At 36.9% G+C, this 144,179-nt stretch overlaps 7 protein-coding genes across 19 annotated transcripts in view; 3 read left to right on the forward strand and 4 right to left on the reverse strand.

Moving 5' to 3' along the window:
* Nucleotides 1-3,549: 3,549 nt before the first annotated feature.
* On the reverse strand, nucleotides 3,550-19,846 carry csf1b (colony stimulating factor 1b (macrophage)). Of its 3 annotated transcripts, none has more exons than XM_058783898.1 (9): nucleotides 19,624-19,846; nucleotides 18,547-18,660; nucleotides 18,390-18,452; nucleotides 17,662-17,832; nucleotides 13,803-13,989; nucleotides 13,495-13,631; nucleotides 7,410-7,456; nucleotides 7,216-7,256; nucleotides 3,550-6,655 (listed from the first exon to the last, which is right to left on the reverse strand). In XM_058783898.1, the coding sequence occupies exons 2-9, from the start codon at nucleotides 18,637-18,639 to the stop codon at nucleotides 6,600-6,602; spliced, it is 795 nt and encodes a 264-aa protein (XP_058639881.1). In that variant the 5' UTR covers nucleotides 18,640-18,660; nucleotides 19,624-19,846; the 3' UTR covers nucleotides 3,550-6,599. The 3 variants fall into 3 exon arrangements, with proteins under 3 accessions (XP_058639881.1, XP_058639880.1, XP_058639879.1); XM_058783897.1 differs by having other exon boundaries at nucleotides 13,495-13,628; nucleotides 19,576-19,846; XM_058783896.1 differs by having other exon boundaries at nucleotides 19,576-19,846.
* Nucleotides 19,847-26,867: 7,021 nt separating this feature from the next.
* ren (renin) lies at nucleotides 26,868-37,374 on the reverse strand. Its single transcript, XM_058784590.1, has 9 exons — nucleotides 37,218-37,374; nucleotides 36,333-36,483; nucleotides 36,090-36,213; nucleotides 35,835-35,953; nucleotides 35,315-35,511; nucleotides 33,272-33,394; nucleotides 31,680-31,824; nucleotides 30,757-30,855; nucleotides 26,868-28,801 (listed from the first exon to the last, which is right to left on the reverse strand). Exons 1-9 carry the CDS (start codon nucleotides 37,283-37,285, stop codon nucleotides 28,640-28,642), a joined length of 1,188 nt encoding a protein of 395 aa, XP_058640573.1. The 5' UTR covers nucleotides 37,286-37,374; the 3' UTR covers nucleotides 26,868-28,639.
* Nucleotides 37,375-39,380: 2,006 nt separating this feature from the next.
* zgc:162200 (uncharacterized protein LOC558638 homolog) lies at nucleotides 39,381-61,409 on the forward strand. The gene is made up of 10 exons (XM_058784589.1): nucleotides 39,381-39,547; nucleotides 41,051-41,348; nucleotides 45,179-45,391; nucleotides 47,844-47,996; nucleotides 49,819-50,262; nucleotides 51,407-52,267; nucleotides 52,957-53,136; nucleotides 56,114-56,265; nucleotides 58,149-58,476; nucleotides 60,184-61,409. The coding sequence occupies exons 2-10, from the start codon at nucleotides 41,109-41,111 to the stop codon at nucleotides 60,187-60,189; spliced, it is 2,577 nt and encodes an 858-aa protein (XP_058640572.1). The 5' UTR covers nucleotides 39,381-39,547; nucleotides 41,051-41,108; the 3' UTR covers nucleotides 60,190-61,409.
* A 1,231-nt stretch (nucleotides 61,410-62,640) lies between these two features.
* On the forward strand, nucleotides 62,641-66,184 carry si:ch211-218o21.4 (protein FAM107B). Of its 3 annotated transcripts, none has more exons than XM_058785306.1 (5): nucleotides 62,641-62,768; nucleotides 63,269-63,519; nucleotides 63,604-63,715; nucleotides 65,117-65,273; nucleotides 65,599-66,184. In XM_058785306.1, exons 2-5 carry the CDS (start codon nucleotides 63,327-63,329, stop codon nucleotides 65,713-65,715), a joined length of 579 nt encoding a protein of 192 aa, XP_058641289.1. In that variant the 5' UTR covers nucleotides 62,641-62,768; nucleotides 63,269-63,326; the 3' UTR covers nucleotides 65,716-66,184. The 3 variants fall into 3 exon arrangements, with proteins under 3 accessions (XP_058641289.1, XP_058641291.1, XP_058641290.1); XM_058785308.1 differs by having other exon boundaries at nucleotides 65,126-65,273; XM_058785307.1 differs by having other exon boundaries at nucleotides 63,613-63,715.
* A 664-nt stretch (nucleotides 66,185-66,848) lies between these two features.
* renbp (renin binding protein) lies at nucleotides 66,849-71,698 on the forward strand. Of its 2 annotated transcripts, XM_058784387.1 has the most exons (11): nucleotides 66,849-67,018; nucleotides 67,709-67,814; nucleotides 68,143-68,218; nucleotides 68,375-68,450; nucleotides 68,786-68,964; nucleotides 69,212-69,436; nucleotides 69,568-69,649; nucleotides 69,847-70,022; nucleotides 70,606-70,737; nucleotides 70,835-70,922; nucleotides 71,164-71,698. In XM_058784387.1, exons 2-11 carry the CDS (start codon nucleotides 67,714-67,716, stop codon nucleotides 71,238-71,240), a joined length of 1,212 nt encoding a protein of 403 aa, XP_058640370.1. In that variant the 5' UTR covers nucleotides 66,849-67,018; nucleotides 67,709-67,713; the 3' UTR covers nucleotides 71,241-71,698. The 2 variants fall into 2 exon arrangements, with proteins under 2 accessions (XP_058640370.1, XP_058640372.1); XM_058784389.1 differs by lacking the exons at nucleotides 66,849-67,018; nucleotides 68,143-68,218.
* A 208-nt stretch (nucleotides 71,699-71,906) lies between these two features.
* kdm5c (lysine demethylase 5C) lies at nucleotides 71,907-89,452 on the reverse strand. Of its 2 annotated transcripts, XM_058784385.1 has the most exons (28): nucleotides 88,782-89,452; nucleotides 86,867-87,017; nucleotides 86,514-86,591; nucleotides 86,270-86,392; nucleotides 85,918-86,088; nucleotides 85,217-85,351; nucleotides 83,445-83,501; nucleotides 81,848-81,968; nucleotides 81,529-81,770; nucleotides 81,105-81,263; nucleotides 80,784-80,903; nucleotides 80,521-80,679; nucleotides 80,257-80,438; nucleotides 79,903-80,065; nucleotides 79,443-79,562; nucleotides 79,086-79,280; nucleotides 78,263-78,444; nucleotides 78,031-78,155; nucleotides 77,694-77,926; nucleotides 77,226-77,611; nucleotides 77,002-77,140; nucleotides 76,694-76,873; nucleotides 76,473-76,595; nucleotides 75,184-75,951; nucleotides 75,047-75,098; nucleotides 74,758-74,957; nucleotides 72,905-73,052; nucleotides 71,907-72,821 (listed from the first exon to the last, which is right to left on the reverse strand). In XM_058784385.1, exons 2-28 carry the CDS (start codon nucleotides 87,011-87,013, stop codon nucleotides 72,802-72,804), a joined length of 4,728 nt encoding a protein of 1,575 aa, XP_058640368.1. In that variant the 5' UTR covers nucleotides 87,014-87,017; nucleotides 88,782-89,452; the 3' UTR covers nucleotides 71,907-72,801. The 2 variants fall into 2 exon arrangements, with proteins under 2 accessions (XP_058640368.1, XP_058640369.1); XM_058784386.1 differs by lacking the exon at nucleotides 83,445-83,501.
* A 3,014-nt stretch (nucleotides 89,453-92,466) lies between these two features.
* iqsec2b (IQ motif and Sec7 domain ArfGEF 2b) overlaps nucleotides 92,467-144,179 on the reverse strand; it is a 68,247-nt gene continuing 16,534 nt past the window's right edge. For 2 of the 7 annotated variants that reach the window (XM_058783990.1, XM_058783989.1), the window contains 13 exons: nucleotides 106,174-106,459; nucleotides 105,759-106,088; nucleotides 103,847-104,889; nucleotides 103,560-103,721; nucleotides 102,482-102,604; nucleotides 102,038-102,204; nucleotides 101,726-101,865; nucleotides 101,474-101,599; nucleotides 101,229-101,328; nucleotides 99,868-100,029; nucleotides 99,132-99,329; nucleotides 98,736-98,806; nucleotides 92,467-96,690 (listed from right to left, as the gene is read on the reverse strand). In XM_058783990.1, coding sequence (XP_058639973.1) covers nucleotides 95,296-96,690; nucleotides 98,736-98,806; nucleotides 99,132-99,329; nucleotides 99,868-100,029; nucleotides 101,229-101,328; nucleotides 101,474-101,599; nucleotides 101,726-101,865; nucleotides 102,038-102,204; nucleotides 102,482-102,604; nucleotides 103,560-103,721; nucleotides 103,847-104,889; nucleotides 105,759-106,088; nucleotides 106,174-106,459 — 4,303 coding nt within the window. In that variant the 3' untranslated portion in view covers nucleotides 92,467-95,295. Of the gene's footprint in view, nucleotides 96,705-98,735; nucleotides 98,807-99,131; nucleotides 99,330-99,867; nucleotides 100,030-101,228; nucleotides 101,329-101,473; nucleotides 101,600-101,725; nucleotides 101,866-102,037; nucleotides 102,205-102,481; nucleotides 102,605-103,559; nucleotides 103,722-103,846; nucleotides 104,890-105,758; nucleotides 106,089-106,173; nucleotides 106,460-108,170; nucleotides 108,650-144,179 lie in introns of those variants that run through there. The other 5 variants (XM_058783993.1, XM_058783991.1, XM_058783992.1 and 2 more) reach the window with 5 other exon arrangements.

Consider the following 144,179-nt stretch of genomic DNA (forward strand, 5'->3'; position numbering starts at 1 on the left):
GCTCATGTGGAAGACTCTCAAATTCAGTGATTTTGCAAGACTTGCCTAACACTCTTCCCTATCTTACAGACTGCCAACGTAAAGAACTTCTGCAGCTGATAACAAAGTACCCTTCACTGTTTGCTGATGTGCCAGGCAGAACTTCGGTGCTGACCCATGATATTGAGGTGGGCGATTCTCTGCCAGTTAAACCGCATGCCTACAGAGTGAATCCAAATAAACGTGCAATAATGAAGGAGGAGGTAGAGTATATGATACGTCATGATATTGCCGTGCCCAGTCAAAGCCCGTGGAGTTCCCCCTGTTTACTGGTGCCCAAGCCAGACTCATCTTTTCGGTTCTGCACAGATTATCGCAAGGTGAATAAAATCACCAAAGCTGACTCATTCCCATTACCACGAGTAGAGGATTGTGTAGACCGGGTGGGCTCCGCTAACTTTGTGTCAAAATTAGACCTCCTTAAGAGCTACTGGCAAGTCCCTCTCACTTCTCGTGCCTCTGAAATTTCTGCGTTTGTGACACCAGATCATTTCGTGCAGTACAAGGTTCTAGCGTTTGGGATGCGAAATGCCCCAGCTACCTTTCAACGCCTTATGCAGAGGGTCCTAGCAGGTGTCACAGATTGTGAGGTCTACATCGACGTTGTTGTCTATTCAAGTACGTGGGAGAAGCATGTTAAAACACATGAGAGTGTGTTCAGTAAGTTGGCTGCAGTGGCACTAACTTTAAATGCTGCCAAATGTTAATTTAGAAAAGCAGTAGTTACTTATCTGGGGAAACAAGTAGGGCAGGGATGTGTGAGAACTGTTGTTGCCAAAGTGGAGGCTATCTTACAGTTCCCTACCCCCAGCAATAAGCGTGAGTTGCGCCGATTTCTCGGTATGGCAGGCTACTATCGAGGGTTTTGCAGAAACTTCTCTGCAGTAGTTTCCCCACTCACTGATCTCTTAAGCAGTAGCCGAAAGTTAATTTGGGATTGTGAATGTTCCCTAGCTTTTAATGCAGTGAAAGACCTGTTGTGTAATGCACCTGTGCTCTTAGCCCCTAACTTTGAAAGGTCCTTCAAATTACAAGTGGATGCCAGTGCCACGGGGGCAGGTGCGGTGTTGTTGCAGGAGGATGAACATGGTATTGATCATCCAGTGTCCTATTTTTCAAAGAAGTTTACATCCTATCAGAAGCAATATAGTACCATCAAGAAAGAGGCCCTTGCTCTCTTACTTGCGCTTCAACACTTTGATGTTTACGTTGGAGGTAGCGCAACTCCTCTTCTTGTGTACACCGATCACAACCCCTTAACTTTCCTTGCCCAGATGTCTAACTCAAATCAACGCTTGATGAGATGGGCATTAATTGTTCAAGAATATAACCTTGACATTCGCCATATGAAAGGCTCTGAAAATGTGATTGCTGATGCGCTGTCCAGGGCCGATAGTACTAAAATTTAAGTAGCTATACGTGTTACTTTTGTTTTTGTTTTGTTTTTCTTTGAGTAGGAAAAAAAAACTTGGTGGTGGGGGTGTTACGTCCATAGGGACATAAGTCATTCTATTTTGGTGTTATTCGACTAACAATTGTATACTGTGTTCCTGTCTCTCTTGCTCCTCCTGCTCTCTCTGCTTGACAGGCTAATGAGTGCCACCTGACTCCTGTTTGGGCTCGTTAGCTGGAGTATGTAGGAGCCTGCAGAGCTAGCCCAGGGAGAGAGGCTGAGGTGTTCCGTCCTTGCAGCTACCATCTTCCAGTCCCAGCGCTGTTATTAAGCTGTGAATTACCAAAGTGTTTGTTGATTCCTTTACCTGTAGTGTTAAGGTAAAGTTAGAGAGGAAGACAGGGAAGTATCTCTGTATTTTTATTTCACTTTTCTTTTGATAGGTAAGTTATTTCTTAACCTTAGTTAGAGGAACTTTTTGTTTGTTGTTTTGGCCTTCTTCCCCTCCTGAAGCCTTAAGTATTGTTTCCACAATTTGTTAAATAAAATACATTTTTGGGTTATTTCCTTAAAACTGGTGTTACTGAGCATTCTTGCGTTCCTGTCCTGGGACTTGGAGACGGCAGTTCTCTCAGCCTCTCCCCATTTTGTTACACCCCTGTTACTCCTAGACTGCTAAAAGGGGCTCGTAACAGGGCACAATATCATTAACTCATCATTATTAACTACTTATAACTTAACATGAATTCATGAGTTGTCAATGTATCATGACTTGTCTTGGAGGGGCACATCTTTAAGAAGTTATCAATGAATCTTATACATTCAGCTCATCTAAATCAGATATTTGGGGTTTTTTGGTGGTTTGTAAAAAAGTGGAAGAGCAGAGGTCACGTGGCTGCATTTGGATGGAGAAGGAACTGAACGATAGGAGGAAGGTTAACATTTTGAAGGGGCAATAGTGGCCCAAAAGAAGAGCAAGAACACAAGACAAACGTCTGATTTCAGTGCATTATTACGATATAAAGACAGTAAACCAATCCATAACATAACCATCATCTCTATGCTAACACTGATTTTAATTTGGAAAATTGCATCTGCTTAATGAATACATTATTGTAGGAGGGCAGCAGTGGAATCACTCAAAACAGGATGAGATGAAGTTGTTTTTAATTATGAATGCATCATTGTGCGTTGGATGAGTTAAGTTAAACGTAAATATTGCAAGAAATCCACTGTCATTCACTGATGTTTGTGACATAGCTGCAGGTGGAAAATTTATAAACAATTTTGCAGTGTGCCATTTTCATGAATCTTTCTTCTAGAGCATGTTTGATTTAGTTTACCCCAAAGTGTTAATTAATACATTAACTAACATGCAGGAACTAACATGTAATTAAGGTGGTGTTATTCATGCGGTAATTCATATGACTCATGTCGTAGTTAAGTTAGTTCTTCATTAGTTCTTGATTAATACATGTCTTAACTCTTCATTAGTTCATAGTCAAGTAATTATTAATTAAGGTATTAGTACATGATAATTCATGTACTGTTATTGTAAAGTGTTACCAATTTATCTATATTCAGTATATAATCCAAAGTAACTAGTAACTAACTACTTGAGTAGTTTTTTTTATCCGATACTTTTTTACTCTTACTCAAGTAACTATTCAGACTATTACTTTTACTTTTACTTGAGTAAATATTTCTTCAAGTACTTTTACTTTTACTTGAATACAGTTTTTGGGTACTCAACCCACCTCTGGTTGTTTCCAAACACAGCTTTTTGATTCACAAGCCATTCATTGATAGACTAGAGTCTTGTTTTGAAATATTAGGGTGTTTTTATCAGCTGTTTGGACTCTCATTCTGACAGCACCCATTCACTGCAGAGGTGAGCACTCCATGGTGAGTAAGTGATGTAATGCTAAATCCTACGGAGCCCTTTACAGGACATTGTGGTGGGAAAAAATCGGGGTGAATGAAAAAAATTCAGGGTGGCAGGAAAAATTTTTTCAAATGTTTTGCGTTCCCTCGAGAAACTTTGCATTCCCTCGCAAAACTTTTGCGGTCTCTCGCAAAACCATCTGAGTTTGGACAAACGCTTCCTGTTTACTTTGCAGCTTGCAGTGGTTACAGCTCGTATGTTCACAATGGAGCCGTTCATAGAGTTTTATTTTGAACTTGGACTCAAAGTAATACAGTCAGTGCTTATGTCGAAGCACGGTTTTGGGACATTCTAAAACGCTTAATGTGGCTTTATTTTAAATTTATATTTATTATATTATATTTATTATAATTATATTTATTTTAAAACAGTGACATTGGAGGACTAAATTCGATAATAATAAATCCTGATAAAAATTACTAGGCTAACATTAATAACCTTACTAATAATATTCCTATTAATAAAAACAGAATATGAACGCAACGCCCTGCACGTTATGCCTTTTCTTCCCCATAGAAAACGCTTAATGTAGGCTATAATGAAAGGTTCATGCAGCTGGTATGTTCACAATGGAGCGGTTCATAGAGTTTTTATTTTGAACTTTGATTCAAGTATAAAGAAATACAGTCAGTCAGTGGTTAGTTCAAGGCACGGTTTTGGGACATAATAAAATGCTTTAATGTGGCTTTAAACAGTGACATTAGGACCAAATTCAAAAATAATAAATACTAATAAAATTGTTAGGTTTATATTAATAACCTTATTAATAATATTACTATTAATAAAGGAGAATAGCCCAGAATATGAATGCAACGGATTTGGTATTTTTAAATCACCGTTTTCATTATAGCCTACTAAGCTTTTATGTGGGAGAAAAAGCTTAGGCTACGTGCAGGGCGTTGCGTTCAAATTCTGGGCTATTCTGCTTAGTAATATTATTAATAAGCAGTGGCGGTTTTAGGCATGGGCGAACGGGGCAGCCGCCCGGGGCGGCATTTTTTCATGACACGTGGGGGGCGGCACAAGCACTTGGAAAAAAAAAAATCATCTGCGCCGCTAAGCGGTTTTCTATTATCTATCATATTATCTATCATATAACTGTGCGGGGAATTGGCTAATTGGCGCCCCTGCTTGTTGAGAAGGTACAGAGCACAGAAGCTGTGTGAGAAGTGGAAAGGGGAGGGGGGCGCGGCCGCGGGGGACAGTTCACCTCTCTCAAATTAGTGGGACAAGTGGGCTAAAGTCAGTCACACCCAGGGGCGCGGGAAGTGTTTTTTTCATGTGGGCAACTGTTTAATGTTGTTGGGAATATAAAAAAAATAAATAAATCGGAGTGTCTATTTAAGTGCAAATAGCTATGTTGCTGGCAGAGGCTATTTACATTAACTCCACCCACAAATGTATGATTGGGATAGTCAAATATGCAAAAGACGGTTACTAGCTTTCATATTCAGTGGTGCAGATGGTAAAATTTGCGTTACACTTCTTTCGACACGATCGACCAGGGATCGAATCTGCCTTTTGGCGAACTTTTTTTCTCCCTTTTTAAATTTCAAATCACATCACATCAGAAAAGCATTGATTTTTTAATAAAAATGAAGGAAATAATCAAAGAGTTGAACATAAAGTATCGGGTAGGGTTAGGTTAGGTGTAGAGAGGGCTTTTGTCCCAATAAGGTGGCATCCATTTAATAATTAGAAATAAAAAAAAAAATTACACTCAATAAGTTATTGCATACTATTTTATAATGTGTTACAATGCAGAAGTGCAGATAATTACCACTATTTTTGCAATAAGTAATGTTTTTCTCTAACAATGTTTTTCGCCATGTTTTTATTTTATTTTAACATAGAATAAATAGAATCTAAAGCTATTTGCACTGTGTAAATAACATATCACTAAAGAATACTGCTATTTTCACTTTGTGGTTTAGTCTTGACTTCTGGTTGTGAGTGACAGTGCTGGGGGATGGGAAATCTGTTGATTGTCGAGTGCTGATAACTTGTACTGTTTTGTGCAGAATTGTGTTTTTCATGTTGAAGGATTTGTGCAATTGAGAAATATAAGCTTGTCTTACACTTATATTGTTATAGTAAAACTGTTTGTGCAAAATTTTTTAGCAAAAAAAACTTTAAAAAAATGTGGGGGGATGGGCGCTCAGAGGGGGTCTCGCCCGGGGAGTAATTCAATGTAGAACCGCCACTGTTAATAAGGTTATTAATATTAGCCTAATAATTGTATCAGCTTTTATTATTATCGAATTTGGTCCTCCAAGTCACTGTTTTAAAACATTAAGCCACATTAAGCGTTTTATTATGTCCCAAAACCGTGCCTTGAACTAAGCACTGACTTATTAATTTATTTGAGTCCAAGTTCAAAATAAAACTCTATGAACCGCTCATTGTGAACATACGAGCTATAACCACTGCAAGCTGCAAAGTAAACAGGAAGCGTTTGTCCGAACTCAAATGGTTTTGCGAGGGAACGCAAATATCTTTGCGAGGGAACGCAAAACATTTGAAAAAAAAAATTCCCTCCCACCCTGAATTTTTTCCATTCACCCCGAATTTTTCCCACCACAATGTCCTGTAAAGGGCTCCGTAAAATCCATTCTGACAAGGAAACAAACTTTTCTGCATCTTGAACAGCCTGAGGGTGAGTACATTTTCAGGGTAATAATGTTAAGGGTGATTTTAATTTTCTGGTGAGCATTTTTTTTCTTTTTCTTTTTTTTATACATGCAGTACTTTGTCCAATAAATGTGTTTGACTATTTTAGCTCAATCTCAATTCAAATATATACTTACTTCATAGAAATGGATAGAAATTAGGAAACTGTTCTGTCTCAACAAACTCAGCCTTTACTGTAAGATACTGCTCACATATGAACAATAACATCAATATAGTAGACTGACAAATGAAACAAACTACAATTGAATGATTTTCCTCCTCTAGCTCATACGGTAGGTGTTGTGGATTGATGTAACTGTAGCATTACTGAGCATGCAATACTTAGAATTTTCCAGTAGTTCAGAAATAGATGTTTGTAGTAATATGCACATTTACATGTGTACAAGTTCCAAGGCATATGAGTTATCTTGACAGATCAGACACATCTCTTCAGTCTGCTTCCTCTGATCATGGCCGTGGTCTTCCTGAAGTGTCAGACAGTCTATTTCACTGTTTATACTCTCTTGTGAGCACCCAGAAAGAGCAAATCAGTTAGAAGGCAGTGGCGAGGTGTGAGCCAAGCTGTGTCCGTCGGTCATTCATCTGGTCTATGAAAGATGAGAAGGAGAATTAAATATATGAACACATATGCGCTATAGTTAATGTATAGAAGAGTAAAGACTAAAAAAAAACAAAATACTTCTAAATATATACTCAAAAACATAAAATACTCTAAAAACATTTCATATTTTAGTATGCTTATTTTATTTATTTATTTATTACATTTAATTCATTTTCATCAACTACGATGACCCTCCTGCAGTTCCTGAGTTTGGGAAACCTTGTATAATAGTATAAATGTTCAGACATTTAACCAAGAATTATTATTATTATTATTTTTAATCACTTGCTGTGTTCAGTGTTTTATGCCCTTCCTAGGTCATTTGACTCCTACTTTTGAAGAAAAAACTGTCTGTGTGCTGAAGATAATGGCTGAGCATCAGCAGGTAAGTTGGGACAGGTATGAAGAAGAAATATTGATAAATCAAATACCAACCCAGTATCACATATCAGTTCTAAACAAGGATCTATATCGTTGTTAATTTATTTTTGTCACTTTTGATATTATGAACTTAATCAAAGATTTACTATTTAATCATATACTTACATACTTCCTCTTGGATTTCAAAGTTTTCGACAACTTGTAATCTGTAAGAGAAATTTAGATATTCCTTGGCTAGATGTTTTGACATATTAGGTCATAGCTTGTACAAAGTATTCAAATATATGAAATTATTATATGACAATATGAAAACAGCAAAAAACTGTTTAAGATAATAGTAGGATAAAACACAAAGTTACCCCAAGTCTGATGAAATTCTTGTTCTGTAAAGCTGACGCTGCAGCTTCTGTTGAGGGAACAGAATTATAGCTGAAATTATACGCATAAGTGATGTCACATACTCAATAAATATTTCTTCACTTTATACTTCTTGCTTTTCATTATTCTCTTTAAAAGGCGCAGTAATAGATTAAGTGTGAGCCTAAGGATTAATAAAATAGGAGAAATATCTGTTTCTGGCTTAAGATATTTTTGGCCCCAGTGTTAATTTTTAACAAGGCAGGAGACATGGAAAAAATATCCATTCCAAAATTCATTTCACACCATTAAGAGGTCTATAAAACCTGAACATGGGCAAAACATCTACAATAAAAAAAACATCAGTACTATTGGATTACACAGCTACAGCTTTCAATAGCTGTTAATGAACAAGAATTCCTTTAAAGTGTTACTCCACCCCAAAATGAAAATATCCGCTGGACGCAAACTGCGTACGCTGTTCTGTGTCAGCTGCGCCACACGGCTACGTTTTCTACATTTATTTACACTTTGATTTGAACAAAAACAGAGTATCCGTGTGGTGCCGCTGACACAGAATAGCATTTGCAGTTTGCTTCCAGCAGATATTCTCCAAAATGGCGCTGCGGTGACTCGGAGGAGATGTGGACGAAACAAATTGTTGAATAAAGTCGTAATTTTTATTTGCTTTGCGTACAAAAAGTATTCTCGTCGTTTCATAACATTCAGATTGAACCACTGATGGCAGATGGACTATTTTGAAGATGTCTTTCATACTTTTCTGGGCCTTGACAGTGTTATACTTGGCAGTCAATGGGACAGTCACAAGCCTCCCGGTTTTCATCCAAAATATCTTAAATTGTGTTCCGAAGATGAACGAAGCTTTTACAGTTTTAAACAGTTTTCTGATTAATTTTTATAAAAAGTGTATAGGGTCGCTTGAGACCCGAGGTGTGTAATAGTGGAAGTATATTTTTTCTGCACAAAAAATATTCAAATATCTGATGACTCAATGCATGCAATTCACCTTTACTCCTCGAGATGGCACTGTTTAATAGACAATAATGACATGATGTTTCGCTCATAATCACCACAGGCATGAAACAAAAGAATATCATAAGCAAAAATTGAACTGGTTTGAATGGCTATACTGCAGAGCAATTACTGTATGCCATAAAATACAAGTGTAACTATCATTTGATGGTGGATGTGGTGAATAAGCTGCCAGCGATCAAACTATTGATTTTGAAGTCACTAAAAATTGTAGTTTTGTTAACATGTTTGAGATCGCGAATATGAGCCAGATCAGCCAATTAGACTGTCACTCTCGTTGGCAGGATACAAAGCGCACAACAAAGGTTTAGACCAAATACACAGTTTTTAATAATAATCCTCAGGAGAACAAACAGAAAATCCATACAGGTAAGGCTACGCAATCCAACAAAGTGTAACAGACTTAATAACCAGCAACTCTGAGAACTAAAGGAAGGGAAATTATACAAACGGAAGAGAGGAACTAATGATTAAATTAACTAGACACAGGTGAACTAACTAAGGCAATCAAGGGGAAACAGAAACTAGGTCAATGAACAAAACAGGCAACCAAAGTAAAAACAGGGTGATGGTGTGACAGAGACAGCCTTTTATCTGTGGCTCCAAAGTGGCTAGTAAACACTGTATTTACGGCACAGGTGAGTGCTTTAAAAATCTGCATGCTCCAGCTGAGCAACTGGCAGTGAGATGAATGGCGATGGTAATTGATATTGTACAATCTTAAAGAAAACCACGCTTGTCAAGCCATTTCATTGGGTCTTTAAATAACCGTTTTTGTTTTGGTCATGTTTTGTATTATCCATTTTTCTTTTCCTGTTTTTTCCGCTTTTATATAATTACTATTTAAGGATTTAAATCTTTGTTTCTAAATAATGCTCTTATTGTTGGATGATTTTTTTTTTTCAACAATAAAAGTATTATTACAACAATTTTTATGTTTTGATCATGCAGCACCTTGGTCACCTTGCTTTTAATGTGCTATAGAGAGTAATGACAAGCTACACTAGTCTTACAGTAAATAATATCTCCTGAAAAATATGTCTTGATGGCTTGATCAGAAGGAAACTGCAAGAACAATCAGTACATTTGTGAGCAAGAGCTCTGCATCATGGTCTGTATTTAAACAGAGCCACATGAAAATAATCTGAAACAGTGAAAATTATTTTTAAAAAGTAGTAATGATCGTTGTGAAAAAGAAGCACATTTTATCATATTCTTTAAGAAGTACTTATTATTAAAAAGGAAATAAGTGTGAACTGAATGTAATGTTTACAGACACTCAACTAAATTTTAATTACAGTTGAATGAAAATGTATTATAGTTTACATTTGTTTCAATGCATTTAGCTGAAATTTAGAGTGCTTGTTTGACCCAGTTAAGTAGGACTTCATATTTAGGTTCATAATTACTTTGATTGTCTTCTGTTGGTTAAAGTGCTTTGTTAAATGCAATGACCAGCATTTATTGTGAACTAAAATATACTTGAATGCCATTTCTACTGAAAAGTGTATACACTGCATTGCGCTATATAAATAAGGGTGACTTGACTTGACGTGTATGCCATGTATATACATGTATTTGTAATTACACATTTATAATGATGTTGTAATTTAGTACATTTAAAATATATTAACTTTAAATGTAACATTGAATAACAGACTACAGTTAAAGGTGCCATAGAATGGAAAACTGTATTTACCTTGGCATAGTTAAATAATAACAGTTCTGTACATGGAAATGGCATACCGTGAGCGTCAAACACCATTGTTTCCTCCTTCTTATGTAAACCTTGTGAATAAAAAAGACAACTGAAAAATAGGCGAATCAGAACATAACACCGACTGTGACGTAACAGTCGGGATCACTACACCCCCAACATTTGCATAACGTCTACCTGCCCATGTTCTAGGCCAGCCGCCAGCCGCCAGCCGAACCTACACAGCCGAATCATCAGAAGGTCTGCAGGTATTGTAAAGAAACAAGCGAGGACAACAGCGAAAATGACAGATCATGGAAATAAATGTTATGTTCCAGGCTGTGCAGGGGATGTGAAGTGCAGGGATGGATTGGTGTCTGTAATCAGAAAGGCACGGAAAGCAAATAACGCTTTCTAATAAAATAACATGAGCCATTAAAGGGACATGGTTAGCTTGTTAGCAATAGTCTGTTACATTACAGTACATAAGATTTCAATTACCACATAAACAGAGTAAGGAGAGATGACTGAGGATGATGGCAAAAGATTTACATATCTTGAGCACCACTGACAAGCATCTGATCTTGTAAAATGTGTGGTAAGTACTGCTGCTCCACAGTATAAACAGAGTACGCGCGATCGTGAATTTCGAAAGCGAAATTGAAACTATAACGCGATCGTTCAAAAGCAGTTTCAGTGCCCCACGTATTAATAGCGGCTCCCTGATGCCCGCATTTTATATACAGTATAATAACCCGACGATATAACTGCGAGAGAAATGAGCGGTACTGTGAAACAGCCAATCAGAGCAGAGCTCAACAATGAGCTGCACTGAGAAACAGCCAATCAGAGCAGAGCTCATTATTATTCATGACCCTTCCAAATAAGCCAATAACAAACCATTTCATTCTAGGGAGAAATCCTAGGGTTGTAAATGCACATGTAAAACCATTTCTGGAGATTTTTTGCCCTTACCTAAGCCATATACCTTCTATGTAGATATCAGAGAACAATTTAAAATACTGTATCAGTGCATTCTATGGCACCTTTAAAAGTAGCCTATAATCAATAACTTACAAGTGCTTTAAAGGAAACCTATTATTCCCCTTTTTATAATATGTAATATAAGTCTCAGGTGTCCCCAGAACGTGTCTGTGAAGTTTCAGCTTAAAATACCCCACAGATCATTTATTGTATCATTTTGAAAATGCATACTTTGAGTGGAAGCACAAACACGTTGTTTTCGTGCAAGTCTCTTTAAATGCAAATGAGCTGTTGCTTCCCGCCCCTTTTCCTGAACAGGGCTGAGCCTTTACAGCTCCTTCCTCAGATACTTTGCTAAAAAAAAAACATCAGTTTGGTTTTGATTAGCTTGTCTATTGCGTTGAAATCATGTATTTTAAAGCCATATTAGTTTAAACTTCTGATATACGGTTTTCTAATTCTGAATGTAAACATCTGAAGTACACGCACAGAAAGCATGCGAGTGCTATACTATAAGTTCTCTTTCAAATACATATAATTTATGTTAAAAACACACGAGTTACAAAAACAGTCGTTTATGTCTATGAAGGTAAACCGCTGAGAAAGAAATTGCATGTTTATATTAGATCTGTGTGGCAGCAGCGTAATATACAGTAAATAAATCAATAAATCCACTGCTCTCTTTTCTCCTCTGAGACTCTAAATAGTGTTCTGTGCTCATCAGTGCAGCCAATGACAGAACAGTTAGCATGCTTTGCTCGAGCTTTCGCCATGGTGTTACAACTGGTACACCGTGGTTGCTTGCGAAAACACAATTGTGGCACCGTGGGTGGAAACTTGAAGATTAAGGGCAGTAATATTAAAATAAGATCCCCTTCCTGCGTCACAGGGGGAGCGAAATCTGATGCACTTTTTTTTTTTTTTTTTACAAGCTTGCAGTGAAGGGCTTACCAAAAAAAAAAAAAAAATGCTGAGTTAATCTCTTTCACATTTCCTGGGTCGGTATAGATGCACCGGGGACACGATTATAGCATTTAAACATGGAAAAAGTCAGATTTTCATGATATGTCACCTTTAATATGTTGGTCAACACATCTAAATAAGTGTACTTTAAAGCATGACACAAGATTATGAAAAAATTATGATTTAAAATCTAACTCAAAATAAAACTTTTATTTGGACATTATTACAAAATGCACTTTTTAAAAGTATGCATATTTGTGTTAAGAAACATGAAAGTGTACTCTCTAAGCCTCCAAGTCAAAATTCGCAAGCATACTTGTGGCAAGACACCTCTGCCACTAATATCTACAGAGAATTTCAAGGTGTTAATAGTGTCATGCTGTGGGACTGCTTTTCATTACTAGCATATATTGCAAGATAACCTGTTTTGGTTTGCTAAATAATGGACTCGTGGGTCAGATTTCTTTTTTTTCTTTTTTTTATAATTTTAGATCTTTTAGATCTTTATTATTATTTTCATTGCATTTGCTTATACAACGAAATTATGTTGGAGCAATCTGATTAGCAGCATTAAAATAAATAAAAAAATGTTACATTTAACATTACACACATTAACATTATAAAAGAATATAAAAACACTAAAACACAAGCTATTGCACAGAGATCATTCATTTGTGCCCATAGTCCATTAGCCAAATTTAAGACACTCAAGGGTTTTAAGGGTAATTATTGCACAAAGTCCATTATTGCAATTAATTGCAAAGTCCATTATTGTATTATTTCCTAACCTGAATAATCTGGAGTGATTTTCTGGTCCACATTTAGCCGAAAATACTTCATTAAGTGCTGCAACAAAGTCATTTATTTCTTACGTAGTTACTAATGAAGTATGTAGTATTTCATTTTTTGGTAATGTGAGAATATTTTCCACTATGAAACTGCTTCAAGAATGCTTCAAGATTCACTCAGCTTTTTAAAAATGTCTTTACTTTCATTTCTACTTCTATAAGTACCGAAGGCTTTCTAGTGTTAGACATACACACCATCACAAATCAGTACCAGATTGAGTTGAAGATCATTGTGCTGGCTGGAGGTCTTTCATCATGGTACACCACATTGAAGCTTGCCAAGCCTTTGCAGTAACTCAAAATTATGTTTGCCACTGCCTATCACACACATGTCAACAAAAGCACCAGAACATATAACTTTATATATATATCAAACGCTGCTGAGAAGTGGTCAAATGCATGTCATTGTGTGAAAATCATTGCTTTGCCCATTTGACCTTATGGAAACATATCACGTTATAACATATTGTGTATGGAAGTTCTGGACCCAAATAAAAATGCTCAGGTGGCATTTATATCTGTGTTTATGGAGGAATAGCATACCTTTCTCTCTAGGAGGCAGTAGGCGGTGAGTAAGATAAGAAATCCTCCACAGACGGAGACCACAATGAAGCCCAGCCTGTAGAAATCATCGCTGAAGGACTTCTGAGGATCTTGCCCGAATAATCCCAGCGCAACTTCTTTCAAAAGACAAACATGTGGCTTTAATCATTGCTGGAGGGATGTATGTGTGTGTGTGTGTGTGTGTGTGTGTGTTTGAAAATCATTTCAGTCTTGCCTAGCTTTGTACCTGTTTCTTTTTCCTGAAGCTGAATGTGTGTGTGTGTGTGTGTGTGTGTGCATGCATTCACCTGTGCTGGTGGTTAGCTGTGTTACAGTAGGGGGTAGATTGCTGCTATACTCTTGCTCGCAGGTCCAGTTAACAGGAGTGTTTGTGGTTGTGATGAGGTGCAAGTAGAGGGACAGAACCTCCTCGACTCTTTGAAGTGCCTGGACAGGAGACTCATTGTATTCCCTCTCGAATGCTACAGGGTCCTCCTGCAAAGAGTGAGCGTGAAACAAAAAAACAAAAATAAATACAAAGGGATGGAGTTTAGCTCTATTTAAGATTGTTGTGGTGGATTTTTAAAGGGATCGTTCACCCAGAAATGTCAATTCTGTCATCATCTAATCAAACTCATGTTGTTCTAAAGCCATGAATGTCTTTTTTTCAAGCTTCAAAAAGAACATAAAAGTGCCATCAAAGAATCATAAACGTGGTCCATGCCTTGCGGATTGAGTATGCTTAATTGTATTGATTGTGCACTTGTAGTACATTTCATGTCTTAAAAGAACATTTTTAAAAAATGTACTTGCAGATAATATAATATTAATTAAATAAAAGCACACTTTGTGTACTTGGCTGTTTCTTAATGTTAAATTAAAAGTTTTAAAGTAAATTGTAAATTATTACTTTCTAATAATTGTTTGTCATTCTTAAAGAAGTACACTTATTTTGATATTTGATATAACATACTAAAGTACTTGATACTGTATTGTAATATTGTAGTGTTATTTGATTATTGCATTTAAAGTTATATAAACTTTATTACAAATGTGCAATTCCAAATGTAAATACATGACATACAATTTTCACTCATTTGAAGATCAGAAATTAAATTTCCGTCATTGTTCACTGAATATCTTGACATCCGCACATGACTATTATAGTCATGAGAAAGTAGTAATGTCAGTCTGGTGAACGAATAAAGCCTTGGATGGCTTGGACTACTTTCTTGATGCTTTTATGTCTTTAAAAAAATATTTTGTGTGTGTGTGCTTCACAGAAGAAAATTAAGGAGCCCTTTAAGGGACATGGTGGTGGGAAAGATTTGGGGTGAGTGGAAAAAATATTTTTCAAATGTTCTCTCGCAAACCTTTTGCGTTCCCTCGCAAAACTTTTGCGTTTCTCGCAAAACCAGTTGAGTTCGGACAAACTCTTCCTGTTTACTTTACAGCTTGCAGTGGTTCATAGAATTTTATTTTGAACTTGAACTCAAATAAAGAAATACATCAGTGCTTAGCTCAAGGCACGGTTTTGGGATATTCTTAAACGCTTAATGTGGCTCAATGTTTTAAAACGGTGACATTGGAGGACCAAATTCAATAATAATAGGCTAAAAGCTGATAAAAGTATTAGGCTAATATTAATAACCTTAATGCCCTGCATGTAAGCTTTTTCTCCTCCATAAAACGCTCGTTTTAAAACATTAAGCCACATTAAGCGTTTAAGAATGTCCCAAAACCGTGCCTTGAACTAAGCACTGATGTATTTCTTTATTTGAGTTCAAGTTCAAAATAAAAAATTTTGAACCGCTCATTGTGAACATACGAGCTTTAACCACTGCAAGCTGTAAAGTAAACAGGAAGAGTTTGTCTGAACTCAACTGGTTTTGCAAAAGTTTTGCGAGGGAATGCAAAAGTTTTGCGAGAGAACACAAAACATTTGAAAAATATTTTTTCCTCCCAGCACAAATTTTTTCCACTCACCCAGAATTTTTCCCACCACCATGTCCCTTAAAGGGCTCCGTAGAAAATCGTCACGACTGTGGATCAACATTGAACTTATTTAAGATAAACCATCAAATAGTATAGTAAATAATTTTAAAACATTTTAAAAAATATAGCAGCATCATAATGTGCATTACTATTGAAAAGTTTAGGGTTGGCTGCATTTATACATGCAAAATACTTTTGAAGTTTAAATTGTCAAGAACGTAGCCGGTTTATAAATTAGTCTCAGTATGTTTCTTCCTTTGATCTGAAGGGGAAATCCCTATGATGACAAATTGTCTGTTCAGTATTATCTTCAGCAAAGTCAGAGCTAGCATTTCCTTAAGTGTAGTTTGAGTGGATTCCTTAATCCACATGCTTTGCTTCATGCCATGAGAGATTATGTTTTGATGAAGAGCCTATTGAAGGAGAGTTTTTGCCTCATGCCACACTTTAGTGCATGCAATTTCAGTTAGGAATGACATGGCAAACATAAGCATTGTCAATAAATCACTAAAAGCGCCTTATTAAATCAAGTTAATTGAAAGTATGTACAGAGACTCTAGTAATGCCTTTTTCACATTAGAAGTATGACAAAGTAGCAGCATGACTTCTTTGTACTTATACTTGAACCACATTTCTCACGCACAACTGATATATGACACCAGCCGCCACATGCAAAAATTCTCAAGCTGAATTTTTTCAAAATAAATTTTTTACTGAAAAGGAAGCACATGTTTTATGTAAACCAATCAACAATGGTTAATAAGCTTAATAATGCTTAATAAAGCTTAATAATAGTCATACATATGGGCCAAAACGTGCTTGAGTGATGTTTCTGAATACAAAATGTAAAACTTGTTTGTGATTTCACATAAGTCTCACATACTTACAAACACACTTGAAGTGCAGACAAAAAAATCAAGCCACATCTGACTGTCAAGTGAAATGTAGGCCTTCAAGTTGTAACCTTTAAAGGCAACTCTTTACAACAAGGTGGAGAAGTATTTTTGAATACAGTAGGCAATGTGAACTAACAATGAACAAAACTTTTACATCAGTCATTTATCTTGATTGGTAAATGTTCAATTCTATAGATTACCAAACGTTTTTTTAATGTTAAAAGTTGCATATGTTAAAGTTGCACATGATTATTAAATGCTGTAAAAAGCAAATAACACCTAATATGAAAATTATATGTTAGCAGCAGCTAATGCAATGAACAGTAGCCTTCTTTTACTTATACTTGTTATGAGACATGAGCTTTAAATATACACTATATCTGTTTCCTGGTTTGTTTTTACGTGGATGCTTTTTAGAGTGTGATTGTTTCCCTTTTTCACTTCTAATCCTTATTAACAGTGTTTACTGGAATGTTTCTAAAGCAGGTAAATATGATGGAAATGCCTTTGAAATATTATTACTCAATATTCCAGTCATTGAACATTTTTGATTAGGGCAACATATGTTACATAATATAGATATATATTACTACAACACGTCTGTAATATTGCTGCAGAAAAAGTCTGTTGAAAGTCAATTTTTAATGCTTTTAGACTTGTACATGTCCTTTTAATGTTCGACGGTCGAAGGTAGAATGTCTCCCCATTATACACAGTTTTTGAAAATCCTTATTTTTGCGTTCGAAGGGCGAACCTTTAACTGATTATTTACAGTTTATGCCCATATTTCACACAAAGCGTCAAAGGGGAATAGGAAAAAGGTGTATAAAGATACTTTTGTGCTGAAAGAATCAATGGATGTTAAAGGTTCTTCATGGAACCAAAAATGCCAGTTATTTACCGAGTTCATGACAATTCACTAAATAATCTTAAAGTAACCTAGCGATCCATAAGTAAAGCGAGGTTTTTGTCCCTGAGAACAAGATAATTGAGTATGAGCAGTTTTGGAAGTAATGCATTACAAGTAATGAAGTAACGTAATCAGATTACTTTTTTCAAGTAAAGTAATGCAGTGAGGTGCAGAAACACTTTAATTTCACTTTTGGTGTGTGAAAAGGCCTTTACAATTGCCCAAAAATATAACTTTTGTGTTTTTTAGTAATAAAAGAATAAATAAGCAAGCCCAGCCCATGTGACAAAACGTAACACACAAGTAAGGCAATGCATTACTTTTAAAAGTAACTTTTCCCAACATTGAGTGTGAGTGTGCACACACCTCCAGTTGCTCGTCCAGTGAAGGTATGCAGCGTTGGGAGTAGATGTTGAGAATGAGGTTCTGTATGGAGACCACTGCTTGAGCACTTCCTGTGCCCCGCACGTATTTGAAGTGGACGTTAAACAGTTCAAGCACCCTTGGCAGAGCAGCTTTGACATAACACACCACGCTCTAAAAGACAAGGAAGATAAGTGAGTGAGAAACAGTTTGGAAAAACCTGGAGAACAAAATCTGGCACATTAGCTTGTGTACTTGACTTTGCTTTCAAAAGAGATCACGCAGTTGGCTTTGGTTTTGCTGGTGTTTACGTTGCTGGTTTGGGAAATCAGCAACTGAATTGATATTAACACTTTGTGAATTATGTTCTGTAAGATGGTATAATTGACTTTTTGCTTCAGATTTAAGAGCCTAAACCAAAGTTCAGACTGTCTTCAGAAAAAAAAGACTTTTTTACAAAATAACTTACGAAATAACAGAGACATCTAAGAGCTTCATCAAAATGTATGCTGAATTCAACCATGTCAAGGGTGCCATAATGGAAATCTCAGCAATATGTGATGACAATTTGGAGTGAGCATCTAATCTAAAACACACCTCCAGCTTTGCTGCGTTTCCAAATCCAGATTCAAAACAGAAGACTTTGGAATAGAAGCTTGTATTATGGAAAAAAACACAAATCTGTTTTGAAACACAGAGAGAGGAAGACAGTGTTTTAACGACCCTCTTACCAGGTGTTTTCTCTCTATGAATGTATATGTGATTGAACAGCCAGTCCGCAACTGGTTGCTGATCTGAAGAGTAAAAAGACGAATAGTTAAGACAGAGGTGTTACATTCGAAATCAAAGGATGACTCCGTGAAGCTTTATTGTGATCTGGTTCCTCACCAGTTGTTTTAGTTGAAGTAGGTGGTCCATGGTTATGGCATGTTTGCAAGGACCAGGGATGTCCATCATGGAGAGGGGAACACACAGTAGCATGAGAACACACACATTCTTCCCCTGTAGTGACAAGCACACACACACAGAGAGAGAGAGAGATGTTTGTTTTTTTTCTATCATCAGGAAATTGTTATTTTTAATAAGCAATTGTTCTTGTAGAAACTGTCTGATAAATATGAATGTGAATGAATATGTTTAATATGCATGTATAAATAAATATTTTTTATTTATATATGTGGAATAAAAAAAAATGTTTTAAATAAAAAAGAAAAAGAAAAAAAAAGCAATGCATGAAGATAAATGGTGAGAACGCTTCACTATTTTCTTCTAACTCCTGTTATTAAAGTTATTCTTGCAAGTTGCTGGAAAGTCAAATTGAAAAATAGCTGTATTTTTTGCCAGGTATGCCTCCCTCCCTCACTATCAATATATCTTTTCTCTTTCGTTCTTTATCTTTTTTTTATCGCTTTTATAACTCTCTGTCAGCACTGCATCCTGCTGCTTTTGATATTTCTGCATCTGCTCCATCTTTTTGAAATGCCTTTTGATATTATGCCATTAACTTTAAAGGCCAGCATACACTAATCTAATAGCCAATAATCCTCTAGGGTGATTTAACCACAGTCTGGTCACTTTGCGAATAAATACAAAAAAAAAAAAAAAAATGCTTTTTAGCCTTTTGAATTGAAGGTAAACTAACTCTTTATTGGCAGTGTAACATAAGCAGATGTACCGTATCGGTTGATGTGGTGACAGAGCAGAGAAATGCATAAATACTACCACTTTATCATCACTAAATCATCTTAACATGTCAAAAGACTAGTACCCCATAAAATGAGAATATGTATAAACAAAAAAAGAAAAGGAAAAAAAAGCATCGCTGCTCTTCTTTTCAAAATCAAATCAATAAGAGAGTGTGTTTCCAGCTTTTAGAAGGACCAGTAGTATAGTTCCACTGAAGACCTTCAAGCCTACCTTGGTTCTGTAGAAGTGAAAGGGTGTAGGGTTGTTCATCTGGCTCACCAATCCAGCAGGAGAAGTCTACAATCCTCAGTTAGATGCATTTGAGCAGATCCAGGTGATGTTTTGCAGTGTAGAGTTGAAGCAGAATGACAGAAAAGCTCTTAAATGAATCGATCCACCATCAAAATGTATGTGCAGGCAGACAGTGAATTAATAGTGCATTCTTGACAAGCACAATGATTAAACAACTGGTGTTTCACAGGAGCTCTCTCTGTCCCTTCGCTTCACCCCCTCCTTGTCTTTTTCATTAACTTCTTCTCCGCCTTTTCAAGCCCACACCTCTCTGTTCCTCTCTTTTTCTTACGTTCTCATGTTTCATAATGGTTTTATGAAAGCAAGGCTTCCTGCTCACTAAGTCTTTTTCAATTTAAATCCTTTGCATGCCTATGTTTTACAGATGATGCAATGAATTATTTGATTTTAGACTCATGATCATTCTCTGTCCCTCAAACAAGACCCCTGTTATTCCTATTAGGACCTATTATGGTCCCTAGACTCATACAACTATAAATCTAAACCTATACCTGTTTGTGATTAATGTTCTCACGCCATTTTAAGTTGTTTTTTATTTTTCCTTTCTTTTGTGTGCAGGGATGTTCTCCATGTTCCTGGGATAGATTTGTACCTTCTGAAGCATGCTGAGAGACATCTTAACATGTAAGCTGTCAGAGAAAAAGTCATTGCTCTCAAGAGAGGGAAAAAGACTGTGTTCTCCACAGGCTTCGTTAAGATTAAAGAACGAGGTGAGACATGAAAGGACGTGAAAGCATCTGGTTTCCAATAGATCTGTGATATTTAATGTTGACTGCAAGAATGATTTATGAATTAATGTTATATATATTACATGCACTACTGTTCAAATGTTTGGGCTCTGTAAGAGTTTTTTTTTAAAAATGTTTTGAAAGTCTCTCATGCTCATTAGGATTGCATTTATATATTCAAAAAAGTTAGCATAGTAAAACTGTGAAATAATTTGACAATTTAAAATAATCGTTTTCTGTTTAATATGTTAAAATGCAATTTATTCCTGTGATGTTAAAGCTGAATTTTCAGCATCATTACTCCAGTCTTCAGTGTCACATGATCCTTCAGAAATCATTCTAATATGCTGATTTACTGCTCAAAACAGTAAGATAGATGATAACCTCTTGCTATCCAGTATTGTCTTGCTATCCAAAAAACATGATTTAGGTCATTTAAAAATAATTCATCATTGCATTATTATTTTTAAAGAGCCATTCAAGTAACTTTATCTTGGAATAATATAATATACTATAATTAGTGCTGTCAGTTGAAAAAAAAAAAGAAATTAAACACAATTAATCAAGATTAATCCCACCTAACATTAAAGTTTTTAAATATACTTTTATATTACACTAATTTATTGTAGAAACTACCTAAAGACAGCATATTTTTAATATTTGTTTAGTGGCATCATTTTTTTTGACTGAAGGCGAGTATGACTGATACCAATACTACTGATGTCTCTAGGAAATTGTTCTTTTTTTCCCCTAATATTGAACCATTGATTATAGCCATTAAACATTACAGTATAATTGAGAGTTATCAATTTTAACATTTATTAGACTTTATTAGAGTGAACTTAAAAAAATCTTCACATAAACCCATCATAATAAATATGCCCTTCAGCAAGTAGGAAATACAGAAATTGAATAAAGCAATCAAAACTAAATTCTAAATTAAAAATAGATGAATCCTTCAAGCTACAAAAGTTATCGATTTCCTCTTTTTTCTTTTGTTCTTTGATTAACAGACATCACAGCAGCTGGGTTATTTGGTTATTTGGCTGCTATTACTTTAAGAGCTGCCGCTGCTGAACGTGAGGCAGATCTGACACGCATGCTCGTGATACATTTGACTAGCACCTGGCACTGAAGTGAAGTGGAGTGCGTGTCTGAAAAGTCTCCCGTTTGACATTCTGCGTCTAAATAAACACAATTCTTGTCAAGAAAAAACAAGAGACAGAAACAGCAGTTGTGAGTGGGGTGGCCAACCCTAGCTCCGCCCCTGCATTAACAGCGTTAAATATTTTTAACACTATTAAAAACTGTTAACCCATAAGAACCCAGACCAATTTCTACTTATAGGAAAATTATGGGGCATATAAAACAGACCAAATGGACCACTTATAACATGTTTCTGCAGTTGTTTTTAAAATACAACCCCTCCTGATCTGTAATGTTACACATATGACACATTGGGCGTTTATGATAAATTTTTCATGTTACATATATGTTACATTGGGCGTTTATTCCTCAATTGAAAAAAAAAATGTTATCATTTTTTTTTGCTAAATAAAGTTTTTTTTACGTTTATTTGCTTTTCCTATATCAAAATGATTACTTTTCTGGGAAGATAAAACAAAAACATTTTCCAGAAGTAATACAGTTTTTGCATTTTATTTGCTTTGCCACAACATATTTCAAAACCACATAACTGTGACCATTACATTTTACAACAACTCTTTTGTAACATATCAAAATTCTACCTTTTCAGGTATATGGTTTAACCAGAAATTAATTTTTAGATTTTTAGATTTTTTTTAAATTTGAAAATGTGCAAACTGAATAAAAATAAATAACTACCTCACACTGGAGGTCAACATGTTAAACATGCGCGTAGATTTGTTAAAATATGCTTTGAAATGAGCAGCAGAATATATATAACACTAAAATAATTGAATCAGCTAAAATAATTGAGCCGCTCATTACCATTTTTACCATTTTTCTTAATATGACAAATACGTCACATCAAAATTCCACTTACTTTTATAAGGTTAAGAGCCCGATGTGACACATGTGTCACCACAATATCTTTGTAACTTGTTTTATATCAGTTTGCTCAAGAAATGTATTAAAATCAGGTTAAGAGTAATCTAGGATATGTTATTAAAACATTAGAATGTTGCATGGGTTGAAACATACCTTTTGTAACAAAAACAAGCGTTTTAAAAATTACTGACACTGTAACGTGCTAACCAGACAGGACACCATTTTGGGAATGTTGCCATGGCAACAAAAAATGCACACATTGTCACATGACTTAATCTGGTTGTTCATTATATGTCACTTAGGGACTTCCTGAGTTGAAAGTGAGGGATAATGCTTTAAAAAGACCTTTCCAGATAGTCACAAGTGTTTGTCACCGTGGTTTCTTACGGGTTGCCTGTGTTATAATTTTGACAGCACTCATTTCTATTCATTTTTAATTATTTCACTTTTTTCTGCTGCAGTATTCAATTCCAGTTTTGCAAATGAGGAGGACACAGAATGCTGTGTTAAGCACTTCTGAGCATGAGATGAGCAGATCATATGTCTTGCATGTGTGCTTGATCTAAGGACAAACTGATCTGGGGCACTGAAGTTATCAGTTTGCAAACAAAAGACGCATTTGGTTCTTTGACTTTGAACCCAACCATTTTCACATTGTCAAGAACATTTTAGTAATTTAGCGTGTATTACTTGCTTATTCACAACTAATGAAGAATTATTGGAACTGATGATAAAAACCGATGATCAGATATCACAAAAGCCAGTAAAGACTGACTGTGAGTTTAGATCTAAATCTTATGAATGCAGCTGCCTTGAGGGGAAGAGAATGTAAATGTTATGTATTATTACATTTTAAAATGATCTGGATAAATCTTTTCTTGATATTTTCCTGGAATGCTCCTTTGAAAATGGAATATGCCCTTGGGAATGTCACATGCACGGACTAAAAGGCATATCTACCATCTAGTTTGAAATATTTATAGATGGCAGGGTCTTCTTTTAAATTTAGCTGCGTAGCCAATAAATGTGTGTTATGAGACCTTGGACGAGTCTTTGTTTGACCTTTAGTTATGTTTTTTAAGTACAGGAACAATGGAAGGATGTTGTGTATGAATGCTCAGTGTCTGCCTGTTCGGTGACACCAGGGCAAATTTTTATCAGATTTGTCTTCATATGACTCTTATCTTTATTGTTCTTCAGCATTTGCTTTTGTGTCTCTTGAAAAACGCTTGTCAAAGCAAATAATTATCTTTTGGTTTCGTCCTGCATATCACCTCACAGCAAAGGTTTCCTCTAGTTAAGTTTCAGTCTTACTGTTTGGTGGAAATGATGAAATGTAATGTACAAGCCAGTTTTGACCAGAGAAAATAAATTGTTCTTGTCCAGATGTCACATCTGTATCTTTTTTTTTTTTTTTATGAACTTCAACACAATAACAAACAAACAACACTCCTTCATGGGTACATATACATAAATATTTTTCCCCGAAGTGTAACACAAAAAGTTAAAAGAAATTTTGGTCTGGTCAACTGGTTACGATATAAGCAAATATTTGTGGTCATACATTCATAAACATAATACTCATTTCCGTAGGCATATATAAAGCAGCCGTTGATCCTAATTACATACATTAATGAACATATTCCACTTTGGCATTTATCTGTCTTCTCTCTGTTTTGATATATAGATTGTCCATTTTCCCCAGTGTTTCTTAAAAGTCTCTTCTTGAAGTCTCAACCTGAATGCCAGTTTTTCCATCTTGTAAATTCCTGTAACTATTTGTTCCCACTGAGTTCTTGTTAGGGGAGGCTGATGGAGCCATAAACAAGTAATTGCTTTTTTCTTTTTCTTTTTGCTGCTGCTAGTAGAATCCTGAGTAAATATTTATTCCTATTATTAACTGAATCCGGTATATTGCCAACACTGTAAAAAGTGATAAGTTGACTTAACTTAAAAAAATTTAGGAAACTGTTGCCTTAATATTATTAAGTAAATAATAATAAAAAAAAAGTTAAGTGAACTTGACAATTCACTTAACTTATTTTTTTAATGATCATTTACTTAAAAATTTTAAGGCAACGGGTTTCCTCAATTTTTTAAGTTAAGTCATCTTATCACTTTTTACAGTGAAGAAATAGACTATAAGCTGTTTTTTCAATCTCAATTTCCAAGATTTCTTCTATGCTAGAATGTATTTCTAACCAAAACACACACTGCCCCCAGCAGGAGCCCTGATTTGTCATTCCTTTTTGTTTTGCTTTCACTTTGGGCGTAATAAAGAAACGAATTGTATTTTTCCAACAAAATTCCCTTAGAGCCCTGGAATGACTACACTGTGAATGCCATAAGTTCAGCCATTCTTCAGCTGGGATACAAATCTGCATTTCCACTTTTCTTTGATATACTCAGCAGAATGGCCTTTAATATCTTGGTAACACTTTACAATAAGGTTCATTAGTTAACTACATTAGTTAACATTAACTAATAATAAACTGCACTTATACAGCGTTTATTAATCTTTGTTAATATTAATTTTAACATTTACTAATACATTATTAAAATCTTGTTAACATTAGTTAATGCACTGTGAACTAACATGAACTAACAATGAACATCTGTATTTTTATTAACTAATGTTAGCGAAGATTAGTAAATACAGTAACAAATGTATTGCTCATGGTTAGTTCATGTTAGTTAATACATTAACTAATGTTTAACTAATGAACCTTATTGTAAAGTGTTACCAATATCTTGAATGCAGGTATATAAACCAGATATGAATCGTTTTTCACAAGTATTTGTATTATACACTTCAATAAACATATTTATGAAAGGGGAATAATCATCTGATTTTCAAATCATAATAGTGTCTAACTTGTAAAAACCTATAAAAACCCTGTTTCTCCAGACCAAATTTGATCATTAAATTCTGAAAATCCTGAATTTCCCCCTTTGATATAATAGAAGAGTAAGCAGTTATTCCTTTTTGTGCCCAAATTTTAAACCTTTTATCCATTTGAGCGGGCTAGAACTGAGAATAATAACCAATCCAGTTTGAACTTTCTCATCAATTTATACCATAATTCTAAACCACATTTTGTCCACTGAGTTATGTTTTGAGATATCTCCTTAAATGTATTGTTATCGCCTAAAAGTGACATAAAAGACTTTCTCAGAAACTCTCAGAAATAAATATACACTGCCATTCAAATTGTTTTGATGTTTTTGAAGTCAAGGCTGCATTTATTCAGTTAATAATACAGTAAAATAGTAATATTGTGAAATATTATTGCAATTTAAAATAACTCTTTTATATTTAACATATTTTAAAATGTAATTTATTCCTGTAAAGTCAAAGCTGAATTTTCAACATCATTACTCCAGTCTTCAGAGTCACATGATCCTTCAGAAATCATTCTAATATGCTGATTTGATACAATTCTTCTTATTATCAATGTTAAAAATAGTTCTTTGATGAATAAAAAGTTCAAAAGAACAGCATTTATTTGAAATATGTTTTGTTACGTTGTAAAGGCCATTACTACATAATGCATCCTAGCTGAAAATTATCATATCAAGTATTAACTTCTTAACAAAAAAAAAAAACCCAATACAGATCCCAAATTTTAAACAGTACTACAGCTCAATGATGGAGTTATTTAATCAATCAGGACAGAATGTTTAAAGTGAAACATAATCTTAAAAAAATAAAATCCAACATTTATGTCTGTGCTGTTGTTTTCCTATTTAAAAAAAATGATTGTCACTTCCTATAGGATAATTTCTTTAAGAAACTGTCTTTTGTTTGATAAAGTGATACGGTGAAAGAAAATTGATGAGCCATTTAAATCAATATTAAATAAACCAAAATTTGAATTTGATATTTTGTCCAATAAATTATTATGATTCGATAAATACACTATGATGTGGACATCTGTTATAGCTGATGTAACCTCTTTCAAAACGTACAGCAGCTAAAGAATGTGCATCAGGAATGGAGGGAGAGAGAAAGAGAAAAAGACAGAGAGACAAAGCAGTGATAAAATCTGTAGCTCCTGCTGAGGAAGGCGTCTTCAGCGTGACTGAAACAGCAGGAGATCATATCTCGCATTCCATTTCACAACCTTCTCAACAGAAACGCTGCAAGACAAGCAAGTTTCTAAACACACACAGACTGGGACAGAAAGACAAAAAGATCAAAATTCAGTCGATATGTGTATATGGATGACCGCTCTAGCATAATGAAGATGTTGCACAGCTGTTCACCAGTCCCAGGCTTTTGTAAAAGCTTCCAGAGTACAACGGGACAGACAGTGAGGATGGTCAAAAGGGGAAAACATCTCTATCTATCCTGACACTGGTTTGCCTCATATGCGCCTCATATGCTTGTTTGGATTGTGATGTTCTGAGAGGCGAAAGAAGTGTTGCCAACAAAAAACTAAAGTAGCCAACTAAAGTTGTTTTTGGTTTATTCAGTTTTCACAGTATTCACACATTGTAAGGCCACTAATCAGTTCCTATAAAAACAGATCACATCTATCAATGATAATACAAATTAAAACAATATCAGTCAGTTGCACATTGTGGTTACAATAGTGGGAAATTTGAATGCAAGGGGATTTTCTTGGATATGGGTTTTGTTTGTAGCAAGCATTAATACAGATTATTTGTTTTATGTAACTTTCACTATGATATAACTATAATAAAAAATATATGATATAACTATAATTGGTTTTATAACTTTTTTGGTGCGGAAGTCCAAAGGGTGTGTCTTTATGAGTTACTCCTTTTTTCAAAACTATATACACATTTGGTTAAAACTAAAACCAAATGTCATGGTCAATGAAACCCGCAATGAGTAGCTCAAGGGAATGAAACAATGTTTTTTTCTCTCTCTGTCTGTCTGAGCTAGTTCGTAATAGTCTTTATAAAAACTTTTGTTATGGTGTTGCCAAACTCTTCTGATAGAGGACAACACATCTGACCGAAGAACAGCTTCCTGTCTTGATAGACTTGTGGTTTGTGGGAAAATAAATTTGCTAACATAATTCTATTGAAATCAGAGAATCCGTTTTAGTTACTGCCATGGCCTCTGATCATCATGTGAACCCTTGTGAAAAAGAGATTAATTGTAGTAAATGTGTAGTGTGCTTCAAATCTTAAAAGTATATTTCAAATAAATGGCCTTGCAAATATATTAATGAAATAAAGGGCCACCCAAAAATACAAATTCTGTCATCATTTACTCTCTTTCAACAAGTTTCTTTCTTCTGTTGAACACAAAAGAAGATATTTTGAAGAATGTATGTAAAGAGTTGACGGTAGCTATTGACTTCCATAGTACGGACAAAAAAAAAATGGATGTCAATGGCTACCGTCTGTTTGGTTACACACATTCTTCAAAAGAAAAAGAAAAGAATGAAACTCATAAGCATTTGGAGCAAGTGATGAGGAAATGATGACAGAATTTTCAGTTGTGGGTGAAGTATCCTTTGATTCTTATATTTCTTATGTTTCTTAAAATACTTATACACTTTTTTTTTTAAAAAGTGCATTTTGCATAACGTAATAATTATCTTTTAATAACATTTTATCTTGCTTCATCATTACAAATGTGCAACTACACTGTAAAAAGTGATAAGTTGACTTAACTTAAAAAAATTGAGGAAACCTGTTGCCTTAATTTTTAAGTAAATACTAATTTAAAAAATAAGTTAAGTGAATTTAACTTTTTTTAAAAAATAATTATATACTTAATAATTTTAAGGCAATGGGTTTCCTCAATTTTTTTAAGTTAAGTCAACTTATCACTTTTTACAGTGTACTAGAAATAGCAGTAAAGTATATTTTAGTTTACTAAAAATGCTTATCGGTACATTCAAAAGTACATATAAAGTTGAAATTTTGAAATTACATATAAAAATGTATTTAAGTGGGTCAAAAAGTAATTGCATTTGATATAAATTGAAACTATAATACATCTTGATTTAATTGTAAATAATATGCAATTAAGCGTTACATTCAGTTCACACTCAAGCATATTCTGTTAAATTGTTTTATTTCCATAATAAGTACTTTTTAAAATTATGTCTAAACTTTTCGTTCACAGAGGAAGCTGTAACTCAAGTTACCTGCTATTATTGTGATCGATCAGTTATCCTATATGTTGTGTGTAGCAATGTAATAGTAATCTGAATTTTAGATTGCAGAAAACCCAGTGTTTCTCAGACTGCCCGAGCAAAGCCGATGCGATTATTTCCCCGATCAAACTCTGTATAGTATCGAGCTATGAAGTTCGCCCCCAGGATCCAGATGGGACCAGTAGGGGGCGGCACATCCAATGCTTTGAACGTCACAGTGCAGATGTCCTCCCCGAACTCTGACTGCTGTAGGCAGAACAAAAGATGAAAAAGAGTCATTAGAAAATCCAGTGCGAGTCCATATAGCTGTAACATAGATTGATGTATCTCAAAACAGATGCTACACTTCAGAAGTCATCTAGAATAGCATGCAAATACATCATGTGGCATTTCGTACTTCATGAAAAGAAGTTCCCAGACTTCGGTGCTAAATGAAATATGCAGACTGACAATGTAGTACAGAGTCAGCAATAGTATTTTTAATGAAAACAACACTTCAGGAAAACATTTTCTGAGTGAAGTTGTGAAAAATACCACAACACTAACTAGGCCTCTACCTGGGTCTCCATCACGTGAAGTAAGGGAGCCTTTAACATTTTTATGACAGAGGTCAACATCACATTTACATAGTTAATGCAAATATGAAATAAAGCTATTTAAATAATCTGTAGCTTAGTTATATTAATGGTGCAGTCAATCATTTTTGTGCTGGTGAGAATGGCAGTTGTCATTTGTTATTGGTTGATGCAAGTTCTAGATATTTTCACATTTTATATCAGTAATCACCCCACTCATGTTTGAAAAAAAAAAAGTGGCTAAATGTTTTGAGATTCTAAAGACCCTTGTGAAAAAATTGTGCACTTGTAGTGTACTTCAAAATAGAATTAAAAACTACTTGCAGATAATATCAATTAAAAAGTTCATTTAATTTTATAACGAGTAAACTTTCATGATTATGTTTCTTAACATTTAAGTACACTTTAAAAAAAATCCCTTTTGCATTTAATAATGTAAAATTAAAAGTTTTATAATGCAATTACATTTTGTTTTGTTTGATTTTAACTGTAACACTTCCAAGGTTAAATAGATTGTAAAAGTCATTGCACATGAGCACATGTCAATAGAAATGGCATTAATGTGTTTATTATAAATGCTTGTCAGTACATTCAGCAGTACACTTTAGCCATATTTCAAAAACAATAGAAGTAATTCTGAAATTATATATCAGGATATACTAAAGTACTTAAGTGTGTCAAAAAAGTTTGACTAATTGAATTTAACATACATTTAAACTGTAATATATTTATTTATGAAATAACAAACAGTTATGTGTCCAAAAATTACAATCAGTTTGCAATTTTAAAGTATATTAAGCATTATTTTTAAAAGGATTTTTTCACTAGTGGAGGTTGTTGCAGATATTAAACTTTTCATTAAACAGGAAAACTCAACTACTTGCTAGTCCGCATTTACAATCTCAATGTATTTTTACTTGTGTTCTTACGAACTCTTCCAACTCTAACTTTCCAACTTGTAGTTTAAATAAAGATTGAAAAAGTTTTTGGAAGCTTAATGATGGAGTTTGTTTATAGCCTAACCTTAGCTTTTTCCTTCTGACACTTGTATTTAGTATTGTATCTTTACAAATGAAATGTGTTTGAATCATAAACTTTTGTTGGTCACAGAACTTATTCTTGCAATAATCCAAAAGCCAATGAAAAAAAAAAGCCAATTTTTTGGAGGGAACCATGGTTATGCAAACTTCTGGGTTCAAGCTAGAATCTGTAGCCTAGTTACATTAAAGGTGCACTTAATAATTATTTTTGTTTATGTGGAAGTCATTTTACTTATACTGACACCTAGTAGTGTGGATGTAGCTTCCCGCAAAAGACATGATAATCAGCCACAATAAAATTATTCCACAAGCAAAACTGTCAGATAACAGGAAGTTGCTAAAAGAGAGTATGTAGCGTTCCACTGGTCATGTGATATAAAAATGGCAGCCCCCATAAAGTGGCAGCCTCCCACTTAAATAAATAATCTTTATTAGGCTATAATATGACTGTCTTCGTTTAATTTTAGTGTACATTAGAAAATAAAAGCCCTTCAAGATCATCACGACCAAACGTGGCATACTGTATTAATATTAACACATTAATATTAATAAACTACCCTTGCAATGAAACAAAGAAAGTCCTCACCCAGAGAATATAGTCCTCTTCCGTGAGAGAATATTCCTGACCACCAAGATGAAAAGCCACAGTGGGCAACAACTTGACCAGATTACAGTTGACAGTGTACTGTGAAAAGAGACAGAAAATAAGTGATGACCTTAAAACCATTCAAAGACTGTGTGCTTCATCATTTTGCAAAACCGAAATGACATTGAACTTCACACTTGAAAAGAAAGAAAAACACATTTTCCACATTAAATATCACCGACAACAGTGGTGATGGGAAAAAAAACAAAAACAAAAAAAAAAACATCAGCTTTCAATCATTCCATTTGCTCTTCAGACGTTATTTATGAGACTCAGCCAAACATGACAGACCAAAGCAGCTGTTCCCATGGAGTTGTGCAAGAGGAAAAGGAAACAGAACAATAAGAAACAGGTTTTAATGCTGAACATAGAAGTGTTGTTTCACTAAAGCTTGTATGTATGGGATGCATATAGGATGCCATGTTGGCGCATGATCGATCACCTTAAGTTTGTTTGCAATGTGAAGGTGTTGAATTTTATAATTAATTATCTACTAATTTTATTTATAATCAGCTGTCACCGCTGAATGTTTTAGAAGGTCCAACATGCATTATGTGCTCTCTGTTTATGTACAACTGGAACACATTTTTCTTTTCTTTTTTTATGGCTCTGGAAATTTTGCCAGTAGTGGTTTGCCACTAATGCTGAGATTTAGGGATTTCATTAAATTGTTTTCAAGGTTTAAATCTGGGCTTCTTCAGTTTTCATAGTTTCAATGGCTAAGTAGTGGGTTCATAAAAATCCCTCTTTCTGTCGATTTATCTCTCAAATCAATTGGCTAGTTCTTAGTAGATTATCTGCAGGCTTTTAAATAAATGCAGGTTTTTAAAGAATGTCCATAAGGTTAGCTAAACAGAATTTACCCCTCCCTCTGCCAGTTCAACAGCACCAATTGTTTTCATCAGAATGGAAATAGAGGAGGCGGGGCCTGTGATGTAGGAGGAGCCTGTATCAATCACAGCAGTACAGCCGTCCATGCAAAACAACATATCTGCACCCACGGACACTCTGCAGAAAAAAAGAAAAATAATATTATTGAGGTGAATCAAACACATTGCAATGGATTTTGTTTCAAAAATCTCTTTAGACTTTACATACTTTTGGGGAGGCTTAAAGGAATATTCCACACAAAAATTTAAATTAGCTAAAAATGTACTCACTCTCAGGCCATCCAGGGTGTAGATGAGCTTGTTTCTTCTTCAGAACAGATTTGGAGGAATTTAGCACAGTTGCTCACCAATGGATCCTCTGCAGTGAATGGGTGCCGTCAAAATGAGAGTTCAAAGAGCTGATTAAAAACATCACAATAATACACAAGTAATCCACATGTGTCCAGTCCATCAGTTAATGTCTTGTGAAGTGAGTTAACTGTAAATATATACATATATATATAGTCTCGGTACTTGCTCTGCCGCAGCAGCATCATAGCAGATCTATTCCGCCAAGACCAAATACTTTAACATTGTCATGTACATTACCCTGCCAATCCCTCCGAGAGTTTTCATGACAGAAAGCTATTTAATATTTTAGCTGAAAACAACAGTTTGAAGTTAAAATGTCTTAATGATGAATTTGATCCTCACAAATACACATATTTTCCCTTCACAAGACATTAATTAATGGACTGGTGGATTATTGTAATTTTTTATTTTTTCTTCTTCAGCTGTTTGGACTCATTCTGAGGGCACCCATTCACTGCAGAGGATTCATTGGTGAGCAAGTAATGTAATGCTAAATTTCTCAAAATCTGTTCCAATGAAGAAACAAAGTCATCTATATCTTGGATGGCCTGAGGATCAGTATAAATTTTCAGCAAATTTTCATTTTGGGGTGAAGCATTTCTTTAAATATTTTGCCTAATAATTGTTTGGCCAACAATATCTTTGCCATTATTGGCCTGAAATATATTGCACAAGTCATATTTGGGTGATACGTAGGCCAAGTACGGTAACCCATTTGTCCTCTGTATTTATCCCATCCAAGTGAGTAGTGAACACACACATATGCACACAAAGCAGTGGATATATGGATATTTGTATGATACTATTAAAATGCTTTTGCATTCTTTTTAAGCTTGAAAGCTCCATTATCACAACTTTTAAGAAAATGGCAACCAGTACAGTCACCTTCAAAATTCACCTCTTGTGTTCCAAGCAAGAGAAAAAAGTCATATAGATATGGAATGACATGAGGGTGAGTGTGTGATTGATTTTTTGGGTCAGCTATTCTTTTAAAGGACACAGGGCAAAGATTGATAGCCTCTCTGGAAATGATCTGAGGTTCTGCTCAAAATTAAAAACTGATGGCTACCGGATATCTTGTATAAACTGATATAGGATATCAAGGAGTATTTGTGAAAACTGTGATGTAAAACAGATGTAGAATGGCAGAAAAAACTACATGGGAATAAAAAATCATAATAGTTCTGTAAAATTTATGCTGATAATGTTCTTACCCCTTCATGACGACCTCCCACTTGCCTTCCTCTTTGGTTTTCATATAGTGGAAGGATCCAGTGTGGTAGTTTGGGTCTGTGCCCCCCAGCACCAGCTCGCCACCAGGGATGTGTGTTGGGTCGCTTTTAGATACACACACATATACACAGAGGTGTAAAAAGTACTCAAAATTTTTACTCAATTAAAAGTACAAGTACCTGGCCAAAAACATACTCGAGTAAAAGTAAAAAAGTACAACTTCAAATTGTACTCAAGTATTAAAAAAGTAGAAGTACTTTCTTTTCTGACAGACATTCAGAAGTTTGGTTATAGGGAGAAAATGAAACAAAATGCAATGGTACAGGTCAAACACGTATATCTAGTGCAACAACAACAATTAAAATGCAGCACAGCGGAACACCGGAAAAAAAAATACAGGGAGAGGGATTAAAAGGAAACTCCTTCCTTTCCACCCTCATGCCATCCCATATGACTTTCATTTATCAGATGAACACAAACTAAGGGTTTCAGAAAAAAAATCATGTGTATGGGACATCCAAAAATGACACTTCAAAAACTACACAAAGTGAATATGACAGTAACGCATGCAACCCCTGTTAATGAATCAGTGTCTTAAGTGAAATGATAGGCATATGTAAGAAGGATACAAATACTAATATTTTAAACTTGACCGTCGTGTTCACTTTGTGTGGGTTCTGAAGTGGTTCTGTTTTGCATTATCTGGACTAAAAATCTTTGCTTGTGTTCATCTTAAGAAAGAAAGTCATAAACATCTGGGAAGACATGAGGGTGAGTAAATAATGAGATAATTTTCATTGTTGGGTGAACTATCCCTTTGAAGAGCAAGATGTGATGCAGAGGCTAGAAACATATTCCACACAGAATACAAGAATGTGTTGAATTAATGAGGAGTCATAGCATTAAAACATACAACATTAACGTTTTGAAAGGCCACTTTTTTGTGTGTTTTTTTCTCAGCAAATATTGATAAATAATTATTTGTTACTAATTAGATTAATTAATGAGCAAATCATGTAATTATTAAGATTTAAAAAAAAAAAAAAAAAACATTGACAGCCTGATTTCTACTCAGTGTGTCATATAATGACATATTATAAATACAACTTATCCACTACCTGGTGAGAACATCACTAAACATGAATTACGATTAATTTAACAAACAATGCTTATTTAAACACTTTTGGAGATTTTTAATTAATTAAGAAAATATTTCCACAAAAATATTAATGGTATTTAAATTCTCATCACTGATTTTATTTGCACTCAATCTTGTGCATTCAGCTAATATATTACACAGCTAATGGCTCTATCAAAACAGAACAAATAATGAATAAACATTTTTTGGGAAAATGCAACTTTGCTACCTCAACATGCTTCCTCGGATTTGATGGTGAACTTTTGAAGCCAGACATTTACCTGATGAAAGTCATAAGTGAAGTAGAAATATGTGTGCTTGATGCATGAAACAATGATCATTGGTTCTCACATCAGGCACGCACGTTTGAGCTTCCGTTTACCATATTTAATGTGCATAGGATAAAATAAAAATGTAATGTACTTTTCAAGATTAAATAAAATTGTAAGGAGTAAAAAGTACTGTTTTTTTTCTTCAGAAATGTAATCAAGTAAAAGTACAAGTAGTCAGTTTAAATTGTACTTGAATAAAGTACAAATCCCCCAAAATAATACTTAAGTAAAGTAATCAAGTAAAATTACTCAAGTATTTTACACCTCTGCATATACATACAAAGATATGGATTGTAATCAGCTAGTACTGTTTAAATACATTTATTATTACACTATATAATGATGTGGTTTAGAAATTAACATGCTCATATTAAATTCACAAAATTCATCAAAATCAAATTCTGCTTTTCTTGTGTGTATACATATAAATACAGTATATACAATATATATATATATATATATATATATATGCACATACATAAAATTGCAAGGCGCTCAATCATGAAATTTCTCATCCTTTCTCACACTGTATGTCAATAAATGCTGACACTCACCTGCTGTAGTACACTGAGAAGACGTTCTGTTTTAGAACATGTTGAGACATGATGCGATCGAACACAGGTGTAATTCCATCAATGGCTACATCTGGATATCCCATCCCTAGCACTCCGTCAAACTTGGCAAAGATGAACGGGATTGCAGGAAGAGCTGTGGCCTCCGCAAAAACCTGCACCACTGGGATACCACCCACCTAAAGAAGTTAGAGGTCAAAGATCAAACAGCTCAGTCAAGTACTGTGTGCAATTACAGTTCTGGTCTTCCATATTGCAGCCAATTTGTTTTCAAATCAATCAGCATTTTGACATATTGTAGGTAAAATCCAGTGCACAAGCATCTGGACTTGGTTATCCTTTGTAGTGCTTGACTTCCTGTGGTAACCTGGATGACTAAAAATATTTTGCCTCGGCCATTAAAATACCATTTCCATATGTTGGTAAAGATATTCCTTTTGAACTCGTTTCTTAATATTCCCAGTGTTTCACATTCTAAAACCAATGTCTTTTTGTTACTTACTACAACCACGTCCTCGCTCAGAAATCCCCGGACGTTTCCAGAAGCGTACTGGATGGAGAATCCCGTGCCGTTGTAAATATGCGTGAGGGATCTGGAAGCATCGTACCTGTTGTGTGTAACTAAAGAGACATATGGAGAAAGGCAGACTGAGCTTTATTATCTTATTATCTTCAAAAGGGATGTGAAGATAATAATGACTTTTTAAGGTCAGTTGTTATGTGGGTTTTATAAGATTGTGTTTAGCAAATCACTCACAGCAGGCTGTGTATAAAGGAGAACAGCTGTGTGAAGGAACCCAGAGGTTGGCAGAACCCGTGTCAAACACAACGTTGAACATCTGAGCTGGAGAACCAATACTAATCTCACCAAAGTATTGAGTCTGGAAATCAACAGAGAAATACACAATTCAAAATACAAAGCTGTCTATATAAAGCAGATTATTACAAATACAAAATTGCTCATAATTTGAATTATTTTCCATTTTTAAGACTGATTTACATCTAAGTAGTTGATCAGAGGTGTTGGAGCTGTGCCATTTGTGGGTGAAGGTTCGTCATATTTCGGCATAATCTCAGAAAACACTTGAGCTGGTGTGACACCCATTTCCTTCAGGGTTTCTCGTATGGAGGGCATTTTCTTCAGTTTTACTCTAGTGAAGAGAGAAATGACTCATGTTACATTTATTATTTGTTTGGACGACTGATAAAACAGCAACATCAGATAGCAGTGCGTTTTATCTGATTTTAAAACATTTTTTTAAATCATTTTTTAAAAAACGAAACTTTTTCTTAATTTCTGTTTATGACATAAACACAATCCCAATATGGCAATAATAGATATTATACATTTTGTAATATATTTCAAAACTACTAAAAAAAAATGTTGAAACATTTTAAAGACATTTTTAAGAATAAAAATTCAAATTAAAAAACCAACAGGCAAATATTACAGACTATTATGCTCAAATCAAGCGAAGCAGAAATCGAGATCACAATTAAACTACAACCCTATCTGAACTGAACCAACACTGAGCTGACTTGAGTGAAATAATGGTGCAATTGCCTTTTAGAGCTGAATCTGAAATATTTCCATAGTTGCATGTCTATAACTGATTCTGCTGTTTTCCTATTTATGTCTGTAAAGCTGCTTTGACACAATCTGTATTGTATAAAGCACTATAGGAATAAAGGTGACTTTACCTTCCTAAATTATTAAGGCAGCTATCTATTTTCATCAATAAAGATGCATTGGTACTGTGTTAGGGAAAAAAAAAACCAAAAACATTGCATGATATTGTAAAGACAACATATTTCTCAAATTAAATGATTGGCTTTCATGTTGTTTTATAAAAACCAGAGCAAAATATTTGTTGTGTTGACTTACCTCCATAAGGCCTGTGTGCTGGATACTGAGAGTGATAGGACTAGAAGAGCCAAGCCGTGCACTTTCATTCTTGCAGATGGATCGAATCACTTTAACTAACTGATAACTAGTGTAAATATGTGCCAAACGTCTTGTGCCCGGACTCCTTCACAAACTTCTCTCCTCTTTTACTGTGCTTTATTTGACAGACTTTCCTTCTTCCCATGGTTTTATACTATTTCTCCTACGTGTGTTCTGACCTTGACACAAACCCCTGGCCTTCGCTCTCCTCTCACCCCTCCTTCTGATAAATGCTCCTTGAACACAGTGACCTCCTGGTCAAGGGACACATCACAAACAGTGATTTAAGACCACTTTGCTTAATAAAATCATCATTGTATGGACCTGAAGGATGCGGATGTATGGAAATTGACAACAAATTGTGAAAATCATTAAAGAATATGACACATAAATATTACAATATTATCAACATATCGAAGAGCAACACATATCTGTCATATAATATCTGATATTATATGACATATGAGTGTTTCTCTACATTATGTATTACAGTACTGATGTTATCAGTTTATTTGAAAGGGCATGCAACTCTTAATGATCCTTGACCTTTAAACCTAGGGGCATTGTGGATGCCTAGATCTGGGTTTCCCACAGTAATGGGCCAATCTCTTCCCCTGAAATTCCCTCATGGGACTCTCCATATATAGACGTCATCTTTTACGTCTTCCTCTATTTTGCTGTTTATCTTCCCTGGACTCATTTATTAAAGGTGTTTCAGTAATGTGGATCCGTTTGTAAGACATTATTTGGGTTGGTCTTTTGAAGGACTAGCAGGTTTATTCCTCAGACTCCTCACTGAAGAAGATAAACTACACCTGCACAATAATACTTCACAGTATGATGCCATTCAGTGGAAAGCACCAACCCACCATGACAATTTTCATCTTATTTTGGCTAGCAGCTGGCCCAGCAGATGCCTGTGAAACTGCCCACGGTGGCTAAAACTTACAGTAAGTAACATTAGACAGCCCTGGCTGGCAGATGCCCACTGGTTACATTATTTGACCTCAGAGTTAAAACTTGTATTGCAGCTGCCATACAGCAATTGGCACTACTAATATTACATCTATATTTATATAAAAATAAATTCAGTAAACTTATAATCAGCTGTTGGATGCCATTCTATGCACTTCTTAGCTAAAATGATGGTGCCATCACAATTGGTTCTTGACACTGGCGCTATTCAGCTGAACAGCTGCTTATGTTGGCCAGGCAGGGTTTGCACTTACCCTCCTCAAACACTAGGTGTCACATGATTAGTGCTATACTGGAAAATAAACACACAGAGAGCATCAACTGAGATCATCAATTATTTTATACTCATAATATTAATTAAAATCTATTTTATGAGTTAAAGTAGGCTAATGAACAACAAAGGTGTTGATTCAACACAGATTCAACTTTGCTGTAGACACCTAAAGTAGACATTTATTTTTGTCTTTGCTCAGCACACACAACACATTCAAAATATAAGATATAAACAGTGGCTATTGGGTTGTCGAATGAACAATGTATGAATATCATCTCATTTTTTTTGTCAGGCAGTTATTTGAGGAACGATGGCATAAAAGTGGGCCTACTTCAGTTCATACTATATGCAGCTGGGAACTTTGCATGTAGCCTAGTTTCCCCGAATTTTGTATATGATACGGTAATTGGAGAGGCCATGAAAGACATTTGACTTCAAACTGGTTTTCACAAAACAATAAAATCCAGAGATGGTCTTATTACCGCTTAAAGCACATTTTTAGATCTATTTAGCAGTGTGTGTGGCCCCATATTGCACTGGAATATGGACAAATCAAATGGATGTAGTGTAAAATGGCATGTTTATGGGCAGAAACAATATTTTTGTATTTGTGGCCTTTTTGGTGGTTGCTAGGTTAGGTACAGTTCAGGTACATTATTTGGTTGTTATTATTATGTTGATTCCTTCGTGTTTCATGTGACAGTGCTTGTCAAAACACCCAATAAGAAAATTACATAAACACATAATCTTCAAATATTCGTTTAATCCTTTCAGGTTTGTATTCTACGACAACTTAATCTAATTTTATTCAGCGACAGAACCACATCCGCTGCAGCATGTTCACTGGAGCGGGCGGAAGTGGACGCGCGTCATTGGCTGTTTAGCAGCACCTCAGAGTTGTGCTCGTGCATTCATTCAAACGGCTGACTTCTGGAGCGCGCGCGAGGAAAGGGCTGATCTCCTTCGAGCTCAAATTCATGTTTCTTCTGTCTATTCGTGATTCTGTCAACTAAATATAAAGGTAAGAAACGATTAAAAGCGACCTTTTTATCTTTGTCCGCCGCCAGCTGACAGTTTCGCCACAGCTAAACCGAACTAACCTTGTAGCAACTGAAGAAATAAGGCGGGTGTTATGAGCCTATACAGATACTTCAGCAAATGAACCTTTGCTCATTTTTAGGCAACAGTTGCCACTATTACAATTACTAGAAAGTGTGTCTTGTAACGTGTTGCTAAAGCCAGGAATACCGTAATGTTTATTATGTTAGTTAGCACTGTGGCTACAGTAAACTGTTGACAAACTAACGTTAGCTTATATAGTGTTTTGTCACATTCAAAGTCCCCTTTAAAAAGCTTCGAGGTTTAGATATCAATGCATTTTTTTAATAACAATGAGCTTTCGTAGCTTGACGAACCCAATTCGTGTATTGAAATGAAGTGTAATCAAATACTTCCTGCGCTGATGTCAATAAACCACCAAATATAGACGCTTTTTGACAAAACCGGAAACTGAATCCAAAAATTGGCACTGCTTGTGTTAATATGTTACTCTGTGAGGCAGTATAAAAGGAAGAACTGTCACTGTGAAACGCTCTGTTTACACTGTCATGAATGCTGTTAAAGGGACAGTTCACCCAAAAATGACAATTCCGCCTCTATTAATGAATGGTGACTCAGACTGTTGTTCTCCTTGAGTGTTGTTCAGTAAAAAGAAAGTCATGTGGTTTTGGAATAGCATGAGGTTGAGTAAATGATGGCGTATTCTCATTTTTGTGTGAGCTGTCCCTACAACAATCCATGTGGAAACCATCGTATCATTAGATGACATACTGCCTGCCACAGTGAAAGTGCAACAGTCTTTTAAGCTGCTGGAGTAAATCTCATTCGACTGTGTCCTGCTGGTCTGGTGCGAGACCGTCTCATTGAATTCCAGATTAGTAGCTCTGATAATCTCATAATAATGTTACGTCTGAGGACTTTGAGCTGTGCAGTAGGTTTTGCAGAAGCTTATCGGTTCGTCACGTTAGGACTGATAATGATCTTATACACTTCACAACCCCACTTATACACTGTTCCAACCCCATACTACGTTCTTTTTTCTGTGGCACAGAAAAGATGTTTAGCACAATGTCAGAGCTGCTCTTTCCCAATACAATAAAACTATAGCGGAAATGTACTTAAAATATGATTTAAAAAAATCCAGGTTTCCAGGGATTTCCCAATTTGACAAATGTTTTATTATATTATTATTGTAATATCACAGGAAAAAAATTTGATCTAGGATTTTAGAGAAATTCTGTAATAATATTAATAAAAATAATAATAATAAAATTTTATGTTACAACTAAAATTACGATACTAATATTATGTCTTCATTTTTTTTCTTTCTTTTTTTTAAGTGGTAAACCACAGGGATCCTTTAAATCTTAAATCAAGAACTGGTTTATAAGCACTTTTCATTTATCTTTATAGTTTCTTCTATTATTCTTGGTGTGAACGGGCCTTAACATCTGTCTTCTCGCAGACATGACGAGACCGGAGTGAAGTATCTGTTCTCGGCTGGAGCGTGAGGTTGGGCAGAGATGCTAGAGGAGGGTGATGGAGAGTTGGAGGGGATCGGAGGAGGAGGAGAAGGAGACGGGGGGCTTCAAGCAGAGGTGGAGAGGCTGGCGGCAGAACTCCAGGAAGCCAATGAGGAGAAGTTACAGGCTGCACGGTACGGCCTGGCCGTCCTGGAGGAGAGCGCTACGCTGAAGATCAAACACAGCCAGCTGGAGGAAGAACATGAAGCCCTGAAGATGGAATTGCAACAACTCAGAGAGGTCAGTCAATAGAGAGCCAGAGATAAAAAGAAGGAAATAAGAGGTAGAAGGTTAAATTAAAGTATTGAGGAATTGCTGCATGAAACAAGGAGCTTCTTTTTTACAGTCAGTGATTCACAAAATGGTTTACTGTAGTAGAATTTGTAATTTATTCATTTAAATGATTCATTATGGCATAGGCAAGAGTATTTGGCGCCTAAATTTCTCTTAAATTTCTATGGTTCCTTGCACACGACAGCCAATAATTCGCCACACAATACATTTGTGGTCAGCAGAAATCATGTTTATTATTAAGGCAAGTGAACCTGTATCAGATGTAATCTGGGTCATATTTCCTATTACCTTAAGTAGTTTTGTTTATCATTTTTGAGAATGAGGGCATATCACAACCTGTTCAAGTTGGCTTCTGAGAACAGATGAATTTGTCCATTTTGGACACACATCAGAGTTATTATAGTATGGGTTTCTCTGCTTTTTCCTAGCTTTTTCAAGTTTGCGTGCTTTTTTTTCCCCATGAAGAGATTTTGTCTGTATAACAATCAAGCATTGTGAAGACACGTCTTTTAGCTGTTACACAGTCAGCTTGGGGATATGTCTCATGCCCTTCTTCTGTTGAATAGTCTGAAGCATTGTCTTCCCTGTGTGATTCATATCCTTGTAGTCTTTCAGATGGATAGTTTGCATACTCAAATGTTTTGTCTGGACAGTAGTACGCTTTACTCTCAGTGATCCGTTTTCCCTGTTTGTCAGTGTCATGTAGAATTTTTCATTTCATTTTAGGTTGAACACTCAATTTGGTTATGATGGTACTGCTTAATGGCTAAATTTGTGCTTTTCCCCTGCAGATCTTATGTAACAACGTAGAAATCAAAACTTGATATTTAAATGAAATGTTAATTACATGACATGGACACTTCTTTGGGACCCAGGGGACAAAACAAAATTAGTTGGATATTTATATCCCTCTGCTTGACAGCTGCAGGCACATGAAGGCAAAAAAGAAAATGGTTTAGTTTTGCTGATTCATTAAAAGGATAGTTCACCCAAAAATGAGTCATTTACTCACCCTCAAGTAGTTCCAAGCCTGTATGAATTTCTTTGTTCTGCCGAACAGAAAGGAAAATATTTTGAAGAGAGTTTGTAACCAGGCTGTTTTGGGGCACCGTTGACTTCCATAGTAGGAAAAGAAATACTATGCAAGTGAATGGTGCCCCAGAACTGCTCTGTTTCCCACATTCTTCAGAATATCTTCCTTTGTGTTCAGCAGAACAAAGACATTCATACAGGTTTGGAACTACTTGAGGGTGAGTAAATAATGACAGAATTTTCATTTTTGGGTGAACTATCCCTTTAAGCCAACAAAAAGCTTGATCTAGTGGCCTGTATGTAAGCATTTTGATAATATTTAATTGTTTGGCTGAAATAATAAATTAATTAATATCTTTGTCCCATCTCCTTGTCCTTTTGAAATATTAGCTGAGAGCAATGTAAAGACTTTCCAGGTTGTCATTTACCCAATAAAATAACAACCAACCAACCAAAAAAAAAAAAATTATTTTGGTTAGCGTTGGTTAGAATTCTTTATATTTTTGAGATTAAGGGGATCTCTTTTAAAACATTGCTGTTTTGTTTGGACATTACCATTTTAGGACAGTTTTAATAAAGCACTGTTCAGACACATCAGTCTATGTGGTCCATGGCCAAAGTAGAAAAAAAAATAGGCTGTAAGCCTGGCATGCATGGGCCTTTTTAGCTCTCTTTGTTATCCGATTTATTACATAAATCTGTGCCCCAAAATCCATGCTTTTAGTCTTTTGCAATAATTCAAAATTAGCAACACATTGAGGGCATTATTATGGGCACATATTATTGGTTTGCCAACTTCAGCTAATATGTCACTCTTTTTTTTATTTTTTTTATGTGAAGTTCACATATGAGGCACATTGTGGACTCGCCCCTCTGGTATGAAGATTAGGCTCGTGTATTTCTCTCTCTCTCTCTGTGTCTGATTAGTAGAGCATGAAATTGGCAAAGTAGGTGAGTGTGGTAGAGTGAGATGACTGGGGTGCACAGATCTGGGTCTGGTGTGCTAGAAAAAAAAAGCGTGTGACAGTTGTAACATCCTAGAGATGTACACATTGCATCGTCATTTCATGTTTAGTCCTCCAGGATTCTACTAATTAATATTTCTGTTAATTGAATAAAACTTTTCTTTGAAATGTTTCATCCACAAAGAAACATTTACTGCATCCCTATGTTTCAAACCAATATTATTTTCTCATTATCCTCATACATAAAAGGAGATGTGAGGCAGAATGTCTGAGCAGCTCTATTCCGTACAGTGGCTACAAAAATAGTGTTTTGAAGCCAAAGGCCATTGGTTTTTGTGTGTTGTTTAGATTTGAGAGCTCTTGTAGCTCTTGAAGATTTGCAGGGTTTTTTTTTATAGTCAACTAAACCTAAAACTATTGAAAAATGTGTTAACTGATAGAAAATAAAATATAAAAGAAAACTTACATTTATTTATTTCAGCTAGATGCCAAAGCAGCATTTCTCATTTATATTTAGTTTTGTATATTATATAAACTATATAATAAAAATTACAAAAAAAAAAAAAAAAATTACTAAAGCTTTAACTGAAAAATGAAAATGGTAAATATGAAATTAAAATATGAATACAGGCTATAATAGTGTCTCTTAATGATACTAGTGTAACACTGATTTGTGTTCAGTTGCAGTGAACTTTTGGTTCTTGTTTCTTGCACAAAGCCATCACATGGCTTCAGAACCATAGACCACTTTTGTGCATTACATTGGCATTATACTTCACCTTCTGCTTTTGTTGTATGGAATAGAGCTGCTGAGATATTCTAACATCTCTTTTTGTGTTTCACGCAAGGAATGCATTTTGAGGGACATGAGGAATAGCAAATCTTCATTTCTGGGTGAACTATTTTTTTAAAAAGCATGACATTCTTTTATATTTACTGAGCAGAAGTATAAATTCCCCTGAGGTATAAATTCTCCCTCTACTGTCTGCCTTTCATCATTAATTATAGAGTAGCTCAAGCATGGTTTTCCCACATGTTCTCACATGACTCAAATTATAATGTTCAGAGAAAAGAGTGTGGCTATGTTAATGACAACCTGGCCAGTGCTGATTCATCTGGTAACAGTTGAGTTCAGTGTGATCAAATCTGGTGTACGTTTGTTACCATTTGTCCAAGTGCTACAACACTATTGGTGTCCTTGTTTAACATTACGTGTACTTACTATTATAATTACAATAAATTATGCATAATTACATGCAAGTAACCCTAAGCCAAACTCTAATCCTAACCATATAGTAAGTACATGTAGTTAATTAATATTTTTCAGTACTTTAAATATATAATTACACTGTAACAAGGACACCTTAAAATAATGTGTAACCCTGTGGCCTTAGCATGAACTAAACGCATTGTAATTACACCCTCTGGTTGGTAGTAAAGCTGGAATGTAATGTAGTGTCATGGGTAAAGTATAGAGTTTCGCTTCGCTAGCTCTCAATACGTTGCTGTTGTTTATTGGCTAGGTGAGTAAACAAATTACTCAAAATAATTAAAGACTGACAACTTAACTTTCAACAGCTCTGCTGTTCTCATTTGAAGAATTTCAGAAATTCCCACAAAGTAGCTGAGGGGCCGTAAATTGTGTCAGCGTTGCTTGTTCATTTAGCCAGTTAACTAAATGGTTTTGTTTCTTCTTGGCCAAACCTCTGCTAGTGTAACTCAGTGTCTTGGCTGTGATGGAGATGAGTGTTTGATTGATGTATGTGTATATGTTTACAGGCTCTGGCAGACTCTGTGAGCAGCCATAAGCGTGCAGCCGCAGATGGGGAAAGTCGAGAAGAGAGGCTCCTGCAGGAGTCGGCTACTAAAGAGGCAGCCATGGAGATTCGCATGGATGAGCTGCAGGCAGAGCTTAAACAGGCCCGTGTCATGCTGGCCAACACCTCGGCTGAAAACGAGCGACTGGCCGGCCTCTCCACTCAGCTGAAGAAGGTACATACACCACCATCAATCAGAAGGCTAGTGTTTACATAAAATGTGCATTCCTAACCACAAGACCAATGAAACCCTTACTGCCTTTCTTATGTGAACTGTACAATGAGATTAATTTTCGAAAACAAGCAATATTTATGTGTAACAGAAAAATGAAATGTTCTGAGCTGAAATGCCGCTGAATAATATGCACTCTTCTGGCTCGCTCGCTGATCAAAGTAAAAGTGGAAATAAGACTCCTTGTTTTCATAAGGCCTGATCATGTGACAAAACCGGGTTGAGTTTCAGTGTCAGCCTGAAGAGAAGCGAGGCCATTGTGAACTACTTATTGAACTGGACAAAGTAAATAACTTCTACTTTTTAGTCGAAGTAAGTTTTAAGTTTAATAATAAAAAATGTTCTGCCCTCTAATGAGAAATGAGTTGTTTCCAATTCTAAATGGGCTTGCAGTCTCTGCAAAAATATAGTGCATGTGTCATAATGTGTCATGCTAGGTTTGATGTCAGTGGCTGATTTCATTCAATTTAATTGTATGAGAAAATGCACCTGGGACTGCTAAACTTCACCTGTATTCTGAAGTAAGGTCTGGAATGAGATGTAAAATGTTAAGTCATGAGACAGTACAGTTAATTTTGTGTGAACTTTCCTTTTAGAGAATTTGTATTAAATGGAACAAAGAGACCATAAACACTAAAGCTGCAGAATTTTATGAAGCTACCACCATGTAGGATTGTAAAATTCCAGGAACTTTCAAGACTGGAAACTTTCCTTGGGAATTAACGGGAATTAATGAGAATAAACTGGAAATTTGCAAAATTGCAGGAACTGGGAACTTGAATGTAGTTGAGAACAAAATCTTGCAGCATAATCTTGGCTAAAACAACCAGATTTAATGCAATTTCAGTTTAATTTCTACCCTACACATTGCTCAATCGCACACAGCACACTGCTTACTGCAGGGCTATTGAGGCCACACCCCCTACATGCACTGTGCTTATCTACCATTACATGCACAGATCATTTCTTAAATCCTGCACACAAAATATCAAAATGTCCATCTTGGTAAGTATTCATATAAATTATATGAATATTACAAAAGATTGTTTAAAACTTCCTTGTGCTGTGTGTAATAATACTGTGCAACTAAATTAGGCTATATACCATAGTAAAAACAAATACACTGACTGAACAAACATTTAGGTGAGAATAATAAAACAAAAGTCTAAAAATGACCCCCCACACACACACACACACAATCCCCTCTAGTCACCTAAGAGGGGGATTCCCCTCCATTTTCTCTGAAGCCGCACTTTCTGCATTTGAGCCCAAAGACTACATCTAAGTTTTGATATTCTAAATATATTTCATCTATGGGATTCACGTTTAACTAGTAATTACCACAAAGTGTTTATACAGTAGCTAGACAGTTTATGAGGTAGGCTATGTGCTATATAGCTCAAGCTGTGATGCTCCTTCTGCTAGCAAGTTTTCTGTTATCATACAGAAGTGCAGTACTGATCAAAAGTTTGGACACATTACTATTTTTAATGTTTTTAAACGTTGCATATCTTTTGCTCATCAAGCGTTCATTTATTTGATCAAAAATACAGAAAATAAATAGTAATATTGTGAAGTATTGCTGGTATTACATTTTAAAATAATGGTTTTCTGTTGTAATATACTTTAAAATATAATGTATTCCTGTGATGCAAAGCTGAATTTTGAACATCATTACTCCAGTCTTCAGTTTCACATGATTCTTCAGACATCATTCTAATATGCTTATTTATTATCAATTTTGGAAACAGTTGTGCTGCTTAATATTATTTATTATTATTATTACCTATTATTATTACCTCAGGATTCTTTAAATAAAGAGTTTTTAAAAAAAACACACATTTATTTAAAATAGAAATCCTTTTTTAACAATACACTACCATTCAAAGGTTTGAGGTCAGTATCTTTTCCCTTTTTAAAAAAAATAAATTAATACTTTTATTCAACAAGGATGTGTTAAATTAATTTTAAGAAGTAGTAGCAAATACTTATATTGTTAGAAAAGATTTCTATTTTGAATAAACTGTTCATAAGTTTTTATTCATCAATCCTGAAAAAAGCATCACAGCTTCCCCCCAAAAAATCAAAAAATGTCATTTTTAAAATTTGTATTAGTTTGCATGCATGTGAGCCTATGATCAAAAAAATATATATATTTATGTTTGTATATGATCGTTTTATAAATTTCCCCAAAATTCCCATAAATTCCTGGTAAGTTTCAAACTTTGAATATTTACGATATTTCCCATGTAAAGTTTCCGGAAATGTTCTGCCCTTTTGCAGCCCTACCACCATGTAATTGTAATTGTGCAGAACTAATTTCTCTTTGGTTTATTATTATTATTATTTTTATTTTTATGGACTTCCCCTCTCTGACTACTCCTGCTGACTTTAGGAGTCTGAGTGCTCGGAGGTGGAGAAGACCCGAATGAGAGAGGAGATGAAGGAGTACAAGACTCGAGAGGTGCAGCAGCTTCAGGATAACAGTGAGCTGGAAGAGGAGAACATCTCCCTGCAGAAACAAGTCTCAGTGCTTAAGGAGAACCAGGTGTGTGAGAATGCAGATGTCATATTTAAGCATTGTTTGTGGTGTTGTTTTCTGTATTTATTGAATATAAAACTTTTTCCATAAATATGTCGTCATAACCCTCTGATGCAATTCAACATGTAACATTAGGCACTTTCTTGTAGTGTTTGCTGGACTTAGGTCTTTGCTTGTGGAATGTGCTTCGCTGGAGATGTCTTGTGACTTTGAATGTGTTTTTTGCAGCTGCTGTTACGGCAGTACAAACACTTCTGTTGTAGTGCTTCAGTCTCAGCTGATTTTTAACAAAGCCTTCCTTCTGTGGGACTGCACACGAGAACGCTTTTATTCACATCACGCATAAATACTCACAGACACTCAGAGGCTGGAACACCTTCCCTGTTGGACTAAAAACCGGTTTTCTCAGGGTGAATTCAGACAGTAAATAAACAAATAAGCTAAGCTGAGATGTCCTTAAGACCTTGACTTCAATAACTAGACTAGTTATAGTGAATTAACTCACAAATATGTGTCATGATGTCAAAAGAATTTAACAGCAAGTTGTGAGCAGTGTGACACTGTGTGAATGCTAACAGTTGAACCTGTTTGGTGTTAAAGGAATAGTTCACCCAAAAATGACAATTAGCTGAAATTTTACTCAGCCTTATGGTGCCCAAGATGTACTGTTGATGTTTCTTCATTGGAACAGATTTGGAGAAATTTAGTGTTACTTCACTTGCTCACCAATGGATCCTCTGCAGTGAATGGGTGCCTTGAGAATGAGAGTTCAAAAAGCAGAAAAAGAGAAAAAAATCTACAAATTTATTCCAAAGAAGAAACAAACTCACCAAGATCTTCGATGATATGAGGGTGTGAATTATTCTTTTAAATTGGTTTAGAGATATTTTGATATTAATTCTTCCAAAATGCACAGCATTGAACTAGTTATTCAGTTCTGTTGTTTATACACTGTGATATTAATGTAAATGTGGGTGTCATTTCCTGGGTGAATTCAGAGAGTGGTGTAATAGTCCAGCAAAAGCTGTGATGTCATGAAGTGGATACAGATCTGGCTTTGTTTACTCTAATTTGTCATCTGTGTTCATAGAAGTGGGATTTAGTTTTCAGTCAATGCTATGGTTATTGTTTGTATATTTCTGTGGTCATTAGTTATATGATGCCATATCAGTAAAGGCAGGCTAATCCAGCCTAACAAGTTAGTACTGTGCTGGTATGTTTTGGGGGAAGGAAGCTACATAGGATGCAGACAAGTGGAAAGTTGCAGTGTATGACTTCTAGTTACCCTAGTAAAAATTGTAGTTTCTTGGTCTTTTCATCAGTCTTGGTCTTGGTCTTTTTTTTTCAGAAACCAAAATAAAGCTAAAAAATTAAAATAGAAATATTAAAAGTAAAAATATTTTAGTTAATTTTCATGGTAACAGTTTTTCAAGTTAAAGTTGAAGTGATTAAAATGACTAAAATAAAACTGAAATAAACATAAATATATGTAAACTAATAACAATGACAAAGGCATAATGATTAAATGATTATTAATTACAATTAAAACAAAAAATATAAAAATAGAAGCTAATTTAAAATGGTAAATAAATAAATGTATATAAATATAAAATGTTAAATAAATGTAAATATGTAAATAATGAAAACACTGTTTTTTTATGTTCAAACCGATAAAGTAGTATTAACTTTTAATCCAATCTAAATATTCAAGTCTTTGAAATATTTATACGTAGCTTTTCAACAAGTAATATGAAGTAAATGAGCTTTACTACTACAATTAGGTTTAGACAGACTATCATATTCTAAACTTTTACATTTTTGTCCACAGGTGGAGTTTGAGTCAGTGAAGTTGGAGTTGACCCATAAAGATGAGGAGCTGGAGTTGATGAGGGCACAGCTAGAAGAGGCCGGGCGTTTGAGGGAGATTGCAGAGCATCAGCTGGACGAGGCACTTGAGGCCCTGAAAGAGGAGAGGGAGCAGAAGAACAGCCTGAGACGAGAGCTCACCACCCTTACCCTCAATCCCTTTGACTCTTTTGGCCACTTAGAGCTACAGCTGAATGACAGCCGGGATGGAGAGAAGGACAAAGAGGGAGGAGAGGAGGAGATGGACAGTGGGTATAATAACTCCAAAGGGATGGAGAGAAACATGTGCTCCACACCCAGAAACAGCGACGTGTTCCTCAGACCTCAGGCGCCTGGGCTGGTGGCTGATCTTCTGAGTGAGCTGCACCTGTCAGACAGCCAGAAACTCAAGCAGCAACTGCTGCAGGTGAGGAAACCTCTTTACATCCTACATGCTCCTCGCTTACTTCATGAGCTGTTGCAGCTTTTCCATATCAGAGCTTCATTACTGGACACTTTTTTTTTTACTATTTGTCTGTTTTTGTGTTTTCCTTCCTGACCTTGTTTTGCATACACTGACATACAAATTTAAAAATGCAAATTGGGTATCCGATGCATGTTTTTCTTATTTTGACAATAGATTGGCTGTTGCATTGCAAATTCTACACTCGACCACCTCAGCCAACCTGTAATATAGCAATAGGCTACATAAATCGGTACTTTACAATGAATTTAATTTCATCATTGGGCTTATTGCTTTTGTAAAAGATTTACTACATATACCTGTCAATTTAAAAAAAAAAAAAAAACTATTTAAAAGAACTTTCTACATATATATATATAACCAAGTTCTCAGAAATTTACATCCATGACATTGGTTTCATTATTCTTGACAGTGTTTATAAATCAGTGGAGCCAGTGAGGTTCATATTGGCTGATGTTCATCTCTTCAGATCTAATCTCAGACGAAAGATTAAATGATTCAAACCCTGTGATGTAAATGCCTGTAAAATGGTCATGTGGGGTTTCTCATTTTTAACTCAGCAGTTTCATGCATGAAACCATCATCTGACAGATGAATACTACTTCCTGTTTCATACCACTTCCTGTTCAGAAGTACTGTACCATCAAGTCAGTTACTAAGAAACAAGTGTATTTCACCCACCCAGATAGTCCAGTTTTCTTTTTTCTTTTTAAAATGTATAATCAATGATTTTTATTTATTTTTAAGTTATGTTTTTGACCTTTCTATCCTTGTTGTATAGAAAGTTAGGAGAGAGAGAATGGAAGTGGGAAAAGATACTGGGTTTTACTCAATGTGCTGTGATCTTCATAATTTATGACATTCTTACTAAACCTACAAAATATTTTTGAATGAAATTTCAAGACCTTTAATTAGCGTAAATCATTCTAAAGTGGTCCATCCTTAAGAGACTGTTTAGTTCTAGTGTCTTTAGTAAGTTTCTCTCGAGTGTTGTTGTTTATCCAAAATGCTTGGATTGCATTAGTCAGTCGGAATAAATCTTCATGATACTTGTTTTTAAGAGCCCATATTGTGTATCCATGTCCAGGTGGAGAGAGAGAAAGCCACACTGAGCAGCACTGTGCATGACCTCCATCAGCAGTTATCTCAGTCTAAAGATGCTCTCAGTGAGCAACAGGTGAAGATGGAACAGCTGACCCAACGTTTGGAGACCCTTCAGAGTACTGCCTTGAAAAGGCCTGCTGAACGAGAGAATGGAATGAGTCTGTCTCCTAGGTCTCTTCAGAACCAAGAAGCCGAAAATGGCATCAGCTACTATGAAGTGGATGCAAAAAGCACAGAGGTACTAGAGTGCCGCATGCAAGCGGCAAATGAGGAGCTTGTTTGTCTGCATGAGGAGCTGAAAGAGGCTGGCGAACGCTCCAAAGCCCTGGAGGAGCGCTACAAGCAGGAGAAAGAACGCTGGAGGGGTGAGGCACAGGAACTCGCTGATAAAATACGACAGTGTATCGCTGCTAGCCGACAGGATCAGGAGCGAATAGGACAATTGGAACGGGAAATTGGTGCCACGCGGCAGGTCGCCACTGACTCTGAATGCCACCTCAGTGCTGCGCAGGAGGAGCTTCTAGCCTTCTCTGAGGAGCTGGCCAACCTTTACCATCATGTGTGTGTTTGTAACAACCTCACGCCCAGTCGCGTTACACTGGATTACTATCGTGAAGTAGCACAAGCGGGGAGAACGCAAAACCATTCACAGCCGCACCACTATCGCGGATCCCTCCGCAGGCACAGGCGGTCTGGTGAAGTGTTGGACCTGGGCAGCAGAGGAAGCGGAGACACATCATCTAGCTGTGAAAGTTGTCCAGGGTCTCCTACACTAGACTTCAGGGACCCAAACAATGTGCGTAATCTGGTAGCTGTCATACGCTGCCAGATTAAACATTTACAGGTATGTCTGAACCAGGGTCCGAAACACTTTTGTCACTTCTTAATCACTTTTAATTTTCTTTTCCCAACTCATTTTAATCCTAAAGGCTTAGATATAGGTTTAATTGCTCCCTTATCTTGAATTTGGAGGGCATTTTGAACTGTTTTGAGTTCCTAATTTCCAACCTTTGTCTCCGCTCTTTATGGTAGTTAAAATTAAAAGGTAATACAAGGAAATGTACACACAACAAATTTCATTTTAATGTAACCTCAAATGCTCCTTAAATAAAGACAGCTGAATAAAATTATAGCTCATCATTGGAACATTCATTTAAGACTTTAAGCAGCTTTTTTTGGAGGAGGTAAAGCATGAAAATATGAACCGATTAGACCAGGCTGCCTTAGGATGCCTGAATCTGTTTTAACAAAATTCAGATCACTTTTGCTTTTAGTCAATCCAAGAAAACAAAATAATGTTGAAATCATGGCAATATCAAAATCTAACTCTAAGGTTTTGCTTTATTGGCATTTTGACATAATGTTTTTGTTTTTATACTATGTTCATTATTTTTTTTTAATATGTATGTCATGCATTTTATATTGTTGTAATTCACTTTGTCTAGCACTTTAGTCACCATGACTTTGTTTAAATGTGCTGTATACATTTTTATTTATTTATTTTATTTGTACTTGTTTTTGAAACCTTTCCAGGTGGCAGTGGAACTGTGCAGGAAGCGTAACATGTTGTCCTCTCCAGCAGCAGGAGGGAGCATTGAAACAGACCGTGACACAGAGGCACTGATTGAGGAAGTGTTAAAACTGAAGTCCCTCCTGAGCACCAAGAGAGAGCAGATAGCCACGCTCAGAACTGTCCTAAAGGCCAATAAACAGGTACAGTTGTTAGATATGCAAGATATTGAAAGAATACTGAATAGTAAAAATGTCATTAAAGGTCTAATAAAAATAAAATTAATTTTTATATTTTAAACCCTGCTTTTCAGTTTGTATTACTATCAATATAGTAGCCAGTTGTGATGGTTAACTGCTTCAATTGCATCCAATTAAAGCAGTAGACACTTACTAGAAATATTTAAAAAAAAAAAATACATTGTCGTTGACAAGGATGTCAGTAGGTTTCAGAGAAGATACTAAAATCTTCAAGCAGGAATCATTATTGACCATTGCTGATACTCTTGATGGCCAAATATAGGTTGGCTAGTTTATTGCGAACTGTTTGAATAGTTGTGTGAAATGTACCATATTTTATTCTATGTAGTAGGGGTGCTCCGATCAGAAAGCAGTATCTGCCGATCCGATCACCGATACCGATCTTTTTAAAGCCTTCTTTTTATCATGTAGAATTATTTATAGTGATGATCCAATCAGGATTTTTAGACATTTATTCAGGGCCTGAATTTCATTTTTGAAAATGAATTCCCCTCTTAGGTAACTCTTGTGAGAGAGGATTTTTTAATTTGAGGGGTGGAGGAGGGCATTTTTTTAGACATTTTTCAAAAATATATATTTATCTCACCTAAACGTTTGATCATGCACTGCATTTTTGTTTTGACAATCGTGCAATTGTTACACAATAGCTTACACGCAGCACAAGCCTGATTTCATGAGCTGTATGTGAGATGGGCCTTTTACACCTGGTTCACACATACTCCGTTTGCAGTGCATATGCAGTCCATGTGCGGTACGTAAGCTACTAACCAATGTAAAAAAAAAAAAAAAAGTAGCCTGAGCAAAGTATTTTTAGTAGAAGTCAGTTTAATTTTTTGTGTGTGAACTGAACAAAAATACTCTAAACATGTTGCTAGCAAAAATTGTTTTGTTTACCTTACTTAGATACTCAAGTATTTGTTCACATCATATCCAAATGTTCTCCCAACTTTAACAAACAATTTTACATTGAACAATATTGCACAAGTTCCCACCATGCATTGCAGCTTGAAAACATTTTTTGTTCTTTATTATTAAAATATTATCATTGTTTTAAATTTTACTGGCTTAATTTATGCTGCTGCTGTTGTTGTCACTGTCAGTTAGCTGTCATGTGGATCAGAGTTCATATTTTTACTGATTTAAAATTTTATGATCCTCACCATGTTTGAGAATCGTGTGCTGAGGTACTGTATATGTGCATCTCATTGCAACTTGTTTAATACATTTGTACATCAGCATAAATGTTTGCCTTTAGATTTAAGAGGCAAATACTACCCATATTATGTAGAAGGCTTTGAAAATAAACATAAATCCCAAAAAAAGAGGATTGTTAAAACAAGATTAGCATTGCTAAATGTAAAAAAATATTTGGTTGCTCTGACAGATCTTTTAACACTCCGTAAACTGACTTTTATTCATTAGATGAACTAAAGTCTTTAAGTTGTCGGTTGCTAGTTGAGTTAACTTAAGTTGATTGTGATAGTTTGCCTTATTTTTTTGAGTTAGGTCAACTTTTGTATATTGTTTTTTTTTTTTTTTCACGATCCATGGCTGTTTACTACAAACACAACATTTATCCATTATTTTGATTTCAAATCCAAACATTGTTACTTAAAATGCTTTTTCAGCATTGTGATTCTTTTTTACACGGTACAGTAATACAATCTTTCATAGATGTTTAAATGCAATAAATATAAGAAACACATTATTCAATGTTTTTTACTTTTGCATTTACTTGCTCAAGCAAGTGACAAAACATTTAAACTACTTTTCTTACATTATCACAAACATTCTAAATTATAACTTACCATTGACAGAATGGCAACTCTACTGCCTTTTCTTTGGCATTTAAATCTTTTACGAGCAATCCTACGGTTCATAAAGAACAATGCGCTGTCACTTTAATTCAGTGCGTGCAGTGGAAACGAGTGCTGCGCTGCTTCTGGAATGCACTGCCGGACCGCAACCATGTGCAGTATGAACGCTATAATCCATTAACATGAACGCGGAAAATATACACACCGCATACACAATGCAAATGGTGTGTGTGGGTGGGTGGGTGTGTGTGAGAACCTGCATGGCATTATGTGTGTGCGCTGCGAGTGTGCATGAGCGCAGTCCCCGGGAGTGCGCGCAAGCACTGAATGGTTTAAACACTGGCAAGAATTAAAAGAAATGCAATTTATAAACTTTAGTATTATATTTAGTATTTAGGGATAATAAGGAGATATTTTTGAATTATTTATTAATAAACTAGTGTTTTCTGAGTCAGTGTCGCAAGGATGAAGTTGCTGATCCTAACTTGCCATCTCATTGTATGCGCCTTTAGACAGAAATGCATCTTTACAGATTACATAATGAAAGTGTTTTTATTTTCGATTTTGTTTTATTTTAAGTAGTAATTTAAAACTTTCTATAGATATATTTATCTCGTCTGTGAGGCATGTATTCGCTGAGTTTTGGTTAATTTTTGTGAAGAGCTCCTGTTCAAGACTGAGACGGCAGAAAGCGCATCATGTGTACTTTCTTTATTTTAGAAAAGCACAACGTTTTGTTGATATTGTGAGTGCACACAAATAAAAGTAGACCCTTTACAGTTCCGAATGATGTATTACTCTTACCTTTATGAGCAAAAATGACGGCTTACTTTAAACAAAAATATATAGGCCTGTTTAACAAACAAAAAAATGCACTCCTCAACCACCACCAGTGTGCAGCATCCACTTGGATGATGCGACGGCAGCCACAGGACAACCAGATGGGCTCGGGTCGGTGTTGGGCCAAGAATTCTGATAAGATGTCAGACAAGGGCCGGGCTAGGGCCTGAGCGTCTCGGGCCAGGGCCAGGCTAAGGCCTATATTTGAGGCCCGTGCAGGGCTCTAAATCAGATCACATGACTTCTTTAAAATTTTTTCCCAGACGGCTGAGTTGGCTTTAACCAACCTGAAGACAAAGTACGAGACTGAGAAGAGCATGGTGACAGAGACTATGATGAAGCTGAGAAATGAACTGAAGGCCCTGAAGGAGGATGCAGCCACCTTCTCCTCCCTTCGCGTCATGTTCGCAAGCAGGTATGATGGGATTACACATGCGTCAAATTCTTTGTGTGCTCACAGGCCGTGGGAGTTTCTCAGGTCATTGTTCGTGCAGCACATAACTCATTTCCAGTGAGTGATGTTAGGGGTTTTAAGGTTAAACTGGTTGTTTGTAAACTGGTTTGATTTATGGATAGAGTGCAAATAAGTTCATGGGAGAAGTTGATTCTCCCAGTTCCAACTTTCCCTTGTCAATTGAGGAACAACCGATCAATTTCAGTTATAATTTTTGCTGATAGTTAATCTTGGGCTGTCTGATATTACATAAATCGTCAGCTGACATGATGTAAGGATTTATAGAGACTTTAGTCATAAACTGTGGTGAAAGAGATGCAGGCAGTGTTTATGTTTACATTTGTAGAAAGACATATGCGAGGTGTTTGGATAGCGAGTCACAGAGATTAGACAGTCATGACCCTGTTTTAAGAGCAAGCTAATAAGATTATAATCTCAAGGCCCGGTCTCTCACGAGCTCCTCTCACATGCTGATTAACGTGCATGCTCTCTGATCCCGTGTGCAGACAACAGCAGCTCAGTTAGAGCTCAAGTCATAGATCAAGTGTCAAGGGAACAGAGAGCAGTGGAAGCGAGGATAATATTTTCAGTTAAGTAACTGTAAAAGGAAAAATCTAGACCTCCTTAGAACATTTAAACAAACTTGTGTGGTATTTCATCTAGAATAATTTAACCTGAAATAAATGCAGATTTTTAATATTTCAACCAACCATATAACTTGAAACACTTTTTATCAGTTGATTAATTTCACAATTATTTAATGATTTCAGTAATTCTTTTCATATTATGTGCATGTTATTTATTGTCTTTAAATAAAGTGATAACCTGCATGATCTGTGAAAAGTTTGGGGTCAGTAAGAATTGGAAATAGAGTAAAAACAGTAATGATTGTGAAATATAATTACAATTTAAAATAACCCTTTAATAGATTTTTAAATGTAATTTATTCTGTGATGAAAGCTGAATTTTCAGCATCATTACTCCAGTCTTCAGTGTCACATGATCCTTTAGAAGTCTTTCTAATATGCAGATTTGCTGCAAAAGAAACATTTCTTATGAATTTTAAAACATTTGTACATAATACACATTATATTTTTGTGGAAATGGTGCATTTTTTGTCAGGATACTTTGATGAATAGAAAGTTCATCAAAGACCAACATTTATTTGAAATAGAAATCTTTTGTAACATTGTACAATTTTACTGTCTTTACTGTCATTTTCACCAATTTAATGCATCCTTGCTATTTGCTTAAAAAAACTGACCACAAACGTTTAAATTGGTTACTGGCCAAAGTCAAAAGAGCTCACTGCTATATCTTTGTTTTGATCATTTTGATGTGAAAGGAATTGTTTTATCTTCTTTTCTAAAAAGAAAAACTAAAACCGTTTGTATGTTTTTTTTTTTTTTTTAAGATTAAAAACAGTTGGTCTGTCATGTCTGTATCACAATCACTGCCTAAGTTACAGACCAAAGTTTCATACTAATCACTAACCAAAGTATGAGCAATAATAGTGATGATTTCCTTTGCAAGTATTACTAGTTATCAAGGTCAAACGACATATTGGTTTATTTGGTTTTACTCAAACATTCAGAAGTGAAGCATTTTATTGTTCGAACATCAAAGGCTTTCAGTCTGGTGTGGGTATGTGTGTGTGTGTGTGTGTGTAGCGCTCTCACGAGGACAACAAAGTCTATTCTACACATTCTTGCATCAGTTTCTAATAAAAACTAAAATGTTTTTTTAAGGGGCGTTTATGCAAAAAGTAATCCCTTTTATTCTTTTGTTATTTCATTTTATATGTATCTCCATTCCTGTTTCCTGTATCCTTATCATTTTTACAGATGTGACCAGTACGTAACTCAGCTAGATGAGATGCAGAGACAGCTCGCCGCCGCTGAAGATGAGAAAAAGACGCTCAACTCTCTCCTCCGCATGGCCATTCAGCAGAAGCTGGCACTGACCCAGCGGCTGGAGGACCTGGAGCCCACTCTGTTCCCTCTCAGTAACGGTGGCAGCCCGCACCACTCCCGGACCAAGCATCTTTCCAAATCAGGCAGAGCCCCGCGGAGCCCCATGAGAAGCAGTCCACGCTCCAGTCCAGTGCTAGTGCCTGCTGGCCCGCAGAGCAGCCACATGAGGGCGCTCTCACGCAGCCTTCACTGCAGCCCCGTAAGAGCGCCCTCCACTTCTTCCTCATGCTCGTCTTTTTCTGCCTCAAACGAACCCGAGTCCTCTACGTCCACGCAGAGTTTAGCATCTGTCGGTCTTGTGCGCGACACTACTTTCGTCCGTAGTTATGGGTCAGGTTCGTCTCGCTCGTTAGATGACTCTACTGGAGGGTTGGGACCGTTTGCTATCCAGTCACGACAGCCCAAAGTTACCGAATCACAGGGAAATTGCCTGAAAGTGTCAGCACCGTTGCGCAGTAACACGTTTATTAAAACACGTCGTGCATCTGCACCTGTGAGCAAAGGCGGTTCTCGTTCAGTCGAAGCCCTTGATACACAATCAGGTAGAACTGATGGATCAGAAAAAAGACACAAAGTTGCAATGCAGGAGAATGATTTAAAACCTTCCAAAAAGTCTAATGCAGAACGCACATTTCTCAAAAAGCAGTCTAACATCTCTAAATCTCGATCTGATGAGGGAGCTTCTTTTAGTCGCTTTGCATGTTCAAATACAGCGTCTACGACGCAATCAAAATTTTTCCCTCGGGCAGCATCGAGTGTAACATCTTCTAGCGATCAGTCCACTCCACACAGTCCATCAGATAAACACCAGAAATCTTCCTGTAGGACAAAAGCATCCTCTAGGTTAGCGAGCCATTCAAACTCGTGTCATGATTTTGATGAGGAAATTGCATCTAATCCTAGTCGTGAGATTAAGGGGAAACAAGATCAACTCAGAAAACCGCAAAGAAGTGTCGATGCAGCAAAAAGGTCAACACACACTTACACACGCCAGACGAAGTACAGAGCTACATAACTGCTCAGCTGTTGACCATCACATAAGTAACACAATTTTACAACCAACTCTGATAAAGCGATTATAAAAACATACATTTGCGAGGTTCAGAAACACAGCACTAAAAACACTAATTCTTTCTCATGTGTTTAGTCTGTCACAGATTCTTTGCATCAGTTTTTTTTTTTTTTTTTTTACTCCGATGGCAAAGCTGAATTTTCAGCATCATTACTCGTCTTCAGTGTCACATGATCATATGATATTCTGATAGATTGGATATAAAAATGTCTATAATTATTTAATAATTATTTTAACTTATAGCTAATAAATGATGATTGGCAAAACTAACATTTTGTCTAAAAAGATAATAGATAAAACATTAAAACTAAAAATCTGTCATTTTAAATGCTGCATGTTAATTTAGGAACCACAGCATTATGATGTGAAGCAGGAAAATGGATATTCATTTTGAGATTTATACTACTAGAAATTAATAGTGTTATTAAAGATTTACTTTAAATGAGCGTTAATTAAATATGCAATATCAACCATTATGGACCAACTAAAAAAAATCTTTAATATCACGAATAAATGATATGGTACTTTTACATAATGCAAAAAAAAAATAAAAATAAAAATTTGAAGAAACATGCTGGTGGAAATTCACTTGAAATGGGCGTATATGATGCAATATCGGTCTTTTTGCAATTTTTATGTGTAATTGAGCTTGTCTCGAACCCAAGATGTTCGTTTATGCTTCCCACCATACTATTTCTCCATTTTCTTCATAGTTTAAATCAGTCTGTTGTCATTGTTTCTTCTCTTATTCTCTCCCATCTCTAATATCAGCTCAGCATTTGGCATTTGTATGAATGAACACATTTGACTTACTGTGTCTCACTGTCTTTGCAGAGATGAAAACCTCCTTCTGTCTCCCTCTGTGCTCCAGTACACATGGACCATGTTCATGCCCAGTTCATGAACACCCTTACCCTGCAGACCTGTCCCAGCATCCTCTCCTCACCTCATTGGATCTCTCGTCATGTCTCTCGTGCCTCTCCTTCCACCTTGTCTCTCGCCTTCTTTTCCATATGGTTGTCTTCCGTTTGTCTGGATCAAGTCGTTCAGCTTCAAGATACTGAAAGCTGAACACAGTCATTTCATACCATCAGATTTTTTCCTTATTCATGAACACATGTACCAAACCAAAAACGCTTGGAGATCAGTATTGTTTAGTCTAACTGGCTGTGACAGACCTTTTCTTATACGAGCCATAGATAAACACCTTGCTTTTGATTTTAGCCATTAAAAACTGAATTTTTAGCTATCATGGAGGACATTCATCTGGTATAACTGACCAGTTGTGCAGTTCCACTATTGGTTATTGACATATAACTTGCCCTGGCCTTTAAAGACCGCTACGGTGAAGTAAAAAACAAACAAACGCACACAACCAGTAAACAGAACAATCAACTATGCATAGATACAAAGACTTTTGCTGCTAATTAGCTCATGCAAAAATAAATAAATAAATACAATTACCAAACTGCCAGTTTATTCTGCCTACAACACAGTTAACCAACAGCACTGTTAGACAAATGGGATTTATTTTTAAATAGGACGGTGGTAAACTTGTAATGGTTGTGTTCATGTCAAAGGGAACACATTGACTAGGGAAAATTGTAATGGGATTTAAAATTGTGCCTTAATACTCTGATGTTTTGAGTGAAAATTTGTAGATAATTGATTTAATATTTTGTTTATTGAATTAATGGTAAGGGTGTAGATTGTTTTAAGACTAATTATGGACTTTTGTTTATGCATGTATGTACAGATAATGTTACATTCCCAGCAATAGGCTTGTTTTGTTAAAAATAATATTTCACTGTTCTTGTCAGAACTGTGTGTGTGTTTGTAAGATGTTGTGTCGACCTGCCTGTCAACACTTTCATCTCCGTCTTTCATGATATTTCCATATTGAAAAGAAGCTTCCTATTGTATTTTTATTCTGTTAATTTTTTTAACCTGATTTTCTTTTATATTATATTGTTCAGCCCTACAGAATGGTAATTTCCATGCAATATCAGATCTTCTTTGTGAATATGTATTGAAAAAATAAAGATTTCAATGTTCGTGTATTTGTTGTATTATGTTTGTCTTATTGAGGATGACTTGAAATGTCTATATATATGTCTGTCTATATATATATATATATAATGTATATATATATATATATGTATATATATATATTACACATACATTTTAGTTGTATAGTTATTTTAGTATTTAAACTAAATGAAAAATATTGCCTTTGGAAGTAGATGAAATAGGTGTTTTGTTTTTTCCCCCCATTTCAGTTGATGTTCATTTTATTTAATTTAAGTCATGAAAATGTATGGTTCAAGTTGATAATAACCCTGCAGCAAGTTGATGGTAAAAATGATTGAATGGTGACTCTTCACCTTTTGCTTTCTTTTAAATATTAACCTAAATTATCCCATTTTCTACCATCATACTACCCATACTGTATGTTCATGTGCTTAAATCTAATCTAGCATTTAAAAGTAATGTAGTTGTATTTGTAGAGGTTTTCAATTTTTAGATAATTGAACACATTCAACTAGATTTTGAGAGCTACTGTTGCTCTTAGTTTTGACGCTGGATAATAACCAGTCGCCCTGTTTGATTTCAGTGCTCTCCATTCATCACACATCTCCAGTTCCCAGACTCATATTTCAGCTCTGAGGGTTTTGTGCCCTCTAGTTTGACATTTGCACATCTTTAGTCAGAGGGGTCAATTTTTGTCATTACATCCTGAAGTAAAACGATCCCTGAGCTCAGTATGACGACTCTCTTGTTACACAGCTGACAAAGAGCCAGCGCTTCTCATGGCGACTGTTCTCCCTCAACACAACCAAATTAAGGGTCTGAAGAAATGTATCAGAGTAAATGTAGTAATTTTCAAGTCAACGGACATACTAAAGAATACTATAATACACCTCCGATATTCAGTTAAGCTAATGTTAAACGCTCCATTCGCAGCCATTTATTCCAGTTACGCGAAAAGCGTCCGATATTTGGCAGGTCATGTGATCTAAACCTGCATCCCTGAGGCGACCCGCTCCATTCAAAATAAAACAGCTTTTAACAGTCCACTGATATAACTGGAGTCCTCATCTCATGAGTGCACACGACTTAAAATATAGTTTTCAAAAACAGACAACTTTTCACATTATTAATGTGTAACATATTTGTAATAAAGAAGAAATTATGCGTGCGTCTTCTTGCGCACTCGGTGACAGATGCGAGTCATTTGTATTTGTCGCTCACTCACTGCCCCCAAGCGGCGTCCGAGTGAAGTGCGCCTCACATTGACGGACAGCGAGATGAAGCGGCACCTTTCTCAGGTGTCCCCTGTGTGCTGTGTGGTAAATAGATAGCTTGTACTCACTGCTGCTCAGATGGGACCTCGCTCATGGAGCGGTGACGCACTTTCGGTGAGTTCAGAACTAACGTTACGCTTTTGATGTTTTAGTAGGCTCCAGCTTATCCGCTATATTGCGTTTGAAGACAGTGTTTTTTGAACACAAGTGTGATTTCCGTAATAATTACACCTGGATAATGAGGTTTACAACACGTCTAGACTGGAGTCAACATTTAAATGTTTTATTTTGTTCTGATGCCTTTCTGTGAGTCAAAACTTTGATTATGATCCTTTTAATGTTATACTGTTCTGTGTCCATTATACAGATGTTTGTAGTACATAAATGCATTTTTAGTCCATTTATAATACATCTTATCCACTTGCATGAAAATGTAATTTTCTGTATTATCTGTCAGTCAGCAATCTGTTCTGATTTTGCTTGAAATGACAAATAAATCATTTGAGTGGGCAGGCATTTGACCAGCTGATTAATTATAGATCCCCACTTAGGTGCAACTCAATCTCTCCCTTCTTGTTACTCTCTTTGCTTTCGTTGACGACCCCAACGCACAGTTTCCCAGCATGCAGCAGGAGCTTTGGCTGAGGGCTCTTCTTGATACCTGCGTGTGCAATGAGATCGGCCGCTGCACAAGCACTCCCGACTAGACCGTCTGAACAAGAGCTCAAAAATGCCTTATCCAACAGCGTCGCAGGACACAACCACGTCTCCAACTCCAGCAGACCAGCAGCAGCACCGTCCAGAACAAAGACGTCCTCAGACACTTTTAATTGTAGTTCTTTGCATCATCATGGCAATAATCGAGGTGCGTTGTCCTGGTGTTTTTCACAGACCGTGACATGAAAAGTGTGTCTTGTAGAATCTTGCAGAAATAACTTTTGTGTCTAAGAAAATGCAGATAAATGTGATATTGCCGAGGGTCCCTGGAACCTGAACAACCCGGTGAAAGCCTCGAGGAGCCATCAGGAGCTTCACAAAGAGCTGTTACTGGCCCACAAAAAGTAAGATCACCATAAAATGCTCCAAATCAGATACTGTCGAGGAGACTTTAACAAATCGCTGAGCTTTTTTAAGTGGGTTGTTGCAATATTGATGATGCCTCGTTCTCTCTCTCTCTCTGGTCTTTTGTGTCAGGCAGTCATGTGTGGACACACAGGCTGCAATCGTACACCCTCTGGTATTATCAGCAGCCTGCGCTCAGGCCACACTGTGGCAGACACTGTAATGATAGGCCTGCTGACACTATACTGCCATGAGACTACTGAATAACAATAGTTCGGTCAGTTTGGCTGGTACTGCAGAGAAATATGGGCTCAAAAATTACAGTCAAATCTCATGATGTCAATGGAGCCCCTTAGTCCCCTGGTGATGGGTTAAAAAACTTTTACATTCCACTATAAACATTGTGTTGGAAATAATATTAGGTGGAAGGAAAAAGTATATTTCATGTTTTTGTGGGCAAACACAAAGTTTCTTAGGGGAATGCAAAAGCATTGAAATGTAATTTATTCCCCCTAGAAAATATTTCATTTGTTCCCTCACAAAACTTTGCGTTGCCCCATGAAACGTCATGTTCCCTCGCAAAACTTTTGCATTCTGTTGCAATCTTTCGCGTTCACCCAAATCTTCACGTTCCCAAGCATTTTGATGCAAAAGTTTTGTTTCCATTAGAAACTTCATGGTCCTTCGCAAAGTGTTTGCATTCCGACGCAAAACGTTTGTGTTCACCCAAGAAACTTCACATTCTCAAAATGCAAAAACTTCACATTTCATTGCAAAACTTTTGCATTTTGCTAAAAAAAAAAAACTTTTACGTTCCCCTAAGAAACTTAACATTCCCTCTCAAAAGTTTTGTGATGGAAATAATCGTCATGTTTTTGCGAGTTTCTCGGGTTTTCTCAGTTTTTCGACACTCCATACCATGTCATAATACATTCATAATACATAACACAAAAACACAAGAAAAATTATTTTAGCTTTTCCTCAATTTTAATTAATTATAATTTTTAGATTATTGCATAAAAAGTGTTTGCTTGACGCAATAATGCAAATGTAAATTTCACCTAGATACATTATCACCAGTTGTTATGCTGTATATTTGAAAGATTCCCCCCTCCCCTCAATCTGATTTTAGGGATATTTATTGGTCCATGGTTGTTTGATAGGAATGTGGTTCCTGGACCAAAAAAAAAAAAAAACGTAAAATTTTCTCCTTAAGGATGTTGTTGATATTAACTAAAACAAACTATTAAAAATGTTTTTTGTTTTTTTCATTAAAAACCTAAACTTAAAAACTTAAAAAAATAAAAAGCTAATTCAATTGTATTATAGTATATACAAAGCTAGCATAGCACTGGTAAAATGTTACTTTTATATGTGTTGTTTGTGCTTGGGCCCTTTGGGCGGGACAGAGGGCTGGTGGTGTGCTGTAAGCCTGAGCTTCAGATGGTTCTGGAGAAGAGGAAGAGAGAGCAGACCCAGAGAGAGGAGGGAGAGCAGAGCAGGAGTCCTCTGGAGCAGGTTCTGCTCGAACGACAGAACAAACATCAGGAGATGATGGTCAGCAGCCTCCTCAAGTGTGTGTGTGTGTGTGTGTGTGTGCTGAAAACCAAGTGATTGAACCAAGGAAAACAACAATTATTGTGTAATGTGTAGTATTGATTTTTTTGTTTGTTTTGACATTGCTATTGTATGTTGCTTAATTCATGACCACGTTACCTCTAGTTTCCAGCATAGTTACTACTTTTACCATCTTTAATGAAATTTTGCTTACCACATGTTTAGTAACAGTAACTGCAGCAACTGACATTTTAGTTACCATGGTCAAATTTAAGGTTTTCATTAGTTTTATAAGTGTTTTGTGATTTGTCTTGTTGCTTCTCAGAAGGAGAAGGAGGAGGAGCAGAGGCTACATGAGGAGGTTCAGCTCTTGGAGTTTGTCCGCGTGAGACAGAACCTGAAGAAAGTCCATACAGCTCTACAGAAGAACCTTCACTCCTGAATCTGACTAAAGACATGCTTCATTTGCAAAAACAGTAAACAGTGTTTCAGTATATTCATTATTTTGTTATTAACCTTTTTCACAGTCTGTTACAGTTCACTACTTTTCATTGTGTTCTGCAATAATTAATGTTAAAAAACATACCCGTGGTAATCTTAAAATACAAATTTTATAATAACTACAATTACCGATAGACCTAGTACTGTTAAACTGTACAAAATCTGCTGAAATCATTCTGTCATTTTGTTTAACTTTTTTTGTCGAGTGGTGGCCAGTTTTGTTGTAAAACCCGAAAGGAAATTAAATAAAAAACGCTACTATGGTACTTGTTCAACTACATGGTTGTCCTATCCATGTTTTTGATAATTTATTATTAGTAGTAGTAAAAATAATAATGGGGTAAAGAGCTACCGTGGTGATTTTTTTTTGTAATAGGTGTTAAAGTATTTCTAATGTCAGTATTGTAAGTTTTGTCCTGTTGTAAAAAAATCAAACCAGATCAAATTATTTTTTAAATTAAATAAACATGGTTTTGATTGATAAAACAGTTTTTTTTCAACTGCTTACATTTTCAAAACTTTGCCTCATTTTTTCAAAACTTTACACACAAATGCAAAATGCCTCACATCTCTTGCAAAATGAAGCACTGCATTCAAAATATCACAAACACATCTCAAAAGCAAACACCTTTGCCATAATATTAATTTATCTTAGATTTTTGTGTTACATAGAGAATTGTGTGTTGTGTTTTGCGAAAAGTATTTTATGAAATTGAAACCTGAGTCAAAGGCCGAGAATTAGTGTATGGTTTTGCAGATTTGGTGTGTGGTTCTGGTGTTTGAGTGTCAGCTTTCAGAAATTGTGAACAAGTAAAGATTTTGTGTGTAAGCAAGCAGTTGAAAACACTGTAATGTCAGACTACCTGCATTTGCATTAAGGCGGTTCCATCGTGAAAGACGCTCTGTTTGCGCAGTAATCAAAAAAATGGCAGTATTTGCGAAACTAAAGCGTGTTGCGCAAGTGCAGCGCTTACATGATCCCACTAAACACGCCCTCGCCGGCTCTCCTGCGCTGTGATTGGACGAGCCGGGGCAGGAGCTGGCGAATGATCGCAGGAAAGCGGAATAAACAGGAGCAGCTGTCTGGATGGTGGTCATATGATGCGCTGTTTTTCACTGTCTCTGCAAAAATTGAGGAAGAGTCGATTTAAAATCGCTTTTATTTTCACTGTCACTAAAAAAGAAGATCGTTTTAAAAACAGTCAAGTATAGAAGGGGGGTTTACTTCATCTGGAAAAAAACAGGTAAGTGTATATGAAGTGTTTTGCAAGAAGGGAAATGCAACGCAAGTTTTGACATGATTTGTTTTTCTTGTAAAATTGTGTTGTTCCACGGGCTCGCAGTATTGAGAGAGCTTTTACAATAATGTCACCGCCAGATATCACAGATTTAACAAACCAGTTCCACAAATTTGTAGAGAGTCAGCAAACACTTAGAGTTGTCTTGACCTCTAAAAGCTTTTAGTTCGTTCAAGCAGATAATGTTAAAGAAGCAGTAAGCAAATTGTGTTTAATAAATGACCTGAACGGCTGGCAGTGGTTGCTATTTCCAAAAAAAAAAAAAAAAAAAAAAATATTTTAGTTTAGCTTTGATACTGTCACTGTATTCATAAATAAAAAGCATATCAAAAACATCACACTGTCTGCACACTTCACGTACATAAATGCTTATTTAGGAGAACTTAACAAGACTTAAACTGAATTCATCTTTGCATGCTGAGTTATTGATTATGCAAAAATGTTAGGTGTATGATACACAGCTGACAGAAGAGACAAAATTAACATATGAACAAACACTGATTCACTGACAAAGATGAAGGGTCAGTTTTTAACATCACAGGATTACTACTGAAATACCCACATATTCAAACTTTATTATGTCCTACTATAAAACAGCCATCATGAATGACCCTAAACCGACAATTTTATTTTAAGGAACAATGACTGCAGCATTGCTGGAACAGTGTCGAGAGAGAATCCGGACTGAACTGGACAGAGTCGTGGATTTCTGGCTAAAATATTCCCATGACAAGGAACACGGGTGAAATGATTCACATTTTATTACATGGCTTTAGCAGAATTTCCTTATAGACCTAATTCTTTAGATATCTAACTGTATTCTGTAACCCTGAATGGTTAACAAACATAAATGCTGAAGCATTGAAATTGTCCTCAACACTGAACCCTGAGGGACACCCATCATTCAAACAGTATTCAAGACTTTATAAATATTTTGAAAAGAGCAATTATTTAAGGAATATATACTTTGCCAAGTTATAAGTGTTAAAGTTAATTTAACAATTAATTGATTTAACGTGGATTAAATATAATGCCCCTGTAAAATGTTTGTTTCATTTTATTGACTTTAGTGGTTTTTTTAACTGCCTTGGAAAAGATGGGAAGGTCTATGATGAGATGAAATATGTGTGGTTACAAGGGAGACAGGTTAGAGAATTTTTTTTTGTTCATTTTAATGTTTATTTTCAAGTTCTTTCTATTCATATATTAATCATAGCTGATGATTTTTTTTAATTTAATTATTTCAATTTTTCAATAAAAGCTGTGTTAAATTGAGTGTCTGATGTCTGACATATCCACTAGGTCTGGATGTACAGCAGGCTGTATCGTACAACGGAAAGATTTCACAGACCTGAGATTCTTGAAGCTGCTAAATCAGGTTTGGGATTCAGTTTCTCTGTTGCTTTTTCCATCCATCCATTTGAGTAACGACTGCTGAAAATTCAGCTATATCACAGGAATAAATTATAGTTAAAAATAGAAAACTTATTGTAAATTGTAATAATATTTCACAATATTATTGTTTTTACTGTATTTCTGATCAAAGAAATGCAGCCTTGGTGAGAGAGCGAGAGAGAGATTTATATGCAGAAACTGGATCTGCAGAAATTACAAAAACAAAAAAAGTGTTTACAAAAATGGCAAAATAATTGAATTTCCCCAAATGACCCTGTTCCAAAGTTAACATGTAAACGTGTGTATCTCGACTTTCAGGTGCTGCATTTCTGCAGAAGTTTGCTCGAGTTCAGGCCTCCAGCGGCCCGGGCAAATGTGCCTTCTGCTTGACGAGAGATGGGCGAACAGTGAAGGTTCAAAGGACGATATTCAGCGAGTGTTTTTATGTGATGGCCATGGATGAGCTGTCCAGGATTACACAAGCCAAAGAGATGCAGGTAAAACTACTAGTCAGCATCTCACCTAGAACTTAAAATGAATTATAATAATAATAATGACATAATGCATACAGAACTGCCCGTTAGGTCATGCTCTATACTTTTTTTTTAAATTAAAAACTGAGCAGCTTCCAGTGACTTATAGCTTATGCGTTTAAATGTTTTCTCACCTCTGATTTAAATGTTAAAATAATTTTATATATCTCATAGTTGATAACAGGTTTTGTTTTGTCTGTGTTCTCCACAGGCAGATGCTGAGAGCATGATGGATCAGTTGATATTCTGGGTTCAGACTGATTCATCAGATCTTGGTCGTCCTCAACTTCCTGGTGATCCCCCAATCAACAGCATGGCAGTTCCCATGATGCTCCTGTGCCTGGTGGATCAGCTGACAGAGGGTAGAACTGATGTTGCCGAAAAGTACAAAGACCTGAGTGGATGGTGTGTGGAACGGATACAGCAGCATATACAGGTGAGCCAACATTAAACAAGCTTCAGTGCTGTGACACTAAGCCTAAAATGTGCCTATAATGTATCAATTAAAAAAATTCTGGGATGAAGAAAATACCAAATGATACATTATACTAAATTCTTTCATCTCAGAGAGATGGAAAAGCCATTTTGGAAAATGTCACATTGAATGGAAAGGAACTTCCTGGCTGTCAAGGGCGGTTGCAGAACCCTGGTAATAGATCATTTCAAAATACAACAGGATCAATGACTTCTTGATTACAATGTGAATGAAGCCTCCTCATGAATGCTCTAATCAGTTTGTTAGCTTGTTTATCTGCATCTTATGAAGAGTCTGGGAGTAAATCCAACCTCACTGTCACTTTCCATAGAAATTCAGCATCCGTTATTATCAGTGGCGTCTCTCTCTAGGTCACGCTCTGGAGGCTGGCTGGTTCCTGCTGCAGTACGCGCTGAAAAAAGGAGACGTGCAGCTGAAGAAGACAGCAGTGGATAAGTTCATGGAGATCCCCTTCCACACCGGATGGGACAAACAACATGGCGGCCTTTTCTACTTCCTAGATGTAGACGGTCATTGTCCGACTCAGGTCAGATTATATCCATGACTCATTGTCAAATTTTATGTAGACAACAGGCCAACAGTCGGCCAGCTAAGTTTTTGGTGCGAGACCATAGGCACTAATCAGACCCCATCTGTAGTTTTTTGGCTGATTGAGCGTGTGTTCAGAGAAAAATCACTCTGATTGGCTGATAAGCTTAGTAAACCAGTGCACAAGAAGAAAAAACAAAAGTGCTGAAAGTGTGCAAACAATGAGGTCAACAGGGCTCTTCTCATTTTACACCATCATCTTACCCAAGCTTTCCAACATGTCAATAATTTCATGACATGGTTGACTGGGATGGACAAAGTGATCCAGCATGATTTATATACGAAGCAGCAACTGTTTACAATTTAGAATAAGGTTTATATATCCACAGTCCTTGTTTTGAGTTCCCTTTTTGAATGATGAATGCAAACTACTGCCCCCTGCTGGTATGGAGAGTTATTTCCTCTCAGACTACTTTAAGTGGAAATGCACCCGCTGGCTTTTATTATTTTGGTTTTCAGCCAAAGTTGTTTTGTGGTTCTGCTCTTGCAGTTTGTGACATGTTTTAATGTATGTCTTTCAGTTAGAGTGGAATATGAAGTTGTGGTGGCCTCACTGTGAAGCTCTGATCGCTTACCTGATGGCCTACAGTCACAGCAGAGAGCCTGTGCTACTGGACCGGTTCAAGCAGATCTATGACTACACCTTTGCACATGTAAGAGATGTTTCAGAGACATTTCATTTGGGGTAAGGCTCTTTCAGTATAATCACAAGAAGTTCAGATCCATCATGTTCTTTGTTCTTTTCTCAAGTTTTCTGATGAGGAACATGGGGAGTGGTTTGGATATCTGAGTCGTCAAGGAGAGGTTGTGCTGGATTTCAAAGGAGGACCCTTCAAAGGTGAGTAGCTATGGCCAAAATGCTTTCAACCAGTCAAACGTGGTTCACACTCACCTGCTGTGGATTTTTGTGTTTATTCATATCCAAAATTAATATATTCAGACCCAGTTAATTATAAGCTACACTACCATTCAAAAGTTTGGGGTCAAAGATTTTAGTAATATTGTGAATATGATAATGTATTAAATTGTTTTCTAATATATTTGAATACAGTTTAAAAATTTCTCCAACATTTGTCCAGGGTTCTTCCATGTTCCTCGGTGTCTTTACATGTGTGAGAAGCTTCTGGATGGTCTTCTTGAAAAGCAGGATTCTTGAACTTGCAGACATTTTGCACTCCATGACCCAGATATGACTGGAAGTGTAACTGCCTTTCTTTCTACTGATCAGTTTGCATAAAAATGCAATTATAAAATTTTAATCACACAGTTTTAACTATTCTAATTGGGTCTTAATTACTGTTACATTTTATATTATGGGTTCGCATTCATTTTATTAATTTAAGCCATTTATCCAACATTTAAATTAAAAAGGGACCACAGTGTTTTATGTTCGCTAGCTGTTTGTCTTGTAAAGGATTTCTACATATCAAACGTTTTTATATGAGAGTTTATAAACATGTTAAACTTTAAACCACTCCTCTAATGATCACTGTGCTGCTCTTATTAGTGCCTCTTTTGGTCCATCTCATACATTTCTTTTATAATTTTGCATACATTAGTGTATAAAACACATGTAAAGACATTCCAAATGTGCTGAATAAATGTTGACATGTCTACTGATGTTATCTTTGTTTTGGCTTACCTTACTAGGATACTTTTGTCCATTAGCTGATTCTTTTGTAAATCTCACTATGTGACGGCTGTTAGTGTCGTGCTCACTGCTAACAGAGGACCTATGAAACTCAAAAACACACTACTTGAAAATAAACTCGTAGCTACGATTTATAATAACTGGTTAAAAGTCATGAAACAGATTCCTAAAACAAGTCTAAACTTTTATTTTCTAACAAGAGTGAAAAGAAACAAAGGCAACATTGAAATGAAAATGTTTATACACAAACTCACGACAATGCGTGTCTGCAATAGCAATACCAATAATAATAATAATAATAATAATATAATAGAATTATTAGAACCCCAGCGACAAAATAAGATGGAGATAAAGGGAGTTAAAGTGAGATTTTGTACAGTTCTGTGGAGAGGAAGAGGGGATAGAGAGCAGGTAGCTTAAAAGAGACAACAGAATCACTGAAAGGAAATGACAATGAAGACAGCAAAACTCAGAGGAAGTGGAAAAGAGAGAAAGGACTATGCAGTAACCTATCTTAGGAAAGTAGCACCAGAACGTAAATGCCTTTGTTTTTCCGTCACACTTTCAAAATATTATACTAGTTTATTCACAATGTTGAATCTCCCTGACAAAATGTGAGACTCGGTACAAAAAGAATACGAGTGTCATTGTAGCAATGACGCCAGTCTCCTGCTAAACGCCCCTTCTGCCCGTCATCGAGTGTGTCTGTGTGTGAATACCTGGACAAGTCCTATTATGCAGCACACGGCATTTGCGTTAAGAACAGTTTGGTACATCTATATCGTAAAGACAGACAGCTTAACCGCAGGGCAAATCTCATTTTATCCCTCCCCAAAGAGAACAGAGATCTGCAGCCTGCGCCAGTGCACCGTTCAGGATGAGGGGTGAGAACAGAGGCAAAGGGGAAGAAAAACAGGAAAAAGTGCAGTGGTTAGTATGGTGGGGGAGCGTCCACTTGATGTGTTGAAAAAAAATTAATGTGAGCTTATGTGGGGAAGTGAGCCTGAGGCCTGCGCTTTTCTGTCTCTGTGGTTCTCTCGTTCACACTGCCCACCCCTCCACAGCTTCAGGAAACCATCACAACATCTGCAAGAGAAGAGCAAGTATGTTTGTTTCTGATCACAGACATTTGATAGTAAATAAAATGTGTGTCTGACAGCAGTGTGCACCTGTGTGTGGCTCTGTAGGTTTTGTTTTCTTGCATTCAGAAGCCTCTGTGGATTTTGGCTCGCCTTCGGTTTTCTGGCTCTTTCTCTTCCTCCTGGAGTCTTTTGACTTGCTGCCACGACCTGAGCTTCTCTGCTCCTGCAGCTCAATCTGAAGCAAAATGTTAAAGTTACGAGTTAAGCCTGATTATGAGGGGTCCAAAAGGGCAGCAAAATAAACATTGCTGAATTAAGATAAACATAAACAGTGCCTTGAGCAGCTTTAACGGTTTCAAAAGATTTGCAGATATGTACAATAGTTAATCCCACTCTGGTAGCTATAGGCCTATAGACGTTCGTTCATCTTTGAAACACAAATTAAGATATTTTTGATGAAATCTATTCTATGACCTCACATAGAAAGCAATGGAACTACCACGTTCAAGGACGTTTAAGGACATCGTTAAAATAGTCCATGTGATATCACTGGTTCAACATGAAGCTACGAGACTACTTTTTGGCCACAAAGAAAACAAAAACAACTTTATTTACCAATTTCTTCTCTTCTGTGTCAGTCTCCACCGTGCGTTCATAAGAGTACCACAACACGTGTGCATTCCTTGCTTGTAAACAAGGCGCAGTGAATCTGGGTTGTCAGTGAATCCTTGTTTACAAGCAGAGGAATGCACACATGCATCATGGTACTGTCCTGAACGCACATCGAAGACTGTTCAAGAAATTGTTGAATAAAGTGTTTATTTTTGTTTTCTTTGCACACAAAGTATTCTTGTAGCTTCATAATACAGTTGAACCACTGATGTCACGTGGACTATTTTAACGATGTCCTTACAACCTTTCCGGGCCTTGAATGTGGTAGTTGCGCTGCTGTCTATGCAGGGTCAGAAAGCTGTCGGATTTCATCAAAAATATCTAAATGTGTGTTGATGAACGAAGGTCTTACGGGTTTGGAACGACATGAGGGTGAGTAATGACAGAATTTTCATTTTTGGGTGAACTATCACTTTAAATATAGCAAGATAAACTGGAATTAATGTATTTATCAGCATGGACAATAGTGCTTTCACACACCGTTGTCACAAAGCATGTCACATCACATGACCTATGAACAGGAAAATGCAGTCACTACAGGATTGCTTGGCTAAATGCAAAAATTAACCAGCTTAAGGATTTTAACAGTGAGTAAAGTTCTTCTCACAACTTTTCTGGCTGTGTGAAAAAAATCTATAGCACTAAAGGTTAAAAAATGGTTACAAAGTTAGGACAAGTTCAAGTCAGGAGATGACAAAAGAAAAAGAAATAAAAGGTGGAAAAAATAAAAAATGGCAAAGGAAATGAAGGGAATAGGGAAAAAAGGGAAAGGAAATTAATAGGACAAGAAAATGAAAAAGAAAATAATAAAAACAGGAAACTAAGGGAAAGGAAATGAAAGGAAAATAATGAAATGCTAAGGAAAAGAAAATAGCAAGGAAAAAGAAAAGAGAAATAAGGAAAAGGTCTGGTAATTTGATTTCAATTAGTGACATTCTGCTTATCTAGCAGTTATGTCCCGGTCCTAAATCACAGCCTCTTCCCCGGAGTCCACACATACATGACGTAATGCCACTTTGACTGTCGGGTAGAAGTTTGCTGGAGGGGGAGCTCGCCTCAGTGTGGGCTTGGCAAAAGTGCTCATAGTGGCCACAAAGGAGACACACCCTATGGTCTTGTGGGCTTAATGTGCCCACTGCGGCCATTGTAAATCCACAAGACTGTAAATGCACATGAAGTGTGCCATTTGGGATAGGCCCTATGAAGTATAAAAAAAATGGTCTTCACAGTATAAACCTGGTGATTTGAACACCTCCCTTCCCTGTCACCTGTATGAGCGTGTGCAGGGCATCATGGGGCGGCTGTGATGCCGCCTGTTGTATCCGGTAAATAGTGTGTGTCTGGTCAAGCGTGACCTCCAGCAGGTCTCCTTCTAGCTGAAGCTCCTCCAGCTGTTCTCTGGTGGATGTGGTCAGCTCGATCACCGGCCCTTTGAGACACGGCACTAGTGACATCAGAGACTCCACCCCTAATGAGACACCAGCTAATAGGTTAAAAATAATGAAAGCGGTTGATTACTCATGTCAGAGAGGCCCGTGAATAACTGAAACAACTAACCTGTAATGTCCTGAGTGCCTGACTTCTTAGCAACTCCATTCTGACAGCCAGACTGGACAGGATGAGGAAAAAGAAGTTTTTGTACAACATTTTTACATTTGATTGATATCATAAAAGTTACAACTGCATTTCCTCACCTGTGTACCATTAGCAGCCTTCTCTTCACTCTTTTTTGGCGAGTTCACGTCCTCTGTCAGATCAATAACACTATCTTCCGTTTCCTCCGAGTCAGACAACACAATTACAGTATCTCCATTCCATTTGTTTTTCCCCTCTGGCTCTTCCTCTTTTATACTGTTCATTTCCTGCTCCACTTGTTGGAGTCTCTCTAGCGCCCCCTGTACTTCTGGAGTGTCTAGTGCCTGTTTGGCTCGACCCTGCCAGTTAATGGCTCTCTCTGTAAGACACTGTAATGCCTCTCCCTCTGGCAGGCGTACAGGTAACTTCTGAAGCGCCACCAGCAGCGCTAGAATGGTTTCCAGCCGTGGCCGCCGGGACCGTTGGCACCGCGGACAGAGGAAACGTGTGTTCCAGTCCCACCAGCAGAGGGGCTTTGTAAGATTTGTCTCGGAGGAGCCCAGAAGTGATGGGAAGGGCACACAACCTCCATGGAACCAGTCTTTGCACAGATGGCACCTGTGAAGCAAGGGGTGGGGCTGGCCACTGCACACACACACTGATTGGCTAGAGGTGAGGGAAGGGGTGGAGCCACCATTCTGCAGCAAGGTGCTGTCTGAGTCATGCGGTGGGTCTGTCTCCATGGAGTCACTCTGTTTCCTTTCTGTCTTGATGCCGTTCTGGTCACCGCTTGTTCCTTTTTCTACGCCGGGCTTAGTTAAATTCACCTGCTGGAGGCGGAGGAGGGCCTCTTTCTCCAGACGCTCCCCTTCTTTGAATGCCATCACCTGATATTGATGACATAAAAGTCGCATAAGTATACAAAACCTAATCAACTTACAATGAGATTAAGGAAAATACAATTCTCTAGGCGGTTCCAAAACGTAGTTAGCGGCCCCAGCTCTCTAAAGCCCAATAGTATACTTCCTGTATCTGTGCTCCACTCTGGTTTCCAATTTGTTTCGATTTGAACATTTGAAAACAAAAGATCCATTGATCCATCCGTGCTAAACGAGGTGTACTTTTAATGGCTTGTGCTACATGGAGTGGACCACTAAAAGTGAAGTATCCCTGGGTCTTAACTGTCGTGGAATCTCACAAGTCACTGATTTGGAATGCACTGAGCACAGAAGATTCAACTTACAATTTCTTCCATCTTTTCAGCTAAGTAGTTAGGTGCTGCCCCTGTAGGCAGGTCACTAGGTTTTGGAACAGAGCGTGTCATACACTGATTCAGACAAACTGACAGTCTGATGTATGAACACTCAAAAAGGATAAATGGAACAGTTATGAGTAAACAGCAACTCACGATAGCTCCTGGGTCTCGGAGGTCCTGAGCAGTGAGGCCTAATACATTGACATCAGAATCTGCTTCCGTACCCAGTGAGTTCTCTTCTATTTTCTTGCTCTTCTCAACACATGGGCACAACACCTACACAAAAGTGGGGGTAAAACATGGTCATGTAAATCTACAAAATGATGAAACCTTGAATAACATTTCAGAGTCAAAAGTATAGATGGTCTCTTCACCTCCAGCAGACTGTGCTGGCTGTTCTTCTTCAGGAACGTTTTGCTGGCCTTCTCTCTCCAGGAGTGAGCGCTAGCCACCTGCAGTTCCAGCTGCTTCAGTTCCTCCATCTTCACCGGCAGGTCCCGCCCAATGGCCACCAAACCCTCCAGATCATCCAGACACGGGTAGTGCTCACCGTTCTTCTCAGAAAAAGACAGAAAAGACATAGTCAATCTACGCAACCACCCAGAATGGCCAAACCATATTGGCCGACCACTATACTGAACATCAATTCCAGATAATCAGAACTGGCTAAAATTATTCTCACCTGAATTTCCTCCAGATCAGTGACCCAAGCACGAGCTCTGCTCAAGCAGGCCTGCAGGGACAGGATGTTAGGCAGCTGCACTGGTATTAGCTGAGCCTCGTTCACGATGGCCTCCAGCGTCGACAGATGGTGCTTCTGCCTGCTCGCAAGAAACAATTTAGAGATGAAAATGGAGGCTGCATTGGTGTGGTGACATATTCCGCCCCTTACTTGAACCAGCTCACCTGTCCTCCAGGCAGATCTGTGCTTTCTCCTCCCAGCGCTCGGCTATAGTCAGTAGCTCTTGCAGTTCAGCCATTGCGGTCTCCACCGATATGCTTTGTGGTACATTACAACCTGACTCCATCAAGTTCCTCAGCACAGCTAGAGTCACCTCGCTCCCCTCCGGCCCTAATGTCCGCCTGACCTCTCCCAGCCAGCGACCCTGTTCCTGCAGCCCACTCAGAAGCTCACATGCCGGGGCTATAACAGACAGCGATGCACCCTCCTCCAGCAGGGCCTGGATCTCTGAAGCCGCAGGTAGAGGAGAGTCCTGCTTCCACTCGCCTTTTGTGCTATCAACCAGAGCTTGAGCGCGTGCATCAAACTCCTCTATCTTCTGCAATACCGCCTGGAAAAGAAGTGACAGTGGTTGAACTTCCAAGCCGATGGGCAAATATGTTATATGCTATATCTTAGGTCTATTTTCTTACCTGCACTTCCTCCAGTGGTTTTATAACACAGGGCAGGTTCTGCATAGTGTCCACTAGAGTCCTCAGCTCCTCCAGACTCATTCTCCTGCTCTGGCTGTTGCTGAGGAGCTCTGTGCTACTGCTCTCACACTTTTGTATGTCTGCGAGGACAGTGTTGAGGCGCTGGAGCAGCTCATTACTGGGGAACTTCTTGTCAGCTGCCTCTTCTTTCAAAACCTCTAGATCTTTAATGTCTGAAGAGAGAAGAAAACATTAATTTGGGCTTTTGTCACTGCATTTAGTTTTTGATTTTGCAGAGTTTGTGATTTTGTCTCTCTGTGTGGTTTGTCACATTTACCTATTTTGTTGCCTTCTTCCTGCTCTAGGGCTTCCTTCACTCGGTTTGCCCATGAGTCAAAAGACTCGGCGCGAACTTTCAGCCGATGCAACATGGCCAAGAGTTCATCCAGAGTATAGCGATACCTTCATAGACGAGGGAACAAAAGCACATAAGACACTTCTGGCAAAACACATCTGTAGCCAAGAACGTAATTAGTAAGATCCCACAGACAAGCTCTGTGCTGGTATACCTGAGGTAGAGTTTTTCACTGGGGCAAGAGCAGAGGTCCTGGGCATGGTAGAGGCAGACAAGACGCTCTTGGCAGTTCGAACACGCCAGGGCCGAGAGGAAGCAGGTGGTCTTACATTTGTCACATTGTCTTTCATCATCAGGCAGTAACTCAAAGGCTTCCCTTTCTGCTTCCTTTATGCCCTGAGAGATGACACAACAGCACAAAACACAGTCAATCAGCTATCAAAGAGTCTATCGACCTCTTATTTTATTTGTAGGTGATTGTGATTTGAGCCAAAAAGCGGCAGTTAGGTGTACTAATGCATCATGACCTTTGATTCGAAACCTAGTAAGATGCCTACTTAGGATTTTTCGGCAGGCTAATTATAGACAATGTGGTTCGGTTTTTAACAAAAACATATTAGGTGGTGAATAAAATGGAGACAAACAGCACAGACAAACAAAGAGTACTTTGCCCTTTTAATATGAAAGAAATAAGAACAAGAAAAACTCTGACATTAAACATTAAATACTCTATAAACAAAACTGACAGGGTTTTTTTTATTTATTAATTTTAACTGATAAAATTCCAAAAATAAATAAATAAGAGAGAAGGATGCTAATGGTTCACAGGTTTGGAAATGCAGTTGTAACTTTTATAAAACAGGAACTTACTAGGTGGAAAGCACTGATAGTATGATCACTTGTAGACTTGTGTAGCAGAACTCGTATACATTGTAATAAACTAGTATTATACACATATTTGTAGCCAATCAAATATTGTCAGTCGCCCAATCCCAGATGTTTTTTCCTCATTCTGCAAACATATCGTCTCCGCTCACCCTTTCCAGCAGGCTTTTGCGTAGTTTCCTCTCCTCCTGTACAATAATAAACATCTCCCTGTGCGTGGCGGCTGCCAGGTTCAGATCCAGCTTCTCTGGGCAGGCCGCCATCTTGCAGGTGAGTTCCTCATGAGAGAACACGCAGTAGCGCCTCAGCCGCCGGTAATGCTCAATACACGAGCGCCCTGTGGGCAGCTAGCAGAGAGAGGAAGAGCAAAAGCATCAGTAACTCACAACAGGATGACTGACATTTAAAATGTAGTTCCTCAAAATGCCGTTTATCCGTTTCACACACTGCTATACATATTACAGATTTAAATGAAGGTGCATTTATGCGTGCACACTGTATGTATTTACCCAGTCTGCAGTGCAGAAGTTGACTGCTTCGGCAAAGTTATATCCCTGATTAAAACCGCTGTGGTAAGCTCGTGGAAAAGTGATGACAAACTCCCCAGCACACTGATTGGTCCGAACCACCTGTCAATCAAGAATTATGGCCAACTGAGATCAGTGCTTTGAAAGTCCATTCACACATGACAAAACAATAATGCCACCAACAAAACGTGTGTGTGCTCACATTTAGAGAAACAATAAAATAACAACAGTAAGAATACATTATTTTCAGGGCACAGATCATATATTTTATAAACTGACAGGACATCAAGCAGCAGCCCTAAAAGCCAAATTAACTTAACAAAAAGAGCTTTTCAGGCCTCACTTCACATTCTTAAAATAGTAGCGGCTTAATGATGCAACCTGATTACCTTAAGTACGCTAATTATAATATTGAGTGAGTGTGAGTGTGCGTGTTACAAACCGGCACTCCATGACTCATGAGTATATTAGGGTTCATGATGGTGACAAGCTGGTGGAGCAGGTCTGGCTGGAACTCGAAGAGCTCAGGTGTGAGTTTCTTCATCACCTCCTCTAACTTCTCTGCAGAAGATGATGGCACACCATACCATGTTTTGGGCTCACCCCTAAAACGAGAAACCAAAAACAACGGGTTTTTAATATCACCCAAGATGCATCAGACTGTGCTTACAGTACAAAAGACATGTGGTCACTGGTCACAAGCTTTTCTGGCAATTTCTACTACTAAAAAATATGATATGACAAGCTGCTCCTGAAAGCTGCTACATAGCATATTAACAAAGTCTCTATGCATTACCAGTGTAAATAGTTGATGGAGTAACTCCAGTGATCCTCTATGTGCCAACAAAAAGCGGAGAACACCATGCCCACATACAGCCATGGCACCTTCATGCCAGAGATATCGGCATTAATGTGGCACAATACTGACTGCTCCAACACTGGCATAACGTTTAAATTCCAGCCGCTGCGGGCATATTCCTGCAACAAGAACAGGACGGAGATGTTAATCTGCTGTCTTGACCAAAACATGGAAAAATGAAAAGTGAAAAAAAAAACGAACCTCTTCCTCATCTGACAAGTGTCTCTTGCCATTGTTGACAGGAAAACCACTACCAAATTCCTTTGAGTGAATATCTGCCCCATATTCTACAGTTACGTCTTCTTCAATACTACTGACCAACCTCCAAAACTCCTTCTCAACCAGCTCTGTCGGCACCATCTAAAAAAAAAAAAAATAATTCAAATGTCAGTGAAATTATTTGTATGTGTACAGTAAGAGTCTGTGGGGTTCGAGATTGATTAAAAGGCAAGAAAAACACTCACATGGACAGGCATGTTGAAGTAGTCTGCTTTAAAAGTGTCGGCCATCTCACCGAAGCTCTGTAACGTATACTCTCGAGTGGCCTGCTCAAAACCAAACGCCTCTGCTGGCTTTTTACACTCCTACACACACAACACATTTACAGTTGATTGCTACACCAAGAAATAAAGTCAGCACTTAGAAAGTGTTAGTGTTTATATATTACACATTAAGACACTTCTCCATAAACAGAAATAACTGATCAAAACAGTAGTTGTTTTCCTACTGAAATATCCAGCATAACAACAGAATAATACAAGAGTTATTTCGGTCTGGTCTCTCACCTCTGCTATGCATTTAGGGCAGCGCCAGTTCCCCTTGGGTGGGTCTGTGAGTGGAGGTATCAGGCAGAACGTGTGATAATTATCATCGCACCCATCACAGAGCAGCAACTTCTCATCCTCGTCCCCACGACCGCACATCCGACACACAAACGAGTCCACCTGACAGATTTCAGTTATTGAGTTTAGTCAAATTTTGCTTGTGTGCAAGGTATTTTTGAATCTGACTGGAAAAATAGTCAGATACAAGCATCTACATGGTTCACTTATCCTGCTGATCGAATCATGTCAGATCTACGATCTTCCAATCTTATCAAGCTCAATCGGATGGCTTGAGGTGTTTACATGGAGGATTTTCAGTCCGATTGAGCCATCAATCCAATTAATCCAACTCTTGCATACGTGCATACGTCTCTCTCAAACTTACAAACTGTGGGTTATTGAGGTTGCGTCGGAGTCTCATGGTCATCTTGGTGCAGGGTTCATCATTCGAATCATTAGGATCATCAGTGTGATTTTTGTCGTCATCAACATCCTCCTTGACAATGAGATTTGGGGGTGGTGGAGGAATGTCTGGATCTGATTTTGTAAGCGGTGTCTCTCCAGGTTCATCCTTCACAGATGCACTAGCAGCGCTGTCCCGCACTATTACTGTCTCCGGCAGTTCATCTGGTGAAAATGCATAATGTTACACTTGAAACATTTATAAAGAACAAAATCAAATCAAATCTAAACTGCAAACACACCTTTCTTCCGTGTCTTGTCTCGAGGTACAAGACCGAGCCCCATCATTTTAGGTCCAGCCCCATAGATCTGCAGCTTTTTCAGCTCAGGGTTCTTCTCTATGTCTTCTTCTGTAGGCTCCGGCTAATGGGTGTAAGTGAAAGACTGTAAGTGAACTACAGGAACAGCGATGACGATATATGAGCGAGAGGGTTTTCCTTTCCCTATTTCTACACTAAACACAGCTTCTTCCATGAGGGATCCTGAATGTTCAGGACATTAACTTTTCACTACTTTTGAAGTTGTAAAGCATCAGAAAGATCGGCGTAATCATTTTTCCCCCACACTTTTCTAAAATAGTTTATTCAAATGTCTTTGATGCACAAACTACATTACAAAACTGATTGAAAACCCCAGATTTATCAATATAAAGCAAAAATGGTTAAGACGCCACTGCAGACTGTTAAAGCAAGAGCAAACATGCATGAAGTTAGTTTTGTCTCAGACTTGACTGCTATCAAGAGGGAAAAAGCAATTATTCATTCAAACACAATTATTACCGAATGGCAAAATCTCTCATGAAACGATCCACTGCTAAAAAGGCTGGGCAATAAAACTAGGCCTTTATTTATATTCAAAAAAATCTCTCTACATTTACATATTTACTCTGAAATAACAGTCTTCAATCAGTTAAACATTAAATAGCCTCTAATATTTAACAATAGCAGTAATAAAAATTATAGCTCAGGTTGCATATGCCAAGTATATTTTTAAAATGTGAAATGCAAGAAATAAAAACATTTGAAATCTATATATACATTTTCCCTGCTGATTTTCCCTAAACAAAACAGCATTAACATAATAAATGGCATTATTCACCTGCATATATTTATACAAAAAAAAAAAAACCTAAAAAAAAAAAAAAGGCCCTAAACAGGGCCTTTCATAAAGAATGGGTGACTAAGTCATAAATATCGGAAATATCACAGTCCTAACTGCTAAATGCCTCAAATATGCAGAAGCAAGAACACATCTAAGCATTATGTCCAGATTGACGTGTGTCAGAAACGTCAATCGCAGTATTTCTCTGTTCCGTTCCTGAAATATGTTACGCTGAAAAACAAAGTTTCGCTGTGTCATCGTTAAGCAAAAACAACTAATTTCTGACTTGCAGAATGATGAACATAATATGAACCAGCCATTATAGCAGATTATAGCAATCATAGATTAGTAGTAATATGCAGCCCAGAGTTTGGTACACCACCAAAGAGGAAATGTAAGCAAGCCAACATTGCTAAAAGTGTGGCAAGACAAGCGAAGTGAAATATGTTAGATGACTGAAGGACACCGAGGAAGACAGGATGGATGCATAAAGAAATAAGCAAAAGCAAGATCTGAAAGACGAGAAACAAGAGCTTCTACATGAAATTAGACACCCAGTTTAAGCGTGAACGACAGCATAAACCAAACAAGGTTTTTTTTTTTAAAGCATGAAAGACCGTCAGCAAAGAAAGAAAGAAAGAAAGAAAGTGAGGGATAGGGAGGAAAGTCAAGAACAGTGGAAGTGAGAGAGAGAGAGAGAGAGAGAGAGAGAGAGAGAGAGAGAGAGCGAGGCAGTACCGAGGAGATGTGTTGAGAGCCAGTTGTAAGAGGGTGGTGAGTTGGATCCTCTGGACCCTGCATGGGGAGACAACAACCAAAACAAAATGGATTCCAGAGAGAGAGAGAGAGACAGAAGGAAAAAACAACAACCATGTGCGACAGGACAGAGTCAATCGGGGGACAGTTGCCTATTAAAAATTTGTAATTTTTTAAATGTCTGAAGTACTATTCAATTTTAAGCCAACAGCATAAGTGATTCAGACATAATATTAATAAAAAAAAAAAAACATCACATACTAGTGTGAAACTGTACAACCGTTCAGTTGCAACAGTTTTATTTATTTGTTGCAACTGCACATGATTGTTTAACGGATAAAATTACTTGCTCCATATATTTAAAATAACGTTTTATATTTCATATAAGATACCAGTCAAAAGTTTGGAAACACTTACTATTAAAAATGTGTATGGGAATTCCATAAAAAGTATAGTAAACTAATACAAACTATATTACATTTGAGACATTCTCTTAACCAACTTTATCAAATGCATACTGCAATCTGGAAAATTTGAAAGGAGCACCCATGACACTTTTTGGCTACTTTTCATGAACGATCTGGGCGCTACTTGCAACTTATGATACAAAAATAAATAGTTATAACTAATGTAGTTACATATTTTAAAGAAATTATGGATGCACAACTTATATTTGCCTACAAAATTGCTTCAAGCGTTCAAGAACATGCTTTTATATCGAAAGATCAGCTGAGTGAATCCAAACTTTTTTTCTGGTAATGTAAGTATTTTAGTTTTCTTAAAGTTTCTGTTTAAACAAAATATTAAGAGAGAGAGAGAGAGAAGGGCTTGATTCAAGGCCAAGAAGGGGAGAGTTAACTTGGTAACTTCACTTACTGCAGTTGTAAATGGCTAAATGTTATTGCTTTAAATATCTCTATAATTTAGTTGTAAGAGAACCGCAGAAGGTTCCTTAACTTTGAAAAACAAAGATTTATTTAGCTATCTGATACTAGTTTATTATCACTAATGCTATGAATCCATTGACCAAGCTAATGCAATGGGCAGGCAAATTAAAAAGCCAAACACCCAAAAAATAAATGCTGGGAAAATGCAGCACCTTGGAAATTAATGGGATGAGAATAGCATTATGATGTAATGAAAATTTTAGGTTATGGCCAATGGTCTTAAAGAGACAAAGCGTAATGACAACAAATGAAAGACAGAAGGTGAAAGAAAGAAGACAGAGGGATGAGGGCAAGATGGACACAATGCTTTATTTTACAGCACGGGGAGCAAAGCATGCTGGGCAGTGTCTTGAAAGCATGGTCAGTGCTGATCCAAAAGCGTTCATACATCTCAGAAAAACAGACAAAGCACATGTTTGGATGGATCCATAAACCCCTGGTCAGTTATAAATACAATTATGGCAAAGGTTAGAGTCATCAGTAGTCATCATAAAAATTTCAAAAAATAAAGATTAGACTAGTAGATTTTGGCACAATTTAGTAGAATCTTGGTTAACAGGGCACATTGTATTGATTTTGACACATAACTGATATAAATTGCATTTACCTGTAAATGTTATACATTAAGTTATACTGTTTTTAAAATCACTGCACTGTTTTTTTTCCCATTTTGATACAATTGTTGTTTTTGAATTTAGAAAAAAAAAAATGCTGATCAAATACTGAGAGACATAATGAGCTAATGATGCCACAATAAAATAACAATAAAAGAGCTGACACATATATTGGTCCAGAAATGTCACTCACCTCAGGCTTAAGGCGATTGGCTCTTCGTCCATAGCTGCTTATCTTGGATGGTGGGACTGATTGGCGGAGAGGAATGGAGTGGGGTTTGTATTCCCGGTCTACCTCTTCACTGTCATACAGCCTGGGTTTACACGGCTAGATATGCAGAACGCACACGTCAGCTTCATATTTGTAAAAGACATTTACTTGCTCCACAAAACATTACTGTGCACATGTAAGCACATTCAAGTAAACTAAGACATGCACATTCCTTTCTTGTGATTCTCCTCTGTAATTGTGGACAGTAATTTAATCAAATCATCAATACTCTTTTATGTCTTTAACAATAGTACACACAAAATAGACAAATTACCAAATGTGGGTCATGACTTCTCTTTTAATGCTTGTGAAAAGTCAAGCTATTGAAAAGAACAAATTTTAAAACTGCCTGTATCTAATATCACACAGAATTAGCCTAAATGAATGTACGGTCATAGTAGTTTACCAAAAATACAGATCAATATGGGAATGTGATTCAGGTTTATGTATGGACCTGATGCTCACATAATCAAAACATGACATAATTCTGATAATTGGGATCTCAAATACTGGAATATGTGTGTGTGTAAGCACATTTAATGGAAAATTATACTGCCACTCTTGTATAATAAAGAATATGTGAAGATTTTCAAGCACTAATGATAAATGGTCAAACACAGTACCGGTAAACTGGCTCCAGACTGGAACATCTCAAATGGATAGACGATCCTCTCATAGTGCGACCTTAGGAGAGAGCCAATGTTTTTGCCAGGAGGATATCCCAGTTTCTGTGCCACGCGTGCCCAGCGTCTCTCCTTACACACCGCCTCGAAACCCCCTTCCTCTGTCACAATCTACCACACAGGACATACAACGTGTCAATTACTGACTCTTTCCAGTTTACACTATTCTATAGATCTAGGATTTTCTTAGGATGAGTTTACTTTTAAATCTATCAAAACGTTGTGTTGACCATCTCTTATCTTTTTTTCCTAATCAGTGAAATGACATCAAACAACTGGCTGCTGTATTCACCTTGGCCAAGCTGAACAGATCTAGAATACGTCGTTCTATATTGGGGATCTTCAGAGAGGATCCCTGGATCTCCCAGAACTTGGCAATTCTGTCCAGATAATTTAGCTTCACTCGTGTCTCAGCCTGAGAAAAAAAATAAAAAACAAAACAGATGTGTTAGTGCTTAGTCAACACAAGAATATGTGGGTCATGCTTCATGGAGTAAGACACTCGAGTGATGAGTTCAACAGCATGCAGCTCTGACCTCGAGCTCATTGAGCCTCTGAATACGTGGCGTGAACCGGAAATTGTCCACCTCCACAGCAAATGGTGGCTGCCAGTCCTGTAATGGAAAGAAAAAGGCTGTTTGAATAGCAAAATGTAAATATTTTCATAATGGTCTAACATTAAGGGATATATTTTACCCAGAAATGAATATTCTGTAGAACAAAAAAGAATATATTTTGAAGAATGTTGCTAACCCAACAGTTCTGTTGAGCACTGACTTTGATTCTATGGGCAAAAAAACACTGAGATATGCTTTTCAGAATATCATCTTTTATGTTCTACAAAAGATATAAAGTCACACAGGTTTAGAATGCAAAAGATAATGATTACAGGTGGTGGGCGAATCTTGCATATTCCAGACTTTTCTGCTATTGGACGGATTTTGGCGATATATCCCAGAGGATCAGCAAACTCTTCCCACGACGGCTCAAATACTGGACATTCCGGTGGCGGAACAAACTCCTCCCCTCCATCCATCGCTCTGAAAGCAAACAATTCAAGTTCAAAAGAAATACTTAATTTCACTTCAATCAAACAATATAAATCCTAAATGAAAAGTAAACGCAATTACATTGGCCTTCTCTCATACAACACAAGCAGATTAAAAATCAATCACATAAATCATTCTGAATGTGACACTTTATGCAAGAGCGTTTTTTTATTAAGTACATCAATTGTTTTTATTTACTGTGATAGTTCATGTTTTAAACATTAACATGATGAAATGACACTATGGGCCACGGTATCTCTATTCATCCCTATATTTAAAAGTTCAGAGTTCATCCTAATGGACACTAGCGCTTGATCCATATGTGACCAGCACAAAAGCATACGTGTCAAAAGAACTCTAATTAAAGTGCATAGATCAAACGGAAGGGCCTTGATGATGCATGAGATTAAACTAATCAGGAAGTTTAGAGCACAAAGGAAAAAGACCTTTCTCAGGCAATTGGACAGGAGGAATTAGAGAACAGAAACTTGCTCTCTAGAAGCAGGTCTGGAAATGTACCCTGTTACTATTCTAACGAAACATCATACCCTCTCCAACTTCAGAAATCCCCTACTTTTGACTTTGTCTACCTCTCAGTCTCAAACCAGACAAAATGGGGGAGGGAGCGAAACATTGTGCATTTAGGCCTTGTCTGGAAAGCTTTTGGATGTATCCATAGCCATTGGTTTAATCAAATGAGCACCTTATAAAACAGTAAAATGCCTTATATGACACAGGCCATTCATTTACTACAATTAAACCTACTCTAGGGGTTTATATGCTGGTAGCTTCCATGTTGTGAAAACAACAAAAAAGCGGATCACGTGACAAAAACGGTTCACACTTCATGTCCCAAGCTAATATCGATGCCATTAACTTATCGTTTTATTACTCAGTGTAGAATAATATGCACATACAACCCTGTCTCGTTCACATGTTGTTGTTGTTATTATTATTATTATCTAAAATTTGGCTATTCAGTTAGAAGCACTTCTGAAAATGTCGGGACAGACAAGTTATAAATAAAATATTGCTGACAGCGGCTGTCTCTCAAATCCTAGTAAGCTGTCTATCTAAACAAATGACATTAGAATTGGACAAAAACACATTCTAAGGGGCGCATACGATAGTCAAAACTGCTTTCTAAGGTAACTTACATACCGCACCACGGTTTGAGAGACAGCCATAATCCCAAATTTCCTGTAGCTTTAGCCTGCTAACCGGCCTCAACTCGCGTGAGATTCGAGAACAGCTTTCAAATTCACAGATAATAGTAAATAAACCATTCAAATGTGCGGAACTGACACTTTTAAGACTTACTGGGGAAAGTATGTTCACTGGGGAATTGCTAAGAAAGCAGTTTTATAGAGGTAGCTTGTTAGCTGTCCGGCTAACGACCAAAACAATAAAGCCTCACCATCCGTTTGTCAGTAGACTCACGCCAAATCCAACAAACGATTGATTTGATGTCAAAAGTATTAACGAATCTCAAAATATCCGACAGTGTGAAGACGTAAACAGATTATAAATCCAGTAAGAGGGCCAAACATTAGGACTCAATTCCAAAGAATGGCTGAGTTGTGGAAGCACACAAGGGGAGAAGATAGTGTGGTTGTCTCGGGTCGCAGGTATATGATGTATTGTGTGGCATTTAAACGGATCATCAGATCGGATATAGCAGGTAAAACAGAAACACTTGCGCTAAATCAACATAAATTCAGCCATCAGTGCTGTGAATCTGAGCACCGGTCTTACATTTTTTGTACTCGGTCTGAGTTCTTCTTATTCTTCGGTGTCGCCTCGGAATGATTAGTGCGCCGGTGTGTTTTATTATTTGTGTCTTTCTGGGTCTCGTTTGATGATCACGGGGTCTATTGTTCGGTGGAGGGTCAGTCTCTGGGTGGCAGTGGCTCTGCGGCCTCCTCGATCAGCCCATCCCAGCACACATACACGCTCTCGGTCGGTTAGAGGGATGATGATCGCGGAGATCCTCTTCTCAACTGACTCCTGAAAGCCCCGTGTAAGTTGACTTTTTATTTATAAAAACCGTTCCTCGCGCGCTCAGAAAATACGCGTCGTTTCCAGTGTTTTCTTTCCTCGTCACCTATCCACCGTTCATCCTGTCTGAACTACACGCCATCTTGGTTTCATCACGACCTAAGCACAACTCTCTCAAGATCCATTGATCTCAGTTGGGAAAACACGCACTTGACTGGATGCGAGCACGGTCTCATCCCTCCACGCTTCTCGTTACATGTAAACTAGTCCCTAGATTCGACCGATTTAACTCAGAATGAGGTAAATTATCGTACTTGATTTAACAAAAAATGGGTATTGACTTCACGCGTGTGTTATAGATGGACTACATATCGTGTTATGTCGAATTGTGAGTAGTTGTATGTTGCACAAGTGATGCAGGTAGGCGAGCGGACGTGACGCGGAGTGATATTTCACCTCTTTCTTGGCAAAGTAGTTCCAGTGAGTAAAATTTGCGCAGAAGAGGTCAAGCGATGTATGCGAAAAACAAAATGGGTAGCGACAACTAGTGGCAAAACATCAAAACAACGCATACATTTGAAGGGATGGTCATTTCTGACTTGATTTACTCAGTTTTGAGGGTTGGGTTGGGTTGGGTTGAATTTTCTTGATATCTCAGCACATAATCAGTTGGATCAGATCATAGCTAATTAATACTGGAAATACATGCTGTTACACAAACTATATATACATATTTTTTCAAACAATGATTGTGAATCATTGCTTCATTTTTAAATGATTCATATAAAATACGTATTTTATATAAAAAAAATTTAATATTTAATTTTAATCTGCTGCTTTTCCTGTATTATTTTTCTTCCATAATGTGCATTATTTCATATATAGTATATTGTAAACATGTTCTTTTAGTGTTTTGATATATAAATTCCTCATTTATTTTATAGTTTTTTTGTTGAAGTCGGTAATGAATAATATCAATGAATATATGAGCTAGATCAAATTAAATTTGGAATTTCACTCACTTTTTTCTGTAAATTAGGCAGTGTGTAATTTCTATTCATTTAATTGATCGTCATTCTCGACTCCCGAGAGACTACCTACCACCATATTGTAATACATACGTTGTAATATAGCCATATGTAAATATAATAAACATTTATTTTATTATATAAAATATTAAAATTATGATTATATATTAATATTATATAAAAATTAATATTATGTTTTATTATTTCAGCTGAGTCCTTAGCCATCTTCAAGAATCGGCTAAAAAAACATCTCTTCCATCTTTATTTGACCCTCTAACTCTAGCATTCTCTATTCTAATTCTATTCTTAAAAAAAAAAACACTAGCTTTTCTAATCTTTTTGTATTCTATCTATTTGTTTTGTTTTTATTTATTATACAATTAACAAAAGCAAAAAAGGCCTTTTACACTATATTGCTCTGTTTTCTTTTTATTTATTATATAATTAAAAAAAACTTTGCTACATGTACTGCGTAAGCTAACTGAGGCTTGTTATAGCACTTGCATATCATTGCTCTTTTGATTTTGAATGAAGTCACTTTGGATAAAAGCCTCTGATAAATGACTAAATGTATTTTAATTATTTTCAATATAAATAATAATTAGGCTAGGTTTTGCAAATAAAATATGTTCTTTTACTCTTTATACAGTCATGGCCAAAAATATTGGCACCCTTGGTAAATATGATCAAAGAAGGCTGTGAAAATTAATCTGCATTGTTAATCCTTTTGAACTTTTATTAAAAAAATTCATAAAAATCTAACCTTTCATTGGATAATAAGAATTTAAAATGGGGGGAAATATCATTATGAAATAAATGTTTTTCTCTAATACACATTGGCCACAATTAACAGCACCCTTTTATTCAATACTTTTTGAAACCTCCATTTTCCAGTTTAACAGCTCTGAGTTTTCTCCTATAATGCCTGATGAGGTTAGAGAACACCTGACAAGAGATCAGAGACCATTCCTTCATCCAGAATCACTCCAGACCCTTTAGATTCCCAGCTCCATGTTGGTGCTTCTTCTCTTCAGTTCACCACTCATTTTCTACAGGGTTCAGGTCAGAGGACTGGAATGGCCAGCAGAAGCTTGGTTTTGTGCTCAGTGACCCATTTTTGTGTTGTTTTTTAGGTTTGTGTTTGGATTATTGTACGGTTGGAAGATCCAAACATGGCCCATTATAAGATTTCTAACAGAATCAGTCACTTATTGATTTTTTTATCTGTTGGTATTTGATGCCATGTGTCTAAACAAGATGTCCAGGACCTCCAGCAGAAATACAGGCCCACAACATCAAAAATACAGCAGTATATTTCATTGTACACATGGAGTACTTTTTATCCCTGTGTTCACCAAACCCATCTTGAGTGTTTGCTGCTAAAAAGCTCATTTTTTAGTTTCATCTGACCATAGAAGCCAGTCCCATTTGAAGTTCCAGTCGTGTCTGATAACTGAATATGCTGGAGTTTGTTTTTGGATAATAGGGATGAATTTGGATGAATTTTTCTTGAAAGGTTTTCTGACCCCGAGACTCAACTATTTTCTGCAATTCTCCAGCTGTGGTCCTTGGAGAGTCTTTAGCCACTCAAACTCTCCTTCTCACCGTGCATTAGAACGATATAGACACAGGTCCTCTTCCAGGCAGTTTCCTAACATTTTATGTTGATTGGAAATTCTTAATTATTGTCCTGATGGTGGAAATGGGAATTTTCACTGCTCTAGCTCTTTTCTTAAAGCCACTTCACTAATTTGTGAAGCTCAATTATCTTTTGCTGCACATCAGAAATATATTCTTTGGTTTTTCTCATTGTGATGGATGATTAAGGGAATTTGGGCTTTGTTTTCCCTCCTGTTTATATTTCTGTGAAACAGGAAGCCATGGCTGGATAATTTCATGTTCATAATCACCCTGGAGCGCTCAAAATTGTGAATATGAACGGGAACATACTTCAGAGATATTTTACTCCTAAGAATTTCTAGGGGTGCCAATAATTGTGTCCAACGTGTATTTGAGAAAAACATTTATTTCATAATGATATTTCCCCCCATTTTAAATTCTTATTATCCAATGAAAGGTTAGATTTTTGTGATTTTGTTAAATAAAAGATCAAAAGGATTAACAATGCAGATTAATTTTCACAGCCTTCTTTGATCATATTTACCAAGGGTGCCAATATTTTTGGCCATGACTGTATAGATAGATAGATAGATATCTACAGTATTTGCCCATTTCCAAGTAAAAAAAATAAATAAATGCCTAAACAACATTATAATTGGAAGCATCCAAAAATCATTTAAAGAACATTTCATGAAAAAAGATACAATGAAATTGAATAGTGATTGAGGCTGTCAGACACTAGCATCTGTGTTTTGTGTTCCATAGAAGAAAGCCATACAGGTATCAGAACAACATAAGGGTAAAATAATTTTATTAAGAGTAAATTCATTTTCATTTGGCCTCAATTATTATGTTTATATATGAGACACACAGAACAATGAGTTGTGTCAGGACACTTTATATATTTTTATTCATAATATTAGGCAATAAATATTCACATCTCTCCAAATTTGCTTAATTTCATATAGTATCTGTACACAAATAAGATGACTTCATATACTTTTTTTTTTTTTTTTTCAAAATTACACTTCAATCTGCTTTGACATACACACTTGTACAAGTTTACAGATAAAATTAATTGTCTTGGATCAAAATAAATATGCAATAATCATCTACACTGAATGCCACCTCCCCATACACATTCACACAAACAAACCCACCCACACACACACACACACACACACACACACACATACACCTCTGACACTTTCCATTCCACTGTCAATATTAAATCATACTATGACAGTCTATGTACAGTTTGTTACAGAGCTCAGTAAATGCAGACATACTCATGCAATAAAATTCACAGTGGGAAGACGGAAAAAGATTAAAATAAATGAAATTAATAAGTTATGGATTTCTAATCTTTATATTCTCTCTCTCATCTCACATTGGTATCTGGCTATGTACGTAACCGTATGTAACTGTAGTAGCCCCATTTCCACTTATACTGTGCTGTTTAGTACTGTGGAGTGCTGATCGTATGTAATTAGCATATTCAGGAGAACGTATAAAGAAATGCTGTTTTGAAAGGGTAGCAAAAGGGCATAAATATCTTACACACAATAACTGAGCATCACATCAAGACAAATAATACTGAGCATCTGCATTTAAACCCAGTCCAGAAATATATAACTGCACTTGTATATCACGTTATGCATCCACACAAACAAAATCTTCAAGCAGTACTTACACTAAGGCCTTTCTTAAGGCTAATTTACCTTGATTTCTCATACAGGTAAACTGGAATCCTTGTATTAATGTTATCATTCAGTTATACTGGTTCCTCTCCTCAATTATTCATACAGAGGAAATAAAACCGGAAGTATGGCGGTATGTTTTTATCAGGTCAAAACAGGCGGTCTGGTTGCCCGAACCAAAAATTAACAGCACACAAAGCTGAATCAAAAACATCATGACTGGTACACAACTTCTGTTTAAAAAAAATTAAATAATACCCATAACAAAGTCTCCAACATTCAAGGACACTTGTAAAGACAAGTGTGTTTGTCCATAAAAATCATCAATAACAATAAAACACATCTTTGACACTTCACTGTTGAATGTCAAAGCATGGGAAAACGTTTCCTATTTACAAGTATCTCTGGTATTTTGTCAAATTTATATCATCTGTAGTTTTTAAAACATAAAAGAAGAATAGTTATATTCATTCAAATTGAAATTCATAGCAAACATTCATATAACAGCGTAAAATATAATCAGAAACGGCTTGTAAAGTATGATTGGCAGTATTAACGCAAGGACCCAATGGAAACTGCATAATACAGGCATTTTAGACATGAAGATCGATGACAAATAGAGAGGCAACAATCTTTTGTGGAATGTTTCCTTCAAACTGTGCCGCTAGCCCTCATAGGTAAAAATACTTCAGCTGGAAAATGTTTTTTGTTTAATAGAGATATATTAATTTAATATAGTTCAGAAAACCCATTCGTTTATAAAGTGACTTTTGTTTTCACATTCGGGCCTTGACAACTTTACTAGAAATGAGCTTAGAATTTAGACATCGGTGATAATGGTCATCACCCAGCGGTTAAATAAAAAGTAACAATGTAGACTAAAAATAATGCTGCCATGAGAAAATGTTGATATTTTAAGCACAATGCTTTGAATTTAACATAAAATTGACATTAATAAAGAATTTTTCACCAAAATGAGCAGAATAATGGATCAAATTAGGAACTTATTTAAATAGATATTCTTTTTCTGAGACATGGTATTGGTGCATACTGTAGGTATGAACAAGTTCATAGATAAAGTGTCGTATAACATTACTGATATATAATTTTGTGATAACTTTTCGTATAATTTTATATACATAGGTTAATAATTCTGATGGACAGTGGTTCTAGGATGATTACAAACAGCACATCCGCATACAGTATAAGGCTTTTTACAGCTGACTAGACTTGGGAGTGGAAGAGGTCAGGCCAATACTGACATACTTCAAACAATCATACCGGGTGTAAGATATTTGCTTAGTAGATATATCTCTATTAACACTCAAATATATCGCCGTTATAGATGTGTACAAAAAGAGCAATAGAGCATTTAAAATTATTTAGCAAGTAGAAGCTGGACATCAATTTAGTGAAAAGATTATTGCATCTTGCAAATGCTATTGACTAATGATTAGTGGAATGTATGAAATCATTGTACTGTGCTTTGATCTTCATATCCAGCACAGCATTATTTGTATGGTCTCTGGTCTTCACATTTCCTAAACAGGTTCCCAGGTGAAGCTAACAGTTTCTCCAACAACCATTTTACCCTAAATTCAAGGCTATATGCAACTGAAGCAAGCCTGTGGACAGTTTTATGTTCAAGTCTGTGTGTGCATGTCCACATGTCTGTAATCTCTTTACATGCTTTAGTCAATTACTTCTTGTATGAATATGAGATTTAAGGAGAAGTAGCCAAGAAGGGATTTGGCTCGACCGCCAAATCAATGACATCTACAACAGCTGAACTGAAAGCAAATATGTTTTTCGTTATTGTTGTCGAGAGTATATCCCACAGCACTGATCTACCTGAGAGCCTCCAACTATCGGTATGACATATCTGTGCTGTTTGTGCTGTTTTGGCTCGGTAAGTCCCTTCGGTTACACTTGAGGGAAGCGCAGGTGAAAGTAGCAGAGCCTTAGCAGGCTGCGTTTCTTTTTCCCACTGGTGTTGTTATCGCCTTTGGCCCTGCCTCCACCCGCCTCCTCCAGCCTCGCGGCAGTCCCCCCTCCAACCACCAAAGGACCCTTCAGCGACCCCCAGCCTCGCGACTTCCCCCGGCTCACACTACCGTGCTGATCCGGTTGGTAGGTTTGGATTTGGCGCGTTCGACCGTGCCCGTCCCCCCAGGTACGGCTCCAGTCTGAGCTGGTGAGGGCCCTTGTTGCCCCCCGGCCTGTGAAGGGGGGCCTTGGTGCTGGGGGGGGAGAGGGGAGAGAGGCGTAAGAGGGGTAAGGGGGGAGGAAGGGGGGGGTAAAGGGGAGTGGAGGGGGGGAGGGGGGATGGAGGACAACGGAGGATACTGGGGCAGATACTGGGCGGCCGGCGGCGCGTGGTGGACAGTGCCGGACGCGGAGACTAGAGGCGGCTGAGTGGGAGCAGGGAAGGGCGGAGGAGGAGGGCTGGCGAAGACGAAGTGAGGCTGGTGCACGGGGTGGGAGCCCGGGTGCGGCGTGTGCACGTGGGCGGGATGGGAGTGTGCGTGCGGGTGCGGCTGCGAGTGTGACAGCGTGAGAGGCGGCTTGCTGATGGCGCCCCCTCTGGCCGAGTGTGTGGGCTGCGTGTGGAAGAGCGCAAACTGCGGGTGAGGGGAGAGTGGGGAGTGAGGAGAAAGGGGGGGAGGGAGGCCGGAGCCCATGTTGCCCATGCTCCCGTAGCGACCCTGCAAAGTATGCTGGGAGATCGGCTGGTATGGGGAGTGCGCGGAGGGGTTGGGGTGCGGCCGTCGAGGTAAGGTGACCCGCTGAAGAGTATGGAGGCCCTGCTGCCCAGACGAGGGTACGGTCTGTGTATGAAAGCGATGGTGGTGGTAGTACGGGGGCGGAGGCTGCCCACTGACACTGTTGCTGGTAGTGTGGCAGTACTGGGCGTGCAGGGCCTGGATCTTGGAAGGCCCCCCGGCCTCTCCCGGGCACAGCGAGGACGGGGACAGAGGCGGCGGCCCTCCTGTAGTCGGTGGGGCCACAGGGGCGGGGTAGGGTGGCCCCGGGGGGATAATAGGACCCGGTGCTTTGGATCGCTTGCCCCCAAATAGGGAGCCCAGGAAGGATCCGGTGTTGTTGCTGTTGCTCCCAGTCCCCATTCCAGTCGTTCCTCTCTCGGTGCTGCTGGAGGCTGGCCCAGCGCCAGTCACCGCAGGTGTGTGTTGCTGCCCCGGCCCACCCCCCACCCCCACTCCGGGGCTCAGGATGGGGCGGTGAGGCCGGAAGTCTTCTGTTCCATAGCATCCCGGGAGCACAGTGGCTACTGGGTAACGCTGGTGAGGCCGCGGACTGCTAATGATGGAACCCTAAGACAAAGAGAGTTGGGGGAAAGGAGGAAAGAGAGCAGGACGGCAGAACCAAAAACAAGGGTTCAGGAGAAAAGTGAGGGTGTGCAAATAGGAGCAGGAAGGAAATGTAGGCAATAAATGAGAAAGAGAAGAAAAACATAGTAAAAGGATACAGAGAGAATGGTTGTTTCAGTGGGTGGGGAGGAAAAACAGGGGTGAGTTGATTAGGGTAATGAAACGACATTCTGTCAGCATCATAATTCATAACATAATAACACAAACACATGCACCCAACTATCTATTACGTGTCCTGAATGCCAATAATGCCACTGTTTAGATTTCTAAGTTCAAGTGGGATTTAATTTCTATTTTGTGTAATGTGCTAAAAGGAAATTACTCATCTGTGTAGTTGCCATTCAAGTCAAAATGAAACAGCATTGTAACCCGTTCTACTTCAGTAATCAGACAAGTAAAACTGAATATTCAAATAAGATTAAAAAAAGAGGAGGTTGCTTGCTTACTGGAAAGACTTTAGAAAACGGAAATGGAAAATGATTTCACGTGGGGCCTCAAATACGACATCAATCATTTGAAAATCAATAAATCAACTGTGAAATAGATAAATGATTAAAAATGTATCATTATTTAATTCTCAACATGTAGACAGATTTAATCAATCACAATTTGATAATCAAAAATAATCAATTAAAAATACAGATAAATAAGCAGAATTGCAATATTGGATGTACCAATTGTGTAAATAATGATTCTAAAATAAAATCTTCAAAATACTTTTTTTTTCAGTATCTATTGCCCCATTATTGATTTTCTGCTGAACCAGGAAGCGGCACCCAGTCTGCTATCATTAAAGGGTTACTCTACCCAAAATGAAAATTTTGTCATTAATCACTTATCCCCCATGTCGTTCCAAACCCGTAAAAGCTTCGATCATCTTCAGAACACAATTTAAGATATTTTGGATGAAAACCAGGAGGCTTGTGACTGTCCCATTGACTGCCAAACAATTAACACTGTCAAGGCCCAGAAAAGTATAAAAAACATCTTCAGAATAGTCCATCTACCATCAGTGGTTCAACCGTAACATTATGAAGCTACAAGAATACTTTTTGTACGCAAAGAAAAAAAAGACTTTATTCAACAATTCGTCTCCTCTGCGTCAGCGTAGCGCCATTTTGGAGAATATCCGCTGGACGAAAGCAGCGTACGCTGTTCTGTGTCAGCCGCGCCGCATGCACGAGTTCATCGGACGATGTTTTTTATACTTTTCTGGGCTCCCGGTTTTCATCCAAAATATATTAAATTGTGTTCTGAAGATGAACTAAGCTTTTATGGGTTTGGAACGACATGGTGGTAAGCGATTGATGACAAACTTTTCATTTTGGGGTGGAGTATCCCTTTAATTGCTGAGCCCCATTATTAAAAAAAACTTAATTTGGTCAATGCTGTTTCATGTGTAAATCGTCATTTTCATGTACAAAACAACCATGTCTGTGTATTAAAAAGGTCTGTTTTGATTTCATACTGGCTTAGATTGATGAGGGACACCTAATATAAAGTAGGCCTCAATATAAAAATCAACAGAACTGATATCACACAGTCACTAGTCCATGCATAACACTGCACATACCAAACAAAAATGCACAAACCACCTCCAAAACAATAAATGCACAACAAAACCATAAGAGAATAAAGACATATTTTGACGTATATCAATGTCATGCTTTAATTCTGGGTCAATGAGATGTCTTCCAGTCCTGATGTCCCGGAGTAAAATCTACAAGACATTCAACAATGTCCCGGATGACTTCAGATCTTCTCATGCAGTCTCAATGACTGATGTTATTGATTCATCGCCTCAGTCACGTGTACATTAACATTCCACAGACCACACATGGTCACACAAGATGCACACACATGTCTCTGTGTCTATGGTTAGGACACATGCAAGATGGCGCTGTGTTTTGTGTGGGAATTCCAGGCAGACATGCGGGTGGTTCGGGTTTGGGGACTAAAGCTAAAGATACAGACCTCTGCTTCACTCAGACTTACTTCCATTGTACTGTCAAGGGAACCAACGCTGTTTCTGCGGCCACGTTTCCCTGTTACCCAGTTAGCAGATGTCAGTCACAACTGCATTGTGTGTGTATGTGTGTGTGTAATGGCAGTCAGTGTTATTAGAAATAGTACTTTCTTGTTGGTGTCTGCAAATGTTGAGATTATTTTTTAACCTCAAAATCTCACCCAAAAATTAAAATTTCGCCTAAAATAAATCCAATTTTCTTTTTTTAAATATATATAAAAAAAAAAAAAAAAATATATATATATATGCCACTTCTTTTTTTTTATTTTATACTTGCCCCAAATGTAGCATGGTATTAAATTATCATAAATAAGTTGGTTGCCAGTCACAGCAAAGTTTCTCACCTGATTCAGACAGGTCCCTCAGTGAGGAGCTGAGAGCAGTACGTTTGAGGCCCTCTCCTGGTGAATAGTTGTCATCCAGACTAGGCCTTCCCATAGTGCCATTCACCACTTCATTCTTGACCCCACCCACTCCTCCTGCCATAATGCTGTTGGTGAGCAGGCTGGGCCGCATTACTCCCTTCTGCTTCTCCAACTCAGCTGCAGGTGGACAAAAAAATAAACATCAGACCTAGTCCTAAACAGGCAAAACATTTCCTGCATCAAGTAATTTGTCTGTGCACATTCTAAAAGCTATTTTACAATGTGCCATTTTTATCTTGTTTACTGTAGGTGCGTTCGACTTCATGCGGTGCCGCAAAAAACGGCTGCCGCCTGACAAAAGCAATGCATTCTGGTTAGAACATTTGTCCGACTTTGATCTTCTGCAGCCGCCTTACGATCACATGTGCCATCACAGTACCGCGAGAGCAAAACGAGACCAGCCGCCGAGGTCAGGCGCTGCAGTTGCTCAAAATCGGCTGCGAGAGCCTTGATGACGACACACTGCAAGCAGCTGCTCTCGCCAGCCGGTGGCAGGCTAGTGTAGTGCATCTCGAATATCTTTCTATGAGTCATGGGGTTGACCATATAGGGTCACTGCAAGTCTATAATGTTAATTTTGTAGTAAACCAACAGTAGAGGGCCTTAAAATAAAGTGTAGTTAATTTATGAGAGCAGTAGAGGGCGCTGTACTCACACTCCACTCTGTATTTCTCCATTTCCTGGACCTCAGCAATGCTCTCCCTCAGATCACTGACAAAGCGTGTGCGGTCCTGTTGACTAGGGGCCGTGAACACAATCAAAACTTTACGCTCGCCACCTGGGATAGCTGACGTTAGTCTGGCACCATGAGGATAGTCTGGGAGAGAGAGAAACACATAATGTTTATTCAGGGTTCCTAAATAGCAATGTCACATTCCAATTTTTTATATTAATATATTTTTTGGTAGTATTGTAATAATAGGTGTTTTAGAGCAGCATAAAACTAATACAATTTATATTCACTATAGATATTTCCATGACTTTTTCAGGTCTCTATAAATAAAAGTATAAAAATTCCATATTTCTAGGTTTTCCATGACCATTGACACTGAAGATTTTGGAGAAAATTGTAACTTAAACCTGGGTAGTCGGAATATTCTTTTTTTAAATGCACTACTGTTCAAAAGTCTTGATAGGATGCATTAAATTGATCAAAAGTGTCAACTTTCAATCTTTTTATTCATCAAAGAATCCTGAAAGAATTTAGCATGTTTTTTACAGAAATATTAAGAAGTACAACTATTTTTAACTGTGGTAATAATAAGATATGTTTCTTGAGCAGCAAATCAGCATATTAGGATAATTTCTGAAGGATCATGTGACACTGAAGATGTAGAAGATTTTTATTAATCTTGAATTAATATAATGCATATAATTATGCCTATTTGTAAGAAGAAAACTATTCTACTATTATCTACTATTATTAGTCTCTATTATTAGTCTGACTGTGTGAAACAGGTGTGTGTTAAGGATTGCTATTTTAAGTTTGAAAAACCCATATATGGAAGAGACTCTGTTCAGGAGCTAGAAATACATGCATGAAAAGATTTTGATCACCTTCATTGACACATATATGGTAAAAGATGGCAGTCCCAAAATACAGTGAAGCATATATGGAATACTGTGGAACAGCTTCAGGCACATATACACGTGTGTAACACAGACAATCGGGAGTTACCTTTGCAAACTGTAACTCGACTTTGTTGTATGGTCAATAAAGTCTACTGGCTTCAAAACCTCTCTAGCAATTTATTTTTGAACAAGTAAAATTCTACAACAAAGACTGGAGTAATGATGCTGAAAATTCAGCTTTACATCACAGGACTAAATTACAGTTTAAAATATATTATCATAGAAAACAGAGGTTTTAAATTGTAATATATTTCTGTTTTACTGCATTTTACTGTATTTTCGAGAAAATAAATGTAGTCTTGGTGAGCATAAGATTTTTTTTTTTTTTAGAAAACATTACTCCAAACAAAGAAAAACTAAAAATTAAGCAACTTGAAATCTTACAGGAGTTCTGGAACATGTGAACCTGCATCTCCACCAGAGGGAAGGACTGTCTGAAACTGTATGTTACGGAGGTTTTCTTCTTCTGGAAGATCTTTGTAACCTTGCAATGTAATAATAAAAAAAATACCAACTAAGGATTTTAATGTGTATTAACTTTTCAATACACAAGCATACTGAAGAGATGTTGCTAAAGATACTTGGGACCAATTCATTTTGTATGCATGGATATGTGTTATTGACATTACCACAAGCAGATCGTTGAAGAGGAAGACCTCTCTCTGGTGAACACCAGTCCTTTGAGGACGGTTGGGGTCCGGGACTTCATAGAGCTGACAGCAGCACACTAGTCTGCGGTGGGGCAGAGACAGAACCTACACACAGAGCAGATGTTTACATTTACTTTGGAACTGACAGAACTCTTCAAAGTAACAAATCAGGTCTCAAAGATTCTAAACAAAAAAGAATCATAAATTCAAAAACGCCTCAGTACAACTCACAGGTTTCTTGCCCACTATGACTCTCTCCACCGCCTGGACCTGAGATACATGGTCATCGTTGGTCCTCAGTTCCCATTTCTGAATGCGCTGGTAGATTCCAACCAATAAGTCACGTGGGATGTCCTGACCATTATCCACTCCTGAGAAAGAGAGAGAAAAAAATGACATGCACACAAGAGGAGATTTTTAGTGTACTTGCAAAATCCCTGACAATTACGTGCAACATTTAAGAGCAGGTTGAGAGTGTGTTTGTGGTTGCCCACTTATGTAAGTGCCAGTGTGTGAAGTTTGAGAGAGAGATTTGAACACCACCTCTCAAGTTTTTGATGAAGTCGTCCAGCTTCATCTTCCTCTCTGCTTTGATATTGGGGCTGTACATGTCTGTGTTGAGGAGGATGATGGCAAAAGCTAGGATGAAGATGGTGTCTGGGTTCTGGAACTGTCTTACCAGTGCTGGATTACAAACACAATACCTCTGACTGCAAGACAGATGCAGAGAGAGAAATAGTGTTTGAGTGCAAATATTGAGGGATAGATAAAACATGTTTTATAAACACATTGTTCCAGATCTGAAATCTGATGGAATGAGCCATGTGTGATGGCACTGTAAAATAGCCGCAACTCTGTAAGTGCAATTCTGACCACACATCAATAGCAATTTTCTTTAAATAAGGCCCCTTAATTCTGTTAAAATCATTGTAACCCACAATTTAATGAATGTGAAGTACTAAGTGTTTTTTAAGCACATTCCCATACCTGAATGCCTCAATTAATCTTTCCACTTTTTGGGCCTCTCCTTGGACTTTTATCTGTGCTTGAAATTTCCTCAAGGCATCATCGAGATCCATTCCCGAAAAGTCCATTTCATCCACAACACAACTGAGAAAAAACAATAGTGGAAGAAATGTTACACCTCTATACATGCTCAGGCCAAAACATATATGTGGATCAAGAAAAAGAAAAATTAAAATCTTAATTTTCTGTGCTTTTCATGTTCAGAATATTGTGTTGCTCCATTGAAAGGGTCTTTGGGCTCTGCAACCCCAAAGGAATTCACCAATTATTGTTTGATCTCAAAAAATAAAACATGCATGGAACAAAAATTAATTATTAGTCAATCAAAGCTTACAAGTTAAAAAACTAAATATTTCATTTTCACAAAAAGAATGTATTAAAATTAAAAATGTACTGTAAGTATATGTACAACAATAATTATTATTTTAATAGCTTTGTATTTTAAGCATCCTAAAGCCTGACAGTAAGTACATTAAGGCCCGGTTTCACAGACAGGGCTTAGCTTAATCCAGGATTAAACCATAGTTCAATTGGGAAATTTAAGTAGCTTTTATAAACATGACTTAGATTAAAAAAATAATAAAATAAAAAACTAATGGTGTGCATCTTGAGACAAAACAATGAAACGTACATATTTGAAGATAAGTTTCTTTCAGTTAAAACAGCCCAGACATGCATTTTAGTCTGGGACTAGACTTAAGCCTTGTCTATGAAACCGGGGGTGTTATTAATAATACTTCCTAAAATGCAATATATAATTTTACACATTTATGCAACTGTCCATTCATTAATAGGTCCTTGGCCTGAAAAAGGTTGCACTGCAAATTAAATCAAGTGCATTATATTGTACACTTCATCTAAAATGTATGCCTACGTTTATAGTCAGTATGCTCAAAAACCTGGTAAAAGTTGTTAAAAATTTCTTCTTTTTTTCAAAGAAAACATTTCTGAAAAATTTATAAAAAAATGTGTCATTTTCTAAAAGTCTAAACCTTTTAACAATTTCAGAGAATTTTAGAGGATTATTGCATGGACTCACTCCAATACATCTTTGTTGAACTGTTTCTGTCTGTTTCCAAGAAACTCTCCAATCATCTGGCGACTCAGGCCTTTTCTCTCCAGGATAAAGCGAGCGATGCCCACTGGTGTGTCTGACACAAAGCCCTTCTCAATTAGGTACTGAATACCCTTTTCTGGTTTCCTGTAGTTCAAAAACAACAGTTTAATCGTGTTTCAAACAGATGCCTTTAATTTGATTTGTAATGCCACTGGCTTGCTATTAAATGGTGGTGAGTGTTGTATAGGCAGTGTTTCATTTTCTCTTACTTGTTGAAGAGGTTGAGTCCGATGCGATATTGTCTTCTCTGAACTACGTCGTTGTTAAAGGCAGGAGAGTCCCAGCTGTGCCGACTTTCTCTCTGGTAGGTCTGCTTCCCTAATGGGGGCAAGGGCTCCCGCAGACTATCCCTTGAAGAGGAGCCTGAGCTGCAATTAATGGTCTCATTAGAGTTTGTGGTGGAGTTGAGTGAGTCATTATCACCATCTGAGCAGCACTGCTGCTCCAAGCCACCAGGAGGCAGTGGCGCTGAAGAGGAGGATGAGAGCGGTGTGGTTGGGGGCTGTTGAGGAGAGGAGGAGGACGAAGGGGTGTCGGGGTACTGGTGATGATGATGGTGGTGGTGATGGTGATGATGGTGAGCCATGTGGTGTGGGATATGCGATGGTATCGAACGGCTAGCTGGACGTGTTTGACCTTGTGCAGCTGTCGAGGATGTCGAACGAGCATTTGGGTTGTGCTTTAGTGTCCCTTGAGGTGACCCTCCTGCTGAGTCCTGCTCGTAGACTAGTTGTCTGCTAAGGGAGCCTCGGTCTGAGCGGTCGCTCATGTCCACTGAGCTGTCGCTAGGTGGTTCAATTGTAAGTAACGGTAAGTGACCTCCCCGTAAACGGTAATCACGGCACTCTGTGCAAGGTGTGCTTCGGCGGCTATTGCTGCTTCCTCCTCCTTCTGTGTCACGACTATCTTCCCTACCACCTACCCCGCTTCCAACACCCCCCCAGAACTCAGTGTCTGTGCTGCTAGGGGCCCGGTCTAGAGAAAGCGGTGAGGAAGGTAGACCGTCGTCCATGTAAAGCGTGACATCACTGTAGGAGGTGGCTGTGCTGTCTTCATGCATGCTCAAGCCCCCTGTACCTCCTCGATCCCTGTCTCCAAGACCTCTCCGTAAGGATACGTGGCTGTTGCTACTCCATATGCACTCGCCGAAGTCATCTACAACACCACTTCCGTCCCCTATACCTTCCTGGGAATCATCTCGGCGTGGTCGACACGTTAGGGCATCATCAATGGAATCGGCCAAGGACTTCACCTTGAGTACAAAGAAACAATTACTGTCAGTCAAACTGTATAAAAATTGTATCTTTAGGGTTACAACAGTGTCCCTGGGAGAGTACCCTTAAAGGTACAACTCTGTACATTATATACCATCCCAATCTCACTGGTTTAGGGGCGGGGTTTGGGGTGGTGTTTTTATACATATTCCTACGAATTTGCCACCTTGTAAAATACTTCACAAATATTTCACAAAACTTTCACAAAAATTCATAGGAATTAGTTCAAACGATCACCCCTAATCCTGCCCTTAAACCAACCCCTCACAGGAAATGTACGAAATCGTAACAATTAGCCACCTTGTAAAATATGTACGAATTGCCGTGAGATCAGGCTGGTATATAATGAACGAAGTTGTACCTTTAAAGGTATTCTCCCAGGGACACTGTTGTAATCCTATAGAAGGTGTATATTAGTACCTTCGAGTAACCTTTTAGAGGTAAATAAAGTTGTCCCTTTAAGGGTACTGCCCCAGTGACAAGTTGTACCTCTACATGAACAATTTTTGCACATTTTTTCCAAGAGCATAGGAACCACAAGATAGGCATTTTTACATAGCATTATCTGGCCATGATCTGACAGTTTTGGAATATATCTGCTGATGAAAATCTTGCTTTAATACAAAATAATTGAAACTGTCTGTTCACATAAGGTTTACATATGGGCAAGTTGTGGACACCACCCACTGAAAAGACCAGGTCAGACAGGTAGACAGAACTTTGACCAGCAGTCTTTCTCGTGAAACTAGTTGACCAAAAACATCTCGCTGGTTAAGCTAGTTATGAAGTCTGTACATTAGCATCCAATGTTGGGGACAGTTCAGATACAGTCAAACTGAGTACTGACTTGTTTTGAGAAGGAGTCCTCTAGGTGGGTGTATTCCGGTCGTGATGGGGAGCTTGGCTCTGTGGTGCAGGTTGGAGAATGCGGAGGACCCATTCCTGGACTGTGACTATAGTGAGTCGGGGTGGGAGGTTGAGGCTGTCGGTCATCAAACGAGTACTGCAGTCGCATGTTGGAAAGGATGATGCGCCGTGTCATGCGGCTCTCAGAAGCTGAGCTGCGCAGGCGCTCAAAGTTCTTGTTCATACGATATTGACGGAATGCTGTCTGGATGGTACGTGCTGCTCGTCTACTTACAAAGTAACCTCCATATTTCTTCTCCAGCATCTCCACCTGCGCAGCAACACCTTCATCGGTTATATTTGCTTCAATAGACTGTGATCATGATGAATCATGATTCTGTTTTTGCATGCCTTACCTTCTTGTCTTGTAGGTCTGTAGAGAGTTCATAACTGTCTGATAGGGCTTTGCACCTCTTGTTCTCTTCTTCCTCTTGCTTGCGTAGGGCCAGGCTAGCTGGTTGGTTGCGTGTACGCTGTGCCCAGGCGAGGCTGGCTGGGCTTGGAGGGGGCACAAAAGGCACCCGAGGGCCTGGGGGGCCACAGCTGTTGTCCCCGTAACGGTCAGAGCTGTGCACGTAAGGAGATTTACTGCTGGAACTGTCTGAAAAGGGACGTGAAGCTGAACTCTGGGTTTCCTCCTCACTGAAAGGGGTGGGTGGGTGAGAGAGAGAGAGAGAGAGGGAAAAAGAGAGAGGAGAGAGAGAGATAATAATTCTGAGTCAAGAACGCCCCCATAATGAGAGGATAAGATAAAAATCTCAAGCAACTCAGGAATTCATGACATTATTTATTTTCCACTGACTTAGCATTTTGACTTTCAGGAAAGCTTTAAACAGGGCAAATGTCCTAAACCAGCCCCAGGCTTTCCCAGAATTATCACACCAAGAAAATTAGAGCATTTCTAGTTATACTTGAAATTTGTAACTAGAGAGAGTTACACAAGTTGATGCCTTAATAAGAGCTTGGCTTCCTGCATCAAAGATCATAGTTTATATTCAAACAATCTATTAAAACTCAAAAATTAATCAGTACGTGCTATCTGAAACTTGAAATTCAGTAGTGAATTTCCTGTCGAATAAACTTCTGTTTTTGACTTCTGTACCTGTCATGTGAGAAGTTTTGGCATGTTTCACATCAAACATGTGGCATCAACCTGTTTTCACCTCAACTCTACACTATTGACACCTCCTCATATTCTGTTCCTCACACAACAGCTCTCATCCTTAATGACTTCCGCTGCCATAAGTGACTCACTTATCCTGCAGGGTACCATTGATCGTGAAAGTGTTTGATTGATACACGTACCGTCAAACATACGCAGCACACATAATGACAACAATTATGCAATTTCACTCAGGGGCCTTCATACCAAAGTAACTTGAAATAGATTCCTATGTTTTCTGAAGAAAATGCAAGCGGTGTTTTCCAGTCTAAAACTCACCATCAAGACACTAAGTGGCTTTATGTAGTTACCAGAGCATTGCTTTGTGGTGGCATAACAATGGTTGTTAGCACATTGCTATGTGGGTGCTAGTATTCGGTTTGATTGCTAGGGTATTGCTAGGATATTCTAGATTGTTGCTATGCCTACTTATGACTTTCACTTGATATGGCTTACATCCTGTCAATTCAATGTAATTTAATGTTTTTTTTTTTTTCCCAGTTGCTTGGAAAAGTAATAACATACTTCTCCTCAGCAATCCACACAAATTGAGGTATCATTTATGCCGGTAGCACAAACAAGTTACACACTGACTTTTAATACTTTGTGTTAGAGTTTGCAAACACCACTGCATAAGAAATTACAGAATAAGAACAAACAGTCGATTGACACAGGAGCTCAGTTCACAGGGTCAGTCATCCCAGTGCAGAGGCGTTGACCCTTAGGTTTGCCATGGGAAACACAACAACATGTGATCTGAACTCATATTCCTGACACAGCTTTCTGACAGGACAGTGTGTGGGTACTTCTGAATCACTGCAGGCAACTTCCTGTTCTGTATGACTAAGTCAGAGGAGGTTACTGAAGGCAAGATATTATCATATAATGCTAATGTACTGCAATTCAGACGTCTTACGAAACTATTCTCGTTTTTGTTAAATGATTCTCACTCTCTCAAGCCCACACAAAGACACTTTGGCAATGGATGCAAATAACCCTTGTTTTGCTGTTTATCACATGTAACAACAGGTAACCATTACACACCTGTCCAGAACGGGCCAGTTTGTACAAAAGCACAATACACTCCTGTTGCCCTCTATTGTATGAAGGAAAACAGAAACCTAACAGGCTTATAACACAACAGCAGATGTTAGGATTAAATAAAAAAGGAAACTTTAACTGTACACTTACCACATTTACTAGAAAGACCCAAATAGGTGCATAAACCCATGCACATGAACATCCACCCTGAGAGTGAGAGGGAGGTTTCGCTTCCTTCAAGTCCAAATTTGGCAAGGAGTTGCTGAAACCTCCTGGAATTCACCAAACGCTGAACTTTGTGGCTTTAGAGTCGTTCTGCAGTTATGACCGACTGTCAGGAGGTCACCACCACATAGTCACATGGCAGTGCTTAAACCCTTCCTCCTCCTATTCTCTCTCCCTCCCTTTATTTACATTACACAAAGTGCGCTGGTGTAGTTCACTGAAGTCAGTAGCTCGGAAAGAGTGACCAGATATGTCACTGAGGCTGGAGTTTCTGGCCAATCAGCTTAAGGATCTCCTGCAATGCTTTATATTTATCGTCTTTTTCTAGTTTTTCACACAGGTGTTTGTGGTAATTGTCTATGATGGTCATAAAAAGCAGTGTCCCTCTCTCTCCATTTCGCTAGTCTGTTGTATTTTCCACCCCTAATATGGGTGGTTTCCTGTATTTGTATGGAGTGAACAAAAGATTGAAGGGGGAAAGGAAGATACAGCAATTGCCTTTTGAGCTGTACTGTGGCAGCTGTACCCATAGGAAAGCAAAATCATAAATGAGATCTCTTAATTGTTTCTCCTAGATGCAATGAGATCAAAAAAAGTTTCTCAATTTCTCTTGAGAAAAACACCCCAGTAATCTCACGTTTAATAATTTTTTCAGAAATGTCTCAGATTGAGTTCATATTTGGCAAAATGAATAAGGCCGAAAATAAATGTAAATACAAACTCAAACATTTCTCATATTCATAATCGTCTAAGCCAAACAATACAAAATAATTTTATAGCACTCAACTGTACAACAAGAATTGTCATATTTGCGTCTTCATATTTTTAGGAGAAACATCTGAGACAAAACAGATGCTTAAAGGGATAGTTCACCCAAAAATGAAAATGTTGTCATCATTTACTCACTCTCGTCGTTCCAAACCTGTATGAGCTTCTTTTTTATGTTGAACATAAAAGAAGATATTTTTAAGACTACTATGGAAGTAAATGGGGACCGACAACTGTTTGTTTCTTCAAAATTCTTCAAAATATCTTTCTTTGTGTTCAGCACAAGGAAAGAAGCTTATTTAGGTTTGGAACAACATGAGGGTGAGTAAATGACAACAAAATTTTCCTTTTTGGGTGAACTATCCCTTTAAATGAGCTGAGTTCTTAGTTTCATTTAAATCTCTTGAAATATCATGGAGCGATATAATTTTCCTCTGTGTACTTAAAAGTAAGTTAACTTATATCAATGACCAAATAGTTGCAAATGTATTCCAATATTTCTAATAGTATCAGATCATTGGCCTGAAGCAATGTGTTTGTTATTAAAGGAATAGTTCGAACATGAAAATTCTCTCATTATTTACTCATGTTGTTCCAGACCTGCATGACTCCCAACAATGATATTTAAGCCATTTTAATAGTAAAATCGTGAGGGCCATCATTGTGCGCCATCCAGCACTTCCTTCCAGTTCAGCAGGTGATGTAAATACACCTTTTACATTGCTACATAGAAATGACAGAAAAAGCCGGTGAACAATTCTGCCACCTACTGGACTGGAGAGCAATGGCGGCCACTACAATTTTACTATTAAACTTGATCCACATGCACTTTTTAGCTGATAGTCCTGCATGCTTTATTAGGCATTTAAGCACAATATACAGTCATGTATTGAATTCCTTAACTAAATATTCATTAAATTATATTATTTTGTGTTCCATGGAAAGAAAGAAGGTCATTCATGTTTTGGAACGACATGAGAAGAAATACTTGACAGAAAACAAATTTTAGTTTCACTATCAGCACTAAGTGAATTTATTCAAGCATTTGCAATGATGTAATTGTTTTCTTTGCAAATATTCATTGCTAGATGGCATCACATTTCCACGGTCTGAAAAGTGCCATTGATATACTTCACAGCTATGTGTGTGTAGCTACAACTTTTCAGACATACACAATATTAGTTTATAGGCTTTAACTGGGTTTCTACTGGTTTTGTAGTTCTAGCTGTCATGTGGCTTGAAACCTACAATTGCATAAATGTAGATCCCATAAACAGCTGAAAGCTGCCAGTTATATCACAGAGGTTTGAGCAACCACATAGCAATGCACTAAAACTAGCTTTACATCTGTTTTACTTTAATACTAGTTTGTAAATTGGCTCAATTTAGCCCAATCTGGCATCTGCTGCCTACATGCAATGACAAACCTGTAGTGCTGTTTTATTCTGGGAATGCTGCTATAACATCTGCTCATAAAATTGTCATCTTGCATCTCACATCTTCCTTTTCCCCATTCCTCCCACTCCTCCCACCCACTCTCTCTCTCACACACATGTAGGAGTGAGTGAGGTAGGGTTGCTTAGTGACAGTTGCCGTGAGACCACCGTGGGAGGCGAGGCAGTCATTAGAAAGAGTGTTGCTATAGATACAGAGCACTAATACAGTAACCGTGGGTGTTGGTGGATAAGTTGCAGGTTGTAAGATTGTAAGACTTTGAATGCTACAAGAGATATATAACATATACTACTTCTTAAATATAAAGGTTCTTTATTGGTATCTATGGTTCCATATCATTTATGGAACCTTTAACATACCATAAAACGTTCTTTATAGTGGAAAAATGTTCTTGAAAAAATGGTTCTTTTAATAACTGTTCACTGAAAGGCACTGGGGAACCAAAAATGGCACTTCAATTGCATCACTGTGAAAATTCCCTTTCGGAAACTTTATTTTTAAGAGTGTATTCAAATATACCTAGCTGTGTGCATGACGTAAACGTGGAATATAGCATTCATCAATATTTAAATATAGCTAGCATGCTAAAACATTTAATCTTTTTTTTAACTGTAGGAGAAAGAGGAAAAACTTGCATTAGAAATGACAAAAAAGGGATGAATTCATTATGTTAATCATGGTTCATGAAGTCATGTTCCTTGATTTCTTTTTTTACTGTATTGAGTTTAAAATAATTATTTATAACCAAGAAGTTTATATATTTGCACAGCAACAAAGAATTTTTAAAGGGGTCATAAGATGCGATTTTAAGTTTTCCTTTCTCTTTGGAGTGTTACAGGCTGTTTGTGCATAGATAACATCCTTGAAGTTGCAAAGACTAAAGTCTCAAAACCAAAGAGATATTCTTTATAAAAGTTAAGACTCGACCACGCCCTCCTAAAACGGCCTCATTCAAACACGCCCCCACATGTCTACATCATGGTGTGGGAAGATTTGCAAAACACCACCCAAATGTATACGCAAAGAAAGAGGGGGTGATTTTTATTCTAGCTGTAGTATTGTTGCTGGAGATGCTGTATGTTTTGTTGTGAAAGCAAAACTACATTGTTTGGTAGTGCTGCGCGGTATGATCAAACATGTATATCACGGTATTTTTCAAAATTATACCGGTTTCACGGTATATGACGGTATTATTTTTTTTCATGCATGATCGGGTGTTAACCACATTTTCTACTGATTGAGAGAGGAAAAACTGCAGTAGATTGACTTAGAATGCCCTATTTTACTGTCATGATGAGCGAATATTGTAGAAAAATTCCACACTAAATAGTGACTTAACACGACCCATTAATACATGTTAACCAGGAGTCATTCTTATTTGCATCTAACGTTATACTATGCGGTGGTTTTGGTTATATTACTTTTTTGTCTCATGCAGCATGCCTGCGTCTGAGTAAACTAAAAAAAAAAAAGTGCATAATATTAACAGACGAACTATGCTCATATTTATAATTCCAAACAGTCGCGGTACGGCCAGCTGAATGCGGTGCTTCGCTGCCGCTCGCTGCACAGAACAGATGCCGAGAGAGGCGACACTGCGCCAGGAGTCAGATCTCGCGCTCGCGGGGCAGCACTGGCGACATCTTCCAACTGAACCATAACTAAGGTTTATCCAAAACATTCGCTAGGTTTGTCAGTTTGTATATTCTATGGAAAAAAAGCCGCTAAAAGGGTCTGAAAGTTGCTAAATATAGTGCTAAAGTCTCGCTCGTGTGTGTGAGACGCGGGAGCTGGTGGCGGCGCGCGGTGGATATTGTGGATGAGTTCTTCTGTGTCATCACGTTCTACTAGTTCTACAGCTTCAGAACTTTCACGCTTAGTAACACATACAGCTGCGTTCTTGCCACAATGCAATAGTGGAAAGAGACCCCTCTCAAACAGTGTGTCGCGTTCCGAACGTTATTTAAATAACACCGGTATTGCGGCATTTTAACCGGTATACCGCCCAGCACTATTGTTTGGGCTTCCAAAAGAGGACACAACTAGAAATCAGTGATTAAGTTGTATTTACAACACTGTTCCAGAACAGTTCAATCTAAATATTAGAGTGTGTGCAGCGGATTTTAAGGAGGACTATTTCCTGAACCTGGGAGTTGCCTGCCAGCTGTGCACGAAGGCTGTTTCTATAAAGTGGGGCAATTCCAACTTTGCAAGGACAGTTTGGCGCTTCTGACTCACAGCCTGTAAGTATGTTTTCTTATTTGAAGAATTTGCCACTGACTATTCAAATGCGAGTTTTAAGCAGTGTAGAGTGTTGTTTGTCGTTTCTCCGATCACAAATGCAGACATGAGCTGTGTCCGAAATCGCTCACTCGTTCACTCATTCACTAATCCCTATATAGTGTAAGGCAGTTGAGTGCACTATATTAGAAAGGAGTGAACTAAATGAAGTGAACGGATTCGGACGGTGACGTGTACACTGCGCGTGAGACTTGGCTGTTGCAAAAACATCTTAGATGTACTTTTATATTTCATGTACCTCATTTTAGAAAATAATATTAATAGCAATAACACTTAAAATGACTATTGTAATCAGCTTTGTGGTTTCATTGATGGTATATTATTCATTTGTTCTGTAATATGGTCATAATCATTAAATACTATTAAAATATTGTCAACAAAAATAAACTCACATTAGCACATATTAATAATTGTATGTATTTATTGTTTGTAGTATCTTGAAACTCTCTCGAGCAGCATTTTTGCACTCAAATAAGATGACCGTAGAGCGCCCTCGAACGACCGTTAATTTGACATCAGAATGAATACACTACCAACGAACATTTTTAAAAATCCACCAAATTCATCATTTTTGCAAATTAAACGGCATCTCTCGTTCAAACTCGCTCGCTCCCGCTCGCTCTAACAGCTCGTCGGTTCTCCGCATTGGATTGTGGGAAATAGTGCTTCAGCGAGTGTACATCGGTTGTACCATAGACATAATAAATAGTATTTATATGTCTATGGGTTGTACACTCGAAATCAGAATGCATTGTGGGTAAAAAGTAGTGAACGAATGTAGGGAATGAAGTCGTTCACTCAGAATTCGGACAGCACTACAAAATGGCTGACACCCGATATAGTGCACTATATAGTGGATAGGGAGTGGTTTCGGTCACAGCTCTGGTAATGTTTACGTACCGCTGCGTTTTTTTATGTTGCTAGGCAACTTCCAAATCAGCTGTCCTGTCAGTCTAATCAAAGGATAATAGCGCTCTAAAATCTTTGTTTTTTGCTGTTAAGTAAACAGTCATATTAACAAAAAACCTTAAAAAATACAGCTCCGGGTAAAACCCGCAACAGACACCACACGTTTCTCATCCATTATTGCAGTCTCCGGACTTTCTAAGCAACGGTAAACTTTCATCACCACAACAGAAAGCCCGCCTCTCCATTCATTCGATTGAACAATGGAAAAAAACGCGATGACGTGCGGCGCTTTTCCACTCAGAGTTACTTTTTTTTCAACTTTAGGAGCTCAGAGCGCTCCTGCAAAAACGCGATGCGCCCGGGGCACATAAACAGCGTGCAGAATGCTCACTGCTAACATAAAATAATTTTTAAAAAACACGTTTTTGGCCCCACGTGATTTGGGGTTTAGTCATTATAATCAGTAATTATGTCCTCACTGAATGCAACAAATGCCTAATTTCTACTGGGTTTTATTGTTTTTGTGTCGTTGTCCCGGGACACGGCATCACAATACGGTGAGGGGCGTAACATTTCCGTCTCATGCTTGAGGTATTCGGCCAATCACAACACACTGGATAGCTGGCCAATCAGAGCATGCCTCGCTTCTCAGAGGAGCAACAATAATGTTTTTTGTACCTTAAACTGCATAAACACATTGCATTACACCAAATACACAAAATAATGTTCTTTTTAGCAAAGTCATATGATTTTATATATATGAGTGTCCATTTAAATCGGTTTTGGTGTAGGGGACCAGGAAAGTCTACAAGAGGACAAATAATATTATGTCTTGAACAGTAGGTGGGCCAAGCACTAGCACTGACCCAAATATGTGACTGTATTGTATAAATAATCCCCCCCCTCAAAAAAACCCACATCCCACTATGGCCACATTTAGAAACCACTGCAAGAAAGAAGAAGCCCAAAGTTGCTTATAATGAGAGGACATTGCAACACTGGTAGTTAGACAAGTTTGTTGTTTTTATGCCTAAAGTTACTAAATCACCCAGATCCACAGTATAAGGAGAAATAGATTATTCATTTTTCATTTTTATGTTTAGCTGTTTTTTTCAAAAAATGTAGTATTCTTCATTTTCTTTATTTGTTTCATATTTGCATTTTCTAATGAAGAACAAAACAGTATAACACTGACAGAGCAGCCACCTGACCTTTAATTAAGCCACATGATCATGATGGGTTAATGATTTTTCTTTTATTATTCTCTTTTACGATACTGCAAACGTCAACTTACTGACCCACAAGCATTTAACAATATGTAGCTGAATAATCAATATCAGTGCTTTATTAAGAATGGATAAAGGAATTATGTAAGTCGATATAGTATGTTAATGCATGCGTTTTGTTGCTATTTTTCTCCAGTGTTATAAGAGATTTATCTTTATTCTTGCTTTCAGTTCAGGGGGAAGCAGTTTGGTGTTTGTTAAACAGATAGGAATGTTGCAGTAACTTGCTGAGCAGGTTGCATCAGAAACATAATATGTCCAATTAAACTTTTCAAAGAACTAAATGCTCAGCATATTTTGCTCTGCAAAGCAAAGACACCAGAGACACCAGAGACAGTTTATATTCAGTGGCCTCAAGAGGTACTTGAACCAAATTTTTAAAAATGCCAAACTAAGTGGCATTTATGTAAATAAAGACAGCATAAATAGACCTTTCAAACCAAACATTTAAAGGGATAGTTCACCCAAAAATGAAAATTCTGTCATCATTTACTCACAGTCAAGTTTCTGAGTTGAGAACAAAAGAAGATGTTTTGAAGAATGTGTGTAACCATCGACTTCTATAGTATGGCAAGAAAATACTATGAAAGTCAATGGCTTTTTGCTTACCAACATTCTTCAAAACATCTTCTTTTGTGATCAACAGAAGAAAGAAACTCATACAGGTTTGAAACAATTTGAAGGTGAGTAAATTACGACAGAATTTTCATTTTTGGGTAAACTATCCTTTTAACAAAAAAGTCTGAAGCTATAAAACAAATATGTTGTTCAAAATGAAGATAAGTAATTGGGCACTTTTAGATTGTGAAATTATAAGAGAAAAGGTCTAACATAATTTATTTGCAGATGACAATTGGTTTGACATTTTAAGCAAATACTTTTGAGGCCATTTTTGTGTTGTTTAACAAAATACCATTAAAACAAAGGAAAAAATAAATTGCTATATATAACATTGTGTAGAAGCTTCCAGAACATGCTATTGCTGTAATGATTTCAATATTTAAATGTGCTTTATAAATACACTTTGTAACACCATTCAAATGTGACCTTTGCGATATTATCTGTCATATTAGTTCAGAGGCAGTACAGGTCACCAGAAACGTGAAAGGCATCCCTGCTGATAATGAGCTGTAATTGCTGTGTAATTGGGTGAGACTGTGGGCTGTGATCTGCATTCATTGTCTTCAAACACCTTGACGTAATTAGTCTCTGATTATATTCTAATGGGTGGGAAGACACCTTTTTACAGTGCTTTTACAGTCAGCACTCTGAGCAAGAGTGAATAACATGCTAAAACATGAACTAGAACAAATATTTCAATAATGTGCTATGTTGACAGCTATGATTGAAAAGTGGACATGCCACACATTTGCATTGCGTATAAATATTAACTTCAAAGTTAGTTTCAAATTCTTAATTTAAAGTGGCAGGGCAGCCACATTCAAAGCCAAGGAACTCTCATTAGATGCTTCAATCTAGGGTTTAAAAAATAAATGAACAAGGGTCCATTTCAGTCCATTAAGCAGGATGACATGACATGACCTGAAGACAATGCTGAAGTGGCTTCAGGACAAGTGTCTGGATGTCCTCAAGAGGCCCAATCAAACACAGAAAAGTCCCCAAAAAACCCTCCAAACAGTCTGACAGGGAATAATGGGAGAAACTGACCAAATACAAAGCTGCAACCAAAGAAGGTTCCAGAAAGTATTGAATAAAAGGTTGCACATTTCTTTTTCTTCTCTTTAAAAAACGTGCTTAAAATATTGCAATCTTGTCAGTCTATGGTGATATGATCAAATAAGCACAGCAAAAATTCTCTAACAAAGTGTGTGAAAACTGACAGCATCTGAATAATTTCTGATAGCTCTGTAGCTTCACAGAGTCAAAAGGCATGTGATGAAAGAATTATTACAGAAAATCAGCGAGTTATTGAGGCAAACAGCAGGAAACAGCTGTCAAGACCAGCTTAAAAAGAGGATCAAAATGAGTCCTTTTAAAGTCACAGATTCTGATTCTAGAACCAGTGTGTAATCAGTGCTATACAGACATACTAATCCATGTTGTCCACGAGGATGAAAAGCTGTTTAAAACACCACACACACAGAGTGTGTAAACGCAGTGAAGTGTTTCAGCTGCCGTTCCAATACTTTCATTACTGACTGACGCCGACACATCACAGAATTACAGAGGGCCTGTGATTATTATCTTTTCCTTTTTTAAATGACCCACAGGCCGGCTCCAGATGGAGCATTTCAAGGTTAAATGTTATTTGTCACGTATCTATTACATTCGTGTAGTGAAATAATTATCCTTATAGTTCCTTGTCCCACAAAGCAACAAAAAATGAATTAACTATGAATTAAGAACAAGATACACATGCATAATAACATGTAAAATAATAACCTATCAAGAAATAAGATGTGAATTAAACAGAATAGTATATAGTAGGTAAATAGAATATAGTAGTGAAAACAGAATATTAGAGATTCTTATGCAAAATAGACGAAAAATACGAAAAAGGAACTGAATATAAAAAAAAACTGCTCTCATTATGGGAAAAATCTGCAGAATGGAATTAAAGTGCTAAAATATGTTAAACTGAGCTTGTAATACAGTTTTATGATTAAGCATTTAGATGGCTGAATGCGTAATCAAATTAGCTCAAATTAAATTAAATATTTACTTTACTGAAATGCACGGCGTGTGTAGATTCTATTTAGGTCATTTTATTAACTTTCATTCAAGGACAAAAAATTGTTAAAAAAGATTTTTATTTTAGTGATCTAATTGAAATGAATTTAATTAAATTAAATTCTTTCATTACATAGACAAAAACAGTTAAAATATACTTTAATATATCTTCTTTTGTGTTTCACAGAATAAAGAAAGTCAGAAAGGTTTGGAACGACATGAGATTAAGTATATTATGATCATTTTTATTTCATTTATTTTTATTTTAAGTGAACTTTCGGTTGAAGAAAGGCATTCCTTTAGATAAAAACAGATCACTTTCATCAGATATGGTCATACATGAAACTACTAAAAATGAAACGAACCAGCCAAGCGCATCTGAACACAACCACCACAAGCTGAGCCTGCAAGCAATCCCACAATCCATTTGACCAGAGCTATACCGTCCTGAGGGTCTGTGTATTAATAAAGTGCTTACCTCCTCTCTTTTCCAGCATTCACTCTATCCTGTCAGACAGGTCCCATACTGCTGATTATTCCTCATCCATCCTCAAAGCTCATATATACTCTCTTTTTCTCCCTCTCCTTGTATTCCCCCCTGCACACACACACACACAGCTCAGGGTCTCAAAGGAGCTCCTGCAATCTCTTCGTGACACACAGACAAACACAAAAAATACCTTTACTTGTCTCTCACTGCTCTACCTGAATCGTGTTCACCTGTTCTTTAGCTGCTGGCTATAATAAGCATACAGTCAGTAAACACATTCAAATCACCTACATTATATGGCAGGAAATAATGGTCCTAAAAATAAAAAGACCAAAGTGCAAACATGGCCACAGCATTTCCTCCTCTTTGACACAATAACACTATTCACACATAAAAACAAAAGCATAGAAATGCTGAGACTTGTTTTTTACACTTAAACTGTATATATTTGCCTAGACCAGTTACTTGAACTTCAGACAAAAACTTGTTCTGCCTGTACTAATATGTCTAATACTTCTTTATTACTTTTATATTGATCTCAATAATCCACCAACTCTGTTGTGTGATGGACATTGAGGACAATATTGTATATGACAAACATAAGAACACTTACCGTGTTGCTGCAGAGACAGTCAGTCATTCACACTGATCCTATGTGACACAACCGCACCCTCATACATACAAACACACATACTGCAGAGTTGAACGACTACATTTCTGACAGTCTTTTGACAGCTCAAGCGCAGGGGAAACAATGCGTATAAATATAGCTGCCTGACGCACATATGGTGATTAATGCCGCAATATTAACACCGTCGGGAGTGAGGAGAGAGAGGGGGGCAAGGAATGGTTTCATTTCATACATGCATTCCTGAACAGCATGTGTGCAATCAAAAAGGGGCGGGGCAAAGTTCATGAGCTTCAGGAACAAAGCTGGTGAAAGATTCACATAAACACAGAGTTTTCAGTCATCACGTTTATTCATATCTACATCATGTGTGAGTTTCATTTCAATAATAGCACCTCGTTTTCATTCTTACAAGTTCTAGTGGCCTACAAGTTTGATAGCGTGCTGCTGTCCCTTTAAATATCATATACAGTAAGCATATCATTAAATATATGACATTAAAATGTCAACTGGATATACTATTGTACATCTATGTCATTCTCAGGAAACACTGCCATTGTGTCACTATGACTTAAAGGGATAGTTCACTCAAAAATGAAAATTCGGTCATTAAATACTCACCCTCATGTCGTTCCAAACTTGTAAGACCTTCATTCGTCTTCAGAATACAAATTAAGATATTTTTGATGGAATCTGAGAGCTGTCTGACCCTCTGTAGACAGCAATGATATTACCACGATCAAATAATTATTACGTATTACCGGTTTGGAATGACATGAGGGTGAGTAATTAATGACAGAATTTTCATTTTTGGGTGAACTATCCCTTTAAGGTTCAGTCACATTAGCAAAATTTAAGGTCTATTTTCAATAGTGTAGCAAAGTAAGTTGCTTTCAAAACAAGCAGCTTTCAGGCAACTTCTCAGGTAACAAATTTTGGTTATAAAAATGGGAACATTGTTTTGAAATGTTTCTAAATGCTGACATGTCCAGTTTTCTTGCTGTGATTATGTTATTTTAAGGTTACAAAAACGTTTCTTACAACGTTCTACTGATTTTATTTTTACCCAAAATAGCGTTATTTGAATATTTATTTTTTATATTCTAAGAACGTTTTCTGTCAACATTATGCCAAGGCACTACATAAATCATTAACTAATAAAGTTATAAAAACGTTCCAGAAACATTACTTTAAGAATGTTTCATCTTAACATTTATATAACTTATATAAAAATTAATTGTTAGTGAAATTTGTGAAAACATTCCCTGTTAGCTGGGCTTAACGCTTTTGATAAATCTACATATGAAAATATTTTGTTCTCTGATGAAATTCCCAATTGCCTGAAAAATGTTTGCCAAACAATGGTAAATGTGACAGCACATTTATACTACTACTGATATAAGTTTTGTGTAATGCAAAAAAAAAAAGTATTTTTGTCATGTAATTTTCTGTTCAATGTTGTGACATTTTCCTCATTTTCTGACCACAACTTCCTGCTTCAGATTTTCTGAAAATTCACTATATTTTAAAATTTTCAGGCAAAAATGTCAGTGTGTCCTGATAATGATCGACTTTATTCACAGTGGCACATTCAGCTTTAATATATGCCTCCTACAAGAGAAAACAACAAGAGTAAACATTAATTATGAACAATAGGTTAACACAGTGTACACAAAATCAGCAAGCACAGTGACATTTTGGATACCATTCATTTACAAAAAAAAGGTTCTCAATGATAGGGATTAACTGATATTAAAATGTCAGCATAAAAAGGAAAGAATAATCTAGCAACTATACTGATATTTTATTTGAATATTATAGTATAGTCGGCAGTCTATAATACTAAGCAAATTTAAAGACATCACACACGGCTGCAGAGTCACTGTATCTCTGTGCAATGTTCTTTCAAACATAAAGCAGCTTTATTTTAGAGTAACATTATTGACTATACCTGATATTTCTGTACCGAGACCTGAAACTGAATGCAGTGTTCATTTATCAATTGATTTGATTAAGAAGTTTTCAAATTACTTAACAGAACAAAATGTAACAGCAGTTAATCGAGACAGCAAGCTATTCAACAAAAACTGTACGAAAAGAATCATAAAGTCCTGTTATCACAGAGTTCAAGCAACTAATGTCAATCAAGCTGTTCCACTCATGCTGATTGGCTGCAGGTTAGCGAGAGGAGGGGCTACTGCACCCGGAGGCGGTGCAACAGAACTGATGGACAGAATCACTCTCACCCTCCTCCTTCTCCTCTTCCTCACTAATGATGAGGGACAAGAGGGTCAGAGAGTTGAAAGAGGGAGATACAGCGACAGAAAGTCAGAAAAAGAGGGATGAAAACACATAAAGAACATGAAAAAACAGACACAAAATTATTGAGTTTAATTTTATCTACCTGTAATGAACTAAAGGAAATTACTGCACCATTGATATGTTAGATTCACAGTGCTCAGACAGACTGCTTTGCTCAAATGTGTCCACTAGATGGCAGAATAACACATTCCACTAGTTGCTAAATTACAGCTTCATGCATCATCTGTACTGGAGCATCACAAAACTTTTAGCCTAATTGGAAAATCTATAAATAGTTTGTCTGTATATGTTTAAACATCCAATTGCTTGGTACTGTTTAGCTAAAGTGTATAAACATTAGTCAGTGTAAGCGCCATTTTTAAGTTAATGCGAATGAAAATTAGGTTATGACGGTCATTTAGTTTGTTGTCTTTATCTACTTGGTCACATCTGTTTCACAACCCATGTTGCTGTTGTTGTTTTTTCCAGTGAAAATACTTACTGTACATAAACACATTTTTAATGTTTCATTTTCATTAAAACTGAAGTGTGTAACATCACCAAACAGGTTTCCCGAATCCTCTCATTGTCATTGGTCGGCAGACAAATAGCCCCACCCTCAACTCACACCATTAGTTGAGCTGTTGCTGAGCTGAGCTGAGCTGAGCCGATTCTCCAGTAATTCTCAATTAAGCTCAAGGTTTTATACCCCTTTTTTTTTTTAAAGAAGCTAACCCACATATGGCTTATTTGTCTGCATTTTAGGATAAGGGACATATTTTTACATTGAAAAAATGATACACTTTAAAATCAATTATCAATACCAATGAACACAATGGTCCTCATTCATGAAACTTTGGTAAATATGTGTATTTTCAAAGTAATATGTGTCAGGCTGATTATAGTTAACTAAAATGAAAACTAAAACCATAAAAAAAAGAACAAAAAACATTTCCGTTACTTTAAATAAAATACAACTTTAAAATCAACATAGACAAAAATAAATAAATTTAAAAAATCTAATAAAAATGAGAAAAACCAGTCCACGGCCATGAATTACAACTACATTAATTATGAGCATAGGGATTCTGTGGGATCTTCTATACTCCATTCTTTGGTTTGCCTCAAGTATTGAAAATTATATTGATAGGAGACTAATTAAACCAAAAAAAAAAAAAAGAGTACTCAATTACAGTATACTACTACCAATGCTCAGAATAATGACAATCTATAATAAAAAGAAAAACAGATGTGACTTTAATTAAATTTATTTACACTTAACTAATTTATGGTAAATATTGTTATCAATGCAAGTAGGCCTTGAACACAATACATTTGACTGTTTTAAGCAACATTAGCACATGGTTGGAAGCAGATGTACAGTTTTTCGTAGCAGCTAACATTTAAAAAAATACTCTTAAAAACACTTATAAAAATCTTCGTTAGAATGACTACACAAAAAGTCTGCTCATTTCATGAATGAGGCCGATTGAACAGACTGTAGTTCAATCCATCGCACCGTTTTCTCATTTGCATCAAATTAAATAGCGCAAACCTTTGAGTGAATCACACTCAGAATGATACTAAATTAAATTAAAGAACGAAACATGACATCAGAGTGAAGAAAATCAGAAAGTGAGAGAGTCTGTCAGAGTCTAAAATAATGAGGTTGCTTTTATTTTGGGAGGCATTCTGCCAGCAGACGTGCGCACGAGGCTTTAAATGGCACAGTTAAGGAAAAGAGGATAGAGAGTGACAGATCAAGTTCACACACTCTGTGTCTGTCTCTTCTTTTACTCTCTCTCTCAATCATGGCTGTTCTGTGAGGCTTAAACTGAGCCAGCCATGTTTGATCCTGCGTGTACACAGAGTTAGTGAGACGCTGGAGGAAGAGAGAGACGGAATGAGGGACGCTGGTGGACAAGGACAGATAAATAAATTTGAATGAAAAAGAATTGATGGGGGTGAGGTAAAAAAGTGGTAGCGACTATATATGACTGGCATCCGTCAAACTGTAAGACATTAATTGGTACCTCTCACTTCCTCAAGCGTCTGTCTGACAAGCCTCATCTAGCATCTTCTCTGACAGTGCTAAAGTGATCACTTCTTCCTCCGCAGTCCCTGAAGTGTCCTTCTCTTAGCACTTCACAGCGAGGGCAAGAGTAAGGACACGGCACACACAAAATGTGACACAACAGGTGAGAGCAGCAGTTTGGATGAGTGCAACAGGTCAAAGGTCAAAGGGTGAGGGGCAGTGTGGAGTGTTTGGTAAACTGCTGGTGAATCAACAGATTGCAAGACACTGGAAAGCATTACACCATGTCCTAACATCCCGTGTCAAGATAAGTTAAAGCAACAAGTTCTGCTGACTCTACCTGACTCTAAGCTGTGCTGCTCACACTACCATTCAAAAGGTTAGGGTCAGTAAGATTTTTACTTGTACTCACCAAAGACACATTAAATTGATTTTAAAATATATGTGACCCTGGACCACAAAACCAGTAATAAGTAGCACGGGTATATTTGTAGCAATAGCCAACAATACAGTGTGCAAAATGATCGATTTTTCTTTTATGCCAAAAATCATTAGGATATTAAGTAAAGATCATGTTCCATGAGGATATTTTGTAAATTTCCTACCGTAAATATATCAAAACTTAATTTGTGATTAGTAATATGCATGGCTAAGAACTTCATTTGGACAAATTCAAAGGTGATTTTCTAAATATTTAGATTTTTTTGCACCCTCAGATTCCAGATTTTCAAATAGTTGTATCTCAAACAAAACATTGTCCTATCATAACAAACCATACATTCAATGGAAAGCTTATTTATTCAGCCTTCAGATGATGTATAAATCTCAATTTAAAAAAATTGGCGTTTATGACTGGTTTTGTGGTCCAGGGTCACATATTACAATAGAAAAAAAGTTATTTTAAATTGTAATAATTTGTAAAATTACTCTTTTTACTGTATTTGTGATCAAATAAATGAAGCCTTGGTGAGCATAAGAGACTTTTAAAAACAACAACAACAAAATCTTACCAACCTCAAACTTTTGAACAGTATTGCATATGAATATTCAGGATTTTATGAGTTACAGCACAGCTGTACAGCTGTATATTCAGTATATTGTGTGACACTGATCCTCTACATCCATTATTGTATAATCTGCTGATTTATCACAAAGGTATTGTTATGTAGCTGTCAAAACTGCAAAAACTGCAATCACCTTGAGAGCATTAGTAGGAATGTGATCAAACTACTGTTTAAACTGATCAGTAATGGTTTGTATTATATCCCACTGTTCTTTAGCACAGCGTTTCCCAATCCCAGTCATATTTCATATGTATCTCTTATCACGTACAACGTTTGTTCTATTGGACTGTAAGTGCCCTGCGAAGTGAACCTCACCGTGAGGACTGGTATTGGGAAACGCTGCTCTAGCACATGTTTATGAATTTAAAGAGTTTCACTTACAGCATATTTATTTTTCAGAAAAAAAGTGTTAAAGAAAATCCAATATTTAATCAAAAACAAAACAAAAAAAAATATTTCTAGCAAATATAAAAATGCATTGCTATACATTGATCATTCTTTTGTGGTGCATTGATTTAAAATCTAAACTACTGGGCCAGCAGAAAAAAATATATTAATTATTAAGTTTGAGCACTGCAGTTTTTGGAAAAAGGTTACAAAGCTGTTACTGGAGTGGTACCCTTAGGTACAAAAGCTAAAAGGTACATCTTTGTACCTTATTTACCCCTAAATGGCACATGTACCTATGGTGTACATATTAGTACCTTTTGAAAAGGTACTGTCCCAGTGACAGTTTTGTATGTTTTTTTGTTTTCTGAAAGCATAGAATATGTTCAGACTGGATGTGATTTTATGAGGACGGATTACTTGATAATGGGCACTTGTTGCATCATGGTGTAAAGCGGTGTTCACAATCACAGCATTTTGCAGCAAAACCTTTACATTTTAATGAGAGCTGGTGATTTGTGGAGAGTCTTTTTTTTAACTTTTATTTATAGAACATTAGAGTGCAGACATGAAAATAGTTGTAAGAGATGAGTGGGATCAGGACTCAAACATGGGCCATTGAGAGCCAACAGCTCTTATAAGTTTAGTGCAGTTTAACTTGCAAATGAGCAGTGATGCAGTCACCAACAAAACTACAGTATCGGGAGGTGGAAGATCACCTCCTGCACTCCCATTGGTAGTTTCTGCATTGCGTTGCTGCTCATTTGCATAAAGTTGAGCTCTACTTTGTCAAATTGACAACAGTTGCTGCTGCTAATGTTGTCGGAAATGACTCTCATTTGGAATGAATGACTTCAGGACGCTTTGTCACTGCAAACGGCTGTAATTGTAAACGGCTCTTCAGGGTGCTGTGGGGATCTGAAGAGGGGAAATGGGCTGAAGTGGCATTAAGGAAGGCTGTGGGTACAGAAACTAAGGGAACTAGAGGATTTTGGCTCTGTCGGCCCTCTGCTGGCCCTTACCTGGCCCGCTCTGAGCGCCTGCTCTTGAGGGCGGCTCGGGTCTGCCCAGCCTGGAAGGGCAGCAGAACTGATGGTGACTGCGGCTTTTAGCTGGCTGATGAGAACTGAAGGTGGAAGCTGAGGAGAGATGAGTGATTGTGGAGCAGCTGGAGGATGAGTGTAGTCTGACACCTCTGAGAGAGACAGAGAAAGACACAGAAAGGGATGGAAGGACGAGTGGAGACCAAATAAAGGGACAGAGTTGGACAGAGAAAGAAGCAGATAAGCAGATGATAGCAGAAACATACAAACAAGCAAAAGCAGTTCATACAATACAGAAAAAGTTAGATAGACGCTGTAATGAGATGTTAAAAGTTAAAAGTGTTAATACGTGATGTGAGCTCTACTTAAAAATGAGTGTTAGCAGCAATTGAAGAAAAGAAAAATGATAATTTGGATCAACTTGGAACAAAAATATTCAAATTTGTTATATTTTTATTTATATTTGCTAATTTATTAGTTTTTCCCCTTTAAATTATATTTATGGTTTAGTTCAAACCTTTGTTATCAATGGCTGATATTAAAAATCAGTTAAATCTGAAAACAAACAAACAAACACGACAAGTGAAGATTTGCTAAAGATAAAAAGATTTAACAGTGTTTTTAAATTATTAATGTGTCTTTAAGTAAATGTTAAATTGTGGAGAATATATAAATAGACAACATTAGCATGAATATACAGTATGGACCAGTAATTTAATAAATCAGTACAATTAGCCGATAACTGAAATGGTAACAATATATTGTGCAGCTCCAGTGTGATATAATTTTGTCAAGTTTTCTTTTAAAAATATTTAAAAATAAAGTAAAATATTTAAATAAGGAAATTACTGAGTGCACTTTGAATGTGAATATTTGTCTGGATGTAAGAAAGCTATTCAAATGTCATACTTTGCAATAATGGTCATCCTGCTGTAATGTAAAAAGCAGCATTGTTTGATGTGTGAATGAGAAGTAGAGCGAGAGAAAGATGGAGAGAGAGGACTCTTGAGCTCAGAAAGGGAACTAAAGACTCCTACCACCCCAGTGGCTTACATTAACCAATACAGTGACTGAAATCTTCACATTGTGTAAGTCTGCTCATTATGCGTATGGTATTTTCTCCCCTTGATGCCTTTATTTGGTCCTTTTCATACAGTATGCACTCGTGATATTTGCTATTCAGCTGACATTCAAAGGCAGCCCACATGCAGTTTAAGCGCTTCTGTCAGCTTCCACAGCAAACGGCCACTCACAAGTTCAGTTTGGGAAGATTTCCAGTCTCATACTGCAGCATCTCCAAGAACAATGAAGAATCAGTAAAGTGGTCTTCACTGAAACACTACATGCTCTTCCATAAAGCAGCTGTGCTGCATGAGTCACTCATCTGTAGCACGTTAGCATTTAGTTCTAAAGCCACAGCAGTCAAACATGCTGATCCAAAACCTTTCATTTTACCATGGCAACAACATCATGTGATACAAATACATGTTTCCTTCAGGGTTGTAAAATATGCAGTGTCTCCCTTAATTTCAATAAAACTAAAATTCATCCCCTTTTCATGCTTTTAAATTAAGCAAATGTCATCCGAGTTGGCAAAATGAGTCGTCGGAATGAGCAAATTTTCAAAATTTAGTTATTTTTATTTTCTCCATTAAAAAAATCATTTTTATGCCTCTAGTTAGCAATATAATATATATTATCAATTATTATTGAGTCCTAGTATGTTCTTGAAAGAAATTTACCTTTTATGATACTATAATTGTGAAAAAAAGCAAGGATACACATCAAAAGTGACAGTAAAGATACTTACTTTACTTTTACTAATTATATTAAAACATAATTTCTATTTCTAAAAAAAGTTTTTCTTTTGAACTTTCTATTCTATTCTTTCTATTCTATTATATAATCCTGAAAAAAAAAATGTATAACAGTTTCCACAAAAACATCAAGCAGCACAACTGTTTTCATTTCATTGATAATAAGCAAATCAGCATATTAGAATGATTTCTGAAGGATCGTGTGACACTGAAAACTGATGAAAATTCAGCTTTGCCATCACAGGAATATAAAATCATTTACAATTACTTACATCATATATAAATATATATTAAAACAGAAAACACTTACTTTAAATTGTAATAAAAATTTCACAATATTACTGTTTTTACTGCATTCTTTATCAAAAAATCCTGCCTTGATGAACATAAGAGACTACTTTCAAAAACATTTAAAAATCTTACCAACCCCAAACTTCTGAATGGTAGTATATAATATATATAGCTAGTGTTTGTGTGTGTAAAAAAAGAAGAAGAAAGAAACCATGTGAAACTTGTGTATTCATTAGCAGCAGAATTCATCCACATACTGTCACAACACTTTGACACGTTTTCTTTAATTGGTCTCATGAATGAATCTATTTAGTACAGCCTTAAACAATGTGGGGAAAATATTTTCATAATATTTGCCTGTTTAGTCCCACTAAACAAGGTCAAAGAGAGAAAGAATGCAAATACCACCATCATGAGGTAAATACGCCTATGCATTAATAAAAAGCTAATGAATTGCTCCTGAAATGTTATATAACATATACCATAATGTTTCAGTTTTATGGTGATAATACACTGGGGCGCAGGAACGAAAAGTGAATCATTATAAATCTTAACAGCTCGGTTCATGAATATTAATTAGCAGACGTAACGTACGCTTAGCCCTTGTTGAGGCAGGTAAGTGGGCGGCTGGGCGCAAGATATAGTAAATTACCACTTGCATGTTCGTTCAGTCCACACCAGCTGGCAGAGGCTTCAGCTTGGATGTTTTATGTGGCTGGATACATTTTTTTTCTCTGCTCTATGACGGAAAGTAACTAAAAAGCACAGAAAGTCTTTGCTTTGAAGTCAACACAGTGTTTATAATGTACAGTATATATGCAAATCATGTGGATTGTCGCTATAGATCATTATAGACATGGGATTAAACAGCATCTTACCTCTGTAAATGTTCTGTGACAGAGACTGAATTAAAGGCAGCGAGAGAGACAGTCAGTCCCCAGAGCGAGCTCCCAGTGGGAAGATTACGCAACACCAACAGTAAGAGCTTTTCAACAGAGCCACATTTATTACCCCCACGCCACAGCCCGCACCTATCTGCTAAAGCACGAGTAATAGCCTCACCTGAGGGGTCTCGCTTTCCATTTCACATACACATTTATGCACCAAGTCATTGCTTTTCCAAAGCTAAAAGATAAGGCTCGATTTCCATCTCGTTCCTGTCACACTTAACTGTAATTAAAGAAAGACTCAATCCTCTCTATTTAGATTCTCCACTTCCCTCACACCTCGGTTTATCTTTTCCATCCCCTCAATCTTTCTAGCGCTTCACCGCCTGCTTTTACTTTGGTACGCTGTAGGGTCAGGAAATTGGTTTCGTAGTGAGAGAGGGAAAAAAAGAGAAAGGCTGTCTCAAAACCTAGTGAGCTGCCTAGCTAGACAGCATTTGCATCACTGAAACATCTGAGTATTTGATTTGAACTCAAATTGAACTCAAAATCCTACCTAGACAGCATTTTTAGATGTGTTTGAACATTTTATTTGAGCTGCAAACCAAAAGATAATATTTGGGCATCATAAGCACATTTGAGCACACGATTTTAATGTCTGAACTCAAAATCTGGTCAGTTTCCTATACATGCACATCATTTTTTGCATCATAGATGCATTTGAACATTTGATTTGAACTTCCAGACTGAAAATGTAGTGAGCCGACAACCTAGGCATTATTTTTTCGGCATCATAGTCACGTCTGAATGTTTGATTTGAACATTCAAACTAAAAATCTAAGTGAGCAGGCTAACTAGACCACATTTTCTGGATTATACAGGAATATTTAAATGTTTGAATTGAGCATTTAACTCAACACCTTATAAACTGCTTAAACCGGTACTAATGAAGTGTTTAATTGTTTAAATCAAGCATTCAATCTCAAAACCGAGTGAGCTGCCTACGTAGACTGCATTTTAGGCATGATTTGCACAATAATACATTTGCTCATATCTGAAACTCTAAACCTAATGAGTTGGCTACTTTCCTGAGTACCTGAGTTACCTACTTATGGATCATAAGAATGTTAAAACATTTAACCTGAATGTTCAAACTCAAAACCTAATAAGCTGTCAACCTGGACAGCATTATTTTGAGTACTTTAGGGGCATTTAAATGTTTGAATCAAGCATATGAACTCAAAGCCGAGTTAGCTTCCTATCTAGATGCTTTTTTATGCATCATAAGCATGATTATACATTTGATTGCAATATCCCAAATTCAAAACCTAGTGAGTTTCCTACTTAGACAGAATTTTTGGCCAACACTGTAGACATGCTAAAATGTTCAAATTGAATGTTCAAACTTAAAACGTATAGTGAGCTGCCTAACTAAACAGGATTTTTAGGTACTAATAAAATGTTTAATTGTTTGAATCAAGTATTTAAGCTCAAAATTGAATGAGATGCCTACCTAGATTACACTTTTGGCATCATAAGGACGATATATTTGATTATAGTAGATGAAACTCCAAACCTAGTAACCAATTTTAGGCATTGAAGGCATGTTTGAACATTCAGTTTGCACATTGATTTAATCTCAAAATCTGGTGAGCAGCTTATCTACACTACTGTTTTGGGAATCATAGACATGTTTAATCAAATATTTAAACTCAGTACCTAGTGAGCTACCTAACTAGACAGCATTTTTAGGCATCACTGACATTATTTGAGGTTATTTGATTTGAATTCAAAATCTGTTGTGCTGCCTACATAGACAACATTTTTAATGCATGTTTGAACATTTTGATTTGAATGTCACAACTCAAAACTTTGCAAGCTGCTTATCAAAAGATAACATTTGGGCATCATAAACACATTCAAGCATTTGATTTTAATGTCTCAACTTAAAATCTGGTGAGCTGCCTACATAGACATCTTTTTCCCCTCACATCACAGACATGTTTGAACATTTGATTTGAAAGTCCAGACTGAAAACACAGTGAACTGCCTACCAAGATAGCATTTTTAAACATCATAATGGTGTTTCAAACAAACATTCAAACTGAAAAAAGTGTGAGCCATCTGATTGGTTTGGTTAGGGGAGCATTTAAATGTTTAAATTAAGCATTTACACTCAAAATGGTGAGCTGTCTACCTAGATGCCATTTCTAGTATCATGCATCATATTTGATTCAAATATTTTAAATAGTTGCCTATTTAGAAGTTTTGGATATCAATGGAATGTTAAAACTGAACATTCAAATAAAAAAAGTGAGCACAGTGAGCTGCCAACATAGACAGCATTTTAGGCATCATTAGCATGTTTGAATGTTCAATTTCAACATCTGTTCTCAAAACCTAGTGAGCTGCCAATGAAAACAGCATTTTTGGGTATTGTAGAACCATATTTTTAACTCAAAACTTTAGTGATCTGTTTACAAAGACAGAATTTTGGGGCATTTTTCAGGTGCGTACTCTACTGTTCAGACCATTTTCAGGTGCATACTCAAACTCAAAATCTACTGAGCTGCCTTCCTACACAGCGATTTTTGGGCATTGTAGATATTTCATGATTCAAAAACATTCAGACTTAAAACCTAGCAAACTGCCAACCAAGACATTTTTTTGTGCCATGGTAGACTTGTTCAAATGCCGAAATTGAATATTCAAACTCAAAGGACTGCCAACCTAGACAGCATTGTTAAAACTAAATGAACTGAACCAAACCAAAAATGCTGTCTAGGCAGGCAGCACACTAGGATTTGAGATGCAGCCAGAGAGTGAGTGAGGAGAGAGAGAGGCATCCAGGGATGAGCAGCAGGATAACTGGAGAAACACCTACACAGCGAACAGTGGATCCAGTGTTTGAGGAGACCACGGGATGGAAGTTTGGAAGCTCACAGGAAGACACAGAGGTGGCTGAAGGACAGAACTAGGATCTCACACAGAGGAGGAAAGGAGAGTGGGAGGAGAAAGACAGAAAATACAATAAAAAAAGTGTGCAAAAGGCTCACTATGGGGGTGGCTGAGGGCAGGGAAAGAGAGGGAAGAGGATATATTTCTCCTGACTCGTAAAATGATAGATGTTTAAAGATCAGTGTCAACGTGTGGGAGCATCTGTGCTTATTAGAGAGCAAAATGAGAGCGAGAGGAGGAAAACAAAAATAACAGCAAAGAAAAACAAAAGAAATGAAGAAATAGAAATGTTTTGGAGGACGAGTGTTATTGCGATTGAAACAGAGAGAGTCAGCATACGGTCCTCTCATCTCATATACACAACAAACAAACAGCACATCCGAGATTCATTTCTAACGTTATTTTCTATTCCACATACTCAGCTTAGAAAACTATTGAGTGTCCCTTTAAATAAAATATCGTTAGAACTGTTTAAATACAATCCAAAGCAAGCTGTGCATTAATATTTCAAGAAAATATAGCATACTCTTATTGAGCCGCTGAAATACTCCCACATAAATGACCCCTCCAATCAGTTTGGTAAAGTTTATGTAATGTGTTTTTACAGTAAAAGCTCTTCTGGGTTCTGTAATAAAGCCAGCATTTGAGCAGATGTATTAAAGGGGTGACACATCCTTGTTTTCCAGCAGCGGTGTGCCCGCTCCAGCTGACTCAATCCTTCTTTCAAAATAGAGAAATACATTCCTGAAATGTCCTTGATGTTATCAGCTAAGCTGTGCTGTTACAACGCTCCAGATTTTATGTTGAACTCGCATCTATCATGGGTAACAGAAATGCACTGGCAAGACAGATAACAAACTTCTTCAGATAACAAAACTCTTTTTATCCTATAAAGCTGCCAGTTTGACAAAATGTTGTGCTGATCTTTATCAGAATTCATTTATACTGACACACTGACAGAGGAACAAACAACAACACTGAAGAATACAACTAGTTAGAAAAAGGAAAAGCCACAGAAAAAAAGTTTTACATTACACTATAGGTCAGTGTTTCGTTTTTGTACAGAATGCTGTTTGCAGTGAGGCACTGATTCAGATTGAATATGCACATGAAAAATCTATATATAAATAAGGTAACACTCCATTAACTAAAAGTATTTTTGCAAGCACATGTCAATTCTACTAACCCAAACCAGTCTGCCAATACTCTGAGAGTTAGTTGACATGCATTTGCAGAGTTACTTTAGTAGAATGTCTAAGTGGACTATCAAAAGAAAGTACACGCATAAATAATATATCTATATAGAGAGATCTTGAGAATAAAGTCATTATATATGGAGAATCTCTACAAACATTGTTTTATTAAAAAATGTCTTGCAGTATTCAGCCTTTAATTTTATACAGAGATTTTAAGAATAAAGCTGTAATAGGTAGAGAATAAACTCGAGGTTAAACCTTTAATCTCAAGATTTTAACATGGCACTAAAACACCACTGTACAATTGAAAGATGCAATCTTTATTTTTTTTGGTATGGTACACAGTCTTTTTGTATCTTATCACATTCAATTTAGACTGCAAGCTCACATCTTAATCATCATTATGTTTCTGTGGCACTGTAGATTCAGCAGTGGCACAGGAAAAAATTGCAAGCCATACCCAGAATCAAAATATCTGATTAGTATATCATGCCAATAAAATGCCTCTTTGACATTTTACCATTGCCTAGTTTACAACGCTTGCATGATTTGCTGCAAAACTGGATGAATCAGCTGACACTGGTACATTAATTTCAGCAAGCATATTCTGGGGATGGTATAAAAAACCCCAACAATGACAATGATTTCATTTAAATACAGCGCAGCGTTATTTTGGCACATTTAGTACTTGGTTAAACTGAATTGAGGGTGGTTAGTACAGATGATTTTTTTTTGTAGTTGTAAAATGCTTTGCTAAAAAGTGGCACAGTTGTAGCTATTCCTATTTAAAAAAATATATATATTTAAAAAATCAAGAGAAGAAAAATAATTTGCGATCTTATAGGCATATGTTTTAGTTAACAAAACTGTTCAAATGAATTTTAGCAAGCATAGCAACTGCAAAATACATGTTCCTGCTTTTATAAATTCATACATTTGTCAGGGAGATAATGATAAGATTTTAAAGAGGCATGGCTCTGAATGTGAGGCTTCTGGCTGTGGCAGACTGTAAATGGTACAGCACTGCACTGGCATTGCTTCGGCCCCCGGTTACCAGGACACACTCCTGCTGCCTGGCAACCCAGCGGCTGTGCGTGTGTGTGGGTGTAGCATGAGGAGTGCCAAGAGATGAATTCCAGTGTTCAGAGACCGAGATGAAGGATTATTACATTCTGACCGCCAGCACCTGCAACCCTTTTTCGTTTCGCAGTGTTTTTAGGAGTTCCACTTAAGCTTTGCAGTAATAACTAGTGGTACTATTTTACTGGTTCAGCAGTGGGTGAATCTGCCGGGTTGTGCTCCTATAATGAGCTATAAACACTAGTAACTACTCAGTACACAAACATTATACATTATGTCAAGTAAAATGAAAATCACTCATTTAACTAAAGAATCAAGCACATAGAGCCTTTCCAGGGCAACACGGGCGAACCTACAACTTAAATAAAAGAAATTCTCATTACTGAGATAGTTTGAAGTAGAAACATTCTGCATGTTGTTATCTGAAAAGATGCTGAAAAGGTGTCTGCAAAATCATTATAAAAAGACATCAATGCATCAGAGAGAATATTCTGAGAGTGGTTTGAAATGTGATGGGGCTTCAGGATTAAAACAAGGTTGAGAACCACTAGTGTAGAGGCTAAAGTTCATGCCTGGTAATTGGAAGGCTGCTGCTTTGCTCCTTGTAAGGAAGCCATGAGCTTTCACCATTATGCCCTCAGCCCCAGACTGCTCCTGCAGGATCATGGCAGTAAAAAGTGCACTGTAAGCTCCTTTGAATAAAATTGTCTGCTAAATCACTACTTCAAAATCTTTGGTGGATGGTAATGCCAGGCTGCATTAAAAATGTGTAATTAGCACCTGAAGAAATGACTGCTAATATTAATGACTTCCAGGGAAATGTGATATAAGCTACACTTTTCAGATAAGAAAAGGATTAGATGTGGAATAAAAATATGACATGACTCATTAAAGGAATATTTCACCTCATAAATGACTCACCTTTATGTTGTTTCAAAAATGTGTGACTCTTTCTTTTATGGACACAAAAGGAGAAATTCTGTCTTTATTTTCCATGCAGTTACAAAGAGTGAACGCTGAAGGTTTGAATCTTTAAAAAGGACACCAAAGCACCCTTAAAATATAATAAAAGTAGTCTGTATGACTTATGTGCCCCATATTCCAAATCTTCTGAAACCATATTATACATTTTGTAAGTGACTAAAATTTAAGGGGATAGTTAATTCAAAAATTAAAATTCTGTCAATAATTACTCACCCTCATGTCGTTACAAGCCCGTAACACCTTTGTTATTCTTTGGAACACAAATGAAGATATTTTTGATGAAATCTGGCCCTTCTTAGACAGCAATGCAACTGACACATTCAAGGCCCAGAAAGGTAGTAAGGACATCATTAAAATAGTCCATGTGACATCAGTGGTTCAGCCATAATTAGTAAGTTACGAAAATATCTTAATTCGTGCTCCAAAGATGAACAAAGGTCTTGCTTGTTTGGAACGACATGGGGGTGAGTAATTAATGACAGAATTCTAATTTTTGGGTGAACAATTGCTTTAAGTTATTATTCACTGAATCACTGAAGGGATCTCTGGTTTTAACCGTTGTTACCAAATCATTGAGTTGAAACCAGGATCGGTTTCAGTCGTGTTCCTGAACAAATCTATTTTAAAAGGTGGTGCTTTCATATGAGTTTGTACAATGTGATTCCTACAAAAACATACAATTTTTATAAAAAAGGTAAGCATTAAGCTCTACCCCATAAACTAGGGATGCAGCGATCTGATACTCAGTATCGGTATCAGCTCCGATACTGGCATTTTCTGCCGGATCGGGTATCCGTCAGACGAGACCGATCTAAATCTGATATTGTGCATATACTATTCTGTGTTTTTGTTAAGCCCCACGAAAGGCACAAACATTATAAAGCACTATAAAGTATTTGTGCACTACATTTCAAGTGTTCTGGAGCTGTTCCATAGTTCAATATGAGGTATAGATGAATATTTATGTCGTTAAATTCAAGTTGACGTAAACTCTTCTCTACGCCTCGGCTGACTGTCATCCTCCATTCAGCATTCAAACTGTGTCGTGTTCGGTTACTACAGTCTAAACTATGAAACTCTTCAAGAGCGAACACAATCACTGAGATTTAAAACTGTTCAAAGAAAAGGCTCAAACTATTGCACAGATATAATACAACCCGAATTCCGAGAACATAACAAATGTTTAATGCTGCAGGTCTCAAAAAAGTTGGCACGGGGGCAACAAAGGGCTGAAAAAGCAAGACATTTTGAAAGAATTCAGCTGGGAGAACATCTAGCAACTAATTAAGTTAATTGACATCAGGTCTGTAACATGATTAGCTATAAAAGGGATGTTTTAGAGAGGCAGAGTCTCTCAGAAGTAAAGATGGGCAGAGGCTCTCCAATCTGTGAAAGAGTGTGTAAAAAGATTGTGGAATACTTTAAAAACAACGTTCCTCAATGTCAAAATGCAAAGGCTTTGCAAATCTCATCATCTACAGTGCATAACATTATCAAAAGATTCAGAGAAACTGGAGAAAGGGACAAGGCCGAAGACCTTTATTGGATGCCCGTGGTCTTCGGGCCCTCAGATGACACTGCATCACTCATCGGCATGATTCTGTCATAGGCATTACTGAACAGGCCCAGGAATACTTCCAGAAACCACTGTCGGTAAACACAATCCACCGTGACATCTGCAAATGCCAACTAAAGCTCTATCATGCAAAAAGGAAGCCATAAGTGAACATGGTCCATAAGCACCGTCGTGTCCTGTGGGCCAAGGCTCATTTAAAAAAGTGAAAGTTTTAGAAAAGTGTTCTATGGTCAGATGAGTCCAAATTTGACATTCTTGTTGGAACGTCGTGTCCTCTGGGCTAAAGAGGAGGCAGGCCTTTCCAGCGTGTAATTGGCCACCAGTTTGCCAAAGTGCAAAATAGTTATGATCTGCTGTGGGATTTGTTGGAATTTCACATTTTGTGTTTGACAGAAGAAAGTCAGTCATGCAGATTTAGAACAACATCCTGGGAAATAAATACTGACAAAATGAACAAAGGCATAAAAACAGTACTTTCACAAACAATCTAAGGTTAAACTAATTCACAGGAAGGAATAATTTAGCTGGTAACATCAAATGTCCCGTTTGATGCAAATAGCTATGGGTAATCATGTCTCATCAAAAACAAATGCTGTGTCACTTATTAGAAAAAAATAAAATAAAATATCCCACACATTTTCCCAAACAAGTCTTTTCCCCAAATCTACTGTTCTCCATATTACAGTCTCTCTCTCTCTTTTTCCTCCCACCCATGTTTCTTTCACTGTTGTGTTTCGCCCACCGAGTTGCTCTGAGCTCATATGGTTCCCTCGGCAACAGATCTCCTCCACTCAAGAGCCATGTTTATTAAAGAGACCCGAGAGAGTGCTAGTTATGGCTTATCACACATTACATATTCAATACCTCCTGAGGCTGGGGCACGTCATCAATCCAAACACACACAGAATCCACTCGCTGTCGCTTATGAGCTATCATTACCCGACGTAAAATACGACTGAGTTTTCATATGAGACCGATGAATCAACTTCAAGAAATCAAATAAGATTGCTGCATTTAATATTCAATAGCTCTGAAAGAGGGGTTTCCCCAAATTACAGCAGAACTGCTATACAGGAGTATTAAGTGTGTAGTTTAATGATATTTGAAAGAAGATGGAATGCAACAATTCCAAAGTGTTCCAACCCCTACTGGACGCATGTATAATTAAATCTAACATGCAGTCCTCCCCGATTAGACCAGCTGCAAGAGTTAGTACAACATGAGAGATCGTAATCTTTTATCTTCAGCATGACTGTCAATAATAAACAGAGCACACATACTGCAATTAGCAGCTTCTGGATACAATAATTGGTGTAGTAAGAGGTTTTTAGTACACTAAACCCTAAAGAGACAATAAGTCAAAATATATGGCCACATGATTATCCGTATAAACTGAAGCATCTTGTTTTTTGTGGGTTCCACTTAGGCAACATAAATCTCGTTTTGGCCCCATTGTAACCCACCACCTCTCCACATGGAGGGATGTTGAAAGGTGTTCAGAATATGGCACAGGAATTTGCTTATTTTCCACAATAATAATCTTTTGTCAGACAATACTCTATTTCACTGTCTGCAATGGACTCTCAATAAAGTAAACACACTGGGAGATATCTGTGATGATAGTGGTTTAAAATCCTTCCAGAGCATTAAAACTCAATATAATCTACCAGGTACCTCCTTTTTTATGTATCTGCACACTAGATCAGCCCTTCTGACATATGGGGTGCCTTGAGACTCCTTTGCGCAAACTAATCCTTCCTTCTGAGAAATCTCCCTCCTCTGTTTCAGCTTTCTATCTGTTTCTTCTTGAGCATTCATATAAACCCTTATCTATTACAGCTGCCTGGGTGAAGGATCTTAATGAGGATGTGCATGTTTTATTTTCGGATCAGGTATGGGGTATGTTTAATTGTCTTCTAAAAACCCTAATCATCCCTAATTAAATGATTCACTGGAAATAGGGTTCACTTGACTCCTGTGAAACATTTTTATATAAATCTGTTGTCTTCTCTGTTTGCAAAGATCTTTATAGGCACGTTTTTACTTTTATTTATTTTTATTTATTTTTTTTTTTTGGAGTGACCCTCTCACCTTTTTGTACTCAGCTCTCACAGGAATTATCATATTTGTTGGGTATTGATATATGTTTGACTTCACACCATTTTTTCATGAATGATTTTTGGAACCTCACCTTGTGTGTACAACACAGATGTTTACTGTTAGCTGCTATCACAGCAGCAAAAAAATTGCTAGTCAACCGCTGGAATCCTCCTCACACAATGGACAGACGAACCTGGACGGTGTACTTGTTGGACAATATATCGATGGAACTCTCAACTTCTCGTATACATGGATCTAATGTGAAAATTGTACATTTATGGCATTCTACTTTTAATGTTGTGTCATGTTTTTTAACAATTTATTTTTTATTTTTTTAAAAAGGTCTACATTGTATTTTTATTTTTTGAAGTCTACCTGGATGGGTTGGGGTGGGTTCTAGATTTGCTTTTTGATTTATATTACTGTTTCAGCTCGGTCTAAAAATAATATAGTTATCTTTATAGTTATCGTTCTTGGTGTGAACTGCCTGAGTCAGTTTAATTTTATTTTCTGTCATTTTACTTAATATGAGAAGTAGGGGGTCAGTATTTTTTTTTTTTTTTTTATGAAACATGCATGGATGAATTATTCACAATATCAATAACATGCATTGAGAAAATACAGTGGCAAGATTTGTTTTTTACTTGGCCGTAAAATGTCATCTGATCATTAGTCAAAACTACAGACAAACACAATGTGCTTGCGCTAACAACACACAGCCAATAATAATCTTTAACATCTTTATTGAACATTCACATTGGAAAAATAAGTTAAAGTGAGTTGTTCATGAGTCCCTTGTTTGTCCTGAGCAGTTAAACTGCCCATTGTTCTTCAGAAAAATCCTCCAAGTCCTGCACATTTTTAGTTTTCCATTATGTATTAAAAGCTGGGAGTGTAGTTTTTATTTATTTATTTTTTGCTTAATTATTTATCTTATTTTTATTTATTTCTTTTTTTTTCATTTAGTACTTTCCTTCAGAAGCTACTTACATGTTTACCAAAAGTAAGTTAAAAATAAGAATAATTTACCTAATCATTCTGTTCAAAAAGTTTACACCCCTGGCTCTTCATGCATTACGTTTCCTTATTGAGCATTATAATCAGTTTATAATTGTGTGTTGTTAGATAAGCACATTGTGCTACTTGTTAATTAATGAAAATCTGATAATTTAATAACCAATTAATACAGAAAACCAACCCACTCGAAGGGGTTCACATACATTTTCTTGCGACTGTAGATAAGGAGAATTTAAATTTTATGCCAAATTTAATACTTGATACATACATGAACTCAAATGAAATGAGACCTACTGGAATGAAAGTAGCAGCTGTTGAAAATGAAAAATGTGATCGCGTAATTTCCCTACATGCAAAATGGAACAATCAATCAAATGGGATATGACAAAGAAACAGCTTATGGATTACAGAATGAGAAGACTGTCATTATCATGCATTACAGCAATGCAGACCCACAGTCTAGAGCATCTGCTAGAGTCAGGGACTCCCATAACATTTTTTCAGTGTGAAAGCATGTCACGTTTATTAGGTGAGAGGTTGACATTGCATGCATGAAAATTACAGAGCTTTCAGCTCTATATAGGAATGGGTGGGAAGGGCTTTTTTCTCTCTCTATGTGACTGTATATGTCTCTGCATTCCTGCAGCGGTGGGAGAATCAGCCTCCTCAGCATGAACTCGCAACGATTTCTCATTTATCACAGTTTGAACTGCTGTTTACAAAAAAACTCCCCTATATGTAAAAATTTTTTTTTTTTACTCATTTACTCACCCTTCTAAATACAAATGATTTTCCTTTCTGTGTCACACAGGGTTAATTGCTGCAATAAAACTGCTGCTTTTAGTTTGTATCTTTTAAAGAGCAGTCCATAATTAGAATAAAGCTAGGTTTGTTTATAAGGTTAGGATAATCGCATGAGCATTAACTATTCAAATCCATCTCCATGAAATGACTAGTTCAAGAGGTGATGTAACGCATTAACTAGAAAGATCAATTAGATGCTTTGTACATAAGTGTGTAATTTAGGGAAGATAATGTGTGCAGTTATGGGAATTATTGGTTACTGCTAGAAGGTATATTTCATCATTACTGTTAGCTGCTTACACCCACCTGTTACTGGGATATGGATTAGCTTTTAGAGAGACAGCTCTTAGTCATTAGTCCACTCCATTAACAGCTTTGTTTAGTGATTCTGAAACTTCAACAAGGTCCTTGCACTTTAAACCAGCTGTGACCAGAAACTGAGCTTTACTGGCATCAACAAGTATTTACATGAAAGAGAAATATACATATTAAGGTCACCATAAATGCCATTTGCAATCCATTTCACTTTAGTAATGTGACATATTCCATGTGCACTGATTAATAAGACCAGGAATGTGCATTAAAATGTTAACAAAATCAAACTTTTCTTTCTGATACCCCATGCCCACCTCTCATGACAAGGGTCATGGGTCTCTACACATTTTCTAAAAAGTCATTCAAGAAAATAAATAAAAAAACAAATAAATAAAATAAAATAAAAACTAGTGCTGTCAAACGATTAATCACATCTAAAATAAGTTTTTGTTTACATAATATATGTGTGTATACTGTGTATATTTATTATGTATATATAAATACAAACACATGCATGTATATTTAAGAAAAATGTTATGTTTATATATTAAATATATTTATATTTAATATAAAATATAAGAATATAAATTATAAACGTATATATACATGTAAATATTTGTAAAATATATACTGTATGTGTGTGTGTGTATGTATGTATACATAATAAATATACACAGTACACACATATTTATGTAAACAAAAACTTTTATTTTGGATGTAATTAATTGCGATTACCTTGAAACCTTGACAATGGGGCATGAATGAATGATTTTTAACAATATTAATCTAGAAAGTCCAATTTCAGATGTTTATTTCAAAATAAATAAACATCTTTTTTTTATTTCCCCTGTGTTTACAACATCCAAAAAATGAATTAAATTTATGTAATAATGTAATGTGTGGACTGTGGAGTATGTAGATCCACAGACTGGATTAGACGAGGTTGTATTTAATTTGATTGAAAGGTTTTTACAACGCTTCATATTACTTAACATTTTCTTTTCATATTCCTCTTAAAAAATTAGCCTATTGTGTTTTTCATGCACTGAATTGCAAGCAACTGTGAATTCTGTGTCTGAATTCAAAGTAATTATGTTGATTCTTGCACACATTTAATAGAAAATAAGAAATTAAAGTGAAATTTTAGGTGGTTCAGGTAATTGACACAAAACTTAAGCTGAACTTAAGCTCACCTAAAATATAATATTGCCTGCAAACACAGATATTACCTTCAGAACATGTTAATATAGTTTAAATTGAACTTTTAGGTAATGCTTGCACTTCTCTCTACAAGCTGTAACTAGAAACTGAGGCACTTCAGCTTCCAGTACTGATATTACTATATTAATATTTTACAGAGGGATAAATATTCATATTGTTCTTTGTTGCCTAAAACAACCTTTATTAAGAGCTTCTAAACGCTTAATTTCTATTTTCAGTGTCTTCAAAGGAATATTAAGATTAATAAGGTTTAATATTCCTCAGAGAACTTGTAGTCACCGTTATCGGGTGGACAGCACTTCAAAGCAGAGCATATTTTTTTGGTATACAGGAACATCTGGCTTTAGAGCACTCCCTATTTTGCAAGTCATTCTGTAAAACAAGGTTGTCATCACTAGTTACACAAGAAGCGTTTGAAAGATGTGAATGAGTAATCCATCTCTGAGCGGAGGTGAAGAGGATGCTCTCACACACACATACACAAACACACACATACACACTCGCTCTGAGAAGCGTCTGTGGGTAGGAGGCAGGGGGCGGAAGGGTGGCTCGAACCCTATGAACAGCCTGCGGGAATCTTCAGTTTCCACAGCAACGATATTATTCATACAACGATCTGCTTTTCATGTGTGAAAAAATGCTTTTATGGAATTAGAATAGACTAAATTGAAAACTGCTTTGCTTTGAGAGCAACCGTGTGTATGGGAAAACACACACAATCGCTTTTGAACACACAAACTCTGGCTTGACTTGTCAACTCCGATGTTCTGACAGGCTGAGTGGTTAAACAGGAAACGGAATTGATTTTTATACTTTCTAACCAAGATGCATGCGATTACAACTCAAAAATTAAAAAATACAGTGTCATTAACATTAAAATATGAAGTGCTTTACATATGCATTTGAGTCTATACATATTGGTTCCGGATGCAAGAGTGGTTTCTCCCTGACGGTGAATCACTGAATCACACATCATACAATATAATTATCCACAGCAGGTTTTCCTCCAGATGGAGAAGTGGTGTTTCTAAAACAACATAAAGATACGTTTCACAATGCATTGATATGAATCAAATGATCAGTTAGACGTATCTGCTTCTTGTTGATTCTCTTGCACAGTGGACATCAAGCATGCACACTGAATGACTGAACAACATGGGTACAGTACTTTGACAGATACAGCTACTTTGTCCAAACAGCTGAATTGTGACCACTCATGTGAAAGAAACACTAATTATAATAATCTAGTAATGCAGTTTGTTCTCTGTAAAAATGTTTTTAAGAGTATACTATTACTTTGTAAGGCACTGTTATTTTCTCTTTGTACATGCTTTCCCTTGGGAAAAAAAGAAGTATACTTTATCTTACTTAAAAAAAAAAGACTAAGGAAATAACTGAATATAATGGTTTCCACACACTTAACTGCATGCTAACTGAACTTAAATGAAAATGTATTGTACTTTAAACTTATATGCTAATGAATGCAATTACCTGAACTATTTTGACCTACTTAAGAATGCTGAACTAAAATACACTTTAATGTCATTTCTGTTGACACTTTCATGTCATGTAAATATACTTGTAATTACACATTTGTAAAAATTAAGTTGCAATTTAGTACATTTAAAATACGTTAACTTTAAATGTAATATTGTTGAACACACTTAAAATGATAATCAAGCACTTAACATGTGATTTAGTATGTATAATAGGTGTGCTTATAAACAAATGCATAGAAGTTTCTCTCTTTAAGTGTACTTAAGTGGCCTTTTCTTTTATTAATGTTATATTTTCTGAAAGTAGTTTTTAAAAAATATATATATATTTTTTAAGATTTGAAGTATACTACAAGTGCACATTCGGTACAGCATGCATCTTTTTCACAAGGTTTCAAATAATTTTTTTTTTAAACGTTTATTTTAAATTAACTTGAATTAATTATTCTATTTAAAGAAAAGTATGCAATATCTAAGTGAGAATTTGACTATTTAGAATGATTTCTTTCTTAATTTTACAGAATATCATGGCTACCATCAGAAAACATTGCTTATTTAACTTCACAGCCACATAACACACTAACTCCTTCAACTGTGTAAGTTATTTTGGGACTGTTAATTATTCTAACCTCTGGTGGGAAGGACATTTAGAGACCTCTTGTACGTTTAAATGAATACCCCTGCAGTATATAAATAAACAGCACACAAAACACACAGTACAGATCACACACACCCACACAGATAAATGCATACGTGCAGAAACTTGGTTTGAGTCGGACATCTCTGGCAAGAAATGCCACTTTGGGCTATTTGTGTAATGCGCAGAAGCCCGTG

Source organism: Onychostoma macrolepis, chromosome 08, assembly GCF_012432095.1.
Source record: "Onychostoma macrolepis isolate SWU-2019 chromosome 08, ASM1243209v1, whole genome shotgun sequence".
NCBI lineage: Eukaryota > Metazoa > Chordata > Actinopteri > Cypriniformes > Cyprinidae > Onychostoma > Onychostoma macrolepis.

Coding starts and splice junctions, on each gene's coding strand:
- si:ch211-218o21.4 (XM_058785306.1), top strand. CDS start 63,327: ATGAGATCGGCCGCTGCACAAGCACTCCCGACTAGACCGTCTGAACAA. Junction 63,716..65,116: donor CTGTTACTGGCCCACAAAAA/GTAAGATCACCA, acceptor TGGGCCCTTTGG/GCGGGACAGAGGGCTGGTGG. Junction 65,274..65,598: donor ACAAACATCAGGAGATGATG/GTCAGCAGCCTC, acceptor GTTGCTTCTCAG/AAGGAGAAGGAGGAGGAGCA.
- zgc:162200 (XM_058784589.1), top strand. CDS start 41,109: ATGCTAGAGGAGGGTGATGGAGAGTTGGAGGGGATCGGAGGAGGAGGA. Junction 47,997..49,818: donor CAGTGCTTAAGGAGAACCAG/GTGTGTGAGAAT, acceptor TTTTGTCCACAG/GTGGAGTTTGAGTCAGTGAA. Junction 56,266..58,148: donor CGCGTCATGTTCGCAAGCAG/GTATGATGGGAT, acceptor TCATTTTTACAG/ATGTGACCAGTACGTAACTC.
- ren (XM_058784590.1), bottom strand. CDS start 37,285: ATGAAAGTGCACGGCTTGGCTCTTCTAGTCCTATCACTCTCAGTATCC. Junction 36,214..36,332: donor CTCTGATCAACTACTTAGAT/GTAAATCAGTCT, acceptor GTTGATTTCCAG/ACTCAATACTTTGGTGAGAT. Junction 28,802..30,756: donor AAGAGGACTATATTCTCTGG/GTGAGGACTTTC, acceptor TTCTGCCTACAG/CAGTCAGAGTTCGGGGAGGA.
- csf1b (XM_058783896.1), bottom strand. CDS start 19,614: ATGAACAACCCTACACCCTTTCACTTCTACAGAACCAAG. Junction 18,453..18,546: donor TACTTCAACTAAAACAACTG/GTGAGGAACCAG, acceptor TTTACTCTTCAG/ATCAGCAACCAGTTGCGGAC. Junction 17,833..18,389: donor TCATAGAGAGAAAACACCTG/GTAAGAGGGTCG, acceptor CTTGTCTTTTAG/AGCGTGGTGTGTTATGTCAA.
- kdm5c (XM_058784385.1), bottom strand. CDS start 87,013: ATGGATGGAGGGGAGGAGTTTGTTCCGCCACCGGAATGTCCAGTATTT. Junction 74,958..75,046: donor AGGCACTCAGGACATTACAG/GTTAGTTGTTTC, acceptor GTGTCTCATTAG/GGGTGGAGTCTCTGATGTCA. Junction 73,053..74,757: donor CCCTGCACACGCTCATACAG/GTGACAGGGAAG, acceptor ATTTTGCTTCAG/ATTGAGCTGCAGGAGCAGAG.
- renbp (XM_058784387.1), top strand. CDS start 67,714: ATGACTGCAGCATTGCTGGAACAGTGTCGAGAGAGAATCCGGACTGAA. Junction 69,650..69,846: donor AGGGCGGTTGCAGAACCCTG/GTAATAGATCAT, acceptor GTCTCTCTCTAG/GTCACGCTCTGGAGGCTGGC. Junction 70,923..71,163: donor CAAAGGAGGACCCTTCAAAG/GTGAGTAGCTAT, acceptor ACATTTGTCCAG/GGTTCTTCCATGTTCCTCGG.